General features: G+C 46.9%; 1 protein-coding gene, 1 long non-coding RNA gene and 1 other non-coding gene across 4 annotated transcripts; 1 reads left to right on the forward strand and 2 right to left on the reverse strand.

Moving 5' to 3' along the window:
* Positions 1–19,509: 19,509 nt before the first annotated feature.
* On the reverse strand, positions 19,510–93,117 carry CAB39 (calcium binding protein 39). Of its 2 annotated transcripts, none has more exons than XM_016134683.2 (9): positions 92,767–93,117; positions 63,006–63,162; positions 42,161–42,325; positions 39,912–40,030; positions 35,112–35,280; positions 29,114–29,173; positions 26,094–26,159; positions 22,668–22,811; positions 19,510–22,056 (listed from the first exon to the last, which is right to left on the reverse strand). In XM_016134683.2, the coding sequence occupies exons 2-9, from the start codon at positions 63,117–63,119 to the stop codon at positions 21,868–21,870; spliced, it is 1,026 nt and encodes a 341-aa protein (XP_015990169.1). In that variant the 5' UTR covers positions 63,120–63,162; positions 92,767–93,117; the 3' UTR covers positions 19,510–21,867. The 2 variants fall into 2 exon arrangements, with proteins under 2 accessions (XP_015990169.1, XP_036091887.1); XM_036235994.1 differs by lacking the exon at positions 92,767–93,117 and adding an exon at positions 92,021–92,566.
* LOC118614732 lies at positions 89,663–89,781 on the reverse strand. The gene has a single exon (XR_004956140.1). It is a non-coding gene; the product is annotated as a 5S ribosomal RNA (ribosomal RNA).
* An 8,031-nt stretch (positions 93,118–101,148) lies between the features above and the next one.
* Positions 101,149–107,729, forward strand: LOC107504970. Its single transcript, XR_001595580.2, has 3 exons — positions 101,149–101,941; positions 103,105–105,106; positions 106,149–107,729. It is a non-coding gene; the product is annotated as an uncharacterized LOC107504970 (long non-coding RNA).
* Positions 107,730–144,179: the final 36,450 nt, after the last annotated feature.

A 144,179-nucleotide genomic window follows, 5' to 3' on the forward strand; every position in this document is an offset into this window, starting at 1 on the left:
ACCGGAGGAAGACTTAGGTTCCCTACACCGCTCACTCACTCCATCCCTCCATCCATCCCTCCATCCATCCCTCCATCCATCCCTCCATCCATCCATCCATCCATCCACCCATCCAATCAGGCGTGGACTCAGCCCTCTTCTTCTCAGCCTTATCCCTCTCATTTTCCTCTCCAAGACCAGCATCCCCCAGAACAAAGTCTTTTAAAAACAGTGTTGGCTGGGCCAATGCAGCTTCTAGACAAGTTCCCCGTCCGCCCTAGCACAATTCACACCGTCCTCTTTGGAAACCTGGAGCCTGCACTGTACCTGCTCTTGGTTCCTCCCTCCAGTTCCCTCCCCCAACCTTTCCTGGGACTTGGGAGGAGGCTACAAGGCCAGGCACCTAACTGCCTGCATCCTGTATCCCGCATCCATCCACACTTCATTCATTCTCCATCATCCTTTTCCCTTCATTCTTTGTTCCTGCAGAACCTTCCTGAGGCCCCCTGAGGCAGCATGCTGAGGATGCGGGAGTAGCATGTGCAGGCCCCCTGCTGCCTCAGTCGCTGAGTGACAGGCCCTGTCATCCATTTCTTACTCATCCGGGAGGATTAGGGCACGTGTGGAGGGGAGATCTGCAGAGCAGCTGTCCTTAGGCCTGGTTTCCAGTTAAGACTCTGGCACTTGCAAAGCATCAGGGGTATTCGTGAAGAGCAGGGACTTTGGTGTCTCTTGGCACCAATCCCCGGGATCGAATCACCTGGTCCAGGCTAGACTGGGGACAACACCCAGCAAACCACATACAGCCTTGGGCCGAACGCCAGCTTCTGTCGTGCAAGCGGGCTGACAAGGGAAGGCAGGGGAGTCTGGGAGCTAGTTGAGGACTGTCCACTCCTCCGCTGATCTCTCCTAGCCATTGTGTCTTGGTTGACTGCCTTGAGCCCCAGGTATCCATTCCCAGATTTGAAATCTCAGCTCAGCTCTTGGATGAACCTTGCAGCTGTGAGGACGGACAGTTCAGAAGGAGGAAGGTCTAATTGATACGCAGGCCACCGGCCCGGGGACCTGTGGGGGTGGAAGAAGATGGTTTGGAGAAGGCGAAGAGGAATTTGGTTTGGATGAGAACCAGAGAGGAAGTTGCCACTGACTTTTATTAATTAACTCCAAGAACTTCTAAGTGAATCTTGGTGTTAGGAGAAGCCAAGCTCTCAGCCCTTGGTTAGATCCCCACCCGCGCTCCGCTCAGAACATGTTTTCCAAGCGCCCTCCACGCCGAGCTTGTGTTAAGTCCTGCGACAGAAAACAGAAAGGCCCGAGACCCAACACAGCAACCAAAGACCTGATCACACGTATCCTCCCGACTGCCAAATTCCTTCACGTGTGTTATCTCACTACATTTTCATGTCAGCCCCTGTGACCGACCACGGGCCTCGTCTTAGTGATTGAAACAGAGATGACTAAACCCAGGGTCACAGAACTAGTAGGGGGCAGATCCCTGGTGGGCAAGACAGGATCACCTGGCTGAAGCATCACGTCCCTGAGGTTGGGGCACATGAACCCCGCCTTCTCCAGAAGGACTTCTCTGAACTCTCTGGCCTGGGTTAAGTCACCTCACTCTGTGCACCCTCAGCGCTGTGTACACCCCTGTCGTATGTCTCTATATCTTTGACCTTGGGCCCTGCACTGGCCAAATGCCAGACCCACATCCTATCTATCAACATTAACTATATTAGAAATAAAATCCAGAAAAATTTAAAAACACAAGAATACACCTATTCCATTAGCTGTCAAAGGAACGTCACCATATGTTGTGAAGCCTGTGGAAAATTCCTCTGTACACTAATGAGAAAAAAAATTGAAAAGCAAATGACATCTTAGTATTATCGCAAAAACAGTTTCGATCTTGCAGAACTCCTGGACGGGCCTTGGGGACTCCTGGGGATTTCGGACCACACTTTCAGAACTGCTGCTCTAGTAGATGCTTAAGAATTCATATTACATGGATTCCAAGCTATGTGGTTTTTCATATCGTACTTAACATCTCTGAAATCATGAATTTTTTTTATGATTGTAATTGGCAGGGATTTTTCTTTCTTAAATCAATGGGCGGGCGGGCCTGTCTGACAATAGAGTCTCAGAGCTGCTGGAATGCAGTATAACCAGCCAAACGCCCAGGGGGCTCCCAGAGGCCCTGTAAAGTCGATCACACACTGAGTGTTGTGGGTCCAGGTAAGAAGGATAGCCGAGTGAACTTGGGCTGGGGGGAGCCGCCAAGTCTCCGTGGAAAGGTAGACAGGGTATGGATGGGTGACAGCGACATGAGAGTGGGGGAAGAGTGAGCCAGGGAGGGGAGCCCTCGCCCAGCTCTTCAGCCACTGTGAACCCTGCAATCCTCTTTGTCCTTTTGTCCTTTGATCTCACCCGAGTGACAGAGCTCCTCCTGCCCACCTCCCTGGTTCCAGGGCCTGCTCAGGTGCTACTAAGCTGTTGGGGGAGGTGGCGCCATCACGCCCTTCGGAACCACCGTGCCAGACCCTCTCCTGGGCCCTCAGTGCTAGAGCAGGCCCTCGGCTGCCCTCTGTCAGATGCCCCTTGAACCTGGGCGGCAGATGGGCGTGGCTTCACCCTCAAAGTCACTCTCAAAGCCAGGACCCAGACCAGCAGCAGCAGCAGCAGCAGCAGCAGCAGCAGCACCTGGAACTTGTTAGAAAGGCAAACAATCTCAGTGGGAAACTAGGAAACTCGGAATGGTGTGCGTGTTAACCAGCCCTCGGGGGTGCTGATGCCAGCTCGTTTGAGAATTACCACTCTGGTCTACTCCGTTCCCCGCCCACGGCCTCCTCCTGCCCTCTCTTTCTCAGCAGCCGCTCTCACCTCTTCACAGAGAAGCTGGAAGCCCTCCGGTGAGAATACCCTCAGCCAGGTCCCGTGAGAACACCCTCAGCAGGGTCGGCAGATCCACCTCCCACCACCAGCAGCTGCCCGTCTGGCCACGGTGCTCCCTCCTGGCCCTTCAGGTTGGAGGAGGCATCCGTCTGTCTTTGCTCTCCTCTCAGGCTCATCCCACCTTCTCAGAGAGGATCCACTCCTCCCCCCCCACTCCCCATCAGCTCAGATACCTTAAGGCCTCACCACCCCCCACCCCTGACCCATCACTGCCCTCTGCTCCAACCTGGATCTCCCTTCCTTCCTAATAGCTCTGAAACATGCATGTACTGACTTTGAAAGAAAACGAAACACCTGTGACCCCTTGTCCCCTCCGCTGGGTACCCTATTTCTCATTTTCTTTCTGACTCAACTGCGTTTCCTCATCCGACCCCACACTCGTCCTAGCCGGATCTGACAGGCTTCTATCCTCGCACCCCGAGCTGGGGGAAATCACAGAGCTGGTTCTCAGCCCTCGTCTTATAGGAGCTGCTTTTGGGGTGCTCGGCCACACCTTCTCCTGTGACTCCTCCCCTTTCCCATCAACCGAGTTGAGGAGCCCCAGCGGCAGTCGGCAGTCTCCTGGAATTAACCCCTGCCACAATCCATTGTAAAATAAAGCTCCAGATGTGAACTTTTACAGGTGTTTACCTCTTTCTTCAAACTGAGCAGCTGAGTGCTGTCCTTAAAAGATACCTCCTTTATTACAATGTAAAATGCCGATTATGTCACAAGTTATAATTACGCCTGGGACAGTCAGGGGAGCGGCTCGCTGGAAATGCAACGGTCTCAGACAAGGATCCAGCCACCACCCTCAGATTTCTATCGGCTCCCCAGAACTGAACTCATCTTACAACTGGAAATTTGTACCCTTCGACCAACCTCTTACTTCCTCCATGCCCCAGCCTGTGGTAACCACCGTTCTCTGGTTCTATGAGTTTGACTGTTTTAGATTGCACATGTGAATGAGATCGTGCAGGATTCGTCTTTCTCTGTCTGGCTCCTTTCTCTTCGCACGATGTCCTCAGGTTCATCCGCGTTGTCACACAGGGCAGGATTTTATTCTTTTTCAGGGCCGAATAATATCACAGTGTATATACACACACCGCATGTTTTTCATCCATTCATCCATCAATGGACACTTAGATTGTTTCCACGTCTTGGCTATTATGACGAATGCTGCAGTGAATACGGGGGTGCAGATGGTCTTTCAAGATACTGATTTTGTTTCCTTTGGACATATACACAGTAGCGGAATTGCTGGATCACATAGTAGTTCTGTTTTTAATTTGGGGGGGCGGGGAGCCTACGTACTGCTTTCCATAATGGCTGTCTGGACCTGATAAGTATATTAAAGAGATAGTCCTCCTGAAAAAGTCAGTGGAAAGAGACGAATCTCTGGAAAATATAATTAATAAGCAAGAGAGAAAATACAAATACAATGAGAGAGGAGATATAACTATAAAGTATCACATATTATAATGCATTTTACATGAAACCATATCTAATAAACATAGACATTCTGAAGTGGATTATTTTATGGAAAAGTAGAAATGGCCAAAATGGACTCAAGTAGAAGCAGGAAATCCTAATGCCCTATAATTAAGAAAACTCCTGAAGAAAGTTCTCAAGCATTTGTCTCAAAAAATGGCTTCGAGCAGCAAGACCACTTAACCAAATAATTCTTTTAAACTAAAGGAACAGCTAGTTCTATGGGTGTTTCAATTAATTTTAGGCACAGACTATATATTCCAACACACAAATATGACAAATAAAAGTGAAAAACACAATTTTAGTTACGAATAGAGATACAAAAATTCAATGGTACATTAGAACAGAGAAGTGTTATCAAGTAGAACTTCTAAGAATAAGGACACAGATTTCATGTTTGAAAATCTATTTGGGGAGAAATTGCTTTGTAAAATACTGTTTAAAAGTAATAGGCATTCAAACTCGAAAAGTATAGAAAAGCATGAAGAAAATAAAACAACTATTATGACAAAATCCACAATAATCATTGTCAAGACTTCGTTATTTTTTCTCCAATAATTTTAATCTCCCTCTATATGAGCGTGTGTGTATGTGCTGTTTTCATATGAAACTGGAACAACATTGTGTGTGTGTGTGTGTGTGTGTGTGTGCATGTGTGTGTCTGTTCTCAACTGACAAATATTTGTCACAACTTGGGGGAGGGGGTGGGTACTACTGACCTTTACAGTGTACTACTACATCCTACAGTGCATGGGACAACCCTATGACAAAGAATTACCCAGTCTAAAATGTCAAGAGAGTCAAGGTTGAGAAACCCTGATTAATGTCCTGCTTTTTCTCTCTCCGTAGGCAGGCAGAATGCCATCCCCACCCCCCACGCCTTTGTCTCTGGAACCTGTGAATTTGTTACCTTACGTGGTGAAAGGAACTTGGCAGAAGTAATTAACATTCTGAATCTTAAAATAGGAAGATTATTCTGGATTATCTGCGTGGCCCCCACTTAATCACATGAACCCTTAAGAGCAGAGACCTCTCTCTAGCTAGAGTGAGAAAGATGTTGGCAGAACGAGGACTCACAGATGTGAAGCATGAGAAAGGCTGGAAGTGGTGTTGGTTGGAAGACGGGGGAGGGGCATCGTGCGGAGGAAGGCGGGCTCTTCACAACTCTGAGAGAGGCTCCCAGCTGACTGCAAGAAAACAAGGACCTCAGCCCCGCCACCACCCAGACCAGAACCCCAGCAACGGGAAGGCGCCTGGATCACCTTCGCCTAGCCCTCAGAGCCTCCAGATGAGGAGCGGCAAGCTGGCCGGCCCCTTGCTTTTGACCTTGTGAGACCAGGAGCAGAGGAAACAGCAGAGCCCACCTGTACTGTTGACCTACAGAACTCAGGGATAAGGAATTTGTCCTGCCACTGAACTTACACTAAAATCTTACAGCAGCAAGATAAAACAAATACGTCTGGCAGAATGAAAATGTTTCTCATATTCATGAACATCTTTGCCACCTTCTTTGCTTCACACCCTGCGCCAAACCTATCACCAAGTGCCCTGGGCTCTGTCTCCAAAGTCCATCCAGACCGGACCGCTTTTCCCTACTTTGGTCCACGCCATCTTCTCACCCGGATCGTATATCTATCTCACTTGGTCTCTTACCTGCACCTTCACAGGGTCTCCGGCTTGCCCGCCAAGTCTGTTCTTCCTGAAGCCGCCAGGTGGCGCACTTAAAGACGTCAATCAGACCATGCCCTGCCTCTGTCTGAAACTCGGACTTCCCAGTTCATTAAACGTAAACCCCACAACCCGGGCTAGGGGTCTCCAGACCCTACTCCGTCAGGCCCTGACGGGGTCCTTTCCCAATTTTTCTATTCCTGTATTGATCTTCAAAAACAAAACAAAGCAAAACAAAAGGCAAACAACAACAACAACAAGCAGGAGACCCTCTGTACATTAAGAATATTAGTTCTATCCATCAGAATGTACTGGTATTTTTCCATTTTGACACGGGCATTTTAATTGCATTCATGGGCTGTTTTGATGCCTAAATCCCTCAAATTCTCTGTTATGATTCCTTCCTTGCCTGTACACTTAGACTCTTCCTCTTTAAACTTATATGTTCACCAATATTTTCTTCCTGGCATTGTTATAGACATAGAAGACAACAAAATCGTTACATTTTTCTTTACAAATTCTTGACAATCGTAATGCATTAGCTCTCAAGACAAATTTTAGAATGATTTTTTTTTTAATTTGACTGCAAAAATCTATTGTGATTTTTATTTGGATTTGCTTTCATTTGGGGGAGAGTCGATGTTTCCGACCAGGAATATGGTTTGTCCCTCCATTTACTTTAAGCTTTCTGATTTCCAGCCAAGTTTTGTGCCTTTTATCACATAGGTCATAAAGTTGATCCCTCTAAGTTCCGTATTTGTCGTCGCTGTTGTGAAGGGGGTATTTTTGAGGCTGACCTTCTTCCTGGGGACACCATCAGGGGTCTGTCCCCACTACCTGCAGTAGGGGAACTTGTAGAGAGCACGAGGCACTTTTAGGGACTGAGAACTTGGAGGCGGCGGGCCCCGGGAGGACCCCTCCTGCCTCTCAGGGACACGTGGTAGCCACACTCAGGGTCCGCCAGCCTGCTGGGGTGATTTGGTGGCGCCCTCTGCTAAATTCACTTCCGCCTTAACATCACCTCCCTCGGGTTTCCTTCCGCTAGACGTTTGAGTCACCACCTCCCGAGAAGGGAGAAAAACGACTTTAGATTCGGCAAAATGTAGTTCGGAAGATGAATATGAAAAAGTCACTCTGAAGGCACATTGACTCTTAAAAATGTAGGAGCTACGCATTCATTCATTCAGCACCTGCTGCTGGAGGGTATCTTACCCGCGGGGCTGTGGGGACTCAGAGGTGAACCGAGACAGACAGCCTCTCCTGTTTTCTTACATCTTGTATTCTAGTGAAAGGAGACAAAAACTAATCGAGTAAATAAATGTGGTCATTTCCAAGAGTGTTAAGGTCTTCAAAGAAAATGACACAGGAGCAGGGAGGCGTGGGGGCGGTCAGCACTGGCCAGAGGTCTGGGTGGGCTTCTCTGAGGAGGTGTCCTTGAAGTGGAGAGCAGAATGAGACACACCCAAGGCACGAAAGTGCTAAAGACCGTCCCTTCTTGTCAAATCCACAGTCGGCATTTTGTATAGGAGCGGAAATTCAATCGGGGACAAAGTGGAATGTGTGTCCTCTCCTGCCCATATTCTACGGTGCAGTTATGTTTCGCCCACAGGTCAAGGGGGGAGGTGTCTCTTTGTCCACATGGAGGCTCAGCAAGCAGTACTTGTTTGGGGAAGGTGGATGTCAAGGGCTTGGCCTGCGTGCGGGAGCCATGTCTCTAAGACCCCATGCTCTTTTGGGCTGTGCCAAAGGACATTTTTATTCTGCTATAAGTATTGTCAACACAGAAGAGAGAGTCTAGGAATTAATAACACGTCGCGTTATGGGCTGCGCTGTGTCCCCCTCCCAGTCGTATGTTGAGGGCCTACCCACCCCCCAGCCCCAGGACCTCAGAATGTGACTGCAGGTGGAGACAGGGTCTTTATAGAGATGATTACGTTAAAATGAGGTCATTAGGGTTGGCCCTAACCCGATGTGACGGGGGGGTTTATAAGAAGAGACGAGGGCGCAGGTGCGTAGAGAGAGAAGACCATATGAAGACACAGGGGGAAGACAGCATCTGTAAGCCAAGGAGCGAGGTCTCGGGAGACACCGAGCCTGCCGACTTGACCTTGAACCGCCGGCCCCCAGAATCATGAGAAATTAAGTTTCCATGTGAGTGGGTCTGTGATACCTGTCATGGCAGCCGAGCCAACTAACACTTAGATGACTGCTGTCTTTAGAATGAAACGTAAAAGAATCAAGGCTTCATGGCCGCAATAAATAACTTAGTGGAGGAATGATTGGTAAATATGGGTTTAGAAGGTTGAGGAGCCCTGAGCTTGTCCCACGGTGAAACCCGCAGAGGCTGGAACATAACTAGTCATGTTATGCACGGTCGAGGAAAGAATCAAAGCCAAGGATGTGTGGCGTTAGGAGCCAGCCCAGACGGCGGAGAGTGGCCATAGGATTCGGGGTGAAGCCCTCGGGTTTTCTAGAATCGCGGACGGCGTCCTTGGGTGGTCCCACCGTTACCCCTCCCCGCACCCTGTCAGATGCTTGCTCAGCAGCCTTGTGGTTTCTAATTCGGCTTTCCAAGTCCCCTGGCCTGGAAAAGAGGTGTCTCCATCCACTCCCGGGCTTTATTTATTGGGCATCTACTTTGCGTCAAGCACCGGAGACGCACGGTGAGGGTCGACAGGGTCTGGTTTCAAGGAGGCTTCATGTTCTGGAACATGGGGAGAAGTGGGTGGGCTCAAGAGCTGTTTGGCAGTAGAGTCAAAAGAACCCTGAGAAGGCTCGGAGGCGTGGGGAGCTGGGAGGGGAAGGGCGACTCCATGGTTTGGGGCCTCAGGGATAGGTGGGTGCTGGCAGAATGAGAAGGCTCCAGGGAGAAGAGTCAAGAGTTTTCTGAGGCAGATGGGCTTTGAGATGCCCTTCAGGGTCCAGGAGGCAACAAGCAGCAGTTTGATAGGCGAGTTCTGGGAGGGGGTTGGGCCGGAGATATAAATTTGGGATCCAGCAGTTTACAGGTGGGATTTAAAGTCATGGGACTGCGTGAGGTCACCTAGGACCATCCTGTGGTTGGAGAAGCCAAGGCCCAGGAAGAATTTTAATATGTTAGGTTTTCATTTTCATTTAAAAATACTTTTTATTTCCCTTGTGATTATATCTTCTTTGGCACATGGATTATTGTGAAAAATGTTCTTTAATTTCCAAGTATTTGGAGATTTGAGAGGTATCTTTATGGGATTGATTTCTAATTTGTTTCTATTGTGTTCAGAGAACATACTACATATAATTTCAATCCTACTTTTAAATTTGTTGAGACTCGCTTTATAGTTGATCTCGACAAACATTCCATGTACACCTGAAAAAATGAGTCTTTTTCAGTTTGGCGTTTAAAGTTTTATAATTATCAGTTATATCAGGTTGATTGATAACATTGTTCAAATCTCCTATATCCTCACTGACTTTTAAAAAAATTTTAGAATGGTTTTAGATTTACAGAAAAATTACAAATATAATAGAGTTTCCTGATGTCCCACACTCAATTCCTCTTATCATCAATATCTTGCATTTGTATGGTACTTTTATCATAATTAGTGAATCAATACTGATACCTTATTATGAACTAAAGTTCATACTTTATTCAGATTTCCTTACTTCGTGAGAGTTAGTTTTTACTCAATGAGCTTTTTCTGTTCCAGGATTTCACCCAGGATCCCACGTGACATTTAGTCGTCACATTTCCTTAGGTTCCGCTCGACTGTGACAGTTTCTCAAACTTCCCTTGTTTTGATAACCCGGACAGTTGTAAGATATTTTGTAAACTCTCCCTCTGAGGAGATTTGTCTGATGTTTTTGTCATGATTAGATAGGGGTTATGAGATCTGGAGAGAAAGACCAGGGAGGTAAAACCCCATTTTATGTCAGATATTACCAGCATGACTTACCCCTGCCGATGCTGACCTTGATCATCCGGCTGAAATAATACCCATCGCTTTAACTGGACATTCTGTATTTTACCTGGCAACCCTCTCTAGCGGTTCTCTTGGCCTCTGCCAAGTGTCCATTTGGAACATCAGGGATGTAAAGAGTAAATACTCTCCAAAATATTAAAATTCTTCCACAACAATTTTTGTCTGATGTGTGAATGTTCTTAAGTTATCGAGGTTTCTTTCAGCCAACGGAGCTCTCAGCCCTTGTCACAAGCTTTTTCTCTCATGGGAAATAAGCTGGCTTCCGTTACAGCCCATGATTCTTTTGGATTTTTCTGACGGCATCTTGGCTCGCGCTCTACGGGTGTCCAGCACGGCCGATCGCGCCATCTGCCTTGGCAAGAAGCTTCTTTCTCAGCGTTAAAGGGCATGTTCTCTCCGCATTGGATACGTGGTGAACATTCATTTATTTTTCTTGCTGTTTTTCAGCAAGAAAAGGAAGGACTTGAAATTTTTGCTGGTGCCATTGTCTCACACTTTTTTTTTTTTTTAAACTTTGGCGAAGATTTCTCAGCGTGAAGGCTTGAAATATGAGGGTATTGATTACTCCATCTTCTTCAGCTAATTTAGTGTACATTCGATTTCTTGTAAAGTGTTTTAAAACAACTCTTTAATTCGGTGATGTCAATCGATTTCTTTAAAAGTCCTTCTGATTCGTTCTCCAGGAATTCTTCATTTTCTGGTGCCTTCGTTACGTTCAACTCGAAGCCCCTAAGCTCCCAGGAGAACGGCCCAACAATTCCTCCTTAGCAAGTGGCCACGTAGAGGCTTGATCTGATCGAGTTTCCTAACATTTCATTTTGTTTGTTACGGTCACTCTTCCTCCCTTTTCCTTCTTTGGCTTCTCGTGAAAGCGGCTTCACACATCTCTGGAGATGATTATCGTGGTCCAAGGCATCTTTCCGTCCCATCTCAGGCTGTTCTTCTGATGTATTCGGAAGGCTGCTCCGGCTGCAGGTACTTGGCACTGGACGTGTTTCGATTCATTGTCTAAAATCCGGATATTTCTTGTAACACTAGCCACCGGCACAACTTGTTCTGAATGTTTAGATTTCTCTTCGCCGTGTCCTTTTCTAAAAGCCTCTATTTTAAGCCCATGTAAAGAGTTGGTGGTTTCCAGCTCTTTTTAATGGTCTCTAGTTTTTTATAAAAAGATTTTTTTTTTTGAGCAGTTATAGATTTACAGCAGCATTGAGGGGAAGGTACAGAGATTTCCCGTGCGTCCCGCACCCCTACACATGCGCGTGCTCCTGCACTACCAACACCCCCCACCAGGGGGCACATTTGTTGCAGTCGATGGACCTACACTGGCACATCACAATGACCCAAAGTCCATAGTTCACATTAGGGGTCACTCTGGGTGTACCTTCTGTGGGTTTGGACAAATGTTAAATGACATGTATCCGTCATTATAATATCATACAGAGTAGTTTCACTGCCCTACAAGTCCTGGCCGTTCTAATAGGTGTGTAGTGGTGTCATAGTGCTGGTTTAATTTGCATTTCTCTGGGGACATAGGTCTTGATTTCATCTTCATTTTTGGACCGTTTTGCTGGATACACAATTCTCGATGGGCGGTTTTTTTCTTGAGCCCTCCAAATGTCACTGCCTCTGGCTTCTGTCGGAGAGGTTGGCCATTAATTGCATCGTTCCCCTTACTGACGAGTTGCTTTCCTCTTGCTGCCTTCAAGATTTTCTCTTTGTGGTTTCAACACAGTCGGGGCCCTCCTGCGTGGATGTCTTTGTACGTATCTTCCTCGGTGTCTGCGGAGTTTCTTGGATGTGCGGATGAGTGTCGTACATGCAATCGCACCGACCGTTCCTCTCCTCTCTCTGGCGCCTGGTGATCCTCCTGATTCCTCCCAGAACAGGGTGCAGCTTTCGTTCGACAGTGCTCTCTGTGCTTAGCCAGACCCCTGTTCTCCCGAACCACTGCTTTTTTGGTCTTATCGTTTGAACTGGAAGCCCGTTGGCTTCAGGTTCACACACTTCCAGGGCGCCTCTGGATTCAACCCTGGCAGAGCCCTAGAAGCTAATCGAGAATGTTTGGGATCATGCAGTTTCTTTGTACTTAACCATCCTCTGCCTTACTGCTGTTTTCTTGGCCGAACTCGGAGGAGGGAATTTCTGGGCCAGTTGATCTGCTCTTGTGTTTGGAGCTCTTCCAGACTCCAGGCTATTCCAGGAAGCTCCTCTGTTTTCCAAGATCTGGCCCATTTCTTCTTTTCCTTGCAAAATCTACCTGTGGCGGGACTGCCCTCCCCCAGACCAGGTGTCATCTGCAGGTTATGAGAGCTGCCTCGCCACCGCATTCGCCTAGGAAAGCTTCAGCCCTCGCAGACATTTAGCTCCTCGAGCCTTCCTCGTGTCCATCCGCTGCACGCTCCGCGTCGCTACAAGTTGCACAGTGAAGTGGAGAGGAACACGTTGGACCTATCTGATGTCCCCACCGCTCCCTGGGACACCATGCTCAGCCAGCAGTTCGCTCTTGCAGAAGCACCTCCCATAATTCCCCGCGCTCGCCGAGAGGCCCTCGGCCGTCGGCGCCCCCTCTGGGTGCAGGAGAGAGATTACTGCCGCCGCGTCAGCCGCCGAGGCGTTCGCCAGCCAGATCCAAAGTGGCGGCTTGCGGACGTCCTCCTCGCATGACCAGCCCCTCTGAGCGGCGACAGGCCGCGTGGTCGAGGCACTGTCGGATGCTCTGCTTGCTGGGCGGGCACCCGCGCACCATGCCTGCCTGTCGCGCCATCTTCGAGGGGTTCGCAGACGGCTCCAGTGATAATCTACTTACTAGTGGCCGTTCTAGGCTCGGCTTCAAGACCCAGGGAATCTCAAGTTCCCAGAGAGGGGTGGGCGGCTGCCTCCCTCGTCAGCAAGTCTGAGCACGTGGCCCCTCCCGTGGGCGCTGACGCGACCAGGTGACTTGGGTTTTGTTCATTCATTTGATCACCCGGAGGCAGCCTTGATGGTTTTTTGTGGGCACTAAGGTCGAGGTGCCCTTTCCCCAGGACGCTTTACTGCCATGTGCTGGAAGCTGTCGAATTAAATAGGAAATGATATGACTGTGAATGATGCCGCCTAAAAGTGCCGTGTGGTCACCCCGCTGTAGCTCTCAGCGGAATAAGGGCTGAGGCCGTAAAGACGGGTGATACTGGTCCCTGATCCTGAGATGCTCATGGCCTGGTGGGGGCAGGGACAGACATGTGAACAGATAAATGTGATGCAGTGGGCGGGGGGTGAGCCACAAGCCGTGGGAGCCAGCATCATGCTCCCGCCCAGGCCAGACCCACCTCTGGGTGCTGGGTCCAGGCCCGATTCAGTCCTCTGGCCCCCTAGGCTGGGCCACACCACAGCCCAGGCGCCCGGGCCTCTCTGGCGGCATGGCCATCACAGGTGGACTCGGCGAGCTCTCTGAGACCTGGCAACCCGGCCATGGCCTGGGTCCACTGCCTGTCCTCATGCCGGAGAGGCTCACTCACCGCAAACCCGAATGCTCGCCCGGTGCTGCAACTCCCTGCTCGTTTGCACGGCCGGTCCTCAGCCCGCAGCTGGCTCCAAAGGCAGCCGCAGGAGCTGGATGACCTGCGCCTGAGTCTTAGCACCTGCGGCCGGTGTTGCCTGCTCCCTCTTGATCCTCCAACGTGGTCCTCGGGCAGCAGTACCCGGGAGCATGTTAGAAAAACAAAATCTCAGACCCCACCCCAGACCCACTGGCTCAGAATCAGGTTTTATCAAGACTTCAGGTGAGCGGTTAACTGAGAAGCGTTGCTGAGCCTCGTTGTAGGGCCCCAGGGCCCTGTGCAGGTAAAACACTCAGGTGCTAACCTGTGAAGAAGATGCCAGTCTCTCCTCCTGGTGTTTAGTGTAAACAGTCGATCAGAGCAGGTGGGATTCTGAGACCCCCTTTGCCACAGCTCACTGGGTCTTCAGTTTTGGAGGAAGGTGGGCACTTTGAAGAGACTACAGTGTTGGATCAAAAAAAAAAAAAAAAGAGGTGCTACCTGCCGTCTCCACTGCTGGCTCTGCTCCCCACTGCTGTGTGGCCTTGGCTGAGTGGCTTAACCTTTCTGTGCTTCCGTTACCTCACCTGTGAAATCAAGATAACAGAGGGCCGCTCCACCTGAGTGTCTGCGGATTAAGTGAATCAGCCCTTGTAAAGCCCTCGGTGATCACTCCGTCAGTGTTCATGAGGCTCCTTGGCAGTTACCCAAGAACCTTGAAAAAAGCGAGGCTCCTTTGACGTGGGAGCTTCAGGAAGACTTAGATGGAGGTTAGCAAACACTGACCTCCCAGTTACTGCAAAGCATGAATTTAATCAATACTTATTCCGTATTGCATCATCAGACCGAATCTCTAAGTGTTTCCTAAGAAAGAGTTTTCTTGTAATTTTAGAAGGCTTGTTGTATAATTGTTCCAAGGACATTCGACTTGCAGCCTTGAGACTGAAGAGTTTCGAGGCTAAGGAGCATGCGCTGTCAGTTGGTTGGGAGGAGGAGGTGGGAGACCAGGTGAGGAACGGAGGATGACTGTTGACAAGGCACCGGAGCCCTGAGCCTGTGGCAGGTGGCTCCACGTGAGTCCCGGTTTGGACCTGGTCCCTCCGGGGCTGCTGGCCATCCACGTGCAGCGGCCACAGGCAGTTGGAGAGTGAATCCTGGGGAGGGTGCTGGACGTGCTGCTCAGAGGACCCCTCACACCCTGAAAATCTTTCGCCTTGTGTTCAGCGCCACGTGCTGGGGGTACATCCCCCTCCCCTCCCCTCCAAATGGTTTTCGGATCACTTATTTTGTTTACACTTTTTTATTATAAAACATTTCAAGCCTACTGCAAGTTGAAAGAATAGTATAGGGGAATATGATGTAAAAAAGAAGAGACAGATTTCTTATGCAGAAAAATTCCAGATGATGCAGGTGCTCGCCTCCCAAGGCGGTGGAGCCTGACCGCCATCCTGGAGTGCGGGCTGCACAGGGCAACGCCCTCTGGAGAGGCAGGATCGAAGGATTGGCCAGGTGGCAACACTTCCTGGGCCAGGTGACTGCGGCCAGCACCCACAGGGCTGAGTCATGGTGATGGTGAGCACCCTGGATGTGATGCGATGGCGGTGGCCCTTGACCTTCCCCAAGCCCGTAGTCTGGTTCTACTCGTGAGAAAAGCAGCGGACACTTCCCAGCGGCAGGAGGCTCTGAGAAGCGCCTGACCAGTCCTCCTCCTGCTGATGTGAAAAACGAGGAACGTTTGAGAGACCGCAGCACCAGGGAGCTCAGGGGACGTGATGGCGACGTGCCAGGTGGGGGCCCGGCGCAGAAAAAGGACGTTAGGGAAGCGCTAAGGAAATCTGAATAAAGTACAGGTTTTAGTTAATAACAACAGCTCATCAGTCTGGGTCCACCGAGTGTACCAAGCTAAGATGTTAACAACAGGAAAACGCAGACATGGTTTATGGGTTTTCTCTGTGCTATCTTTATAACTTTTTCTCTGTACGCTTAAAATTTTTCTAAAAAAAATAAAGTTTCTTAAAAAACAACCACATACCACCACCTAAAAGTCTACGCAGCACGCTTTACTATCTTTATCACACGTCTTTGTCACACATCTGTCCCAAACTGTCTGTTTTTCACAACCTCTTTTGACTATCCACTTCTTTTTTTGCTCAAAACGACACTCAGGAAGCCGGGGGAGCCTGGCACTCAACACCCATGGGGACTCGGGTCCTTTCATATTTGTCACGCTAGATGTGCTCTAGGAACACCCCGTCCCCAGCCTCAGTCGCTGCTGCAGACGAAGAGCTCTACTGCCACCCAGTGGACGATTTCATTAAAGCCCTGAGTGCAGGAAAAGCTGGAGGCCTTGCAGGCTGAGCCCCTCCGGCTGAGGGTGGCTCCGAGCCCAGGCTGCACCGTACCCCGGCACCTTCTCTACGGACACCCTCACCCCAATTCCCATCTAGACCTGAATGTTTCCTAACTCCACCCCATCCCCAACTGTGCAATCATTTTGTAGGGTGGTACTACGCTTTTAAAAAAATGTATTTATTTAAATTAGTTTTAAGTATACAGTACCTTGGTTAGACATCTATACAGTTTGTGAAATGATCCCCCCAGGTGCTCCCTCCCTCCCCTGGCCCTCCTCCTGGCTGTCACATCACTGCTGACTGCATTCCCTCTGCCGGGCTCCCCGTCCCCGTGCCCAACGATCAACTACTAATTTGTAGTTCTTTAACCCTTCACCCCATTCTCCCAGCCCCCGACCCCCTCCCCTCTGTCACCAAAGTGTCCACTATATTTATCTGTTTTTGATTAGTTTTTGTTCTTTAGATTCCACATATAAGTGAAATCACATGGTATTTATCTTTCTCTGTCTGACTTATTTCACTCAGCATAATAACCTCTACGTCCATCCATGTTGTTGCAAATGGTAGGATTTCATTTTATTTTTAATGGCTGCGTAATATTCCATCGTATATATGAACTGTAACTGCTTTATCCAGTCGTCTGTTGATAGGCGTTTAGGTCGCTTTCGTATCTTGGCTATTGTAAATTGGGCCGCCATGAATATTGGGGGTGCACAGATCTTCACGAATGATTGTTTTGGTTTTACTGTACTTTTCAGAAGTCTCTTTTGGAACTGGGCGTTTTCCAGCGTTGCCAGCATTTTTGATGACCACGGTGAGCGATGCCCGAGCGGCAGTTGTGGCCTGTCCAGCTGCTTTTGAAAGATGAGAGTCCGGAGGCGTTAGCGGCCGCTGTGGTCGTGAGCAGACGTGCTGTGCCGGGCCACTCGGTTCCGGCCGTCGGGCTTTGACGCACACCTGGCATCTGGCGTCAGGTTCTGACGCACGTGCTGTGGCCACCATCTCTCTTAGACATTGAGGCGAGAGGGACGGGAGGGCGCCTCCTGAAGGGTGGCGGGGCTGCTCTGCACCCACGGCCGCGTCTTCTGAGGCGGAGGCCCCGCCGTGGCCGGCCACGGGCACGGGCTGTTCCTGCCTCTGCGTTGGGAGCGCAACGAGCTTGTCTTCATTTGGGTTCCTTCGGGCGCAGAGCCCGGGACAAGGGTGCATGTGGGAGTCACTTATTTGGGACTTGGTCCCAGGAAACCCTAGCACAGAGGGGGATATGAGCTAGAGGAGGGAAAGAATCAGGTAAAAGCTACAGCATCAATGTTAACGCGGCGGCTTTGAAGCTCGGTCCCGCTGGGGACACCGAACCCATGGGGGGCCAGGACGGTGGGGCGCGGGTTGCTCCTGGGCCATCGAACGCTGCTTCTGGGGCCCGGGGCCACAGTGCACAGCTTTCAGTGGGCAGAAGTGGGTGCCAAGGGCACAGGGTGGGCAGAAGTGGGTGCCAAGGACACGGAGTGTGCTCTGTGCCACGGGGGTCAGCACCCCACCCTCCCACCCGCCGCGTCCCCAGTGGAAGGAGGCCTCGAGCGGACTGCAGGGGGCGCTCAGGACCACTCGGGGACTCCCCCGAGCACGGGAAGCTGTTTGGATGAGGAGCGAGGCCCTGAGGCCCTGCCTCTCCGCCCCGGGAGGGAGTGTGCCGGCCAGCCCGTGGGGGACGGAGGGGGGCCAGCCGGGACGGCCCTGTCTGGAAGCTTCCCCGGGGCTGGCCTGCGGCCCCTCCATCAGCATTGTCCACCCATTTGCATCCACCCTGAATGGACCCAGCTACTGAATATGAGAGATGCTGAAATACCTGGAACTCCGAGTATTTAGATGATAAAAATTTATTATCAAGGAACAGGAGTTATGAAGAGTTAACGTCCATCTGTGGAGAATGTTGAGAAATACACATCTTTCCCCTAGACCTGTCTTCCTGAAGTACTACCTAGAAAAAAGTTATTTCACAAATGGCGGAGGATACAATGTCTTGCACAGAAACCTGGTGGGCACTGTACTTGAAGACTTAGATGCCCAGGGACGGGCACCAGGCACCGGCCCTCAGGGGCGCGTGCTCCGACTTCCAGGTCCCTCCCGGTGACCACACGGGGAGCCAAACATCAGCAAGGCCTGGGCAGGCGCTGTGATCAGACACGAAACACAGACGCCTCCCACGAGCCGTGACGTGACACGGCCTTGTGCAGCCCTCACCACCCGCTGCGGTCACGGGAACTCTGGGGGGCAGAGGTCCCTGTGAGAAGGTTCGGAGGCCTTTGTCCCTATTAACCACGTCCTGGCTTCTGAGTGCTTGGCGGGGGGGTGCGGGCTGACCGGAGGCGAAGCGTTGGCAGGCGGAAGCTGATGGTCAGTTCTTAGCTCAGGGCTGAAGTGGGATGTGTTCGGACTTCTGACGTCATGTCTCCCATGGGCTCGGTTTTGGGGAGCCGGCCTAGCCGACTCCCGGACTGTGGTGTGAGGAGTCTTATCTTGTCCTTCACGCCTTCTGGAAGCCAGACGGTCAGGGAAAGGACGTCAGGCTCCGCAAGGTGTGGTGAGGACGCCGGAATGGCTGGGGAGGCCACCCCTGACGAATGAGGAGCCGAAGCTGTCCTCTGAGGGGCATTTCTGGAGAATTCCCACTGTCTTGGAGCAGGTCGAGCCTCCAGAATGCACGAGCGAGCCCTGCGGCCTCAGCGCTCGGTCCTCGTCTCGTCAGATCCTCGTAAATAAGGGAGGCAGGGTAAGAACTCCACGTTAACATGCTCAGCTTCGGGTTTGTTTTGTTTTTGGCAGAGGGAGGGGACACCTGACTGGTGACCGGTAGGAAGCAGAACTTGTGCTGAATCGTGGACCCACACACCGTGTGGCCGCGTCTTCCTGTCCGACTCCTGTCTTCAGCCTCCGAGATAAGGCAGCCGTGAGTGCCGCCCTCAGGGGACCCCCCGCCATCTTTGGGGAGCTACAATATACAAGTAGGGTGACCCACCTAGAAGAAATGGCCACAAGATGCTGTCAGTCGGATGAAGTGTTTCTGGCACAGGCACGTCCCCGGCCACCAGCTGGGCCTGGGGACCCCGTTCTCTGAGAGGGGTTAACCTAAACGCCGAGGACAGGTCCTGTGCCACGTGCCACAAGGCAGCCTGGAGGTCACAGTCTCAGGTGCCATTTAACACCAGGCTTCCACGGTTCTTCTGCCGTGCTCATCATTTTGTTCTAGCAACTTTTAAACACTCCTGCCGAGCCCCTTCGTTTTGCCTTAAGAGTGTCGATGACCCAGGGTCACAGAACCAAAGCGCGAGGACCCTCCCCGCCCCCCAAGTGCTGTGGTTTGGAAGGGAAGCTACCAAAGGCCTGATGACAATGAAGTGTGAAAGAAGGGCCAGGGGACTGCAAGGCCTACGATGAAAATCACGTTTTTGACACCAAAACCAAAACCTTGACTAGGAAAGAAGATGTAGAGAGGGGTTTGTGTGTTGTTCCTGGTTACAGTCTGTGACAAAGGCTGTGCTGGTGTGTCCCCCTGATGGGGCTGTTCACCGGGACGCAAATGCAACTATCTGTGACACATCATAAAAACGGGCAGGACGATGCTGTTTCTCCAAAATTTTATTTTAATTTAAATTACAGGGCCAGCCAGATAGTCTGATACGAAATTTACTCTTCCTCAGGAGAAAAGAAATGTTTTCATGGCATTGTTAACAACTGTACACATCTCTACCTTTTTTTAAGGGTTAAAAATCACACTGAGTAACTGACTTTTGTAAAATTAAACCTTTATAACACAAGAAGAAACCCCTTCCAGTACGATAGTTTTGGTAATACGAATGTTAAATGATCATAACTTCAAATGCAACTTTTCAACTTTGACTGTTTTCACGTTTTTGTTTAGAAACAAACCGCCCCCCCCCCCCGCCCCCCGAAATCTTAACCACATCCAGAGCTCGACGCGACAGTGACGTGCCCGTTTTCTTTGACAGGCCGCCCTGCACCCCACTTTGGGGCTGCGACGGCCTTGCCAGAGTGGAGCTGTCTGTCGCCTCAAGATCCGAGAAGCGGCCCGGCGGGGGACCCTTCCTCCCCGCGGCGGGGCGCACGTTCTCCAGCGGAGTCCACCAGCGCTGGGCCGCGGGGACCAGCCGCTCACCGGGGCCAGGGCCGCCGCCTGAGCATCTCGGATGCTTTCGTTTCGGGGGGCTGGGGTTGCTTTCCCTACTGCCAATGGGAAAACAGGGATGGTCTTGCACACATTTTTGGCAAAGACAGCCTCTGGAAAACCAATTATAATGCAGACTGCCATTTTAATTAAATAGAATGAAATACATCTACGTTTTCTGGAGCTTCCCCTGTAACCGGTGTTCCTCAAAGGAAGGCTTACGACCTGCAGAAACGTCGCTTGGGAGTCTCGTTTTACTGGCTGATAAATAATTCAATTAGTGAGCGAGGCTAGCAAGAATAATTGCATAAATTTCTGAAGTCGGCTGCAGCCATGCTGAGCTCGAGCTGGCAGGTTCTGATTTGCAGGCTGGTAGCTGCGATCTTTGCCTTGCCAGGAGGGGCAGGCGCCCCCCCCCCCCCCCGGGATGTCAGCAGGCATGCTCCGGGGGACGCCTGCCGCGGCCACGGCGACACAGTGGTGCGCGATTGGCGGCTTTGTAAATACTGATAATTTGCAGCATTAAGGAACAGGAAATTAAAAAAAGTAAATTTCCCCATAGGACACCTAGGACTAGGAAGTCTTCCTAAGAGAAGCCAGTTTTAATTATTCAGTTTCACGACTATGGTACGGGATTACCCACTCTAAAAAGAAAAGGTGCTCTATAGTTTCCCACACACACGAAGAATCAGCGTTAATTTAGCATAATCAGTATCATTCATAGATCTGGCAAACTCATGACTCATTTTAAATGAATAAGGCCAATATTATGCAGGAAAGTTAGCTGGCTGAGTTCCAAGTCTGTACTGCAGCCTGCTGATGGCACCCCGTTAGATAACTGAATACAAAGGACTGGTTTTTTTTCTTTTAATGCTGTGATACTTAAATGTTAAATCAGCATTTTCATGTGATCTGAAGTATTTCAATTACATATGAGCATTCATTTTTTGCAAAAACTCAATATTAGATAATAGTTACATACTAATACAATAACATTCCTCTGCTGTACAAATTAAATCATTTAAAAGAAATGAGCATTCTAAGAATTATATACAAAAGAAACCTGTAAGCATTGTTGAAATGAAATGCAAGGGGTCGCTGCTAGCTCTACGGTTTTAAAAGACCTTCCAAAAGGGAAATTAACAAATACCGTTCAACATATCCAGGTTTACAAGTCTCAAGGAAATCAAATGTCGAAAAATTCTAGAAAGCCGTGAAAGCCTATATACATTTTCCTTATGACCTTACGAAGCTTCACACTCTTAAGAAGTTGCTACGTTTCAGTATCAATTTATTCACAAGTCAACTTTATCCGCCCCAAAAGCTCACATCTTGGGCACGGCTCCCCTCTGATGTCAAACACAGCTCTGCGCGACCGTCCTCCGCGAAGGCGGCCGACCGCACCAGGCACCCGCACCCGGCTCTGGGGCGAGCGCGCACCCGCGGGCCTCGCCCGCTCACGCCAGCGCCCTCCTCCCCCTCGCCACTGTCACCTCTACGTTTGCCTTCGCGAACCCAGCCATGTTCAGAACCCTACAGCAAACAGTCTCTGATTCTGAAATGACACAAAGATCAAGAAAAAGTCCACGTGTGCTCTAGTGTGCAAGAAAGCAGCAGCTACGTTCTCCAACTTGGACTAAAAAAAAAAAAAAACAAAATAAGGGAAAAGGAAAAACCGTTCACTTAACAGCAGATTAGCAGTAAAGTTCCTCCTGAATCGTGAGAGTGCCTGACGCCGACGAGCTAACAGCAGGTGCTGGGTGGGGGTTTTCTATCTGTATGTTTGTGGGGAGTTAGGCTTCTTGCTGAGCTGGTCTCTTCAAGTCCCTGATCTGTTTGACTAGATAGGTCTTCTCGTCGTTGAACTGCTCATCCTCCGTCCTGTCGTTCTGAAACTTGCTGAGGAACTCTATGAGTTTGGCCTGGTTCTTGAGGAGGATGTCCAGGATGGGCTGCGTCTTGTTGGGGTTGGCGACAAACACCTGCCCGGGGAGAAATCAGCATCAGCGACAGGGAGAGAACGGGACTCCGCGTGCGAGGGCGTGTGGGGCGTGTGCAGGACAGGACCCCGGGGCGTCCTCCCGGGCCCAGGCAGAAGGCGGTGGCGCGCTCAGGTCTGTGCTTGGAAGGCCTTATTTTACAATCGGGAAACAAACAAAAAGACTGACGCGTTTTAGCACAAAAAAGCTAAAACGTTCATTTATGCTCTTGGTCTCAGCAGTCGCTATGAAACATGGCCTCTGATTTGAGGATAAAATGGGCAGAAATAATTTCTGGGCACAGGAGGTCAGAATGGATTTTGAGAATAAAAACCTCCATGGAAAGCATGAAGAAATGGATTGCCCTTTACTTTGTGATTAATAATTTTCTATGCCGAAGATAAATGACAGCCTTCCGTAAGTAAACATTTTTGTCCCCAAATCCAAAGGGTACACCCTGTTTCTGGCTCTGTTTTTCTGTTTAAATATGAAAATTAACAAATTGAATTGTCTCACTTAGATTACGGAAATGCAGCCAATAATATTTCAGGAGTTTGTAAATGAAATGAGATGAACTTTAGAGGAAAATGTCGTTTATGGTTTTAGTACTCTACCTTAAAAACATGAAAGGCCTCAAACTGGATGTTACGGCTTTTGTCCCGTAGAAGGTTCATCATTAACTTGAGGTTCTCAGGTTTACTGATGTATTTTGTCATAATCGTGAAGTTGTGTCGGTCTAAGAGCAGTTCACCAAGAAGCTGAGAAGACATTTAAAGAATTATATTAAGATTTGAAGAAAAATCAAAGGTTAAAAAAATCCGTCATTTAATACTCATCATTACGATGAATAAAGAGCATTCGCGGGCACTCAGAAGACCGACGAACTGAAGTGTGACCTAAAACCGACTCAGGACGAAAAGCTGTTGCGTGCCCACTGCTTGCTGAGCAGCTGCCTTTCCTCTTGGGTTTAAAGCTACGGTCAGTCCGACTGCTCTCTCGAGAGGACATTCAAGGTACACCCGGCCCCCAAATCTGAGACAGAAAGAGCCTGCCTACTCTTCAAATATGAATTTGCGTTACCTTACTAAAAAGAAACTTTTTTAAATGTTCATAAGATAAATTGATAATTCATGTTAACTAACCACAAACCTTAGCTTAATTAAAAATTTTTATCTTAATTTCATAGGACAAAAGATTGTGCCCAAAGTTTTCCAAACACTTACTCCTACGCATGCTGTTCTCATTCTTCACACCTGATCCAGGCGGGTTGGTAACAATGAAAGCTTTCTGTTCCTTCTTGAGCAAGGCACCCTGGAGACACCCGTTCTGCCCCTGGTGACCCCTCTTCGCCACTAGCACCGCCCACCGAGTGAACACAAAACCCGCGCCTTTGTGCTTGCTGAGTCCTGTAGGGGGACCGCACTGCATCGGCCCGTAATTTTTAAACTGCCGTTGCTTATTCTAGACTTTTCCTGGGAACCGGCAGTCCCTTTATGCTGTCAGTGTGCCCAGTCCTCGTGGAGGTCTCGGGTGCAGGCGGCAGAGCTCGCAGAGGGGTAGGGGCTGAGCCCCGGCCCTGTGGCCAGAGGCAGAAGCAGAGCGGTGGGGGCCGGCCCTAGCCTCGGCCGGCCTGGGTTCAAATCCTGGCTGCTGACTCCTTGTGAGCTGGGTGACCGCGAGCACACTATTTAACTTCTCTGTGCCTCAGTGCCATCATGTGTACAATGGGAGTGTCTCATGAAGGTGTGGTGAGAAAAAGTGTCAACTGGGCAAAGCACATTAGTTAGACCCGAGTCTAAGGGAGACGTGGTGTGAGGCCTAAGGCAAGGAAAATGCATGAACTGGTTGCTTTTGTTAACTCCTTCCTGGTTCCTGGGTATGTTCTAGATACCTGAAGTCTCCAGATAACTGACCTCTAGATAAATAACATGTCATCTCATATTACCTCAGAAGTGACCTGATGTGCAGGAAAACAAATCTGTTCTGGTCAGAATATATAAAGAACATATAGGAAGAATTCGAAAGCTCAGAAAGGCTGGATCACATCAATCCGGATCACATAATCTATACCTTTCAGATTAAGAAGGACCCAGTATTTACTCTTATGATGACTCGAAAGTCAGTATTAAGTACGTGAAGGTTTAGAGCTTTATTGGTGTTCATTTTCTATTCCAGAAACCAATGACATACTGAAAATGACTCATTTCAGTCCAGTTATTTGGAGGAAGACGACTGGTAATTCGTTAGACTTCTTTGGACATAAAATTAGAAAAAAAAATATATATATGTATGTATGTATGTATATCTTAAATAAGTGCCAATGTGGCTGCAAATCTGAGGTATTATGAGCTAAAAGAAAGTGCAGGAGTGAAAGATTCGCTTCACGTCCATCCCAAGGTCTTACAAATGAAAGCCTCCATTTTCCTTCACATGTTGGTGATTCTGAAGTCGCGGAAAGGCTCTTCTCTTTATCTAAGCAGCCTCAGAATTTAGAAGTAGGTCCATTGATTTGCCAATAAAAAAATTCTCCCCCTGTGAAGACGTACTAGGCCTGGAAGCCACTGTCCTGGGTGATCCAGTCCGGCCTCCTCAGCCTCAGCAGACACCAGCTCCACCCAGCCGCTCCCACCTGTGTGACTATGGGGAGGGTAGGATGCACTGGCCCTTGGACACAGAGGCTCCCGGCACGGGCCACTTCTCTCTGAGGATCATGGGGGAACCTGCACTGTGTTACACCGATGTACAGGGAGGGAAAACTTTGTGCCTGCTTGCAAAAATGAAAGGGCTGTTATTATGAGCTGCGCATCCCCGGCAAGCACCTGGCCAGCACACCTGGAGACAGGTTCAGGCTCCTAACACTGGACTAAAGGGTGGCTGGGTGGCTAGGCTCCAGCAACAGCAATGAGTGGACTGTCTGACCAGTGACACATTTCCAAGCTGTGGTTATTACTGGGCCTTGAGGGGAGGGAAGGAAGTAGCTGGCCAGATGGAAAGCATTCTGGAAATTTGGAAGGCAGGGTATTCTTATGAAAGGGCACAAAGTATAAGGGATGCTCCTGATGTCCTTCAGTCAACTTCCACAGACAGTCAAGGTCTTCGGGAGTGATCCCCTCAGGGTAGGAGGGGGAGCAGGAAGGGAGCCCTGATCAGAACAGATTCAGACACCTCTGAGGAAAAGAACTCTGGGCAGAGTGGAATTTAATGTGAACCTGGCAAAAAGTATAAATGGAGTTATAATTTCCCCCCAAATCCTTTGTGATTCCATCTATTGTTCCTGTCAAGAGCATTTAGGGACAGAATGAGGGGTATGCATTTATTGACTGCAGTAAAAATTTCTTGGAGCAGGGGTCAGCAAACTTCCTGACCAGATAGTCAATATCTTAGACTTTGCAGGCTACACATTCTCTATGACAACCATTCAAATCCGCTGTTGTAGCCCAAAACAGCCACAGACAATTTGTAAATAAATGAATATTTAAGTCTGCGTTCCAGTAAAACTTTATTTACAGAAGTGGGCAGCGGGCTAGATTTGGCTCTCGGCTGTAGTTCGCCAACCCTGTCCTGGAGTTGTAATTTATTTTAAGCTCCCACGGAGCTGTCCACATCCAGTTCTGACACGAGGCAGCAAACCCGTCTTCAGTCCCCATTTCGCTGCTTGCACTGTCCCCACCCGTCACACGGCAAGTCGGGGCCACCGAGCGGCATCCCGGGGAGTCGACGTCTGCAGGGCCTCCATCTAGTTGATACGAGTCTAAGTCTTAAAAATATGCTTCAAATCTGAAATACTGCATTGCTAAGGGACAAAGTCCTCTTTCAAAATTCTGTATATTCCATTTTGGCGTCCTTAAGGAGGAGGTGGGCAGCGCCCCACGTGGACCCTATTGAACCCTACTCCTTTCCACAGAAGTCTTGACCGGGGACAAATGTGTTTTCCCCCAAAGGTCTAAGACCCACACCAGCATATCGCCCCTTCCCCAAATCCAAAAGTCGAACACAGGGCGAAGAGAAACAAGCTACGTAAAATAAATAATGTGCCGTACCTTGAGTGACTGTCGTTTTGTCACGTAATTTTCTGAATGAAGCAACTTCTCATATTCACTGAAGAACTGAGAGACAAGAAAACATACATCCGCGTTACTGTTTTCAAAGACTGGTAGATAACGTCATGAAGTCGAGTACAACTTCTAAGAGCACGAAGGCCAATGCCGCCCAGGCCCGCCTCCTCCCGTCCGCCCCGGCCAGGCCCACGCTCAGCCTGACCCCATCTTCCCCGGTCGGCCAGACTCCACGTGTGCAAACGCCACTCCCCTCCCTGCACCGTTTCTCACCGCTGAATCAGCTCTCACTTCTTGATGTCTTGATGTTTTATTAGAAAATTCAAATTCTTTCTAGACGAGAACTCAACAACCACAAAGAAAAAGTTGTCTGCTCTTTGGATGCATTAAACAAGGAGAGAGGAGACCAGGAGAGCAGAGAAACTCAGCACCGTGTTAAGTCGGTAGATGCCCCGGAGAGCACGCAGGGCTCGGGTTTGAACTTGAATAACGAAAGGGCGTTTGTTTGGAAATGGGGGGCGGGGGGGGGGGAGGCAAGATATTCTTGGGGAGCGAAGAGGGCAGGACGCAGCATGAGTGAAGACCTGGAGGATGCAAAAGGCTGTAGGCCGTTTCTTTTGAGCGACAGGCGTCTACTCCGCTTCGCAGGGGCTGTCCTCTCCTCGGCTTCGGCTACGGGAAAGCTCGGAGCCACCGTGTCCGGGACTCAGAGCGCGCGTTCCCGTGCGACGGTGCCACCTCGGGCCGGATGGAAACTACCTGCAGCTCCGCCCACCCCCCAGCTCTGGCTGCACTGCACACACCTGTCAGCTGCCTCACCTGAGTTTCTAAAATCTTACTAACCAATGTCATCCTTCAATAACGCACAGGGAAATCTTTTACTGCAAACTTAAGCTGATGCCACTGTCTGTAGGCAAGTTTCTTGGAAATTGATAAGCATGTATCTTTGGTAGGCTTTAAGTTAAGATGCTGGTATGTTAAAAAAAAATTTGTGAAACCATGTGGTGATGAAAATACAGCTGGTGTGTACTGAACACTTCCTCGCTTCAGCACTGTCGTGCACTTGACACACACATCCTTATTCAATCCTCACCACTACCCGGCAGGTAAGTACTGTGAGGAGCCGTCTGTTGAAGGCAGAGAAGGTGAAGGAAGGCAGCTGCCCAGACTCTGGGGACACACGGCAGGCCTGGGACTTGAAGCCAGACTCCAGGCAGTTTGGTGCCAAAGCCTGAGCTTCCACCCACTGTAAAAAGGCACCGATGAAATGACCATGCTGCCGTTTTACACCAGCAAACACACAGAAAGAAACACACTCACATCCAAATAAATGACCAGCAATGTTTCAGCCGTTAAGAGGGACCTACTATGTGCTGCATGCTGTGTTTGATGTTACCAAGAGTGGGAGGGAAAGATGGAGGAAAAGGAACACAGTCAGACATAGGTTTTGTTTTTATAAGATTTTTGTAAGATTTTTATAAGAATCTTATAATTAAGTTGAAAAGCAAAGAGAACAATGAAGATGAAGAACACCCAAGATTTCAAAAATTCAAACGACTAGTGAAAGAATGAAAACTTAAGGCAAATCTTGTGGGATAAACAGAAACTTTAAGTGCACTGTTATTACTGTAACTCCCCTAGAGCACCTATGAGGACTTGGACAACGTGTAAGCTATCGACTCGTGTGCGGCCTCTCGGCCAGAACCGCCATCTTCAGTAATTCACCGAAACGCCCAACCCAAAGGGAAAGAGAGGCGCCCGCTCTATGTTCTCCAGGCCTTTCAGAAAACGGAGGTTGTTCCTTTGGCCACGTACATGCAGATCTACCAGAGGGGTGACACTGAGGGCACCGAGGGCACGGGCGCTGCTCAGGAAGGACCGGCCCCCGACGTCGGCCCTGGCAGGACGGGGTGTCTGCAGCGGCCGCAGGCGCCCGGCACCGCTGTGAGCAAACGGAGGCGAGGCTCCTGCCCGGCGCATGAACGCACGCGCTGAGCGTGTTCAGTACTCTGAGAGCCCGGACGGCGTCCTGGGACACGCGCAGGGAAATGACCGGAAACAGAAGGAGGCCGCAGAGAAAGGTGCCCGGGTTCCACTGAAGTCCCCGCCTGCTCCACCCAGGAACCCACGGTGAGAACCCGCCCCCTGTGAATCACGGCACGACCAGTAAAAACACAAAAGACCTCTGGGCTGTTAAAAATACTTCTCTCGATTGAGTAGAAGTGCGGTGTCCCCTCCCCCAAAGAAAGATTCAAAGAAACTCTGTGTTCTTAAAAAACAAAACAAAATTAACTCATATGGATAAGGAAGTGCTTGTGGGGTCAGGGAGGGCAGGGCTGGCAGGAGCGGAGGAGAACACCGGACACCGTGGCCTGGAGGTCGCTGTGCCGGTCAAGGGCAGCTGGCTTCTCAGAGCGCACAGCATCCTGCACAGCATCCCGCACAGCATCCCGTTCAGCATCCCGCCCGGACCTCTGGGGGTGGGGGAGGGGAGGCTCTATTACCACGAGTCTGACAGCGACTCACGCGGAAGAGCCTCACCGCTGGGTCGGCCCAATGTCCTCATTTCACAAATAAGAGTGGACTTCTGAGTCCCCCAGGCACCGGCCTTGGTGGTGACAGGAGGCGGCAGCAGGGGCAGGCCCGGGTCCCGCCCCCTCAGCCAGACCTCCTTGGCTCATTTGCAGGCGGTACAAATGTGAGCCGCGGACAGGAAGGGAGGGTGAGGAGTCAGATAATAACGTCCCTGTCTCTCCACTGTGCGTTATCACTCAGCAGAAGTGCTCCTCTAAATACAAAGGGCAGCACATCAGTCAAAAAAGATAGGCCCGTTTCTGACCAAAAAACACTTTATACCTCATTTCAGTAGAGACATGATTACGGCATCATCTTAAAACATCACATATGCAAAATAAACATTCTGGTACAAAATCTAATTTAAACCTTTCATTTCTGGTAACAAAAGTTACAATTTGCTATTTAAAAATAGTATTTCATATACTTACTCTATCATAATGCTGTTCCAAAAATTCTGCACTGAGCAATTTATGTCTTGTAAGTAAATCCTAGAAAAAGAAAAAATATTTTTAAAAAGCTGTTCTACATTCAAGTTCTTTTAGAAAAGAGAATCCTAAGACGTTCCATGCCATTTTACCTATTAAAAACTGCTGTTAAAAATTACTGAACTTAAAAACATTTGAGCATAAATTGTATTGAAAATGTTGATTTTAAACTGGATTGAAAACATTGATTTTATACGAGAGTAAATAAAATCAATAATTTGAAATTATGATTTTAATGATTATGATTGGTCACATGTCTGTAGGAAAAATTTTAAATCAAACATATAAAACAATGGAAACATACACTCAAAGAAAGGGAACAAAGAACTGAAGTGAAATAAAAGTAAACAGTTTTGATAAAATGTCAACTAGAATACTGCTCCTGCTGGAGATGGAGGAAATTTCTTTAATTAGAAAAAGTATTGGAGGTGCCATTTTCCTTCTAAATTCAATTACATTCAGTGTCATATCTAATGCAATCTTTGGCAGAAGTAAATGTTATTTAAAAGCCCTGTTGTGTATAAATATTAGCTACTAAGTAAGCAGAATAATGCTGCAGAAATGCAGAATTAAAAATTAGTGTGACCTCGGGTCTAATTCTGCACTACTATGAAACAGCTTATGCCTCATTCCATGGATTTCCCTGGAAACAACTCAAGGCTCATTCATTCAGAAAATATCTACTACATGCCAGGTAAAGTTCTCAGTGCTGGGGCTACCAAAAATGAATGAATGAATGAGTGAATAAAGGAAAGGAAAAAAAGGATGCGGTCCCTGCCTTCGAGAACCTGGGGCTCACAGGGAGGAGCCTGGGCCCCGGCAGCTTCGGGAAAGAGTGGTAACACGTGAGGGCAGGCACGGCCAGTGTTTGGTAAACCAAGGAACACAATTCCTTCAGAGCGCTGATGGGAGCGGTTAGCGCCAGTGACCCCCCTTCTCTGCCCAACTCCCACGTCTGTCCGAGTTCCCTAGGTGAACCGCAAGCCGGTGTCTCCTGCAGTGTGTCCCAGTGCCATGCTGGTGTGCGAGGAGACGCTCTGAGGAACGTCCACAGCCAGATGAATGTGGAAGTCCTGCGGCTCTGGTCCCTCGTGGGGGCCCATCGGGTCGCGGGAGCTTCCGCGGGGAGCTCTCTGGCGCCTACTCTGCCACCACCCTTCCCTGAAAGGCCTCATCACACAGGCTTCGCCCTCTCTAGGAACCTACTGCCTTGGACCTTGGCTTGAGCATCGCTTCCTGACTGGTCACCAGCATGGGCACAGCCTGTGACTTTACACCTGTGGAACTATGTGACTAGTGTGTCTCTTGTGGACGGCCATAAAGTCTATCAATACAAGGGTCATGTCCACTTTTACTAATCTTTGAATCCCCAGCACCTACACAGTGCCCAGCACATAGTAAGAGCTTAATATTTAATAGATAAATGAATGAACCAAAGAAATGAGAGAATATGTTTGGGAAAACGTCACAGTAAGCAGTGTTCAAAGTATGCTTTCCAGAAGGCTTCTAATCCCACCCCAAAGATTTACAGGTGCTTAATCTGCTGGATTTGGAATGTTTTGTATGCCAAGCAAAGACCGCCCCAACCTTTTCTAAATCCCCCTTGGGGTTGAAACAGGCAAAATGAGAAACCCTGGGGTTTATTTTGAATACCTAGAGTCTGGTAAGAAATGCTCGGAGGCGTCTGTCCCCACATGGGGAGGAGGAGGGGTGGGTGTAGGAGAACTGATGCCATCTCAGTGTATCCCGGGGTATGGCGTGAGGCAGAGGGACACATTTCACTGCCCCCTCACACGCGCCCGTCTGAGCCAGGAGAGAGGATGCTGGGCCGGGGCTTCCCTCGCCAGAACCTTGGCAAGTCACTGGCCCATTTCCTACTTCGTGCTTGAACACGTCCAAGGACAAGAACCTCGATTCTGCGTGCTTCACCTTTGGAGCTCTTAAGAGTTAAGTTTTTCCTGTGCTCGGGGCACAAGCCCACGCCCAGGTTACTCCCAGAGACTGTCACAGGAGCAGGTTAACCCGCTCTGCAGAGGACCACACTTCGGATACAAGTGCTCCACGGCAGGTCCCCACCGCGTCTGCTCTCCCCCCCGGCTAAAAACGTCCAGTTTCTTGAACCACTCCTTGAAGGAAGGTTCTGAGTTCCCCTTACCATCTACTGTCTTCTCAAAGTCATCTATTTGCCTATGTGCCGCTCAGGTGTAGCGTCTGGAACGGAACACATTTACGTGCTGGTACCTGGCAAGCTTAGAGTGGGGCGAGACCATCGACAGCTCCTTGGGTCACAGACTGTGCGGTCACACGTAGCTTTGGGGCAGCACCACCGGGCTGTTTAATGTGACTGCACGTATGCAGAATTTGGTTTACTCAGAGTGGGCTCTGTGGTCAGACTGCCTGGGTTCAAATTCTGGCTTCCCCAGTTAGTGTCTGACTTCACTCAACATTCCTAGGCTTCCGGGTCCTTGTCTGCAAAGGAGATAACAACGATACCGCCTTCGTAGGGTTGTTAGTATGATAAGGAGTTACCTACATTTCAGAAATTACAAGCCGTAATTATTACATTTGTACTAACTATTATTATCGTGTCTTATTCCCCCACCCTATGTTTATACGGTTAGGCTGGGTCCCCAAGTGGAAGACCTCCGTCACCTGAATTTAATTTCGTGTTACATTTTGGCCTTGCTCATCTTTACGAAACCGTATTTTAGGGTCGCTGCTATTTGCTCTGTCCCCTTCACGGCCATCACCTGTGCATTTGATAAGTCAGCCCTGTCACCCATCATCTACGTCACTGACAGCGTCCGATGTGGCTGAGTGGAGATAAAGGCCAGTGAAGACCTGCGGGGAGTTCCTCTCCAGGGTGAAGGCGACCTGTTTTTCAGCACCTTATAGACACGATATCCGATCAGCTGCAGATCGCTACACTGAAGCTCCATCCAGCTCTCATCTTTTTACTGTGTCCAAGAAAAGAGGTCTGTACAATCATTGGACATCTAGACGTCCTCACTGTCGTAAAGGAATCCCAAGAGTTGTTTACAGCACACGCTGTGTGGGGCACAATAACCTGACACGCCAGCATTATTAACTATGTTTTGGCGGATGGCGAGACTGAGGTTAAGTCAACGGCAAAGCTGGACACTGAACCCGGGCAGCCAGGCCCCCGAGCCCCTGATCTACGCATCTAAGAGACGAGTTCGACCGAACTTACTCTTAATGAATCCATGCTGGCTGTGGGTACACAGTTTCCTTTCCAAAATGCTCAGAAATCATCTCTTTAGAAATACTTTCTAGAACCTTACACAGGTATAGCATCAAGCTTCGAGCTCCACCCGTCTCTCTAGGGAATCTAACTTTTTTTACTCTGGAAAAATTGGAAATATATCTGTTGGCCTTCTGATATGCCTCCCAACCTAATTCCTTAAAATAAAATCACTAACAAATATCTGGCTCCTGATTTAACTACTTCAGTACTCGTGCATCCAAACTACGGATCTTGGACACATTTAGAGTAGCCAGTTTTAACTCCTTTTAAGACTCAGGCCCTGTCTCAGGGGCTCCAAATCCAGGTTTGTGGATGAGCCGCACCTGCTTCCAGGTTTCTGTGTGCTGAGCACATTTCCTGGGGAAGCCACTCTGGTCACACCCTCGAGGGACAGCTCGGACCTCAGATCTGTTCTCCTTTTCCATCACAAACATTCTCTGCGAAGGACAGGCCAAGCAGGGGAGGGCCCGTCTCCCTCCGCTCGGTGTCAGCACCTCTGGTGGGAGGTGGAGACCACCCCCTGGTCTCCCTGGCTGCCTCCCTTGGAGTTTCTTTCAGGGAGGGTGGGGAGCAGTTCGGCCTGCCCGATGGGCCCGCGCCACGCTCACTGTGCTGCCTTGGTTTGGGGCTCCGCTAGCTTGTTTCGCGGAGAGCCAGGTCCCCTCCAGGCAGCTCTCCCCTTTCTAGGTAAGGGCGGCGGCTGATGTGGAATCCACGCCAGCCTCTCGCTGCTCTCTCTTCTAGCTCACCCCTCGAATCCTACGTTGTGTTTTGTTTCCCTTCTTCAGGTAAAGCAGACCACCTGGCTCTGCCCCATCCTTCCATCTGTGGCTGCCATGACAGGGTCGCTTCACCTACAGTGAGCCCACCTTTGTGAGCATGTAATTCACAGCGACTCGAACTGAGAGGGAATTATCAGCGAGGCCAATCGCGACTCTGTCAGACCCTGCGAGTCCCACCTCCGGCCTGTTTCAGCACCTCTCTCTCTCAGCCGGCTCCGCCACCTGCACCGGACCGCGCCGCGTGCGTCCCCCCCCCCCGGGGCCGCGTCGCGTGTGCGTCCCCCCCCCCCCCGGGGCCGCGTCGCGTGCGTCCCCCCCCCCCCGGGGCCGCGTCGCGTGTGCGTCCCCCCCCCCCGGGGCCGCGTCGCGTGCGTCCTCCCCCGGGACCGCGTCGCGTGTGTGTCCCCCCCCCCCCCCGCCCCGGGGACCGCGTCCCGCGTGTCCTCCTCCTCTCCCCTCACCCGCCTGCCCCCAGGGCTGCCACTCTCGGGCTCATGGCTTTCTCCTCACACGGACTAGCCCCACACGGCGCTAGGGCACCCCGTAATGGGTCTGCCGCTTTTGACCGGGGCGTCATCATACACCCCAATCACAGCCCCTCCACCAAGTGCGGGGATGCCTAGGGTATCACATTTACCGCTATGTTAGCTCGAATTCATCCCGTTCTGCTTTGGACATTGACATATAGACATCTGATGTCTTATCGAGGGCTTCTGACATCCTCGTCAGTGCTTTCAGAAAAACAAATCCCAGGCACTTCTCACACTATTATTTTATTCTGTCAATGTGAAGCCATAATGGCCAGGTCGCCAGGCTTTCATCCTAATTTAAGGGTGTCCATTTGCTCTGTGCTCATCTCAGGGGCTTTTTATCATCATAAAATTAAACCCTTATAAGAAGAGTGGCCACTTCCCACTGTAAACCACTGTTCGTGGTTTCTGAGTACAGTAGTTGGCAGGTTAGTATACTGAATTGATTATACTAAAACGGCAGCTTTAAATATTCACTTACAAGGTCAGATGTTTTATATAAAGGAATGTAACACAGAAAGGCTTGCTCTCCTTGTGAGAACCACTAATAAAGACTACCACTGTACTGACATACTTCAAACAGCACGGAAGCTTACACTTCAAAACAGGAACGGGCATGTACAGTGGTATCTTATCGTGTGTGTATTTAATTTATACAAATGTACCACAGGGCGATGAGGAAGACGAGGAGGGAGGCTCCAGGACAATCTGAAGAGTGCAGGTGATTCTGCCCACCCCCACCCCCACCCCCACCCCCGCATTTAACAAACAGGCTCTGGGACGTGCATGAGATGGGAGTGGTCAGGTCCACTGTTCCCTCAGGTCTGCCCGCTACGTGGAAATCTCTGTGCTGAATGTGGTTCTAGTATTTAAAGGCATATACTTTCTAAATTCACATGGCCCTGAACAGAAGTGAACTATTCCACTTGGTGCTTAACCAAAGAAAGTGCTGTAGTATGTCCAGCACAGGAGAAAAACCTGGCTGTTAGATGTACTGTATGTCTATATACTGTACTTGATGGGTAATTTAACAGAAAAGTATACTTTTATCTTCCAGACAGACTCTAGAATCTACTTTTTCCATCCTTTTAAGATGTGACTCCACTGTGGTTTCCTAAGTGTCTCTCTCTCTCTCTCTCTCTCTCTCTCTCTCACACACACACACACACACACTCACCCTCTCTCTCTCTCTCTCTCACATACACACACACACTCTCTCTCTCTCTCTCTCTCTCTGCATCTTCTCTCTTCCCACTAGAGGGCGGCCCTGCGCACACTAGGAAGGTGGGGTGGTTAGGAAAAACCGTGCGCCTGTCCATCTGACTCGCAAGCACGCTTACAACTCTATAGTTTCTGTATGTTACCTTGAATGTGGCAAATGCGTCTGAAGCTATGTCAAATGTTGACATTTCGACATATCTGAAGAAATCATAAAACTGTTCTGACCACAAAATGATTTTTGCAAGTGGTTCATGTCTGATGCATTCTCTTAACATTATTCCACAATTTAGAGCTATTTCTGGAGATTCATACCTGCAAGAAGAAAAAACATACATGATTGCTTTTTTAAGACTCCAAGGCTGAACAGTTCAGATTCTTAGAACAGGAAGTTTCAGACATAGCCTGATGAGCAGGTCTCAGAGCAGAACACATGCCCAGGTGAATGTCCTCCATGGCACACACACACACTAGTTGGTGATGACTGCTTTAACTCAAAGGAAAGTAACAGCCCCGAGAGTGGACGTGTGAAAACAAAGTTCATTACTTAACGAAAAAATCAGAAGAGAAGTATTTCAGGGCATAGCTCCAAACAGGGGTTAGTTTTACATGTGGGGTGCTCTCGATGTTTCAGAAAATTTACCAAAAGCTGAATCGAAACACAATAAGAAACAAAACAGTTTCCTAAATTCATTTCTGAATCCATATTCTGAATCACTCTACCAAATACAAGCTTTTGGACTTCTTTCGATTCAATACTCAAAGTAGTACTTTCAAGACTCCTGGCCACATGAACACCTTAGAGCTGAAAACCTGGCCCTGCGTGTATCACAGTCATGGAGCGAGAGCCCTAAGAACTCCTGCAGTGGGCGCAGGGGGCCGACTGCACGGCGGCCCTCCTCCACACTCATCCTGGCATCTCCTGCTTCTCCCTCCCCTGCGATCGGAAAGGAAATCCCTTTTTCCTCCAGGCACAGCGGCCTTTCCTCCGACACGCACCAAGCCTCAGGCTGGCTTGGCCCTTCTGCTCGAGCTGTCTCCCCGTCCACTGCCTTTCGGGCTGCAAGTCCTGTGTCAACATCTGCTCCAGTCTCCTGCAAGCAAATTCCCTCCTCCAACGTCCTCCTGGCGAAGACCTCTCTTGGCCAAATCGATCTTCTCTCCTAGTACAGATTCCACTGCTTGGTGCCCTGGCACTGCTGATCTCTGCAGCTCTCAAATGAAAAAGCTCTCCCAGGTCTCCTTTCTCCCCTTGACTGTTCCTATTTTTTGCCTGGCTGAGGTCTTTCCTCAGTTGCTTCTGGCCTGCCGGCGAAGGCCCACACTCCTACCATGGCTCCACCCAGTTCAGGTCTACACCCGAACTACAGGTAGGCACTTTCTGTTGTCTCGGAACAGTTTCAGTTAAAGGTCTACCAAAAACTCCACATGTCTAAAATCAAATCTCATCTCCCTTCAGAAACTGGCCCCTGCCCTGCGTCCTCATTTCTATAAGGTGACACCACTGTTTTGTTTCAGACACCTAGGTCTGAAACAGATTGGAGGGAGCTTTCTGTGATGATAGTTATGTCCTGTATCTGTGCTGTCCATAATGGTACATACCAACCACGAGGCTGCTGAGCGTGTGAATCTGGCTAATGTGACTAAGGGACTGAATTTTAAATGTTTAATTTAAATGAATTTAAGTAATTATATGCGGGTAGGTAGGTACTCTATTGGACAACACAGTTCTGAATCTTATCCTCTTTATCTGCTCCCAACCAATCCTTTTAAAATGCATCTTTGGAATATCTTGGTTTCACGGCTTTTTATCCGTTCCCACTGCTGCGTCAGCTGACGGCCGGGGAGACGAAGCACTCCTAGCCAGCATCCTCAAGCTCTGTCTTCCCAAATTTACCCAGCACACGAGTGTATTAAGGGCATTTCCCCGTCAGGAGTTTAAAATGATTTCGTCTTGCTAATCAGAGACAAACTCCTGGGCTTGGCGTCTAGGCTCCCCCTCGTCTGACCTATGCCTCTGCTACGACGTCCTCTCCCACTGCGATCATCTCCCCCATTCCGATCATCTCGCCATCGCCAGGCGCGACAGTCGTCCCTGCCCTGTGCTCTGTCTGCCCTGTGCAGAGCCCACACCACCTGCAACGTCGACCCTGAGTCTCCTCTCCACCAGCGACCGCTCACTGACCAAGCGGTGTCGTAGCTCCTGAAACCTGCAGTCCCGGCTGTCGTCTAGCAGCAGGATCCTCCTGCCGCACACGGGCCCATCACGAATCCTCACGGAGACCAAAACGGCACCGCTCTGCCTCACTACGGCACGGCAGCCAGCCTGCTGACTGGCTCTCAGGTGGTTAAAATGTCTGCTCACAAACGCTGATCATACCGTCCATTTCGCTAATGTTTAATAAGCAGGGGACTAGAGAGACAAGGGCAAGATAGTTTGGGACGACAAGACGGGCAAGTTTTGATGGCAGTTTGTCATGCTTATCTCACACGATGGAGCCATAAGCCAACGAGTACGAGGCAACAGCTATGCCGTAGGACCTGTCGGCACTAGAGCAGAGAGCACATTAACATTTGAATTGCCAGAGAGAAAATTATTGCCTCCAGATGCACTAGTCTGACACTATCAGCAAGATTATTTTCAAATGTGAACTAACAGTGACAGCCTACCTCCCCCAAACGTCTAACCTCGAAGCATTCCCGGCCGGGGCAGATGAGCACGTCGTACGAGAGCAGTCTAAACCAACTGCTCAGCCCGCAAAGCACAAACACCTTGAAAGGAGGTTCACAGGGCTCCTTGAAGAAATGGCTGTTTCCAGATCTGAGGCAGGAACCTGCACGGGACGAGCGCCGGACACCGTGTGCCTGAAGAGCACGGGCGCCATCAAAGGCTACGGGGCTCTGCCTGAGAGGACCGGGGAGGAACTCCCACTGGCCCGAGATGGCGCGGTCGGGACAGTACAACATGGACGTGATGACTGCAATGGATGGCAACGCATTACACGTGTTTTTTAAAAAGCCAAAAACTCGAGTTCATGATGGCCCGATCACCAATTTAAAGACTCGGAGGATGATAGAGATACATGTTGAACAAAACCAATGGGATGCAAATCCAAAATGTGATTTTTCTGCAAAATAAATGACTCGGTTGCTTCAACAGATAAATGATATATATCTGGGAGGAACTATTACAGATTAAAAGAAAGTTAAGAATTATAGCAACCAAATTCCGTTTGTGGGCTTTTCTTAGAACCTGATTTAAATTAACTGAATGATAACCTTTTCTTTCTTTCTTTTCTTTTTTTTTTTTTTTTTGGTGAAAATCAAGGAAATCTGAGCCTTGAGCATTAGCTAATGTTAGGTTTGTAAATGATATTGTGGCTGTTTTTTTAAAAAAGTCCTTAGACGTACGATCTGCTTACGAGGGATGCACGCGACTAAAGTCACGTGCAAGGAAGGACACGGGACGCGGGAAGCGAGGCCGTGAGGACGGCCCGAGGCTGAGCCTGCGGGGCTGCCCGGAGGCCAGCCGGGCGTGTGGGGATTGCCCCCGGTTTCAGGTGTACTTTCCACACTGAGGCCGAAAAGGGTAGGGGAGTCGGGTTCTGTTGGATCCCAGCGCCAGCTCGTTCTTCATGCTTCTCTCCTTTCTGGCTGAAGCTTCTGCTCTGGCCAGCTCAGACAGAGCCTTAAACTTTTCCTTCAAGTGTATCTTAACATTCTTATCTTGCATTATGTTTAATAATGTGCCTATCATACCTGGCTACTCTAAAGTGCAAATGTAGGCAGAGATAACGTTTGGATTTTAATAATGACTGCTTTTTCTATGGAAAAGGAAATACTGGTTTTAAAAATACACAAAGGCATCTGGAAGCTGATCTCAGAACGCCAAAATTTCAGACTGCTCACTACATGTTTATATACAAAACACTGGATTGATACAACAAAAAAATTAGATGCCAAAAGTTCTATATGGCAACATCTGAAGAAGCAGCATAGTTAGAAATAGAAAAAAGGAAACAGAATGCTGGCATCCAACACACGCACTGACTCATGCCTCGTCTAAGCAAGTTAGAACTTGGGAGAAGTATTAAACCACAGAGAGATGAATCACAGTGAGGCAAGCTGTAGAGCTAGGGGAGGAGAGCGAGCTGACTCACGCCAACTGTCATGCCAATAAAGCGCCTGCCCACCAATTCGATAACCGCCAATGCTGGGACAAACAGATGCCCACCATACCCAGAGCCGGCAAACAACTCTGGTGTGCACCAGCGGGAGGTGGCCTTGTATCAGGGAGGCTCAGTGATGAAGGAGAAGAGGATACGTTTTGTTTTGAAGTTAAAATTTTTAGGCTTTTTTTAAAAAACCGACAAACTACCCAAGCATAAATGCCTCCTTAGTCCAGCAGTAATTCTAGGAGGACGCACTGTGAATTATCACACTAAGCGGGTTAGTGAGGGGACACACACAGGGAAAAAGCAATGGGTAACACTCCATAAACGCGTTCTTTGTTGACTGACCAAAGCTAAGCCACACGGCATCCAAGCTCTATTCACTAGGCAGCTTTTGCTGCCTAACTGTGTGCATGTCTATCCAAAGATGTCTTTTAATATGAGACTTAACTGATAGTTCACACGATTAAACTTTTTAAATCTTAGAATAGAAATAAGACCACAGAGGACTTTTTCCCCCTCTAGTTATGTATAATCTGAGAATTTAAAGGCTCATGATATACCTACCTTTAAACTTCCACAGGCATTTTCAAATTCAATTTAGCTCAAAGGCTGAATTTTAAGGACAGAAACGTGTTCAAGATTTACTAAAAAATGAGCTGATTGAACCATACAGAAAACGTTTTCCCACATTCAACATCGTGTTTTGGCCCAAGACCATTTCTCCTTTTCATTTTTCAACTGAGAATATAAACGTTAGTACATTGTACATACCCTTTCAATAACATGAACAAAATATTCTGTTGGGTGCAGATGTATTCAACAGTAGGAGTTCTTGTACCAATTTGTCTTCTGAGAATATTGTTGAAAATTTGAGCCACATCTTTTTTGCCCTATTAGGAATAAAATCATTAAAATATTTACCTGACTACACATTAAAATGCCCATCCACCCTCCCAAATAAACTTTAATCAAGGCATTGCATATTTATAATTACGACTGAATATCTCACTGTAAAACGTTTACAGACACTAAATTTTCTTATTTTGTTTCTTTATAATTTTAAATTCTAAGTTTTAACAGTATACTATTTTTAACCTGAGCAATGTGTTGACAAAGTGAAATCTTACCACATATAATTTCAACCATTTCTATCAGAATCATGTTGATTCAGGTATGGGAAAAAGAAAATACCCAGGTACATGCTTACAATGTTCAGGGATCTGCTTCCCACCCAGATGGAACAAGGCAGCCTTAAATAGGATGCTCACGCTATAAACACTACGCTTTCCTTTTACGGTGATGGAAGCACCCCCCCCCCCCCCCCCGCAATTAAACTAGGTCCACTTAGGAAAGACTATAGAGAGAGCAATAATGAAGGTGCTGGTATCACGTGATGCAGTAGTTCAGAGGTCAGAATCACACCACTGAAGCGGAACGTGACAAAAAACAGGTGGACATTACCACTACACAGGGAACCTTATCATCGGAAGCTGCATAAGAAATTAATGAAGGCAGAACTGGACCCCAAGAGATGCTTCAGAAGAGCCCCCTGCCGGAGGCTGAGGAGCCTGCAGGGGACTGGGAGGACAGCTCTCCGGCCAGCGCGAGGCCAGCTGCGGTCCAAGTCCTCTCCCAGAACCAGTCTCGGGGCACAGGCGACTTTTAAGTTTGTGTCTCTAAAGTCCCTAATGAAAGTTAAATTCAGCGTCCAGGTTGGGGAACGGGGTGGACAGACGGAGGAGGAACTGAGCGTTCCAGTGCATTCCCAAATTTGCAGAGAAAATGAAAACTGTTGTTGTTGAAATTTGAGACACTATTAAAAATACATGAAATCAGCTGGATAAATGAAAATATTGCAGTTCAACTAGTTCTACAGGATAGAAATAAATTTCTACTCTCTTTTATTACCAATATTATATTTGAGTAACCTATGAACCATACTCTCCTGTTTCTCTCCAAAACTGAATCTGGCTATATGTCTGCCAATTTCCCCATTTTTTTCAAAAAGCATCTGCATAGACATCCGATCAGTGAGGATGACAAACACTGGGGCTTAAAACAAAGCACACCCACGATAAAGAATCAAGGACCATGGCCAGGCCACAGACCTTCATTACTATATATACACATACATATATATATATATGTATGTGTGTATATATATATATATATATGCTTGTCAGGCAAGTTTATTCAAACTGGCATCAAGGGCCATTATTTTCACTGTTAAATTCACTAAGTATCTAACATGGCATGATCTGGCTACATAAGCTTGGGCAACAATCTCAAAGGCCTACCGGAGCCAGGCTGAGATGTAAACGGGCAAAGCCGGCCTGAGACAGGCATGCAAGCCGCGCCGTCTGCAGCGTACCCAGTGGGTCTCCTGCGTCACGAGGAGCCGGCACTCTGCTCCAGCTGAGGGGCCCTGTAGGACTATGGGACTACTACTGCCAGCCTCAGGTTTTCGAGAGAAGCCAGAAATTCAAAATGGTGTATAAAATCTCCTGCTATTTAAACGTTATCCCAATTTAAACATTTAGAAGCTGTGCCAAGCAAAACACGCATGATCTCTGATGCAATGAATTCTTAGCAGGTAAAAAAAAAAAAACAACCCAAAAACGTAACTGGATATTCTCTAAGATCTCATCTACCTCTAACATTCTAACACTCTATGGTCTTCTTTAGACTATTTGTGCCTTAAGAGCCAAGGAGTGAATTATGTAAAACAGTAACTATTAAATACAACCTAAATGAAAGGGCATAAGGAATTCCTAAGAAAATTCACAGGAGACATGGTGAGAACAGGGGAGAAAACCTGGCTTGAGCCTGAGACACCCTTGGGCTCTTGCCCGGGCTCTAAGTAGGCAGGTGGCCTGGGCGTGCCTCTAAGTCACTAACCCTGGGCCGAGAGCATGGGAGAGGACTTGGGAGAGGACTCGAGATGTTTCAAAGGAGAGAACACAGGGAAGAGGACTGTGACTAGGGTACCATTTGTGGAGAAGGAGGACTTGATTTCTTACCTCAAAGTCGATGAGCTGCAAGTCGGCCACCAGGGTGCCCAGGAGCCCACTGTTGTACAGCTCCTGGGCCAGCTGGGCCACCGCTTCAGTCTGCGGCTCCTTTTCGTTCGTGCCGTACAGGATTTCTTTCATGGCAACCAGATTTTTGGAAACCTCTTCTGTAGCCTGATTCGGGGAGGGAGGAGAAAAACGACTCACTTTAACAGGCATATATAACGCAGCTGCACTTGTTAAACACCTGCTCTGTGCATCATGTCCCCACAGAGCCTTGTACAATACACAGGTGGCAAGGCTGTCCCCAACGCCAGGCGTGTGTGAACGCACATGTGCACACACACACGTGCCCAACAGGGAAGTCCAGCAGACGCACGACATGCACACTTGGGTACTGAAAACGGTGTTTCGGAAGAAGCAGTGGGGAGAAAAGGTTCAATTCCGTGTCCAACGGGAGGGAGATAACATGGAGAGGGGCCTGCGCTGACCCGAGGACGGGGACACCGACGAGCAAGGTCCGGGGAAAAGGAGCTTGCGGGGGAGGAAACGGCACGCGCCAGGGACGGGGAGAGAAGCGTAGGGTCTGTCTGAGGAGAGGCAGGAATGAGAGGGACAGAGCAGTAAACGACACTGAAAAGGCTGTGAATGCAAAGGTAAAATGTTAGCAACAAACGGAACGTCACTAATGAGCGTCCACTTATGGCCAAGATGGAGGAACAGGCCATAAAAAAGACTAAAATATAGGTGAAAACATATGCAACGATGACTTTTAAACACTGAACCTTGGGCAGTACAGGACAGCGGCCTGAGAGGATGGGAACGGATCCGGACGGCGAACCTCCCAGCTGCCCCAGCTCACTGCCTGCAGAGAATTTCCAGGCCACGGCACAGGTTGGGGAAGCCAGGCAGAGCAGGTGTCCCCATGAGTTCGAGGTGAGTTGAGCAGACAGGGCTACGCTGAGGACAGCATGAGAGACCTGCGAAGACCCGCTGGCTTCTTCGGCTGCGTCCTGACGGGCACGTGCATGGGAGGAGAGCGCCCGAGGCCTGGGGGCTCACACAGGCTGGGAGCAGTTCCGAGGAGGACCTCGTACTCACAGGGCGCGAGGCGGAGCACGCGAGGGGTGTCGTCTCAGTTACCCGAAACCAGCCCTAGACCAAACTCGGCTCTGGCGCCACCCAACAGAGCCCAAGGGCCTGAAAGGGATCAAAACTAGAAAACACACCAATAACGAGGAAAAAACCCAATCAACGGAAACATCCCTGCAAGGGACACGGATGGCAGAATTAATAAACAAGGACATTAAAAGTTACCACAGTCGTACGTTCAGGAAAAAGTGAACATGTTAAGATATGGAAGACGTTAAAATAAAGACCCAAATCAAAAACAGAAATAAAACTACGATGTCTCAAATAAAAATCACACTGGATGGAATTAACAGCAGATTAGATACTGCAGAAGAAGTGTCGGTAAAAACAGGAGCATGTCAGTGAGTTACCGGAGGACAGTAAGCGGTCTAGGACCCGTGTAACTGCGGTCCCCAAGGAGGGAGAAGGCTAGACAAAGTATATGAAGATGTAATGACTGAAAAATTACCAAATTTGATGAAAACTATAATCCCATGGAGCCAAGAAGCTAAAAATAATCCTAAGCACAAGAAAACAGGAAGAAAAGTACACCAAGACAGGGAATAATCAAATTGCTTTTATTCAGTAAAGAAAAGATTTTAAAAGCAACCAGAAGGAAAAAACATTATAGACAAAAAAGAAAAATCAAAGAACGACGACAGACTTCTTGACAGAAATGAAGCAAGTCAAATGATAGTGGAGAAACAGCGTTAAAGTTCTGGAAAAAAAATAAAACTGTCCTCTTAGAATTCTGTATCTAGGGAAAATATCATTCAGAAACGAAGCTGACTGAAGAGCTGCTGAGACGAAAAAGCTGCAAGACTTCGCCGCCAGCGGACCTGCGCCCAGAAATGTTTAAGGAAGGAAAATGATCCAAGGTGAAAAGCTGCACATCCACAGAGAAATGAAGAGCCCTGGACACAGTGATATAGGTAACTACGAAATGTTTCCCCATTATTTAAAAGATAATTGGCTGTTGAGAGCATAAATAACTATGTATTCTGGGGTCACACCGCATGTAGAACAGAAGTAGGCAACAAGAGCCCAATGGTGGGTAACTGAGTGTAGCGCTGTAAGGTTCTCACACGTGAAGCAGAATAATATTTCTTGAAGACAGACTGCAAAAAGTTGAAGTTATATATACTGTAAGTCCTAAAGGAACCACTAAAAAAGCAAAGTAGTTAAAGCTTGTAAACCAATGAAAGAGCCTCAAGTGGAGCGAGAATTTAAAATATGTGAAAAACATAAAGGCTATAAAAAGCTACTATGCTGAAATACTTATGAACAGAAACATGCTTCGGGGAGATTACTTAGCAGGCTCGCTGGACATAAGCGTTCACTAGCACCTAAAGAAGGGTTCAGTCACATGGTACTCCCTTCTAAAACCTTCTGCCCTCCTTACCAAATGATCACATTGCTTCACCTTAAATATTTCCAGTGTCCAATAACGCAGGTTGCAGTTTCAGAGTCAGGTGGCTGTTAGAACATTCGCAACAAGGCCAACGTCGTGTCTCCACAGCGCCTGCTGGTCCTGGGGCTGCACTGCGGAGCAGGCGGCACCCCGATTCCACCTCCTCGGGAGGCTCCTCTCTGAAGGCAGCACGTCTGTCTTCCCGAAACGGCCTCCAGAAAACCTCTCGGCTTCCTTAACTATGATAGGGCTCAAGTTCCAACCCCATCCAAAATGGAATGATGCAGAAGCCCCGAGACTGGCACTTCCCTACAAACGTCGCTAGTGCCAATGTCGTCCAAGGCGACCTTCAAGAAATTTTGCAATTATACCCTGTCGCTCATTCACAGCCAGAACTTTGAATGACACGGCAGTGCAAGCTTGAACTCTTCTCACCACTTAACTTCGTCTCGTTAGCAGCCCATCGTTCGACAGTGCGGAGGTATTTCTGAATTGCCAGCTATCACTCTCCTGTCCGTATCATCTAAACATCTGACAGGTATGTTTCCCGTGACCTCGCTCATCAGCCAAAACGTTGAAAAGGAAGTAACCAGGAATGAAGCGCTATCGTTCTGCCTTTGAATCATGACGCCCTGTTCAGTAATGATCTACTTACTAATACTCCTTGGGCATGGCTGCTCAACTGCTTACAGATGCACCTACACCCAAATCGTGTACACATGGCTTTTTGTTAAACACTTTGATAAAACAAGTATTTCTTGCGCATTTTGTGAATATAAGAAAATGAAGTAAAGTTAAGTTAATGACCTCTTTACTAAGCCTATGCCGATTTCTACTACCACTTTCTTTTCTAAGCGCTTATACATCATCCTTCTAATAATCCCATCACGAAATCTTACTCTGTGCCAATGTGAAACGGAACTTTGCCTCGTCGGTCTGCGTTGTTACCACCCCATTCTGCCAACGCCTCAGCTGTCTGACGCAGTCTGTCATCCTGGATTCAAATTTTAAGTACCCAGGATTATACTTTTTCTGGGCCAGGAGATAAAATCACGTATCAACAGTAAATGTTCTCTTAAAATCTAGTTACATGTGTTGCTTTTTAAATTTTATTAATCTTCATTCTTAAGCTGATTCTCTTTGCGAGGGAAGAATCTGACATTCAGTAGGGTTAGGTGTATTACCTATCTGTTGATCTTTATACCGGTGACCCTGTGGTAGCAGGGCCTCGGCCCCCTTCGCCTCTCTGGCTGAAGTTGGAGGCTCTTAGCGATCCTTCATGTGCCTCAGTTGATAGTCTTGACATCACAATATGATTTTAATCTGAAATCAGGCCATACTCTATGCTCATTTCTGATACGAATGGTGACCAAGAAGGGGTGGTGATGGATGGTGACAGCTAAAGGGTTTGGGGTTTCGTTTTGAGGTTCTGAAATGTCCTAAAATTGACTATGGTTAAGACTGTACATTATCTGTGAATAAACTAAAAATTACTGAAGTACGCACTTTACATGGGTGGACTATGTATCTGAGTTACATCTCAATAATGCTGTTTTTAAAACAGGGAGGAGAGAAGCAAGGAAATAGAAAGCTACTTGTGGCGCTCAGGAGACGCGAAGCGGCCTGGAGTCACAAGTAGAGCCCTTCCTTCCTTTCCAGGAGACGACGGTGCCATCCACATTACGGGTGGGGCCGAGGAGGATCCGCCGGCGGACTCCCGGCCTGTCCCGGTTATGCTCGCCTACCCACGCCGACCCGCCCTGCTTCGGGGTTCCACTCCTCTCCTGCCTTCTCGGGGACTCGCCCTGTCCGTCATCTCATCTCCTCCCAACATCGCCCCTCTCACTTGACTTCCCCCCACATCAGTTTTAAACATGGTCAAGGCTCCATTAACAAAATTAAGTAAACTCTCCCTGGACTCCATGCCCCTCCTAGCACTGCCCACGATAGTTAACCTCTCAGGACATCCACCTGGGCCTGCTGCAGCCCACATCTCTCTCCTGGTCACTCTTCGGCTCAGCCCGTGTGGCTTCTCCACCTCGTGCTGCACGGCCGGCAGCCAGTCCTCACAGCCTTCTCCTAAAACTGCTCCTCCCTTGTCCTCTGTGACTCACCGCCACCCTAATTCTTTCCCGTCTCCCTGGTCACTCGTCCTGTATCCTTTCTGGCTCATCTTCCTTGATGAGGCCATTTAAATATTGGGAATTCCTCAAGGCAGGGTACAAGGCCCTCTTCTCCTTCTAGTCTCTCTCCCCAAGTGACCTCGCCCAGGCCCACAGCTTTAACTAACACCTGAACACAGATGCCGCAGAGATTCCTGTCTCTGACCCACCTCTCTCACTAATTCACTCACAGTCGACTGAAATGCCTCCACTCGGATGTCTCGAGGCACCTCAAACCTAACATCTACAACAGAACTCGGGACCGTGTTCCGATGCCTGGTATTCTTCGCCTGCTGCCTCGTTCCGGGAGCCACACCGGGGACTGACGCTCGCGTACATGTCAGACAGTGAGCAGGCGTCGACTCCTCCTCGTCCTCGCCCTGCCCTGCCACCTCGTGCATCCCCAAGTCTCCCCCCCCCCCCACTCGCCCTCAGCCCCCCCCCACCACCCAAGTCGGAGTCCCCATAACTCCTACTGCTCTACTAAGTGGCCTGCTGACTGTTTCCTTGAATCCCCTACCACCCATTCCCCGAATCACAACTAGAATGACCTTTTCGTAACCCAAATACAGAGGTCACTCCCTCTGCTTTAAATGCTTCAATTACCAACTGCTCTTAGGATGGAGAAAGCTTCTCAGCGTGGCCCACAAAAGCGCACATGGTCTGAGGCTGCCCCTCTGACCTTACCCTGCACTATGACCTCCCTGCCTCTCCCCCCCACACACAGAGGCTCTGGTCACACCGGTCTCCTCTGGGAGCCTTGCGCGTGTGCTTCCCTACGCCTGGAATGCTTTGTGCCCACACCCTGCCCCGCCTCCTGCCCATCTCCTACTCTTCCTTCGCTGCTCAGCTAGCTCAATGCCCCCCAAAGGGAAATCCCATCACAGGATCTCCTACCGCCAGGTACTGCTGCAGAGAAGCCACACTACGTCGCCTTGTGATTTCTAAGTAACGCCTGTGCCCTTCCGCATTCTACGGGAGCCCAGCGCGAGCACGTGCTCCACACATGCTGGGTGCACGGCTGCGCATCGGCGTGCTCGACCACTGGGATATACAGTCCGGATGAAAACTGGATGCAGAGAAACGTGCCACACCACAGTCAAGGAATTCGGCAAGCACATGTCAGACAGTGGTGCTGACACAGGGACCTGCAGGAAGGACGTGCCGCAACTCTCCGTCAAGGAAGTCATTCAGCTCGACTGACGGTTACAGTGTGAGCAAGGAGCCTGCCTCCCTGTGTCCTCACGGAGAAAAAACCAGGCCGGGAGTCCAGACTGCCAGACTGGGGAGCACCGTCTGCCTATGCAGAGGGGTAAAAAGAATACTTTCTTTTTTCGCTTGCTCTATTTCTGATGTTTGAATGTTTTACAACTCACATTTTACTTTAAGAGCAAAATAATAAAGGAAATGAGACAAACAGATCAAAGTTTTCACCATGTTATACTAACCTCATTCCTGCTTCTGTTTCATGCCCACAAACTATCCTCCCTAAATATTTAAGATTTATTTCTAACAAATAACTACGCACATGCCTACACATATAAGTAGGTTACCAATCACTGCTTGACAAACAGCGCCACAAACAATGCTAAGTAAAAAGCTAAAGGCTGGAATGGGTCTTAACAATTAAAAGCCTGACTCAAACGATTCAGAAATAGATAATATCAATGGGGACAAGACATTTCCAAACCCAGGCAGCTCCGTGGTTAGTTACCGTCTATGCAGGAGAATCAGCAGCATGATATAAAAGAAAAACTAAAACCCATCAACTTCATTATTAGCAGTCCTGATGAGGGAAATTAAGCTCATATTTCAATTTATGACCTGTAAGTTTATGCATATTTCAACAATTTCTGTGATTTTTGCTCTCCATTACATGAATTACAAGCTGATTAAAAAAAAAAAGTTTTTTTTTTTTTTTAAGAGAGACTTGTCCAAATATTACTAAAAGATGATCCGAAAAGCTTAAGAAGTCAAGTATTTCACCAGAAAAGGCAATGCAGTGAGTATTTACGGAATGAAGATGCCACACACACAACAGATAGACCTGACCACTCTCGTTTCGATTTGACTCGACCCCCTTCCGCAGCTCTCACACCGGGGCCCCCGCCGGACCCCGTCTCTGGCCAGCCTGCAGCACGTCCTCTGCCTCCGACCACATCCTCCTTGTCCGTCACCTCCGTGTCTGTCCCTCACAGCTACTGAGTCAGCCGTTCGCACAGCTCCTCCCAACGGCGCGCCCCTTCCAAGCTGCTGAGCCCCTCCTGTCGCCTAATCCACCCGGCTCCTCAGACCGCGTTCCCGTCCTGCCCACACGTGCACGTTTCGGGGCTGCACCCGCTCCCGGCTCCGGCCTCTTGCTCCCCTAAGCAGCGTGATGTCCTTTGCTAAAAACCTTCTCTGCTTCAGCCCCCAGGGTTCTGAGCACTGCAGAAGTCTGGGCGCAGTTAGAAATGTTCCTTCAAACCGGGCTGATTTCCAGCCGGAAACTCCTAGCAGCAAACGCGTCAAAACTGCTCCGCTTCCCCCGGGGACGTTAGTGTCGCTCTCTCTGCTCCATCTGTGAACATCTGCATGCACTCCTTCCGCGCTGCGATGAGACTCTAACACCACATCCTTGGCCTCCTCCATCCACCGTGATACATTTCTGTCATCCTCTGTCTCGATTCTGGAGACACGTCAGAATCACTGGGAGACTTTTAAGAAACATGCCCACTACTCTAAGAGATTTATTGGTGACAAAAGGAAAAAGCGCTTTCACGTGAGATGCCACCTCGACCGCATGATCAAGCGGACAGTAAGACGTCTGACCTCGCGGAGGTGCTGCACAGGGCGTGGCGTCGCTTCCATGGCTTTCTTGCCAAAAAGGCATCGCCCGCATCGAATCACGAAGAAACGTCAGCCAAGCCCAAATGCGGGGACACTCAACAAAACGACTGGCCGGTACTTTTCAGAAGTGTCGAGGGGAGGAAAGGCGAAGACTGAGAAATCGTTCCAGATTCAAGGAGGCTAAGGAGCTGCTACAAATACATGCAACGTGAGGGTCTAAACTGGATCCTGGTCTGGATCAAGTGACGGAATTCTTTTCTGATGAAATCTGAAAAAAGTCTGTGGATTAGTTAATATTATATCAGTGTTAGTTTCATGATTTTGATCATTTTAATGCTGTTATGGAAAAAACATCTTAACATTTGGGGAAGCTGGGTGAAGAGTACTCCTTTTGCAACCATTTTATGTCTAAAAAATAAAAAAGTTCATCAATCTTCTTATTTTGCTTTTTTCTTTGCAAAGAAACAGGCATCCCTCCTTCATGCCAAGGCTGCCGACTCCAGGCGTGTGGCCGCTACACGGGGAGGCTGGCCTGGCCTCGAGTGCAAGCTTGCCAGCTGGGCGGAGGACGGCCGGGATCCATTTCATTTCTTCGAATCTCGAATTCCGCGTAAAGGTTCTCCCAGTTGTCTTTTGCCGGTCACCTACTCATACTCTCACCCTGGCCATCTCTGTCTCTTCTCAAGTGACCCCGAAAGTCTGTCAGTTCACACTCCTCCTTCCCTCCTCTCAGAGCTCAAGGCCACGAACCCCCCTCCCCTCACCCCTCCACTGTCCTGCTCCGGTGCCACAGCGGTTGTTACCTGGGGTCAGGCCCTGCCTTGCAGTTAGTGTCACAACTTCTCACATGTACCTCTCACCTCCCTGCAACGTACTCGAGGGCTTTGCGAAGGGCTTGCTTACACTCCTTTGTCCCCCCTCCACCCACCAGTGTCTAAGACGGTGATTTACACGTGGTCTGACTTCATGGTTTTGTTCACTGACTGAATTGTCTGGGACATTTTGTCAGCTGAACATGGTGTTCCAAGACACAGATGCTACACCTGTGTGGTCAGTGAGCCTCATATTTTGTTTCACTGGGCACAGACTCCTAACAGTAGCCAACTGTTTTATAAATACTTGGTCATGAAGAGAAACGTTTGAGAGAACAGTCCCCTCATGACAAGCCCACTTCTTGACAGGAAAATGATACGGATCATGCCTCACCAACTCGCTCACTGCTGACCTGCCTGGTGACAGGCACAGGATTTTGAGCTTATGTTGTTCCCCTGAGGCTTTGCCGAAGTGGTTTACCCTGTGTGATTCTCTTAAGAAGCCACACATATTGCGAGTTTGGGACACCCCGCAGAACAGTCACAGAGAAAAGAGTCTGGGGCTTGGCAGAGCTCCTGCGTCAAGGCTCCACGCTGAGAAGCCTTGTCTCCAACTGCCGGGGGCCAGGAGTAGTAACTCCACACCATGAGGCTTGCTGACTTCCACATACAATCAATTGGTGACAACTTTATTTTTAAGTAGTATCTTTTAAAACTCTAAATTAAAATTAAACTATTTAACTTACAGGATTCAACCTGCGCAGTAATCAGTGTTCCAAAGTTCACGCCCGACTCACTAGCAACAGCATCAGAACTGCGCTTCTTTCCCTCCCAGGCTGAGGAGACAAGTCACCGCTTCACGTGTTTAAGGGCAACGTCCATAATAATCCCCAACTAGAAACAAGGCTGTGAGATTTTCCACGGCCTGCCTTCCCATTAAAAAATACCAGGTGGAAAAATCAGCAATTAGCAAGGCAAACTGCTGGTACAAATGGCCTATTTCGAGACTTTCAAAAACTCAGGTTTCATATTAAATCTCTTGCCTTGCACCCAATGTTCCCCCAGTGCCCATCACTGTACTGTTTCACCACCATCGGCGGCAACTACTCAGATGCAACGTGGTGTTGCAAAAACGCCACTTGAGAAGGCGAGAGGAGATGCTCGCTTGCTCCTGAGTGCTTCCGGGCCGCGTCCCCGAGGCCCTCGCAACCCTTCTCACCCACTCTTCCTCTGGACCCAGGAAGGCCCAGCTTACCGGGGAGATCCCTAGGTGGCCTTGTGGTAGCAGGTGAAAGATGACAAGGTGGCTACTCACAGACGGAAGCACAGGGTTGTAGCTGGTGGGGTATAAGACTGGGTCTGCTCTCCCCCTCATCCCAATTTTTAATAAAGTTACGAGTTACGTTTGACCTTAATATATAAAGCACACTTAGATAAACAGTAAAATGGTTAAAGTGTAGATATGGCTAATTCGGAAGTTAAAAGGCAAATAACCTTAAAACAGATATTCTACTTCATAATAATAATTAACTTAAAATGATAACAAATTTTTCCCTATCAGAGGCAAAGACTTCTAGAAGATATGTTGTTGGTGGAAAAGTAAATTGGTACAATTTTACTGTAGGGCAATTGGCAAAGTGTAAATATAACTTTAAAAGGTGAGATCCCTCTGAACCACCCATTATACTTCTAGGAATTTACTCTAGGGAAATAGAAAACTACACAAAGATGTAAGTACAAGCAGTGTCATTTACGATAGCAAGGAATGTCATTTCAACAGCAAGGACTTAGAAATAAAAGTCATCCCATGGATCTGGCTAAATCATACTGTACCCATACAATAGAAGACCATGCCAAGATTCATAAATAATTAAGTAGATCTACACTGACACGCAAAGCTGTTAACATTAAAATTAAAAAATAAAGCAAGTTACAGAATAGCATGATCCCAAGTTCATTAACTTACCTGCCCCCGCAAGAAAGGGAGCGAGCTAGAGCATGAACGAGAATCCGGAAGGGTGTCCCACCCACCACGCCATTACACGGGGTCGTGGAATTAAGATGAGCTATATATTTTCTTTACATTCAGTTGTATTTTCCAAATTTTTAAGATAAATATAAAAATCAATTAAAACTGTCAGGCTTCATGAAGGAAGTACACATCCCGTGTGCGCTCACAAGCATGCACGCTCACACACACGATCCCGCATCACCTAGAGTGCTTATGACAAGAGGGGGAGAAACTGCAAATATCAGCCTCCTCTCCCATTGCCAAATGATTTCAAATAACCAGGACTTTGGCAAACAGATGCTGAAGGGAGAAAGAATGTGACGACAGAGAGGCAGCAGTTCTTAAACCAGTCTAGTCACGAAGAGAAAGACGGATACTCTGGGGCAGCGAAAATGAATTCTGAGTTGAAATGCTAAGTTTGAAGCGATGCCGCAGTAGGGAATCACGGCATCTCAGTGCTGGAAAAGATGTCGGAAGTCGTCTAAGCCAGTAGTTTTTAAGTGCTTTGGGGGCCGCTGCTATCCTACTCTCTACTGCCACCATTTCTCGAAATAAAAATCTTCCGTAGAAACTCAATACACAAATTTGAATAAAGTAAAACTAAAAAAGTGAATGAAAAGAGAAAGAGCGCTAGAAACCACAGCTTACCCGCTGCTCTAGGGCACCCTCTGCTCGCATGTGGAACGCTTATAAGTTTGAATGGGCATGACTGTGTTCCAATACAACTTTATTTACCAAAATCAGGTAATGGGACAACCTGGGCCACAGTTTATTGATTCGTGCTCTGAAAAATACATGGTGGGGAAAAGATAGGTCAAAGCGTAAGTGAACCTGCAGGTAATTGTAGACAACCATCCAATCCTCTCGATTCTCCCTCAGAAAATCTGGTCTCATATCCTGCTGCTTCTCCTTACCCCTAAGCAAGAGTTCCTTGTCACCGGAGTTCTCTCACTAAGTTCATCTTCTGCCATTACATCACTCATCTTCCCAAACACACTTCCAAGCGCATGCCGTCTCTGACTCTGAAGCATGGCTAATGGAAATGCAACACGGCCCAGCAGCTCCGGAAGACTTGGGCGGTTTCTCATGCAGCTAAACACGTCCACCACATAACCTGAGAACCGCAGTCCCGGGCATTCACCCCAGAGGAAGGACCCATAAGTTCACACAAAACCTGTATAAAAATGGTCAGGGCAGCTTTATTTGTGATAACCACAAACCGGAAATAGTCAAGATGTCCTTCACCAGGTGGATGGTTAAACACACTGTGGTACATCCACGGAATGAAAGCTACTCGGCAATCAAAAGGATCCGATATGGTTACTTGCACAGATCTCCTGGGAATTAGGTTGCGTGAAAAAATGCCAGTCTCAAAAGGTTACCCACTCTGTGATTCTGTTTATAAAACATTCTCAAAATAACAGAATTACAGATTTGGAGATCGGATTAGGGACGGAGGAAAGGGAACAGGCATGGCTATAAAGGCTATCGTGGGGAGGGAACAGTTCTGAATCTTGATTGTGGTGGCGGTTACAAAGAAACCACATAGCTACACATGTGATAAAAGTGCACAGAGCTACACACACACACGTGCAAGTTACAAAAGTGGTGCAATGAAATAGGTTTGATGTGAATAAGGCCTGTGGACTGTACCAATGCCAATTTCCCGGTCTTGATCTTGTATACAGTCACGTGAGACGTTACCATGGAGGAAAACTGCGTAAAAGATACACGATCTCCCTGTGTCGATCTCCCTGTGTGCTCTTTATGTAACTTCCTGTGAATTAACAATTATTTAAAAATAAAGATTTTAAACAAAACGACAGAAGATTTCTTCAGCTCTCAGTATATCTTTAGGTTGTATTTAAGGCCATTTTCAATCTACCACAACCTACAACTCAAGCCTCACTTCCCAGCATTCATCTCCGTGTAGTCAACCCTATAAAGTCACCCTGAATTTGTCACTGTTTTCTGAACATGCCAGAATTTAGGCTATTTCACATTCTGTTCCTTTTCACTCTTTGCCTTCCAAACATCTTAAAAACCAATTCAAATATCACTTTAAACCTAATGCTATCTCTGAAGAGGTACTAACTGTTTTATACTTTTGGTTCCCACAGAATTTCATTGATACCTCTAAGTATCTCTATACTGTATTATATTATTTACATACCTATTTACTCTCCTAGATTATAAACTCCTTAAGAACAAGGAAAAAATTGGATCCATGTGCCCATCTATCTGCCCAAATGTATGAGGGCACTAAAATGTCTAAGGAGTCAATGGAGTTCGGAATCTTGCAAATGATAACAATGAAATTACTTTCATTGTCATCTTTTGCAAAACAGAGTCCAGCCATATACTATACACATGAAACTAGGCACAGGAAACATATTTGAGATGGAAATCACTGTTTATAAAGTCGTCCTTTTTAGAAACAATTTTGAAATATCTATTAAGAATTTTTCATGTTTCATGTTTCATGCTTCTGTTCACCATAACTGAGTTTATTATAATTTACATATAAGTCATTACTATTATTGAAAAATGCCTCAAAAAAACAAGACATTTTGGGGGGAGGGGAGGCTTACATCATTTATTTTGTCTTACATTTTACTTTTTTGAGTTTCTTTATACCTACTCTTTAGCAAAAGAATCACTTTAAATAATAGTCCTCTAATATATACCAATCTATATTTACTGCCTTAAATACAAATTCATTCTCAAAAAGAGATCTATTATACACCTCTGAAAAAAGGAAGTTCTTAAATCAAAGCAAATTAAGATAAAGAATGTAAGAGTAACCTGAGAAATGTTGTTGGTGCCAAGTATTTGATGAGAGTAATTCTATGATCACGTTGATTCCTGTATTAATTTTTTTAAAATCCTACACACATACACGCCTCTCTACTGAAGAAAATGTCTCAGTATTCTAAGCTAAAAGATCATGGACTAAGAAAATCTATTAATAACCTTCTGGTGTCAGAGATTACTCTAAACAAGTTTAGTAACCATGAGTCACTGTTAAATGGCTATGCTATGCGAGGTTACTCCCCTCCCCCCCCTTGAGGATGCCAGCAAACTTACTCTTATGAGATGAGTGAATATAGCTATTCAAAGTGTGAACACACGCATTCACAAGGATGGAGGGAACCAAATATATGTTGAGCGAGGCGGCCATACCTTTTTCATACAGCACGTAGTGGGGCAAAGAGTGTATGAACAGTCATTCTGTACCAGGCCTGGGTGGCTGTCAGCAATGAAAGAGCAAATTCTACCCCATTCCACTCCACCCCCATGCCCCAGTTACCTAAAAATAAGGATGGTAAAATAAGTTATTTTTCCCTAAAGGTATTAAGGACAGTAATTTTCAAATTCTTTTAAAAAGGTGTGGCATAATTCCTAAGGGACTAATTGATTTGTATTACACACAATTCTTAATATGGCAACTGTGTACCATACAAACAAGTAAAAATATGGACACATTACAAGGAATAAACACTCAAATGTTGTATGTATCATTTTGCCTGTAAGAGCACAAGAAATGAACGAGAAAATGCTCTCGGATATAATGAACAGAGCAGAAACGGGCATGATGTTACTGCGGCCCGGCAGAGTTAGGGGTGCCACCTCTGACTGTAATACAATGGGTTACCTAGGAGACAACAGCCTTCTCCATGTGGATGAGAATAACAGGAAACTATTCTACCTCAAAATATGATGGGGGCCTATTCTCCGCAAAGGCACCTTGTAAAATATGGTGTTATATCAATGTAAGGATGCATCAAGCATGCAAGTTTAAACTCCTCCTCAAGACCTACCTGGTGACCCAGCCCACAGCAATACGTGTCCAGAGACAGCAAACTTGCTATCCCCCAAGGAAGCTAACTTCCACCTATTATTTTTTCTTATATTAAGATGAAATTAAACTACCTGCCTTACTTCCACTCAGGTCCTGATTCTATCTCCTGCTACTGTCTGAGACCTTTCCTTTCCTCCTATAAGATAATCCCTTAAAAACATTTTACCAACAGCTCTACGGCTCGTATTTTATTCTTTCTCTACTTCACATCTCCAGTTCATTCAGCCATTCCTCATGGCAGACTTAAATTTCTATACTGGCTCGGTCATGCCCCTTTCAACACACTCCAATTTCTCTGCATCCTCAAGTACGAACTTGTCTACAGACAGCAGAAGATGATCGCTTTGAATCTAAGCAGAGTATTTCTACTTTATCAGCCTAGGCTCTCGGCAGTCTTTCTGGGCGCTTCATCAGAGGATCTAGTCTCAGGGCAAACACCTGTGGCTTCTGAGCCACCTCTATTTCATTTGGAACGTGGACAGTCTTTCCTTACTTTGCTCTCTTTATTGAGTTATAATTGGCATATGACAAACCACACACATTTAAAGAGTACAAGTTTGGACTTATTTACACACCCGTGAAACCGTCAAGACAACGAACATATCCATCGCCACCGCGACTCCTCTGTAGTCCCCTGACTCCGCCCGGCCCCCTCTAACCCCCGCGTGCCTGCCAATCCCACAGCGGCCACTGATGTGCTTTCTGTCATTACGTTTCTCTAGTTTTTTTTGTATAAATAGAATCATACATTCTGTAATTTTTATCCTGTGGTCTCTTTCACTCAAAATTTAATTATTCTGCGATCTGTTCATGTCGCTGTGTACAGCCACAGTTCATTCTTTGTCACTGCTAAGCAGCATTTCACACAATCTGTGTGCCACAGCTGGCTTCCTCTGGATGGAAACCGCTATCCGATAAATGCTTTATGAAGATTTTCTCTTGGTGTGTATGGACTACCTTTTCACTCTTTTAACAGTAATAAATTAATTAATTTATTTTAATTAGCTTCAAGTATACAGTACATTGGTTAGACATTTACGTAGTTTATAAAACGATCTCCCTGACTGCTCCTTCTCCCCTCTGGTTTCCCACCGAGCCAGTACATCAATGCTGACTGCATTCCCTCTGCTGTGCTCCCCCCCATCCCCTACCACTCTGTCCTTCTTTGATCCTTTACCGCTTTCTCCCAGCCTCCCGACCCCTCCCCTCTGGCCGTCACCAGACAGTCCTCTGCGTTTACAAGTCTGCTTTCTATTTGTTCTTTTTTGTTTCTTAGATTCCACATAGAAGTAAAATCACATGGTATTTATCTTTCTCTGTCTTGTTTCACTTAGCATAATAACCTCTAGGTCCATCCATGTTGTTGCAAATGGTAGGATTTTATTTTAATAGCTGAGTAATATTTTATTGTATATATGAACCATAACTTCTTTATCCAGTCATCTGCTGATGGTAACAGTGTCTTTTGAAGAGCAGAAGAGTTTTAGTTTTGATGAATTCCACTTCGTTAATCTTTTCTTTTACAGAGTATGCTTTCAGTGTCATGTCTAAAAATCCTTTGCCTAGCCCAAGATCACAAAGATTTTTCTCCATTTTCTTTCAGAAGCTTTATACTTTTTTTATTTAGTTGTGTGATCAATTTTGAGTTAATTCTGGCGTATGGCAAAGGTATAGGGCCCATTTTTTTTTTTTTTTTTGCATATGTAGCTATCAAGTTGTTTCGGCACCACTGCTGAAACAACTATCCTTTCTCCGCTGAATTGCATTTGCATCTCTGTCAAAAATTTCCCATACATATGTAGGTGTATTTCCGGATTCTCTATTCTGTCACACTGATCTATATGTCTTCTTTTATGTTGATATGACACCATTTTGATTACCATAGCTCTATAATCCTTGAAATCAGATGATGTGAGCCCTATAACTATTATTGTTCCAAGCTGGTTTGATTATTCTAGGCCTTCCTTTGCATTTCCCTATAAATTTTTGAACCAGCCTGTCAATTTCTATAAAAAAGCCTGCTGGGATTACAATATATCTATAAACCAATTCAGAAAGAATTGACCTTTTAACAACATTGAGTCTTCAAACCAATAAGCAAGGTGTATCTCTCACTTATTTAGGTCTTTCATCCCTTAGCAATACTTTATGGTTTTCAGTGTAAAGTATTCAGTGCCTTTCACTTCTTTTGTCACATTATCACTGTTTCTTTCTTTTTCTTTTTGCTATCCCAAATGGATTTTAAATTTCAATTTTGGGTTTTTCACTACTATTATACAGAAATATAATTGCTCTTTGCATATTGATGTTTGTAACCTGTGACCTTGCTAAAGTCACATATTGGTTCTATGAACTTTTTTATAGATTTAGTTTTTGAATGTAGATGACTACGTCATCTACAAATACCGCTTTACTTCTTCCCTTCCGTGTCTTTAATCTATTTATTTTTGCTTGTCTGACTGCACAGGCTCCAACCTCCAAGTATAAAGTTGAATAGAAGAGGTGAAAGAAGACATCCTATTACATTCCTGATCTGAGAGAGAAATGGTCCTGCCTTTCACCATATGCTTGATGCCAGCTGGAGGATTTCTGCAGGTGTCCTTTACTAGGGAGAGGAAGTTCTCTTCAATTCCTAGTTTGATGAGTTTTTAATAAAAAAATGTAGGCTGTGTTTTTTCCTGTTTATTGATAGGTAATTTTGTCAATACTATAAATTACACTGATTAATTTTTGCATATTGAACCAGCCCTGCATTCTGGGAGTGAAGTCCACTTAGTTGTGATGTATAATTCTACTGTTAGATTCAATTTACTGTTAGATGCATCTATGATCACGAGATACTAGTCTATAAGTTTTCTTGTAATTTCTTTGGTTTTGGTAATAGGATAACCTTGGCCTCATATAATGAGTTAAGAACAATTTCTTCCTCTATATTTTATGGAGCAGTGTGTGTAGAAATTGTTTTTTCTTTCTTATATGTTTGGTAGAAGTCTCTAGTAAAGCCACCTGTACCTAGATTTTTCAGGACAGTGCCCTACAGCAGACCACTGGAAGCTCAGGGTGTTCCACTAATCAGATCCACTGGGTATAAGTATTCATGCAATCATTAAAAATGTCCTCTGAACACCCTGAACTATAAGAGAAGATAATTAATGGACATAAAACTATGGAAGATACTGAGGCCAACAAGATAGACCTGTTGAGAAGGGTCACTTATCTTACTACTTCTGTGGGTGGTAGTGCTGAAAGAGAATGTGATACTTGGCTACCACCAAAAAATTCAGAGGCTACCTCTATATGATACCCTCTTATTAGCCACAAACTCAATATACAAATTGTTACAATACTCTCGGTAATACCTGTTTTATCCTATTTCATCGAAAATCAAGCGAGAGTTCCACAAAGTGACAATGTTTCATGTTAACTGTTTTGCATTCCATTTTCAACAAATACAAATGGTTACTGAGCTCTGTCTTTGGAAGATTTATATTCTCCCGGGGGAAGAAATAGTAAACAGCTTATCGTCGAGTGTATTAAAATGTTAAGTGCTGTACAGAAAAATGGAGCAAGATCAGGGAGAAGAGGAATTCCAGAGGGCAGGGCTGCATTTGAAAAAGGGGGTTGGGTGAGGAATGACACCGAGCAAACACTTTAAAGTAGAGACCTTGGGGGGGGGGGCGTAGTGGGGAACACTCTAGGCAAAGGGAACTGGCCAATGCAAATATAAAAATCCAAAGGCAAGAGTGTGAATGGAGTGTGTAATAAAAAGAAGCCAATACTGAGGGAATGGTAAGAGAAGGGACCATTGAGGCCACGGGCAAGGGTGAGCATTTACTTTTCTTTAAAAGAGCAGACAGTAAATAATTTAAGCTTTGCAGTTGACATAAGATCTCTATTACATATTCTTTGCTTTTTAAACCAATCCTTTAAAAATGTAAAAACCATTCTTAGCTCAGGAGCCCTTACAAAAACAGGCCTAGGCAGGACTGGCCTGTAGAAGTTAGTTCAGGCCCTTGGAAGGTCTTTGACTTTTACACTATGGAAAATACTATTTGACGCAAGCTTTGAAAGAATCACTGAGGGTGTAGAGAGGCAAAGAAGACCAGTTAGAAGTTCACTGCAGGAATGCAGAGCAGAGATGATGGTGGCTCAGACCAGGGTGATACGTAGGAAAATGAGAAGTGGTTAGATTCTGGCTCTTTAATTTTTTCCTCTAGAAAAGGGGGATGAATTTGCTCATAATTGGATTTGGGATGTGTGAAAGGAATCATGGATAACTCAAGACTTTTGGCCTGAACGACTAGAAGGATGGAGTTTTATTAACCATGATTAGAATCACAAGTGGATGTACAGAGTATGTGTTCTGCTTCAAAACGAAGTAGACTTCGGATTCCTTACATCTCACCACGACTTCGAGATATTTACTTTTTTTCTACCAGATACTTACTTTATTCTACCAGAACTTCAGAATCAGTTTTTGTCAAGTTATAAAAAGATCTTGCTGTGATCTGAATGGAATTGCTTTCCATTGCTTGCTTAATTTTAAGCTTTGAGCTTAAAAATTAATTTGAGAAGAAATGGCATCTTAGCTATATTCCATTTAATAACATGGACCAAGTATTCTTCCGTATCTCTGAATAGGATTTAATATTTTTTTCATATAGGTTTTTGCACGCTTCTTGATGAAAGTATTCTGAGGCATCTTATACTTTTTCTGTTGCTATTATTGTAAATAAAATACTTAAAAACAATAATTTCTAGATAGTTTTGATTGGTATTTGGGGAAGTTATGAATGTTCTATTTATTTAGCTACCCTAGTGAGCTATTTTGCATTGATTCTCCTGCGTTTTGTAAGGATATATGAATATGTCAACAGTGTTATCCTCCCCCGCCCCTTTTTTTTTTTTTTGCAATTGCTGTACTTTTCATTTCCGAACCATTTCTTTATGCATTGGCTAGAATTTCCAGAGCACTGCCAAACGAGTCGTAGCAATTGCTCTGGTTTATTGAGACTACCTTCAGCTTTTCATTCAGTCTTTAGTATGAAGTCGAAGTGGTTTTTCACGGTTTTTAATTTGGTGGTTAGATTTCCATCGTCCCACCGTTCCCAGGTCTCAGTGCCCTCTCTTCACCGTTTGAATTAGCTGCTTCCTTTTCAATCTTGGTAAGAAAATGAATCAGACATTTCAGCGTTTTCCACCCTATTCTTAATCTATTTCAGAATAAGGAGTTTGTAGAGACTGCTCTTCAGAGTTGTCTTCTTCCTTTGAAACAAAATTTTCCCTAAATTCCACTATTTTTCTTTGCTTTGTTTATCCTGATAGCAGGAGGCCTACTCTTGCTTAAGTTTAGAGAAAGAGTTCCTGATATTGTGTGTGGGGGGTGGGGGTAGTTCCGGGGGGGGGATGGGGCTGTCCCATTTCGGCACCGTCTCTGGCCTGTACGCACGAGATGCCAGTAGCAGCCCTTCGCCCTGCGTTACAACCACCTATGTCTCCAACCATTGTCACATGTCCTTGGAGGGCAAAAGTGCCCCTGGTTGGAACCACTGATTAAGTCAGGTAGATGATATGAATCCATCAGAAACAAACTTGCTTTTTATCCTTATAGGACTCATCTCCAATAACCCATCTAAATTAGGACACTCTCTTTACCTGACGCCACCCACACACACACACGTAACCTTTCATTAAATATCACAGTCAATTTCAGAGCACAGGTGCCTTGGCTCCCTGAAGACTCTTTCAAGGAGCCTGTGGGGTTAAAACCGTTTTCGTATCAATATTAACACATCGTTTGCCTTTTTCTACCACAGTGCCATTTGCACTGATGGTGCTGACCCCTTAGCCTGAGTCAGGGCGGTGGCACCAAAGGGCATTAGCTGTCGCGGTGGTCTTCATTACCACGCACTTGGTTAAAAAGCAAAAGAAGAAAGAAAGACGTGTACAGGGTGGTTCTGAAAGATGACTGGGGCTGAGGCGGACATGGAGAGGGGGAGACAAGACACAGGCATTAAAGACAGTTGCCTGATTATCTGCTTCAGTTGCTTTCCATGGACGGGAGGTGAGTCAAGACGCTACGTCTATGGAGTAAGGAAGGGGGCTGGAGTTCACCTAGAGAGCAGAGGTCAGGTCACGCAGGGTCTTGTGTGCCACCCGAGGAGTCTGCACTGAAGGTTTCAAGCAAGGGAGTTATTTTAGAAATAAGAAAGGTTATGAGGTCCATGAGAAAGGTCATGAGGCGCCTTGTCAAGTAGGAATGGGAATCCGAGTCGACTCAGAAGCCCCTGAGGAAGCAGGGTGCAGGTATTTAGGGAAAGACGACTGGTTCAGAGGAGACGGGGGAGAGAAGCCTGGGATCAAAGCCACGTTTTGGGCGGTGGTGACCGGGCAGAGGAAGATACTCATCATGGACACGGGGCACAGAGAAAGACAACGAGGAGAGGTGTTTCCCCAGGGAGACTACTGGCGGGAACACCGATTTCAGCAATCGGATAAACCAATTTAAACGACGACGAAAACAACATTTAAATAAACTTGAAAACCGCAAATGGAAAACTGAGAAAAAAGAAATGTTTGTCTGACAGTTACTCCTCATCAAAAGACTAAAAATAGAAAATACTGCCAAATACATACCTTTTCTGCCTTTTTGTCAGAAATGTCCTGCTTTTCCAGAACGGCCATGCTCTCCTTCAGGTTTTTCACAATGTCTGCTGGAGATTTGTGAGACTTCCCAAACGGGAACGGCATGGCGGCAGCGACAGACGCCTTCGCTGCGCTCTGCCTGCTTCACCTGGGGACAAGGCACAAGGTATGAGTGAGAAGAAGCAGGGTCAGGAGGAGACGCACTTTCCAAATCCTAATCAGGGAAGAAAACCAGTGACTTTCAAAACCAGTGGAAACTGGAAAACCCACCAGTACATGTGAGAAATGATGATACTGGGAGATCTTAGAGCTGTACAACATTTTGTATTTTAAAAAAATCTTTTGGATCACTGGCTCTTCTGACACCCCATGTGAGGAGGAACATGCCGGTGCTGACGATGCAGGCGGCGGCAGCCGTCACTCGCAGGGCCACTCGTTCGGCCAGGCCGACGCTGAGCGCTGCGTGGTAAAGGCGGCTCAAGTCTGTCTTGATCCAAAGTGTCCTTAATCAATACGCTAATCCTCCAACTAACAGATATCTCTATTTTATAACTGAGGAAACTGAGGCAAAAAGTTAGGTAAGGAACTTAGCAAAACAGCACTAGCAATAGGCCCACATGTCCGGGTCTCTCCAGATGCTTCTCTCCCAGTGTTCCTGCAGTTCCCCGAAGCACCACCGGGGGCGCACGCCCCCAGGCACAGCACAGCCTCCTCCGTCGGCCACGGGGTCTCAGGGCTGGAGACTCCAGAACCTCGGACAGGGCCTCAACACATCTCCCACCAGACCCTCAAATCCTGAAAGTGCCTGTTTCATGATGGACTCCTTCTACCTTGGCTACGATGATCTCCTACGAAGGAACTCGCTGGATGAAACCCTGCGGATATCGAACTCCCGGAAGTTCTTAATTTTTTTGTGGGTAGCAGAAAGCATTTCCACCACATAAACCATAATATTACATCATGCAAAAGGAGACATCAACTATTCTAATATATCACCATGAAAAAACGTTAGCAAGACAACACAAGTAACTTGGGGAACATGTCATAAGTTACAATTTCTTTCACTAAATAAACGAAGTTATACTCATAGGCATTAAATCTCATATAAGATATCAAAAGATAACACTTTTGGGAAGAACCTTACAGATCACTTAGGTCAGTAGTTTTCAGACTGTGAGTTCCAAACGTCTACGTTTCACTGCCCCTGGCAGGCACCCCACCTCCAGCACGGTAGAGAGAGGTGGATCTCAGATACCTCGACCCCACTTGTTTCCCCCATGTCGACCGCAGAACATCCCTACTGCATTATAATCCTTCCCCTGAACTTCACCTAAGACTTCACCTGAAGAAAGTATTTGAATGTTTTCTCTAAAGTTTGAGATACAGTGACCTACATATCTGCTTACAAATAAACATTCAGGGGGAAAAACATGCAAATAAATGCTAATGGTGAGCCCACAATTAAATCATGAACAGGCGTGCCATTCTGTGACGGGTTTGGTGAGATCTGCTCTGAGCACTCTCTACCCGAACGTCACCTATCTAGCTCACTGCTGTCGATCCTTGACTTGTAAATCCTTTACTGACCGAATTGAAACCGCATCTTCATCAGCCAAAGGGAAATGTCCTCAAACATAGGTTCTCAAAATTCAAAGATGCATACACTTACTTCTGAATATCTTTCCTATGACAAGAAGTTTGGGTCATTTTAGGTGAGTTACTCCCATATGGCTGTTGTATTCTCTCTGATTACCTGGCTACATGGAACACAAATCCTGGATCATTCTTTTCTATTACTTTTTCCTTTTAAATTTTTTTTTTTTGAGGATGAAGGTCAACGCAGGTTGCTTCTCTATAAACAGTGGATTCACACAAGAAACTTATCTTTCCTATTTGTACTCTGCAAACAGCAGTGATGCCACAAGCCGATGCTGGGTAGAGGGCGGGAATGTTTAACAGTATTTGGCAGGAAGTGTGACGGTGCTATGCAACAGAGATATTTTCAGCTCGGGCTCAATGGTGGAAGAAGTGACTTAACAGGACAAAGGGAGTTTTAAAAAGTCCCACCACACACCAAATACTGGTCATAGCAGGAAGAATACAGCTGCTAAAGAGGATAGATAAAATGCCTCTGTGAGGGACAGGGATGGCATGACACAACCATTCCTCGCCATCAGTGAACCGGGCAGCCAAGATTTGGCAAAAAATATCAACTAGTTAGACTGTACTTTGAAGAAATACAGTAAGTACCAAATGCCAAAAACAAGAAGTGGACAGTCCTCAGCAGGGTCCAGTCACAGCGGCGAAGCTATTCATACATGCTCGCATTTTCTCTCTCCCCTCCCCGAACCCCTTCCTTCCTTCCTCCCTCTCACACACCTACACACCTTATACATTCTTCTGATTTGTTGTTTTTTAAATAGTTAATGTATAATTAAGTGAAAGAATAAATAAGAACTATATAACTATCATAAAACTTGTAAAGAATTATTTAGTTCTTAAAACATGAGTGTAATAATTATAATCATTTTACTTCTTTCACTTACATCCTCAAATTCACCAATTCTTACAACACAACTATCCAAGATTTCGGGGGTGGGGTGGGGTGGGGTGATGCAAAGACAAGGAAATAATGTTTCTTAAAACTTCTGCCTTAAAACTTGTTTCTTACATCTAAGATTGCTATGTATTATATCTTATACTCATGTTGTATGCCAGTCTGTGATCCAACTTCTTAAATAGTTAATGAAAACATAGAAAAGTTTAAAATTAATCAATGGCTCCTAAGTGATACCCAAGTAGGTAGACGATACACGTGCCCAGAACATAGCTGAAAGGGTAAGAGTAATGCTTTAAGAGATAAAGTTCTTAATAAACATGCCACATTAATATGCATAGAGCTACTGAGTACTCATTGTTATGAATTTACGAGCGTAACAAAGAAAACATAAGCAGCTATTGAGGCGAATGTTATGAGTAATATGGTGAAATCATGGATGTGCCATACAAGAATGCTCATTAAAGATGTGGAGAAAGATACCTAAACGATCAATCGAAAGAGCTGAAAGGTGGTACCTCTGGGAAGCAGGAAAAGTGTAGGGGCTACCATCTCTTCTTTCCCGCCCCTTTTATCTCCCATTATTATGTACATGTGTAATTTGACAAATGCAAAAATTAAGTTTAAAGAAATCAATGAATATAAAACAATCTACCCTTAATACATAAAAAGACACTATCCATAAGACATTTGAATGGAGGGCTGAAGGACAGAGAAAAGGAAGGCTGTCCATTAACTAATCTTACTAATTCTGAAAGCTAGATAGAGCCCATAGAACCAGCAGTTTGTCAAATTTTGATCATGACCTACAAGTAAGAAACGTATTTATTTAACTATCAATAAGACAAAAGAGGCAACCATCCGAATGAAAGAAGATATTTGCAAACAACACCTCCAATAAGGGCCGAATATCCAAAATATAGGAAGAACTCATACAGCTCAACAGTAAAAAACAATCTAGTTAAAAAATGGGTGGAACACCTGAACAGACACTTCCCCCAGGGAGACATCCGAATGGCCAATAAACATATGAAAAGATGCTCAACTTCACTAGCTATGAGGGAAATGCACATCGAAAACATCTCACACCTGTTAGAATGGCTGTCATCAACAGGACGAGTAACGACAAGTGTTGGAAAGAATGTGGGGGAGGGGGAATCCTCATCCGACACCGCTGGTGGAACTTTACGCTGGTACAGCCGCTACAGAAAACAGTATGGGGGTTCCTCAAAAAATGAAGAACAGAGTTACTGCATGATCCAGCAATCCCTCTTCTGGGTATCTACCCCCCAAATCTGAAAATATTTATCTGCAAAAATATATGCACCCTGATGTTCACAGCAGCATTACTCAGGGTGGCCAAGACATGGAAACAACTGAAGTGTCCTTTGACAGATGACTGGCTGAAGAAGCTGTGGTACATACATACAACGGAATATTACTCAGCCACAAGAAAAGATGAAATGCCGCCATTTGCGACAGCATGGATGGATCTTGAGATTATCAAGCTAAATGAAATAAGTTAGACAAAGAAAGTTGAGAACCATATAATTTCACTTATATGCGGGGTATAAAACTGAAAGCGACAAACACGACAAACAGAGACTCATGGACACAGACAAGTTTAGTGGTTACCAGAGGGAAAGGGGGTAAGGGGGAGACAGGTAAGAGCAAAGGGGGTCAAATATATGGTAACAAAGGTAAATTCAACTTTAGGGAGTGAACACAACGCAATATACATGTGACAAATCACTGAACTGTGCACTTGAAACCTGTATTTTATTAACCAGTGTCACTCACGATAAATTTTTAACATGTATTTAATTACACAGATGCACATGCACGCACACATGAAGCTAAATCTAATACTTCCTATTTCATTCCATTTTATTTTTTTAAATATGAATGACTGAACAGATTCATGGGTCACATTGATTTTAGTGATTATGAAGAGGAACAAAAAGAACTGGAATGAAACACAAACTTAGTTTTAAAAAGAGCTGAGCTTCATGATTCAACTATTGTTTGGTCTCCTTCCTTCAACCCTTATTCATAAGAAACAAGTTAATCCTTTCGCGGAGCACCAAACCACCTTGCGACAATGCTCAAAGGACAGCGAAGGCACCACGAAGAGTGGACTCTTCAGCCCACACTGATTTTTCCTCAGAGTGGAGAAGTGCCTTCAAAAGGGCCCGGCCCACTGTCAAACAGTACCATGCAAAGTGCTCGGGGACCGTGAAGGCTGTGAAACACAGGCACATGTCTAAGTTTTCGAACGGACAATCCCAAGCGTATGGAGATGCCGAGGCTGGAGGTAGCAACGGTTAAACGAAGATTAAGATGGTTAAAAGACACCTTTACCACAGCACTGCCCGCCTTTCTCATTTACCCCTTCCTCCTTTATCATCAGCACTATTTCAGTAGAAGTATTTGGTGGAATTTTAGGGAATAATAATAAGAACTCACTGATTAAGGCCCTTTGATAATTTTTCACTGCTCTTGTAATAAAATTCTAATTCCTTCTCATAGCCCTCCAGGCTTTAACTATTTCTAAGTCCAAGCACCACATTTGCAAATATGGTAAAAACCTTAATTTTTAAATGTAGAAAATGGGTATATGGGCTTTCATTTTTACTCAACTTTTCTGTATGTTCAAATATTTTCCTTCATAGTTTTAAAACTGCCTAAACTATGTTTTGGACCTGAGTTCTTGAAGAAAATGGACAAAAATATACTATAATTGAAAAAAATTCATTTAGCTTTCAAATCCAACTAATCTGCCGCCCGCCCCCTTAAAAATAAAAAAGGGTTCATAATAAAGCTCAGCAGGGCTCCTTGCTGGGAGCCAACACGGTACTGCAACTGCAGAAAGCCGGTCCCTGTCGGCGCTCATGCCAAAGAGGGCTCAGCAGCCCTCACCCACGTTTCTCAAGCTGGAGGTTAAGTTTGCTCCAGAGGGTAATCAGCCCTGTACGTTTGCATCCCGAAGATAAAGAAGTCCTGGAGGGGAAATTTAACTTGAAAATTTGGGAGGGAGGTGGGGCGGGCAGGAGTAGGAAATGATTTATCGTACTGCTTTGATAATAGAATCGACATTATGGAACTGAACACGAGGTCCGCATGCAAGGAATGCGCGTGAACATTTGGCGCAGCACGCCCTGTCTTAGTTTTCATGCGTCGCTCTCCTCTGACTGTGTTCCTGTCTCTCCAGATGTCCTCTCTCTCTGCATTTAATTCAATGACTCATCTTCACTCCGATGCTGACGTCCTCCAAGGTTCCACCTTTGGCTGTCTTTTTACACTATATTCTCTGAGTGATCTCATCTACCCACGGTTTCAACAACCTGAAATCTACCCCCACCCCAACCAATCGGCCTACATTTCCAACTGCTACTCCCCAGCGATGTCCTCCAGGCATAGAGATGTCCTCCAGGCACCTCATACCTCATCCTCGAGCCTTGCTTCTTTTTCTAAATTCCCCTTCCCAGTGAATAGATCCATTGTTCACCCAATCACAAAATTTGGTCATTATACTAGAATCTTTCCACCTGTTAAGTCTTCCATATATATAATCAGTTCACAATTTTAGTCAATTCTATTTTCTAAATCTCTCTATTCCTACAGATACCAACTGCAGACCTTCGCTATTCCTCCACATAGAGCAGTGGTTGTCAGTGGGGCCAATATCGTCCTAGGGGGTGTTTTGGAAAATCTGGTTGTCAATGATTGGGACATTTACTGACCAACGAAATCGTCAAAAAAAAAAAAGGAGAAAAAAGAAAGAGAAAGAAAAGAGAAAAAGGCAGCATTGCTTTTCATGCTGTTGTTCACACAAACATAGCCTTCTGCTAGCTTCTACATCCTTGGGAGGAGAGGGGTTGGGCTGGGGGTCAGAATAATCAGTCTTTCTACTCCTGCATCTATGTCCATAACAGAGTTAAACTTTTAACTTCAAAAAAATGGTCATGTTTTTTGTGCAAAATTCAAACACTAAAGGACTACACAAGACAGAAAGTGAAGATCTCCTGCAGAGCCTGCAGGGGCAGCTGGCAGCACCAGTTAGATATATATTCCCCTTTTCATTCATTACTTATGCTCTATGTCTGTGGTCTTTTGCGCTGGGAGTCTACTTCTTTCTCCACAACAGATGAAAACCAGATGATACCAAAAATGGTCACTTCCATCTTAGAGAGCACAAAATTTCAAATCACTGCTCTTACGTTAATACTCCTGAGTACGAAGCTCCACCCCAAGCCAAGTACTGGGCAACATCCAAAACACCCACTGGGAAAATACAAGTCTAACATCATTAGAGCTCGGACTGTTAGACATTGCCCTTTTCAGGCAATAGGACTGCTTTTGGCTTGTGCAACACACTAACTCTAACTCTATTCATCTGTGCACTGACAAATACTAAAAAATGGTCCCGGGTCACTCATTAGGACATTCATTCAGATACCAACTGTGCACTCACTTATGCCACAAATCTAAGGCATCAAGGGAACCTGCTCCAAACAGCATTCTGGAGGATGTGGATGTGGGTGTATGTGTTTAGAGACAACAATGAAAAGCTGCTGAGTGACAACACATTCCTAGACAGCTGAGTTCACGAGACTCTACATCACATGTGTTAGACCTGACTCATAACCTTGGTGGTCAAAAGCAAACACTGCAAACACCCCCCCCCCACACACACACACAATAGTAAGACTGTTACATACAAGGACTACTAAGGTACTTAATTAAGCAATCATGAAAAGTGTGAAATGTAGTACACGCCTGAACCCATTTTAGATAGCTGACTCTGAGACCTAACCCCCTGCTTCTAGGGTTAATGTTACTTAATTCAAATAAACCCTGAATTCCTGCACCATGCCAGATATGGAGTTAGATGCATTAGACTATCCCATACAGCAGTGTGGGGCAATGAAATAAAGCACAGTAGTTAATTGCATGGGCTTTAAAGGTCACCTACGTTCAAATCCTGACTTCAGCCATGCCTAAGCTGACTTACACTTTTCTAAGCCCCCTTTCTTCACTTCTATCATGGAAAAACAATAGTTACCACACAACTCAGTATAAGAAATTATATGGGTTTAAAGTACATATGGTAAAATCTGAATAAATAGTAGTAAAGGATAGTTAGGTGAAGTTTTTTCCTTCTAAAATCTGATTTGTGACTACTATTTCCAGAACCAAAATGGGTTTTAAAAAGTGGAGGGGAAGCATATACATGGACTGAATAGCAATAAAAAATGAGTGATCTTATCCTTTCTTAAAAATCTGCATCTAAAAGTTTTGATTCAGCTTTTGGATGCACAGAATACATGCTCGTCTTAGCTGCAAATAAGATGTAATGACTTAGCTCCATTAAAATAAACCATGAGTAGCTTTAAGAAGCAGTTGAATCTTTGGTTCATTACCAAACTTATGGAAATACAGAGTGCATCAATTATGTTAAAACCAAAATTAAGTGTTCGAGAGCATACAAGACTTTGGAGTATGTTTTGCAATTAATATGTTCACCAGAATTTCAGGGGCCAGTGATGTTCAACCGGAATACTACGCAGGAATCACACTGACATTCCTTTACAGCCAAGATGGCAGCAGTGTTTAAAATGATGAAGGATCTCTCATGTGGTACTTTACAAAGCTCCTTCACGTCTCTGCTCAACCCCACCCCTGAAGGCTTTCCGTTTCACTCCCATATTGAGTGTGTGTCAGGATTCCAGGCAGTATCTGGACTCCAAATTCTACTCTTTGTATTTATTTGTCCAAGTACTACACACGTTTACAAAATAAAAGGATGGCTTAAGTATCAAACACAGTGACCACAAATAAATGTTCATTGAATGATTTAAAAAAAAAAAAACCCCACCCTGATTTAAAAATTCTGATCAACTAGGCAAAGACAATTTCTAAGATTATCATGAGTTACATAAATATGAAAAAGGGATACTCTTCCCATGAACCCTGCCAACTACAAACACAGCAAAAAAAAACTGGCCGGCACCTCTGCTTCACATGCTTTTGAGAATATTTTATTGCTCGTCGGCAATCCGAGTTCCTTTTCCATCATGTCTCAGAAACGCATGGTGCAGAGAGCCGGGCTACGGTACCGCGACCACTGTCCGTCCGGTCCCGACCAGCTCTCCCACGCACATGCACGGGTCCGAGTGACCTTGAAGTTCCCCCTCCACTCACCCTTGGGAAAATGCTGCCTGAACCAAAATAAAGTTCTTTTAGGCATAGGCTTACATTAAAAAAATTGAAAAAAAAAAAAAAAAAGATTTTCAGAGACCTCAAATCTTTTTAACCATTTGCAGAATTTAGGGGGTGTGGGTGAGAGTAGACTATTGTTAGTGGAACGTTTTCCATGATCTGGAGCTAAATGTACCTAAATATACGTCATGTGGACTGGTAATTACATTTTCATAATGTGAAGTATTAAATAATTCTTATGCAAACCTATCTTTAATAATATTTATACAAGTATGAATTTTTATAAAAATATCCTATTTTAAATGAATAGCTTTTGTTCTGAATGAAGAAAGAGTACTTAATGAAATGGACTTAGTAAACACAATGTTTAAAAATAATTTCACTTTGGGTTTTTCTAAAACAGGCTTTCTGTTTATCCTTGAAAACTTCCTTTACTTACACTAAACATGAGAATGTCAAAATGTGAATGTTTAGGAAATATGTTCTAATGGTAAAATTCATTCTTTATTTGAGCAACAGAGACACCTGCTTATAGGAAAGGGTTTTTGCTTTAGTAGCTGGTTTTTAGATAAGACATTTTACATGATTTTTAAAAGGCATCGGCTCTTACAAAAAAACCTGTTAATTGTACAAACAGCAACCTCATGTTAAACCTCAAACACTTATTGAAAAAAATCATAGTACAAGCGTCAAGTTATACTGTGGTAATTTCAGCCTAGCATGCAGTCATTATGAATTTTGAAGACGAAAGCTATGCTAATTAAGTACAGTTGAATATCTCAAGCTGTGTTAAAATTCTTTCTGCAACAAGGCAGGGCAAGTATAAACGTCCACTTAAATAGTTCTAGAATTCACTTATTTTAACCAAACTGAACAGAGCTAAGTAACTCTTAGGAGTTAAGAACGTTACGTATCAAAGCTCTCTGACCTCATTCTTTATAAGTTTAAATAACCTTTAAAAATACACACATACCCATACATGTATTAACCTGATTTCTGACTTCTGGAGAAAAGTTTGCTCTTTATACATTCGATTTCCCCCCCAGTTCAGTATTAGCCCCAGGAGCTGTCAAATGACTTTTGTCGTTTAAAAGAAAGTTTGTTCAGCACCGAAATAAGTTGCATGAACAGAAATACGTTTCTAATGGTTTTTTTCTAGTTGTGACTAAATGAATATCAAGTTCTGAATCAGCTTAATATATTATAAATAAAGTTAAGTTTAACAAATTAAGGTCTTTGTTCTTATGTTCCAATTTTCTATAGGACTGTAGCTTGGAAAAACTTTTAATATTTTATAACAATAATCCCAGAGAAAATATACCTTTAACAGGTCTTGGCTTCATTATAAAAGTAAACACATACTTTCTTCATAGCTGAAATTATGGGATCAATATAACTCTTGAGTCAGCAGGGGGACATTGTAGCATATCTGTCTCCAAAGGAAAGACTTCTCTAATATTGCAACAAAAATACTCAGGTCATAGGCTTTGGGTCTTATTCTTAGCATGTTACTCTATATCCCTTCCCTCCTTTATTTTTTTTTCCCCCGATTAAGTCAACTTTTAATTAGGCATCAACATCATAAGACATTCCCTTCCTACTATGTGAGAACACCAACACTGAGAGAACAGAGCGCTGGACAGAGAAACAACTCTTTTAGTCATCACCGAGCACTTGAAAACTTCAAAAAACAGGCAGAGAGAGAGAGAAGGCTTGGCAGGCTGTCCCTGGACAACGTATGAAATCAGTGGGGGTAAAGAAACTCCGTATCTTTCTCTCTGCTATGTGACTCAGGACAGTCACCCAATGTGTGTAAGTTCTTCATCTTTATAAAAACAGAAGAAATGATTTCTGACCCGCTGACCTTAGAAAGCAATGTTTCATAATGAATGACTAAACAAAGGGCTGCTCTGGCCACAGAATGACCATACGATGTTTGATGCAGTTCTGTATACCAGATACAGAGTAAGAGAAGCCAAGGAGATTCTGAGGGGCTCGGGCAAGATATCAGTGTGGGAAGCAAAACACCGAGATTCCTAACCGGCACCGCCTCGCGCCGCCACGCACAGCGCAGAGGGGCAGCCATCTCCTCCTCCTCATCAGGAGCCAGCACCAGGCCCTACTCATCCTTTCTGCTGATTTTTGCCCATCTGCTGGATTAACAATGCTACTTTCTTCACCCCCAGGCTCTTCCCGCCCCTCCATTCTATTCTTTTGATTTGAACTGCTGATAACTGCTGACAACATATTTTCACATCTATTATGCACTTGTATTTCCTTAGTAAAATTATCTGTACCTCTCTCCTGCTCATCAGCCTACTAAGTCCAGAATCTTTTTCTTACTGATTTGTATGTAGGATATTATATAATTATGAATATCATCCCTTTGGCTGTTTCTTTTTTTTTCAAATATGTTCTAGTTTGCCATTTGCATTTCGACTATGTTTCTTAATGTATAACATTTTCATTTTCTTATAGATTTAACTATAATTTTTTTCTTCACAAATTCCCGATTTCCTATCAGGCTTATAGCTGCATGTTGAATATGAATGCAAGGTTTCATATTTATTGATATCAGACATTATTTACAATTAAATAATGGTATCCTTTTCTGAAATAAGTTCTAATAGAATCTAACTTTTAAAACCTCACTATATTATCCAGTTGACAAAGTGTGGCAACTCTCACACTAGCACTGCTTTGTTATGGGACAGTTAATCAAGAAATCCACTATAACATGAATCCATGAGCTTTCTCCAGTTAATCACCAAATAATTAAGTTATTGGGGGGGCAGATGGAGTCATCATATGTGGTAACTATACTTAAATACATGTTAAATAAGTACAATGTTAAATAAATGTATTTAAATGTGATATCTTTTAAAATTTATAGGTCAATGATTTGAGAATGTTTTTTAAACTGAATCTATACATATGTCTTTTAGACATGGATTCCAACTGGTGATGTGACAGAGTCCCATTGTTAAGCCAGCAGTAAATACTAGGACTAGAAGTTGCCAGAATATACCATCAGTCCTGGGCAGCGATCTCCATGGGCATCGGGTAGGAATGTCAGGCAGCAGACCTGTGTCCTCATGTCCTAAGCCCGAGGCATCCAGGACTGGAGCAAATGGAAAGTGACAGCTAAGATGTAGAAAAAACTCAAAGCATTTAGAACAGTCTAACCAGACATGTTAATACATAAATTGCCATCGCCACACTAGCCCATGAGCTCTCACGGCGAGAGCCACACCGTCACATCCAATCTGTACTACATGTAGCACAGCTGGCAACCAAATTCCTATAAAATGTATCCAGTTGTGGTCTTGGTACAGTTAAAAAAGATGAACCTTTGGGGAGCCGACTCAGTCAGAGGACCCTATCAGTTACTCTCCAGGCACCCCAGCTTGTCGCATCCCTCTTTAAGAGTGTGGTGTTTTGAACTGGACTTTACACTCCATATGTCATCTGGCCAGCCAAGACCACCCATCTGTATTTCATAAACGTAGGCTTAAACTCCATTAATAGTTTAGACAGTCACGTTACATGGCCACTTTCTATTGAGCAATTTACTTGATCTAAGTCTACTCCACATATCTTGCAGTGAGCCACACCTTTACCCACTATTTACTATTGCATTTTGAGACATACCTGTGGGACTGAACAATTATTTCTATTACATTGCTTCTGGTTTAGATTCAGTATACAGTATGACCTTTAAATTTTTTTCTTAGATCTTGATTCTGTTATCCAGTGTTTTATTTGCTTTCCCTACCACAGAGTTCCCCAATCCCAGGCTGTGGACTGGTACTGGTCCACAGCCTGTTAGGAACCGGGCCGCAGAGCAGGCGAGTAACGGGTGAGCAAGCGAAGCTCCATCTGTGTTTGCAGCTGCTCCCCAGCGCCAGCATCACCGCCTCAGCTCCACCTCAGATCATCAGGCATTAAGATTCTCATAGGAGCGCCGGTCCCCGGTACCAAAAAGTCTGGGGACTGCTGCTCTCCCAGATTCCTGTCAACTCCAATCTGATCAACAAGTCATACAGGTCTCCCTTACTCCTTGCTAAAAGCACAAATACTAAGCTTTCCAGTTAAAGCCTGCCATCCATCTGCATTGTGTGTGCAGTCATTTAAACAACGACAAAGCCACCTAGCCACCTAGCTGCACTGCCACCAGCAGTGATGACTCACTGGTTTCTGACCTCAGGACACATATATTCATACATAAAAAATAAGTATGTCTCTCTCACACACATACAGTATCACCGAACAGCACGTATCCTTACTAGGTAAAACTACACCGACACTCTCTATTTTGTCATTCTATCCTGGTCCCCTGCTCCCTTCCCCTGCTTTCAAAATGCTATTCATAGCCCGCTAAATCGATTTTACTACGAATTGACAGGATGGAACCTGTAGTTTGTGAAACAGGTTTTAAAAAATCAATTTGAGTAGCTCTTTTATTAATAAAGGCTATCTTAATTGCAATGCTGGACTTCTCAAATTATCAGAAAGTGAAAAGATTTCGCTGGGTTTAAGACTTGAAATTACAGTTACATATTACAAAGCATTAGTTAGAAACATCCGTAAAACATGACTAATTGTTTCCATGAGTATTTCAAAGGTCTTTTATCAGTACGGATGTGCCATCTTTAGTTTTATCTACACTGGTTCATTCACAGATATTCTAAGGAAGTAAGAGTTACATTATCAGTTTCAGAAAATGTGAACTTCAGTTATTTCTTTACAAATTAGCACTGTATTTTAACAAAATAAAAAGTTAATCAATTCCACATTTTAAAATGTGAAACAATCTTCAAGGATGAAATCATAAATCCAGTTTTCTTCTGGTTATATTTACTCCTCACTTGGCCACAAGGTTGTGTAAACAACAGAGTCCATATGATCATGGGTAAACATCATGGCCTCACCCACATTTTGGTAAATAAGAAAAGCAAACAGCCAATCTTGGTCTTAAAAAAATAAAATAACTCCTTAAAAGAATTCATAGTTCATATGTGATGTGTAAACAAATGAAAAATTTGAAACAAAGTTTAAATATGAACAAGAGCCTTCTGGAAAATTCTTTTGTGTGTCAAATAAGATAGATTGAAAAAGAAAAGTTACACCTGAGAGAAGTGAAATGATTTTTATCTTTTCCTTTTAGTCACTGCGATGAAGAACTATATAGTATTCTGAAAAACGATTTTCTTTCTTAAATTTACAACCTTAAAACTTATTTCTAGAGGACCAGATGTAAACCTGGACAATCCCTCTCCTTCAAGGTCCAAGCACTGCTATTTCTGTTCTGGCCAAATGCCCATAAAAGCACCAACATGCCACAGGACCAGCCTGAGCGAAAGCACCATAGTTGGAGATCTGAAGGCTTGTTTTCTTTCAAAGCTGCTCAAAGGCCACCTTGTGGTGCTGTTTAGTGTAAATAGACTTTTTCCAGCTGAAGTATTTAAGAGCCGCAGAATACACAATGACATGGCCCTTTAGAGGGTCACGTGGAACGTTTCACCCACGGATGATTTCTCCTGGCCGGTTCTTTTCCACCCCTCCATGGAACACACTCACTGGCACATGGAGGCTTGACCATGGGTTAAGAGAAAAATTCCAGCTGAAATAATGAGGCTGAAAAACATTTCATTTCAGAGGAAGAAATTCAAGTTCATTTGTCAATTGACTGGCATGATCAAAATACAAAAGTTCTTGACTGCGCTTTGGGGTGGGGGGGGGTGGGGAATTCCTAATCCTGCAGCCAAAACTTACGTGTGTGTGAATCATACACATAAACTTACGTGTGTCATCTTGTGATACCCATTCACTAGGAGTTGTTCCAGGACTCAGAACACAGCTGGGAGATGAGGCGCACACACGGCAAGACTGATATCTATAGAAGACTAACACATGCCACCAGGCCCTTATCACAAAGCCCACTAAGAGACCTGGGTAGCGAATCCCGAGGGAAGACAGGGCAGTGAGCGCTGAAGGTCTCAGGCTTCAGTGGAGGAGACGCTTCTTGAACTGCATGTTGTAAACAGGATAAATTTGGATAAGAGTCAGAAAATGCATTACAATTGGCCACAGATTTTTATGCAACAATCTGAACCATCATTAGGAAACAAAAATTATTTTGTAACTTCCCCAAACTCTGGTGGATGATAAAATATTGGGCTGGAAAGGAAGGCAGGTGAAAAACTCACTATAAACCCAAGTGCTGTTTACAGAATAACCACATGCCTTCCTTTACTGCGGAGAGAACATTCCACACTTTATGGAGTGGAGCTCTCCAGGTGAGTGTTGACATCACAATACAGTCACACGGGAAAACTTGCTTTTTAATCTGAAAGCTTTATCTAAAATGCACAACGAACACATCTTACATCCAAGGGAGTATAAAAAGAGGCCCCAAAACATTCAGAAGAGCTGCAATGGATGCATTTACTTACAGTAAAAACGTATTTCCTTCTATAAAAGTTTTAAATATTGGATTTGATTTTTCCTTTACCATGTCAGAAGATTGCTTGCTACTAACTCAAGTGAATGTGATGGCTAAACAAAATATTTGTGAAAGTGTTCTGTAATCTGCAAAAAAAGCATACAAAGAGAGATTACCATTTATGTGCCGGCCTCAAAAATCTACCTTCTGGGTCTTTAATTTGATCTCTCAAATATTGCTGACCATATTTCCAACTTGTCAAAAACTTCAGTAGTTCGAAGGTTTATTTCAAAAAGGAAGTTAATGTTAATTAAAATTATGTCTTCTATAGATGTTCTGGGGGATAGTGGGGTGCACAGGTTGCGTTTGTTCCTTAAAAGTAGGAGATTGGAGATCTGGGCTTTGACATTTTTCCAGACTAGCAGGACATTAGCCATGAACTGAACAGTGGCTTTCAAACCCTGCTCTAAGGTTTATAGCAGGTGAAGGTCCATCACCTCTCCATCTTAAACGCCTTGCTCCAATTGTTTTTTGTATTTGGACTTCTGTGTCAGAAATTTAACAATTTTTTAAAAACTACTACTTTACGGCATAACATTGTCCATTAATATGTCTGCACATGGGACACAAAATGATTTTCTGAGGAAAACACTAGGTTGGCCTCCAAGTCAACTCATACAAGTGGATTTAAAATCAAGTCCTGGTTAAGCTCTTCAGTTGTCAAAGGCAGATATCAGTGCTTCCCATCGGCTCAGCTAACTGATTAAACCACTTCCAGAGTTCAGAGCATCCGAAAGTAAGACTTTAAATTGCACTTCGGCCTGGTCCTATTCCTTATGTCTTGTAATAAGAGACCTTAAACTTGAGCTGTTCACTTTTTACGGACCCTGTAGAGAACCGAGACAAGTGCACTAAGGACGCAGAGGCTGCATTACAAAGCATCCACGGGTTCTTAATTCCTGGAAAAATTATGCTTCTCCTGAATGGCTGGTTTGTGTTTTATCTCATGAACACAGTCTTGGAATTGACCTTGTTTTTCTTCTTTGTTCTGGCTACTCAAACTTAAAGCGAAATGTGTGGTCCCCACCTAGCCAGCTGACATGCAATTATCTGTACACTAATCCTGCTCCAGGAATCATTTTATTCGTCTTTGCCTATTTTTCCTTTGCTCCTTATCTAATTCTTTGGGGTAAGGGGGAGGATGGGACAGAAGGGAAAGAAAAGAGAAGGAAACATACCCCTAATTTTTTCAGTTCCTTAAAAGGAAAGGAACATGCTAATTTTAGCATGGGAGTATGGCTTTTAACTTTATTGCCATGATAAATTTGTTAAATACTGCAAGATACAGTCTCAGTTTTCTTGCTCAGGTGGAAATTGGCAACACGTGTACGAGACATCCTGTCTGGAGAACAGAACTACTAAATTACGTCAAACGGGGAAAACAGATCAGGGCAATCGACATGTATGGTGTACAACGAAATAAGGCACTTCCGTCATCTTTCTTCAGAGCTGGATAATTTCTATCCGTGGATAACAATGGCCCGGCCTCTTCTGTAATGAGATGGCATCTAATAACAACCATTTAAAAATTAGAACTTCCTAATTTCTCTTTAATAGCTCCCGAGACGCTATACATGAGTGAAGAGTGAATACAGGTGAAAAGAGGTGTTTGATTACATTTGGAATCTCTCCTTGTCTAACTTGAGACAAAGCAGAACTTTCTAGAGTTAGATCACAGTTCTCTTTCAGAGAAAAGTCAAGGCATTGAAAACCATTCTGGTTCCAAGGACGACCAGCTGGCTGCTATGGCTCCAGAATTAGTGCCTCAAAATCAAGCCATTTAGTGGAAGACACCAAGGATCCCACAGACAGCCTTGCATTCTTAAGCATCAAAAAAATGAGAAGGGATCAAAGTTAGCTAGATTCACAATTGGTAAATGTCAGATGACATAATTTACCATCCAAAGCTGTGCAATTTGGGGAACGAAGGAGGGCACAATGAATAGTTACGTGGGGACAACAGGCATAGACCTGACCTTTCCCCGAAAGACCGGGACATCTGGACACCCCTACTAAACCGTGGTTTTCTTGCCTCTCCCGTGACCGGCCAGCTGTTCTGTGCAGGTAAATGATTTCATTTCCCTGATGGAGCAAGGGCAACACACCCTCCACTTAGAGCAGGGCCCAGAGCACAGTCACCTACATGTAAATATTAGTGACAATGAAATAGGTCTTCCTGACAACATCTGGTATTTCAATCAGTAAATGTCTACAATTCACAAGGTGTATGGAGGAATATGTCCACGTCAGGGAAAAAATGTACCTCTTCAACCTCCCACCAACTCTTCTTGCTAAAGGCCAGTGGGCCACTGAGTTGCCAGTTCCCCTACAGACACGTGCTTATATATCATCATGATTCACTCACCCCGCCCTCACTGAACTAAGTTCCCAGCAGCCCAGTATCTCGACGTGAGCTCCCCAGCCCCGATGCTGAACCCTGTCTTGTGCACCCCTGTATTTGAAAATTATAAAAAATGCATTTCATGGATGCCCCTGCAGAGCAAGGGCAATCTTCATATACTCTTCACAAGGTGGGATACTAAAGGAAAACCAACGGTGAGAGAGTGAGTTTGTGTGTACACATCATTGCGAATGAAGGCGAGGCTTCGGTGGCTGATAGCCCAGCATATGATCTTAAGACTGACTCGGAGAAACCTGAAACTATAAAACTCTGAGCTCCCAGCAATGAGATGACTTCGCTGGGCGGCCAGCTCTCTCTCCTTCCACCACTAGGACTTTCTCGGCACTAACTCTGCCTCTCTTAGGTTTACGGTGTTGCTTCAGGTAGGGCGATGGGCATCAATGCAGTGCAGCACCAACTGAAGAACCTAACTTGCTCAAACGCCTTTCAACAATTCAGTGACTCAAGAAGCAGACTATTTTCTTCTTCCGCCCGATAGCTAATACAGTAGATGTTTTAAAATAACAGCTTTATTGACATAAAATTCACATGCCATACAACTTATCAATTTAAAGCATATGATTCAATAGTTTTTAGTATATTGAGTTGTGGAGCCATTACCATTATCAATAAAACAGAGTTTTTTTTTTAAAAAGACGAGATCACTCACAGGAAGGACAAAAATAAAGGTTATTTTATTTTTCCCTGACTTACATGAAATGAACATCTTAAGACTCTGAATACAGATTGGACCAAACAATTTCCCAGAAAGACCCAATGGGCAGTATACGAAATTGCCTTATCTCGCGTCTCAATGCATCCCTACCAGCATATGCATTGGCACTTTTTAATTAATTAATTTTTTAGGGGAGGCAACCCTTGGTTGACCTCACAGATTGCAAGGACCTTGTCAGCTTACAATCCCTTTATTTTTTATTTTTTTATTTTTTACGCCTACAGCACCTGGTCTTCCTAGGTGGTCTCCCATCCAAGTACTAACCAGGCCTGACCCTGCTTAGCTTCCTGATCAGACCGCGCTCAGGGTGGCATGGCCATTGACTTATTAGCACTTTTTTAAAATCTATTTAACAGGCTCCCCCCATTGTTTATTTGCATTTCTTTTACTCAGCCACTATCTGACTTTGCTTACCCATGGTTTCGCCTTCAATTTGTTTGAGAAACAGCATGTTTTACAGGTCAAGGGCGTCATCTCTCATCAGACCAAGTCTGAGCCCCAGTTTGGCCCTTTTCTAGAGGTGCGCACCGGACTCGTGGGCAAAAGCTTTACCTTCTGAGTCTCAATTCTTTATAAAATGATAGGAATATTATTAAAATTTTAACATGAGCAAAGTGCCCAGGGTGTCATTTAACATATAAGAGCTTACTAATAAAAGGCAGTTATCAGTTTGTGTGAGCTGTTATTACTCTGAGGTAAATATTAACCCTTTGCCTATCAAGTAAAATTTTTTCATACATTTATCTCAGTTTTTTTTTCTTTCGATCACCTAACAGCATTGGAAATAAACTTGCTTCTTCGTTCAAAGGTCTGATAAACAGTCACATAAATGTTCTTTCTAATTTATGTTTTCAAACTCATTCTTGCACCAGATTTATTTTCATAAAGGGTAGCTAGCTGTTTATAGAAATTGATTTTCCCAATGAATAAACAACTGTTTAAACATCTTTGGCTAAATAATCCTTAATCCTTTCTTCTTCCAAAAAGACACACGAATAGCCATTAAGCACATGACAAGATGTCCAACGTATTAGGGAAATGCGAATCAAAACTACAATGAGATAGATATTGGTATTTTCCACCCTTTTTTTTCCTAAGTTATATCTTTTATTTCATGTATTCGTGTACTGGCCAGGATAATATCAAACATCGGAAGTGTTATGGGGCATGCCTGTTTCATTTTCTGATTTCAAGGGAATCCACCAGTTTTCTTGCTGTTGGTGAAGGAGGCTATTCCCGATCAGGAAGAACTGCTGAATGAACAGTTGTCTTGGCGCACAGGGAGACGACACAGCATGAAGATTCAACGTGCGCTGACGCCACACCGTAAGGACCCGGACCCAGGCTCCGTAATTCACCGCTATTTAACCTTGGGCCTTTTACTTAACTTCTTGGCCTAAACTTCTTCATCCATTAATAAAATGAGAGCAAGAAGAACCGCCTCTTTCTTAGGACTACTGTGAGGACCGACTGAGATACCGAATTAGAACAATGCCTGGCACTCAGCAACTACTAGGTGTTGCCTGTTGTTTGTCCTCTTTAATTGAGAAAACTTCCTCTTTGATTAAACTTGCTGGTATTTTACTTAGGATTTTCATGGTTATTTCCATAAGTGAAACTGGAACATAGTTTTCTTTCTTTGTAATGTCTTACCAGATTGCCTTTCTTATATTTTATTAGATTTCTATAAGTTTATGGTAGTTTTAAAACATGAATTGAGAGTCTTTTGGTATTTTTCTAGGATCTAGAATAAATGAGATAGTTCACTGATAACATTTTTTTCAAAATTTTAAGAACTAATTTCTTTATAATCTAGGTCTGGAGCGCCCCTCCCTCTTTTATAAAAGCCGTGGCCTTTAATATATATTTAATATATTCCATGACAACCTAGTCAAGTGCTCTACTTAAGATAATTTTAAAAAGGGCTTTCGTCATTAGATTTTTCAAAGCTGCCCATGACATACAAATTTACACCCAGTGTCTCCTCTGGTCACTTCCTTCCGGATGTCCTCTGATGTCCTGGGTCTCCCCCCTACTTCTTATTCCTTCCTCCTCTCAACAACAAAAACCTCTGTAAAAGATGGTTTTGCCATTTCCTAACAGCTATGGGGCGTTTCCATATAATAGCTGTGCTAAGCACATTCATTCCTGTCTCCCTTTCACTACATTTCATTTTAAAAGGGGAGCACTTTCGTAAGATAAATAAGCTAACATTCTCCGCCCTCACCCGTCCGGTAAGGTTGTGGCTTCCGTGAGGAAGGACTGCCTGCACTCGCCTATTGTCTAGCCCTCTTGCCATCAACTCGGCTTCCCATCACTCACCACGTGGCCTTCCGGAACTGGAGCCAGCCTAGCTCTGGAGTCAACGAATGAGTTACAACCAATCTTAAAGAACAGGGATGATTGATTTTTAACAACAAAGAACTAGGAAGTATTTACTATGCCGTGTGCACATCCAGGATGACGTTACCCATTCTCATTTCCTCTGTCCTCCTTAAGCGGGCGAGGCATAGGGATGTGGGCCACTGTGCCAGAGACTAATCTGCCATATTCACCCTAGGAAAAGCCTATTATAGCTATATTCTAATACAATGAACGTAAGTAAAATTATCTTGTAAAAACATCAAAATGATGTTTAGGTCCTAGAAAATATTCCAACTTAAATTATACAATTTAGCGTATTTCAGATAACCTCAAATATGAATGAAACTACGAATCCTTCCAGATGTCCATACCCTACTTACATCCTTATCCAAGACACCTCACAGAATCCTACTAGGAAAAGAAACGGTTAATAAATGCATCCATCCAGCTTCCAGAAGTCAACACTTCACTAAGGACTCCTAACTTCTGGAATCTGTCCAGTAATCAATACCAACTTGTCTCTGACTTGTGGATCCCAGCGTTTCCTTTTTTTTGGAAAAGAGTACTTCAGCTTCTCTAATCTTCCTGTGGTCCCCCCCTCTCTTTACAGCTCCTCAAAGACAGTAACTCCGTGATGTGAAAATTCTGTGTTCTAGGATATCACACATCCTGGCCAGAAGACTTGACCTCCTCTGCTTCCGTAACAGAAACTTCCTATGATCCAGAAAGATTCTATATATTCTAGTATCTAGTGGTGGAAGCAACAGAGAGTGGTGAGTTATAAGTGTATACTCTGGGACCAGGGTTTCCAATCTCTGGCTCTTTTCTAGTTTTATGACTTTGGATCAACTTTCGGTGGGTATTTTCAAATCTACTATTCCATAGGGTTGATATAACAAATGATACACCCAGCTACAGATCAGAGTTCCAGTTCACTTGAAGGCTGCTTCAATCTTTCAAAGTTTTCAAATATTTTGAAAGTGTGTGTATACTGTAGCAGAATGAGTTTTAAAACTCCAGTTATCATAGAAGCTAAAATGTATTTGGCACTTAATAGTATATCAGACATATTGTACAGAGCATTTCTTACTGAATGCTCACAACTGCTTTGTGTGGGTTCTACTCCTGCTAGATTACAGTTGAGAAAGCTGAGGCAAAATGAGTGTTTATAACACCCACTCAAGAAAACACCATCAAAAACTAAATCCAGGGATTCTAAGGTCAGAGGCCCTGCTCTTATCTCCATGCTGGGCTTCAGTTTTCCCTCTCACTATAGCAGGGCCTAAGTATTGTTTCATGAAATTTCTTTTTCGGCTTCGACAGTATGTTAATGTATATACTAAGTCACTGACCAAAAACGTGATTTCTCACTGTGGGTAGAAGTTAAAAAAAAAAAATTGAAAAGCCACTCATCTAAAGTGTTCATTCTTTTGCTTAACAAAACTGAAAATAATTATTCCAACTTTAGCTGGATTCCAAACCTCAATCAAAAAGTAAATGTTTTGAATTCTATACTAATAAGTATGTAAATAAGGGGGTTTCCCAATTATGTTCCAATAGAACAGGTCTTGTGACCAAATAAATTTGGCAAATTGAGAAATAGTACACATTATGTTTCCTTCCTGGACGGTCAGAATGCGCATGATTAAAAACTCTGATGAGCTCTGCAGAAAAACAGTAACACAACCACCATCGACAATTCAAATCTGAATATTTTTAATCCAGTGTTTTCCAAACACAAATTTCCTTCTGGAACCTCTCTCTACCAACAACAACTAATCTCTCATAGACCAGTGTTCTGCACACACAAATTTGGGGGACACTGCTCTATGCAAACTTAACCAGAATAAGGTTCTAATAAGCTTCAGCTATTGTAGTATGTGAGCTTCATTCAAGTGCAGACGTAGCAGCAATAAATTAAAATTCACAGAAAATTGTAATTTGGTTAAGTATTTCATCTCTGCTGAGCAGTTTTATCAGAATATTATATAGCTGCATCATCAGTTAAAAAATATGGACAGAAATAATGTATTATACTCTGAAAACACAAGGTGGGGAAAGCAAAGAGAGAAAAGACATTTAAAAAGGTAAAAAGATATCTGCAATTCAAATAAATTACAATCTGTTGTACGAAACTTATATACATAGGAAATCTATTGAGATAACACTTAGATACAGAGGAAGAACTTATAACTCACACATGAACAAGGAGTGAACAGAGAATAAAACCATATGGTAAGGAGAGAGCCAAAGATCTTCAACGATCACGTTAGTGAACAGAGTTTCTGTCTCCCCACGGAGAATCCAGAAGTAAATGGACTGGCTGATAATGTGGCATCCAAGAGGGGAACAGTTGTTTACCTAAACTAGGAACCCTCTGAGACTGGCATTCAGAACAGGTCCCAGCATAATGGGCAATAAAAACTGCTTGTGGAACAAATTAATTCATAATAGATGTTTGAGGAGTTATGAATGCTCAGGGGTGGTGAATATTACCATCATCTATTAGCCGTCACAGAACCTTGAGCTGGAAGCAATTCTGATCAAGGGCAGCTTGCGACCTTTATGTTGGTAGAGGCTTAGTACCAATTACAGCTAAAGAATACTATCTCACGCATGCTCTTCGCATGCTCTTCACATCCGCAAATTTGATTCTACATTTCTGGTCCTTTCTTTTTCACTCCTATTGCCTTTGGTTAATGTTTTTTTTCTCCTCCAAAACAAAAAACTTCACTGCATAGAGCGCTTAAAAGTTGACAATAAAGCTTGATGTGGGGCTCCAGGGTTTTGTTAACCATTAACTTGACTTACTAAGCTTGTACTTTACAGCCACATAACATTTAGCTGTTAATCATTTATTTCTAAGTACAAAAGTAAAAAAATTGAAGCTACACGTTTTGATGTTCTATCATGTGAAGCACAAAACTACCCTACTATGATAACCAACACCAGGCACCTGACAAACTAGGAGAAAAAAATGTTAAAAGAATGGTTACATGCCATAAAGGTTTCATAAAAGAAACTGATTTGAAGACCACAGGCAAAAAAAAAAAAAAAAAAAAAAAGGAGCAGTACCTAGTATAGGAAAAAAAGGCAAGTCAGAAAGCCTACACACGAGATCACTGAAAATAAGAGCCAAAGAGTTAACAGGTTTCAGGCTGGACCCCTTAGTGTAATAGTGGGATGACAGATGCCTAGAGAGGTGCAGTGACTTCCCCAGAGCAACATGATTCGTCATGGAGTCAGGACCCAGGCCAGATCTTCCAGTTCCCAGGCTTCTTTCTGCATCTCTCTCTGTCACACCAGTCCTCCCATCTTCTCTGCAAGACTAACATGGAAAACAAAGACTACCTACCGGCCTAAATGGAACTATAAACCACCAACGAAATACGACTACACAGCTAGAGCATTTAGAATAAATCATCTTATTTTGTATTATGACACGTAGTTACTGTCTGGAAGTCTACTGTAATTCTCATTAGGCTATATTTACAAACCTTCATTCTAAAGGACTAAATCAAAAAGGATCGTCAAGAAACCGACACCACGTGGAGGAAAAAAACTCCTATTCCAGGGAACACACGTTTTGAAGTGAGGCAGATCTGAGTTCAAGCCCTAGCTCAACGGCAATGCCTGTGCCACCCTGTAATGATGCTGGGGGCAATACCACCTACCTCAGAGGTTTGCCCAACATTTCATGGTACTTAAATGGTAACTTTCTCCCCCAACCTATTTTTATCCATCTCCCTTGATTCTTTGTCTATTTCAACTTTTAACTTCATACAACCACCCCCAAAACACTTGCCAGCTACATCACAATGACAGACGTTAGTGTTCAATACCATAAAAAAAAAAGGTTATGTGCCAAAGAGTATTTAACGTGTGAATACAATCTTTGTAAATATAAGTGAAAAGGTTCTAAGAAGACATTGATGCATCAAGTATAAAACAATTTCTTTCAGCAAACTGCATAAAGAAGGAAGAGAACCAGGCTCTAGGTCAGTCCTGTAGCTAATCAGCTGCAAACCATCAGCAAGTGACTCCACTTTGCAGCAAGCTCCACCACTCATAGCTCAAAGCCACACACTGCTCTAGTTATGGGAGGCCTCAGGGCTCCTATCTGCAGAAAGAACCATTCTGACTGGAGAGTTTCGAAAGTTCTCACGTTTCTCGCACCTGAAATAGTCCAGCATCAGCATCATTACAGAAATAGTCCAGCATCAGTCCAGCACTTGCTGTACGCCACGCCTGTTCTAAGCACTTCAGGCTTAGTAACTCACTTAAATCCCCTACAATCTTTGCAGATATGGTCTATATCACTCCTCCTACCCAAGGAACCTAAGCTAGAGAGAAGCAGAAGAACTTGCCTGAAGTTATAGAGCCCACAGGGAGGGTGAGGGTTGTTCAACAATCCAGGGGATCTGGCCACACCTGTTCTTTTAACCACTGACTCTCAGAATTCTATTAACCCCAGAGACATGTAAACAGAAGCTAGTTCATGCTATGCCTTCCTTGTGCCTAAATCAGTGGATAAATAATCTCAGAAAGAACAGTGACTAACATGTTAACAGCAGCCTATAAAAGAGCAACTACAGTTCATCGGTTACAAAATGGCAACTTAATTAAGATCGAGCTACAAAATGTATACTTTGTTTCTCTGACAAATATTTTATCAAACTAATTAAAGTGTTGTGTGTGATGTTTTAACTGTTATACTACCTTTGTCATTGACAATTCATCTGCTGGATAATGCTTCCCAGGAATAATTATCATACTAAACCAGACGGCAACTAAACATTGGTTAACAAGATTTTCTTGTCTAACTATGCATATGAAAATGTGTTATGTACATATTAAAAAAGCGAATAAACCAACAAATTAAACACTGTATTCTGAGTATAAAGACCTCAAGTTAGACACAATATATTAAGAATTATGCAAATAGGTATGTGCTGGACTCTGTGAACATAAACGGGCAGGGTAGGCTCTGCCCTCCTTCCCCTAGGGCCACTTTACACCTGACTGACCTCTCGCAATTCTTTGCATGCCATTCTTCCTTCCTCTGCCAGCTCAACATCACAGCTGCTAATAAACCACGATCCTGCCTGCACTGCACCCCTTCTATCTCAAGCAAAAGTACAGTGGGGCCAGGAAGCTCAGTGAGGTAAAAACGGGATATCAGGGGATCACATATGTGCATACACGCGCGCACGCACACACACAACCCCGAAATAAAATGTGGATGGCAACGAGCTGATAACAGTAATTTCATCACTGTCAGTCTATCCCCTGCTACCAAGTCCTTCAATAACTCTTCTCACAATCCTTGGAAGGCCCGAGACACAGAAGCAGAACCAACACTTTAGCGCTTACTCCCAGACTGGTCTATTCTACAAATGCTGGTGGTAGAAATCGTTGCCTCTCTTTGCTCTGTGCCCATACTCCCACTGGCGAAGGCAATGATTAGGGTCCAGCTGGATGGTTATTAAAGTAGCGAGACGCACAGGGAAAAACTCTCACATAGCTCAATTCCTTCTTTAATTAAAGAGGGCTCCGATGCATTCTCTCCAATGAAAACCAAAATATAGACTGATAACTAAATAGTTATGCAATTTTTAGGCTATTTGTCTTGATATGCATTCATAAGCACAAGATCTTTATGCTTCAACGATTAAACAACAAAACAAGTCACAAGCAAACTAAGCCAGAAGTTCAGAGACTTGATAAGTCTTTCCCACAATTTCACCAGTTTTATTTATTTATTATTTTATTATTTTTTTTAAAGGCAAGGCAACCCTTGGTTGACCCCACAGATTGCAAGGACCTTCTCAGCTTACAATCCCTTATTTTTTTTTATTTTTTACACCTACAGCACCTGGTCTTCCTAGGTGGTCTCTCATCCAAGTACTAACCAGGCCCAACCCTGCTTAGCTTCTGAGATCAGATGGGATCAGGCTTGTTCAGGGTAGCATGGCCGTAGACTTACCACACAAAGTTTTACCAACATTTTGCCATTATTCATACTAATTCACCTATGATATTCCTATTTCCGTAACACGAGACAACATTCATAAAATCAAATACCTAACATAAAGGAAACACAGAAAAAAAGAAAATAAATTTTTAAAATTGAACCACCACCAGAAAGATAAGCAGAAGACACTATCTGAAATGAAATGCTTCCATATATTGGATTTTATTTTTGCATGCTGTAGGGGTCAGGTGGGGGATAATCTGGATTTGTGTCTGTATTTTTATGCAAGATGGTGAAAATATGAATGATCAGTGATTGACCTCTCCTGGAAAAAAAGGCTCTTGGGGGAGTAGGACAGTAATTACAGAAATCTATAACCTACAAAAGTTGACCAAAAGAAAAAACTTTAGTAAATATTCGAAAGTAATAAAGGATGCCTTGTGGTAAACACATCTGCAATATACAAATTAAGATTCAAATGAAACCAAATTATAAAACCAAACCCCATATTTAAACTGGACCTTCTTAGCTATTCTTTCACACTGACTTTATGAAAATTTATACAGTCTAGCTCAGCATCTCAATTTACATGCCATTAGAAGCAGAAACAGAGACCTCATTAATACATTTCAGAATGTAAAACTCAAAGAGAAAAACTGGTTTAAACAAGAACCTGCAGTCTGAAATGCTAATGAATTAAAGTGCTTTAAGATTAAAAAAAAAAGCCCAAGAAGTCTCTTTTGTTATAGCAGCATATTACTTCATGACAAATTCTATATTTACTAAAGAAATGGCAATAGAAAACTAAATGCATCTAGCCTAAATCTTTGTAATGTCATGATCAAAAGTAGCCTATGTGGATGGCCCTAGTATAAAGAATATTTGGGTGGATGGGTAGTAAGTAGCAATGGGAGGTGTATTACAGTGTATGGGAGATACATCAGCTATGAAGGTAATCATTTTAGAATGCCTTTTTAAAAAGTACATCCACCCATACTGCAGAGGTGTGATTTCTTCAATACCTAATGACAAGATGCATCCCAAGTAATAAAACCTTTCTTTATTCAACAAGCAATAGGATCTAGATTGTACATGGAAGTTAATATAATTCAAACAAGAAGACTTTAGAAAAATTCCGTCCACAGTAGCAGTTATTAGGCATGACTACTGCGTTTTATCTGACATAAATAATGCAACCTTATCAGAAAAAAAATACTGCATTTAATAAGACTTCCCTTACTTGGGTAAAAATATTTTTACATAAAGATATTTAATGACAAAAAAACTTAAAAGTTATGTATATGCAGTTTATTTCATTAATGCAAAGAAAAAATAAACATAAGGACTGAAAAGGAAAAATGCAGAAATGGTAACAGTAACTAAATTTAAGTCGTAAGATTACAGAAGATAATTTTTAAAAATTTCCAGTACTACTTGCATTTTACAACTTTTTTTTAAACTAAAAAAGTTAACATTCACTTTTCATATAAGCAAACAAATGGTTCTAAGCTGCTTCCACACAGCATATATTCTAGACTTCAAATACAGCTGCTAATTATTCCTAGTAATATTTTTTAAATGTACAAAATGAAGCTAAAGACTTTTACTTCTATAAAGATTTTCACAACTAAAATTAAAGAAAAATTTACCATTATAAAAAAAATTCTATGTCCCGCTTTCTAGCCCAGAATATTAGTAACAATTTGATTTTAATATCATCAATATAGATTGTTTTTCTCAAAGAAGTTAAGTCCAGCTCAGTAATCCCAAAGTGTAGACACCTAACACACAATGCAAGAAGTTTTGATGCATTTTAGTGAACTGCACCAACAAAACGCCTTATATGCAGATGAGCTTATTTTAAACACATCTTTCCATTACCTCTTAAGAGCCTGACATCTAACGAAGCTTTCTGGAAAAGTACTTTGCTTATCCTAGACGTGGATTTATGTGACTATCCCAGAAGCTGTCAAAATTGATCTTAAACTGCCTTACATTCAAGGCATAGAATGTCGACTCTTCACTGGGCCTCCTCTCTTTCACAAGAGAGCCTTTACATCCTTTAGCTTACATTTCCGGGCTCATGAGTCTCTGAGAAATGAGCTCTAAGTTTCCCTCAAACAGCTCCTTTCCAGCATTCAAGGATCTGGCCCCCAAATACCTCTCTTTCAGCCTACCCCCAACTTCCCACCATGGTCCTAGGCAACAAACTGAATTAGACACTATTTCCAGCCTATACCTTTTTACCTTTGTGCGCTAGCTGTGCTGCCCTTCCACATAACCGTCTCTTCTGCAACACTCCTCTCCCAAATCCCAATCGGCCTTCAAGTCCGCCCTAGGCACCGCCTCGCCCAGGAAGCCTTCCAGATTTTTGCTAAACGGAAGTGATCGATCGGTCCTGTCTTCCCTGGGTTCCTTGCTAGCACCTTGTAGTTCTTTCACAGGACTTATCGTCTCCTTCCTGGTATCGTGTGATCTGCGTCCTGGTCTCATCTCCCACACCGGGGCGGAGGCTCCCCGGGGGAGGGGACCGCGGGCCCGGGGTTTCCTTTGAATCCCTCTGTGCACGCAGGCAGCGCCCAGGCTGGTGCAACCGAACCTGGGGACGCTCCCGCCGCACAATTCCTCACCCGGCATCAGTTGGGCATGTTCCCCGAGGGAGCATCACAGTGATGCTGCCAGCCTCCCGATAACAAAGTTTCCCAGGGGCCAGGAGCGCGGAGGCCGGGGCCCGAGCGCGCCGGGAGTGACAGTTGGCCGGGCCCGCACGTCCCTGCGCCCCGGACAAGGGCCGGAGACGCCCCCACGCCGCCGGCCCTGCGGCAGAACGGCGGGCGGACGGCGGCCGAGCCCGGGGCTCCCGGACCGTGGCCGCCGCGAGGGGCCCCCCGGGAAAATGGAGGCAGCCCCGGAGCCGGGCCGGGCCGGGCCGGGCAGGCGGAAGCCGGACCGGCGTCCGCGCCGCGAGCGGGGCAGGGCCGGGGGTCACTCACGGGGCTGGGCCGGGCCGGGCGGCACCCTCTCCGCCTCCGCGTCGTCGCCGTCCCCGTCCTCGGCCGCCGCCGCCTCGGGCTGCTCGCTCGGTCCCCGCGGCGCGGCTCCGGCGCTCGGCCCCTCCGTTGTCTTCCGCCCGCTTCTGCTCCCGGCGACGGGCGCCCGCGGCGGCGGCGGCGGCGGCGGCTGCGCGGGCAGACGTCGGCCCCGGGGCTCCCGCGGCGGCCGCCGCGCTGCTGCACTCGATCGCTCGGGCTGCGGCCGCGGCTGCTGCTGCGGGGCCCAGCGCCACCTTCGCCTTCGCCCTCGCCCGGCTCCCCGAGGCTCGCTCTCCCCCAGGCCGCGCCGCTCCCCGCTCCCGGCCCGAGCCCGGCTTTGACGTGCGCACTGCGCAGCCGCCGAGGGCGCGACGTCGGGCGGCGCCGCAACGCCCCCTGCGGCCGCGGGCGCCCCCGGGCGGCGGGGCGGACTCAGGGCGCCGGAGTGCGCGCCGGGCGCGCGAAGGGAGGGGTCGCGGCGAAAAGCAGAAGCACCGCCGCTCCCGAGTTCCTCTTCTTTCCTCTGCCCCTGAAATGCCGGTGCTCGGCCGCTTCTCGTCTGCCTGAGCACGCTGCCTGCGGGGATCTCACGCCCACTTTCTGCGACCGCTTCCTCAACTCAACAAAGCTTTATTTTTGTCCAAGACCAAGAGCCAACCTCGCATGGACGGAATCTGTCACACTTGCGAAGGAAGGATAACTCTCATTTTAGTATCCTCTGAGAGAAGGCGTGCAAAGTAATGGAATGATCCAGATTGATGGGATTCAACGGCAGCTGTAAACCCCTGTTCCACCATTTAGTCTCCTCGGGCTATTTCAGGTCCCTGTGCCTGGGCTCCTTCCCACGCACAGCACACACAGAAGTATAATACAGGACCGTGGGCTTAGGAGGGTGAACGAGAAAATACATTGCAAAGCTCTGACGGCAGACTCTGGTACACGAAAAATGCCGTACATAGATATTTGTGTTTCTTTTGCTTTGGTTGTTTTTAATTTGTAACGGAACAGGTATTTCTGAACAACTACTGTGCGCTATTGCAGGTGGCGGGGTAGTGAACAAAACAGTCCCTGCTCCTGAGACAAACAATAAACAAATAAACCAGTACATATGTGACATTGGATGGTTTTCTGTGCTATGGAGGAAGACAACACAGGCCACGGAAAGGAGAGAGCGGCGGACATTACGGTTTATAGCTGTCCGGCAGGGAGCTGGGACAGGAGGAGTATGCAGGGCGCTAAGGGCAAGGGATGGCAGAGCGACAGGAGGGCCCAAGGCCTCGAGGTGGGAGTCCTGGAGCCCAGCAGGGCGAAATCCCTGAAGGAGGGGAGAGGGCGGAAACCAGCAGAGAGCGGGACCGTGTAGACTAAAATGAGGACTTTGGTTTTTACTCTGAATGAGATGAGAAACTATTTGGACGGTTTTGATCAGAGAAGAGGATGTGGGCTGACATTTCAAAAGGATGGTTCTGGTTGTGGTGCAAAGATCAGTCTGAAGGGACTAAGGGTTTTAGCCATCAGACCTGGTAGAAAGTTTTTTGAAATCATCCAGTCAGCTGAAGACAGGCTGGGTCTAGGGTGTTAGCAGCAGGGGAGAAATGAAGGAGTTGAGTTCTAGACACTTTTCAAAGGTAGAACTGACAGGATATTGCTGATTTCTAAGGTTTTTTTTCTGTTTTGTTTTGTTTTTTTTTTCCTCAAGCAACTGGAAAATACAATTTTGCAAAATGGGGAAGACTTAAACAGAAGCAGATGTGAAGGGAGGAACTCAGAAATATATTTAGGGGACATAATAACTTTGAAATGCCTGTTAGACACCCGAGCAGGAAGCTGGATGTAGAAGTCTGGGGTTTGGAGGAGAGGTCCCAGCTGGAGATAAAATTTTGGTAGTCTTCAGAATAAGTAAAATCTCAAGACTCAATGAGGTCATTTAGGGAGCGAGTGTTAATAAAGGGTAAAGCCAAGGGTGAGCCCAAGGCCCCCAACACTGGGAAGTCAGGGAGATGACAAGGGACCAGCAAAGAATCCCAAGGTGCGGTGGGGGTAGGGGGGAGCCAGCTGGCAGGAGACCCAGGAGAGCTTCATGTGCTGTAAGACTAAGGGATGGAGGGTGGATTGATGCCACTAATATTGGCTAATAGTTCAAACAAGGCTGTTTTTGTGACTGGTTATTGATGTCAGCACCACAGAGATAACTAGTGGCCTTGCTAAGAGCTGTTTCAGCAGAGGTGGGTGGGAAAGACTGATTAGAGCATGGTCTCTAGAAAGAATAAGACCTAGAAAGCTCTCTGGAAAGAATGGGGCTCTGGAAAGAAAGACCGTGAATATGGACAACTTTTTAATGCAATTTTATTCTAAAGGGGGAAAGAGATGGGATGGTAGCTAGAAGATATTGTGGAGTCAAATGGATTTTTTTGGTTTCATTTCTTTTGTTTTTGTTCTTAGGACAGAAGCAATTACAGCTGACAATAGGATTCGGTAATGAGGAAAAATTTGATGGGGGGTGGGGCATTTTCTGGTGAGTTGTACTGGAATGAGCAAGAAGAGGAAGTTGAGTTGGAGGGTCTGGCCTTCGTACCAGCAAGGTGGCCTTCATTCACGGGGACAGGGGGCCGGCAGAGTATGGGCACAGAGGCAGGGAGCTGGGTAGACGGTGCTGGAACGTGTGTCTGTACCCTTCGAAGGGCTTCTGTTTTCTCAGGGGAGCAGGGAGCAAGGTCATCGGCTCAGTGCGGAGGGGGAGGAGCTTCTGGAAGTCTGAGGGAAGACGAGAAGGTGTAAAGAAGGACCGAGTCAGCAGGGTTATTCTGCATTTTCCACCAGTGACATTTTGCCGGGAAAGTGCAGGCACAGGAAGGTGGTGAGTCGGCTTCAACCAGGGCTATTTTTGTTAGGTAACTCCATGGAGAGAGAAAGGGCAGAGGAAGGAGAGGCTGCCTACGAGGAAGTAATAATATTAATGACCAACCGTTGGATCCAAGCCAGACTGGAGGCAGTGAGGAAATGGGGGCGAAGGTAGGGGCGGTAGGAGGAGAGAGACCCTGTAAAAGTGACAGGGCCCCATGGGATAATGAGAGTAAGGAAGGGGGTGAGCTGGAATGAAGGAGGCTCTGGTGGCAGAGCCAGGTGGCTTACACTTAGATAGGGAAGGAGCAGTTTTCAGTAAATGACAAGGCCTAGGGCTGCTTCTCAAACTGTAATGTCCATGTGCATTATCAGGGGTGGGAGGGGACCTTGGTGAAATGCAGATAGTGAGTCCATCAGTCTGGGGGGCGGGGCATGATTCTGCATTTCTAACACGATGGAGATGGGCGGGATTATTTTTATTCTCGTTATAGTCTTCACACCAAAACCTCAATAAATGCAATCTGCAAAAACAGAATAAAACTAGACAAACTTTGCCAGTGAATATATAGGAAAACAAAAAAAACAAAACAAAACAAAACAAAAAAGTTGGAATGTAAGTAAATAGCAGCATTTTAAAGGTAAAGTTTATTCCAGCCGTAGACAGTTTACCTCGAGCATGTTAGAAGCTGCTGGAAGAGCCGTTGCTGTCCAGAGCTGTCTAAGCCCAGAGAGAAATCAGCTGACGAGAAATCCTGAGCATCAGGCTGGCTCCCAGAGAAATGAAAACTCTAGTATCGGTGGAAGGTGGGTGCCGGGCCCTCTCGAGTGAGCAGACTGCAAGTTTTATCTAGTTTTAAAACTTTGTTCAATAAGGACTTTACCTCCACAGCTTTTTATTATTACTATTGTTTTTAAAGTGAGAGAGGTCCCCCCCTCCATCGTAGTCCCAATGTGAGGCCTTTATTGTGCCGACATCCCACATAAACAAGTCAAGACCCAATTTCCCACAGAGTAAAAGAATGCGTGGGGGTGGATAATCCCACAGGCGAGGTTTTGATTCCTTTGCTGTAAGGGTCAGAAGGGGATCCCAGATTAATCTCTTAACTGGGATAAGCCCACTGCAACTGAGGATTATAGCAGCGAGACGGCAGAAATTTCTGGAGCAGGAAAAAATTCTAAAACCAAAGAGGAAGGAGCCCTGTCGTTTGACCCCTTGAATTTACACTGGGGAGACAGATACCTTCTCCAACTTTCCACTGAGCTCTCTGGAAAACTCATCCTATTACTATATTTCTTTACGGGCACAACCCCTTTCTGGGACATTCCTCCACTTCTGCATCTTGAAACCCCCTCCACAGAGGCACCTCGCTCTCCCGTGCTGAGCCCATAGGTCTCGGGTCATAGAGCCAGAGGCGGCTCTGTGGAGCCCTTCCTCTCTCCACTGAAGCTGGGTCATGGGATGAAGGCACCTCCCTGCCTTAATCACACCACCTGTGAGAGCACTTGGGCGCCTGACTCACAGTTTCCCTCCCCACCCACCCGGTGCCTGACGTCTCCTGGGCAACGTAAGTGCCACTCATCCATTATGTTGGGTCACAGTCCCCTGATATTCGCTGCCCTAGTGACCTTCACTTCCACTCTACTTCAACAACCACTTGGTCAGCCCCACCCCGGTCTCCGTCGTCACCACCTCTCTACCTTTGAAGTTTGAACTCTGTAACTTTCTTGTTTAACTGCCTCTCCCGCCCACCCACCTTTCCCACAGCCTTATACCCACCAAACCTGCTCGGAAGCTCATTGAAACTTTGTTTATTCAACAAATACTTGCTGAGAGCACATAATTACTGCCACGAGCAGTGGGAATGAGACCTTGAACAATATCTGGCCCCTGCTCTCAAAGGACTTGGAGTCCAGGAGAGAGACACCAGTCAACAGGCAAGTACAGAAGAGTGAGACGTGAAACACGAATAAGATTTAGCCGGTTGAAGACGGAAGTAAATGTTCAAGGGAAATTATGCAAATAACACCGAAAGCTGGGAAGCATGGCGAATTTGGGAACGGGCATGAGTAGTTAGTTCAGTCTATAGAGCTTAGAGCTTATAGCTTGAGCTTGAGGAGGGAATGTTTTTTAATTGCTATTTCCTCTTTTCCCCTAGCTTCATTGAGATATTATTGACATATAACATATATAAATTTAAGGTGTACAGTGTGATGACCAGATGCATATTTATACTGATCACAGTGAGGTTAGTTAACACTTTTATCTTCTCACGTAATTACGATTTTCTCTATGTGTGTGTGTGGTGATAACGTTTAAGATCTATTCTCTCAATAACTTTTAAGTATATAATGTAGTATTGTTAATTATAGTCGCCATGCTGTACATGAGATCTCTAGACTTACGTATCTTATAGCTGGGAGTTTGTACCTTTTGACTAGACATTTCCCCCACTTGTAGCCCCTGGCAAACACCAATCTAGTCTCTATTTCTATAAGTTCAGCTCTTAGATTCTGCATATAAGTGATAACGTACAATATTTGTCTTCTTCTACCCAACTTAGCAGAATGCCTTTGAAGTCCATCCATGTTGTCACAAATGACAGGATTGAGGAAGAGAGCTGGCGCCAGCCACAGTTGGAGAGTTAGACAAAGGTCCAACAGCGAAAAGCCCTGTCATCCACGTTAAGGAGACTGGGTTTTAACATGAAGTAGAGTAGGTTGGAGTGGGTTGGGTGAAGTGGGCATTGAAACATTAAGCCACGGAGTGACAAGCTCAAATGCATACCTTAGGTTTAGAACCATTCTGATTCTGTGTACATCGTGGATGAGAAAAAGGCCAGATCAGACCAGTAGGAGGCTGTGTTCCTTCTGGCAAGAGATAATGGAGCCTGAACTAAGATCGTAGCAAAGGGTGTGAAGAAAAGGGAATCAGTTAGGGAAAAAAATATTTAGAAGGTAGTACTTGGCAATTTGATGGTAGGAGAGAACGAGGAATACCCGACGAATACCAGGCTTTCGACACGGGCACGTGGTTGGGTAGGAGGGCTAGTTAGATGAACAGATACCATCTGTGAGTAATCAGAAGACAGGAGGACAGCAGGAGCGGGTCATGTCCCATAGGCACGTTTGAAGAGAAAGCATAGTCCACGATTTAGTGTCACAATAGGATCAAGTAATCCCAGGTGGGAACTCATTGGTTAGCCGTGGCAACAGGAGGGTTTTAGTGACCTTGCCGAGAGCTGCGCCAGTGGAGTGATGGGCGAAGAGGCTCTGGGACGGCAGTGAGCAGGAGATATGGAAATGGACATCAGCAGCATATGTCACATTTTCAAAATGCGGAAAGTGGGAAGGAAGCCCCAGTCAAAAAAGGATCTAGAAGGCAGCGGGAACTCGAGTGTGTTTAAATGCTGATGGGGAGGGACCATGAAAAATTCGAAGAGAAGAGAAGGGAGTCCTCTAAGGAGGGGGACTCTTCATGCGAGCACAGAGGAGGAAGAGGGTCCCCTCTTTGTAATAGCAAAGAAAGAAGAGGATAAAGGTCCAGGGCTGAGTGAAATAGGGAAGAAGTTCTGGGCGTCGAATTATGCAGGATGTCTTTTTTTTTTTTTTTTCCCTTTGAGAAAAGAGAAAGTTGTTTTGCCCTAAAGTAAAATGGCTGGTTGTTGCAGAATGAGAAAGAGAAAAGTGTGGAACGTGACCTGAATGGATATAGAAAGTCATAGAAGGCTCTAGAAAAAGGGGATTTTATTTATCATGGTCAAAACTGGTTAAGGTTTGATGGATCTGCTTACACGATTTTCAAAAAGAGCTTTAGAATCAAATATACTGATGTGAAACTAGAATTTGTTTTTTGTTCCATTAAAATGAGAACATTTTCTGCCCATCATAGGAGCTTTGTGGTAGATAATCCCCCTAAAGGTGGCCACAGCTCTATCCTGGGAACCTGTAAATATGTTACTTTACATGATAAAAGGAACTTTGCAGGTGCGATTAAGTGAAGAACTCTGAGGTGGGGGAGATTTTCCTGGACCACCTGGTGGGCTTGAAGTAATCAACAAGGGTCCTTTTAAGAGGGAGGCTGGGAGTCAGAATGAGACAAGGGCGATGTGACAAGGGAAAGAGAGATTTCAAAGACAGTTTGCTGCTGGCTTTGAAGGTGGAGGAAGGGGCCGTGGCCAGGAAACAGCCTCTAGACGTTGGAAAAAGCTTCCAGAAGGAGTCAGCTTTGCTGACACCTTAACTTTATTTTAACTTAGTGAGACTGATGTTGGAGATTATAATGTTGTTCAAAGCCTTAAATTTATGGTAATTTGCTAGAGCAGCAATAGGAAGTGAATACAAGGTTGTAAAAGGTTATTCTTTACCTTCCGTGTAGTTTACCCAGATAACAAAGATTCTTCTATGATTTATGCCTACACTATGTCCTCGGTTATTTAAAAGAACAAAGTTTCCTCACTTAGGAGAGCGCTAAAGTTCTCTACAACCACATTACAGCCGATGTTTATTTTTAAAACTCTTTATTATTCTCTTGAAGTAAGTAGCCAGGTATTGTGGCTCATTCCCTCCTACCCTATTCAAGATGTTCAAATCTGACAGCTTCTGATATTGTGCCTTCCCCCAAATTGATCCTAAATGATAACCCTTCCCAGCTAAAACTGTCTTTGAGATTTTCCCGAAGGAAGACCCACGAAGGGTTTATCCTTTCATCTTGCGAAAAGAGAAATGCTAGGACCCAATGAGGTTTATTTGATGATTACCGTTGACGAGTTTCACGGGAAGAGCTGTTAAATCAGAAGAGACGCTGCTTGGCTTTCCCCGGGGATCGAATCGGTATGAGAAAGCGTCATTCAATTTAGATTTGTAGGAACTGTGTGCTGGGAGGAAACTCCCGGAGCTTCGTCGGTTTCCTCGAGGGCCATGATGATGCTTGGTGCTGCCGTGCCCCTGAGCAGACAACCACAACAGGCATTATCAGTCATCATTTCAGCTGTTTCTGAGGATGGTAACTTGGTCACAAAGTTTTAAATTTGACACTGGCATCAACCAGGGTGGCAGTTTTCAGCTGGAGACTCACATCACCTAACTATGGAGTTCTATTTGTATGCAATTTTTAGGACCTGTTTCAACTCTTCTGTGCAGTCTCTTTACGGTCTTTATATATTCTTAGTGTATTCTAACTACGTATTCAGTAAATTTATGGACTAGTGCGTCAGGATTGTTATATGTTACATCTGAAGTTTTTTCTCAGTGAAGGTGATGTTCCACCATTATTATATATAAGATTTAATGTCCACTCTTCTTTGAAAATAGTTACTCATTATGTTAAAAGATATTTTGCCTAAAATATTTTCTGAATTGGCTTTATTTTGGTTTGCGTGCTATATAAATAACCAAATTGCCTTGTCAGGTGTGCTATTCTTGTTATGTGTTCTCAGCAGATCTTTCGTTTTTAAAAATTGTCAGTGAGAAGTTCGCCACAGCCTTTGTATGTTGTCATCTACAGATAGTGTGTGTTTGTTTGTTCGTTTTAATTTTGATGATTCTCTGAAAGCATTTGCAATCAGCTACGGATGTGAATGCTTATCTTGGACAAAGAAGGGCTGTCTCAGCGTCCTGGGGAAAAGGGTCATGTTAAGTACTTTGGGGTGCAAGCTTCTGATGGTCTCACTTAAACAACTTTGAGACCATCCCGATAGACCACGTCGGGATTTCTGGAATCATAGTCAAGACGCAGATGCACTCATGAGACCAACAATGCTAAATCCAGCAGAATGAGAATTAATTACCTATGGCTGAATGAACAAATGAGGGATGGTGGTGGGTTTCGTTTAGGATATTGATGTTGTTTTAAATCTCTGTTTTCTAAATGTACGAGAAACCACATTCTCTTTTCTCTTAAGTTACCTATAACTCATAAGAGTTTGATAAGACTATATGCTTTGCTAGCCAGAAACAAACCACCCTAAATATCTTCTTCTTCCTCCTTGATTCTTCCAAAGTTCAGAAACTTTTGTGTGTTTTCTTAATTTCATGGCATAGGTTCAATAAAAATCTGTCTTCCTTATTAACAGGATATAATCGAAAACATTGGTTTTGAACCCAAGGCTCACTCTGGCTGGGACATCATATTTGAAAATGATGCTCATTTAATCAGAAATGACCTGAAAAAAAAAAATTAGAAACGACCTGACATATTTAAGGAACTAAGGTTGACTTTATGGAGCTGATGTTTGCCAAGTCTTGTTGGGAATACTGGCCTGGTACCTGGCTTACAAAGTCCCCGGCCTTACAGGTGAGTATAAGGTCATTTCCCGGCAGGTCCATTAACCTTGGGATGTTTGGGGGATCTTGAGAAGAGAGGAATTTGCTTGACTCTATAATTACTGCAGGTAAATTTGATGGCTTGGCTTCCTAACCTCAAGGCGTTTTTAAAAGTCTAAGTTGATCCCTTATTAAAGCTTCCAGCAAAAAACAAAAACAAAAAAATCTTAAGAAGGCCCATGTGGTAAATCGCCATTTTTGCTGCATCTATGTAAATGGGCCAAATCTAATGAGATCAGCCTTATCTTGTGATCAAGAAAAAATCTTTCCTTGAGATTATCTTTGTGAAAAGAAGGGTGACTAAAAAGAGACATTTTGTATTTCAAAATAAACCACACCCAGGTTATCAGACTCTTGAGCTTTCTTGCACCTCTTTGTAAATTGCAGATAGCTAGCTGATGACTGTGCAAACTGTCCTGTCTGATGAGATTTCGGTGACTTCCTTCCCCCACCCCCGGTGGAAGAACCAGTTTTGATACCTACCTTCAATTTGAATTGGATCTGTTGCCTTGTCCAGTTGTCGATCCTTAGCAAATTTTCAATTCTTCTAATTTTCTTTAATATATGACTACAATCCTCCAATCTAACTTTTCAAATTTTTCTTCCTCCCACCTTTATTTTGAGTGGGACAGGAAAGGAATCAGTCTGAGATGCTTCTGAGCTAAAGAAACCAGGGGTAAACACAGCCAGTTATGTCTTTAAATAAGTAAAGAAAGAATATAAAGGCAGCCTGGACAGGTGTTGAACAAACAGAACGTAGGCCAAGCCAGGGCTGGAGCAGAGCAGATGCCGCTCAGTTCTGGGGAGCTGGCAGAGTGATCAGTATGAGGTCCGAGGGTGACCCTGAAAGTCATAAATGCCAAGAGGTAACCCTAAAAATTAGGGGGTGGTGAGGCCCCAAAGACAAAAAGTCCAGGGGATAAGACTGGCCAAAAATGAAAGATGAGCAAGCTTTTAACCAATGCTGACTCGTCTCATGCTTCCCCTTGGTGGTAGGGGGGCGGGGTGGGGGTGGCGGGGGTGGGGGCAGGAGACAGGGGCAGAGGCCACAAGGAAGGCTCCACAGTGTAGAATGGGCAATCAGGGTGTTTGGAGAAACATGTGACAGAATTCACCACCCGCGTAACTTTACAGGGACCAGAAAGTGGCCTTTCCTGTTACCCAGAAGGTAAGGAGTCCAGGTGATATCTCCATCATAGAATCTCTCTTTTATAGCCCGAGGGCTCTAGACATCATGGTAGGCTTTTCTCTGATGTGTCAGATGGCTGATGCCCCTTGCTGAAGCCAGCACGTCTGCGGTCAGGTCCCACGGGCTAATAATAACCCCGAGAATTCTCAGAGCCCTCCGATAGTCTCTATGGTGTCCCTAGGCCTACCTCATTACCTGGGACCAAGGAGACATATCATGGTGCCGGAGAATCTGTATTACTGTGCAAAGTGAATTTTGGGTCATAGAAAGATTGACAAAGCCAGAAAACCGGTCAGAGGCAAGGTAAGGGAATGGGTCACGCTGCTAAATGACATGAAGCCAGGGGCGATATTACAGTTATTTAATAACTAGAACTACACAGGCACATACTAAACAGAATGGATTTTGGCTAAAAATCAGCCCTGTATATAGCAATGGTAAGACCTCTTTGGGGTCTGGCTCACTTATTTATTTATTTACTTTTTAACAAAAATAGGAAATAGAGAGATGGATTGGCACCAATTAGGCTTTGAACTATGCCTCCAGAGTTGGGGTGCAAACTGAAGCTACTAGGTAGTCAGTGGATTAGAACCTAATCTTATAAGTAATGGCTGGAAATGGGGCTCTGGTCCGGGAGATCATGGGCATTGTCCTGATGATGTCATTTATAACGCCAGCATTTAAGGGGCCAAGACCAGTGTCCAATTTTTCAGGGTCCCCAGCATCAGAGGTGGACTAAGGAGCCTTCAGAGTCTTCCCAGGTGTCACCTTGACCTGAGAATGTCCTGCTGGAAGTCCTGACATCTGGGTCTTTCTGGGTCGACATCCTGGTGGCAGTACATACCTTTGTCCTGGCTTCTCCCCGCAGAACATGCTGGAGGGTCATGATGGCAGAACAAGCCTCCCTTGTCCTCTGCATTCTAGAAGTCCCCATGGAATGGTGCAGGACCTTGTGTAGGGGCTGCTGAATGCAGCCACTGGGCAATTTCTGGTGTCCGAATGTGCCCGTGGTTCTAAGAGTGCTTAGCCACAATTTTTCAGAGCGGAAGTTATTCCTCAAGTTAGGATGACCTCATCTGGCTCCTGTTATCTGGGGTCATATGACAAGATTTTACCTGAGTAGTTGTCTAGACTACTTGTTCAAAAACTTCCATCACTCAAAGTCAAGGGCCTGCTCTAAGTGGCCAGGGCTAAGTTTTCCTATCTCTTAGAGTTGTTTCAAGCTGCAGTGGTCACCCTTCAAGGCCCACTGAGACCAGTTTCCACTGAGTTCATATCTCCAAGCCTTTGAGCCTCTTTTAATGTCATTTGTGTCCTTGGGAGTTGGCTTTGAACAGAACAAGATTCTTCGAAATATGGACACCAGAGCAAAAGTCCCCTAGCAACATGCTGGCCGGTGTCCATGGTCGAAGGCTCCAAGCTAGGCAGACTCTGGTGGGCTGAGTTAGGATAAGTTGGAAGAGGGCAGTAGAGAACAGGTCCATGGTTTCCTGGAGAAATTTTGCTCACTTTGGGGTCCAGTATATATTCCTTTTATCTTGAGGAAGTCCATCGACAGGGTAGTGATGGGATAGTGAGTTTCTGAATACCCATGGTAACCACATTGTTCCTTGTCTTATACAGATGTGTCACTTGACTGCACAAACCTGGTCAAGTCAACTTCAAGTATTTCACATATATATTCGAGAGGAGGTGTTGGGCCACACACGTCATAAAGACAGGGTCCAGAAAATAAGAGTTGGCCAGGATGCGAATAGTCCTCAGAATGCACATGGGTGGCTGAGGACTCAAGAGTATCACCAAATACTCTTGGACTCTTCTGAGCAGGGCCAAAAACCTTCTCTTCAGGCCCACCGGCCTTACCTGAACTGTTTGTCTTTGCAAGGTCCAGCTCTAGGAATGGCCTGGCTCCTCTGAGTCGGATTCATGAGTTGAAAATGATCAGAAGTAAGTAGTGGGCTCTTATTGTGATGGCCCTGATTATAGCCTCCAAGACATAATCTGGGCCCCAGCTTGACACCTGAAAGTAGTCACATGGGATTTGTGTGAATGTGTGGCCGTAATTACATCCTACTTTTCTTCCAAACTGGCTTCTCCTGTCTTGGTGGCCCAGCCTTGATTCCGGGCAGTCTTGTTTTAGCTGGAGCTCCCAGTTTTCCTTCATTACAAACGCAGCAACCCCTGGTGGGTGGGGCCAGAGATTTGCTAACTCCTTGTAGTAAGTTTCTTCTAGGTTGTCCCAGATGAAGGACCTGAGCTTCAAAAGATGAATGTACCCATTCGGCCACACTCTGGGTATGATCCGAGTGGAGGATGCTTACCTAGGAGAGTACTGGTTGTGGGAACTAGATAAGGCTCCATGCCCAAGTATCCAAGTGAGCCTGAGACTAAGAGTTTCCAGTTGGGTGAGACCAGGAACTGTGAGGCTTTGGGCAAGGGTTACATTAGCAGATGAGAAACTTGTGGATATGTTCTTGGCAGCAATGGGACTCCTCGATAGCAGGGACTCCTCTCTGCTGTCTTTCTGTCCATATTGGTATGGACCAGAGTTCAAAGGGCTCTTTGACACTGTAATCTGCGTGACAAAGGTCATAGTTACCTGCAATTCCACAGGTAGCCAGCCCTTTCTGCCCTTAGGGCAGAAGGCTGGGTCTTGGTTCCTGATGAATGATGTCATTCTTGGAAGCTGGGAGGGGATAACTAGAAAAAGCATCTACTAAGCTGAAGAATGTGCCATGGTTCCCTTGGGTGGTTAGCCCATTTGGCTGATGAGAGAGAGAGAGACAGAAACAGAGACAGACAGAGAGAGAATGTGTGTGTGTGTGTGTGTGTGTGTGTGTGTGTGTGTGTGTTGCATACAGGTGAATGAGTGTGTGGGGGAGTGAGCGTGAATGTGTATAAGGTGAGGGAGGTACAGCAAGATAAAGCCTATCACACTTATTTAGGAAGCTTACTGACCCACTCCACCCAGTTCATTTCCTACCCGCAGAACTGGGTTGAGGCCATGTGAGCGAAGCCCTAATGCAAGCATCCCTGACTTCCCACTTAAGGGTAGCCAGTGACCTCTGCCAGCATGAGCACCACCTTACCTTCCAGAAGAAGAAAAAAAGATTCAGGGGTCAGAGCCATCCTGGGAATGGGATAAAACACCAGGACCACACTCGAGCGATGGCCTTGGCTGAAATCAGCCTTCTGAAGATTCTGCTACGGTGGAAGAGAGCCCCGGGAAGCTGGCAGCCTCTGTGGTTCGGTCCCACTGCTCCAGAAAGGATTCAGACCCAGAATGCTGCAGAAGACGGGCTCTCTCCAGGCCAGGCGTGGTCCAGGTGACAGCATGCCATGGCACATGTCCGGACTGGCACAGCTTGGATGTCGTAGATGGACTTGGCACCCGGCCTCCGCTTGCCAGGAGGGCCCCCAAAAGGAGCTGCAATATCTCTGGCTATCTTAGGATCGATGCGGAGATATTATTTGCATTGTCATGGTGTCTGAGGAATAGTACACGAGGTACCCAAAGTGTGCTGGAGTTGGCCCAGTTCAGATCCATCAAGCTGAAACTCGACTTCTTCCAGGCCGAGGATCCGTGTGCATCATCACGATCTCAGTGCAGCTTCTGCGAACCCCAGTGCATCCAGCCATGCCTATTCCTCACTCACGGCACGTTCTCCTAGCTACCTCCTGGACCATTCAGATAAATTTCCGGCTACTTCCAGAACCAGCTGAGAGATAGGGATTGACTATGCTGTAAACAAACTTTCAAATTAAAAAGATAAAAATTACTTTCAAAATGTGTAAAGTACAAACAATGGAACACCCTTATTGAAAGTGTGTGTAGTCAGTCTGTAGATCTGAATGGTTCGCAGTTGATCAGTGGCCCACGCTTAATTTATGGTGCTTAAACCACAGATGACCCCAGAGCACAGGCCAGGCTAGAGGTAGATCAGATGCCTCCAAAAACATAAACTCCCATTTTATTCACCAATAAATCATTGCATGCCCCTCTGATTAAATTACCAATCAAACGAACCCTAACACTATGGCATGTTTTTAATTAAAATTACATTAAAATCAGCCCAATTTCTACCTCAGCATTTCAAATGTAAGTTTCCTTAGGGACTGACTGCTTTAACAAAAATTATCTCTAAAGAAGCCATCTTGGTTAAAAGACAAATTACATCATGGAAAAATTTATAAGCATGTTGCTATTTGCCAAACTATCTTATAATCAAAAACTCCGTTCTGCATTTTTGTGTGATTGGTATTTTCTGAATATAAATCTGCTATACAGCTTTCTACTTTTACTTAGTAGAATTGACCACACTTGTACAAAGTGTCCAAATTATATACAAAACTGAGCATTTTCACACGTATTTTCTTCTGCCATAAAGGTAACATAACGACTGGCGACTCTTCCACACTAATTCATTAATAATTCCCTTCCCCGAAAATAATGCATGTCCGGGGTCACCAGCTTCCCTACATTTCTTCGCAAGCTTATTTTTATTGTCCTTCCCTGATTCTTACCCTCGCGACCTGCAAAACCATAAACATTTGACATCGTTGCAGAACTTCTCCGGATCAATACAGATCGAACTCTGATTTTACTTTGAATATAACCCCAATCTATTAAGTAATGAAATCCTTTTATAATAAGCATTTCAGAAACCAAACTCAACTTTCAAATGTTAACCTGGAGGACAAATACCCGGATAAGCCACACACTAACAGAATTTTCACCGAATTGATACAATTCGAGTTGAACGTATCGCTGGCGGTGGTGCTGGTGGCGGCGGTGGTTGGGGGAAGCTGGATTCGAAGCAGAGGTGAATTTCGACACCCTTTCCAGATCTACGCCCATGCGCTTCGCCGTGTTCCTTCATTTCTTTAAAAATCAGTAAGGAGTTTTGTACCACACAATGGTCTCTACCTTTCCAATTAAAAAGAAGAAGAAGAGGAGGAGGAAGAGGAGGAGGAGGAGGAGGAGGAGGAGGAGGAGGAGGAGGAGGAGGAGGAGGAGGAGGAGGAGGAGGAGAGTTTTATCTTTTCAACTTCCAACTTTACAATAATCGAAGTTCATGGCTCCTTAGCTCTTTCAGGTCGCTGGTTCTCTGAGGCTAAGGATTATTTTGTTCTCCTGGATGTTCTTCGCTCCTTGCTGAGTCATTCATGAGGCTTGATCTCTTCATTCGGGCTCTCTGCCTCTCCCAGGCTGGGAGCCAGCCTCTTCTACATTGCAATTGCCATTGTGCAGTTCCAATGAGGTCATCGATTAATACCGCACCTTTAATTTTTCCTCCTGCTGATCTCCCTGCGTTCTCTCTTCTCCCCTCGCACCACCACCGCCCCCATCTGCTAGTTCCACCTGCAAAATCATGACACTTCACCCGTCACGTCTTGCAAGGGCACTTCACTTCCTAAAGCCTGTAATGACGGTCGTACTGAGCCTGAGGGTAGAAACCAAATAACTCGCAAAGATTTTGAAGAATTTTTTAGATCATGAATAAGGGTAAAATAGCAACTCCTTTGACTCTACTAGGAGCAGGTCCTGCACCAGAGGCATTACCTACATAAATCCTAAAACAAAAGGAAGTACTATATTTCATCGGCTATAAGACACCTTGGTTGTAAGGCTCATTGTTTCATTTCGAAACATTAAGAAAAACAACCCTATTAGATTGTAAGCTGTCGTGGATTGCAAATTGGGTTCTTATTTCAGAGATGTTAAAACGTGGAGGGTGGGGGTGGGGAAAGTGCATCTTAGAATTGATGGCGAGGAACCAGTTTTACAGATGGGGAAGCTCAAGTTCAGAGACGCTGGGGGCCGGGGCCAGAACCACAGAGCTAATATGAGGCAGAGCTGGGTTTTAGAGATCCTTCCAGAGTCCACTGTCTCTCCAGAGGTTTGAAGCTTTATTTTTTCCCTCTGAAGTAGTCTCTTTTTTCCTGCCCGCCTATTCTCAGGAACCAGTTTCTAAGCCCTCTGTCCTGGAAAACAGGTCCTTCCCTTTAAGTTACGGGACTGTCAACAGAACTAAACAACTGCTTCCCCTCTTCATGGTGCCTAATTATAGAGACTGACCATTCTGCTGTTGCTACAGTATTTTCGGTGGCACTAGAGTCGGAGGGGAAGGCGTGGGTGTCGGTGATGATGACCGTGCAGCCTTTCCTGGCTCCCCCACAGCTCCTCATCCTCTACCGCTCACCCCCAGGCAGCCGAGGGAGGGCCACGGGGCTTGCAAGTGGATTAATAAAAGCTGATTTAGGGAGGTAGAAGCCGCTTCTGGGAAAATCTCCCTACACTCCCCTATCACATTTTCTTGCTCTTTTCTGTCTAATGAGCTGCCCTCCCCACTCCCCTCCACCGCCTTAGACTTCGGAGTTTTGTTCTGCGTCTCCGGTGGGGAACTCCCAGGTGCTGAGCCCACTGCCCGCTTACTTGGTTCATTCATTTGGTGATTCCGTCGTTATTTTAGGGAACGCCCACTGCACACAGGCATTCTGAAGATGACCAATGGACCAACACACACACGATTCCTGCCCTCGCTGGTTCGCAGCCTAGCGAGAGAGACAAGATGTCATCAGAGGAGTTTGTAAATAAATGCAAAATGACAGCTGTGACAGAAGATTCTAGGGAAGAGCTGTGGCAGAGATGGGCAGTGCTGCTCCCAAATTCTGTGTGCTCCCCTACACTTTCCAACACCCCACCCCCCCACCCCCGCTGACTGTTTGAATTGGAACCAAATTAATGTGATTAATTCTGCCCAAGGACCTCAAGTAGACGTGATGTGGGTCGCCTCCGGAGAAAGGCAATGACGTTATGAGCTGGTGCGTCTCTTTCAACCCTCTTTGCTCGGCTTCGATGACCTGGGGGGCCACGGAGAATGTGCGGCTATGAGGTGAAGGCGAGCTGCCCACCCCACGTTGCACTCCACAGCTAGAGGAAATAAACCTCTGCTGCACTTGCTCGCCGAGACTCAGGTTTGACTTGGTAGCTGGCAGGGATGACCTTAACTAATACGGAATTACATGTTCCCGTGAGGAAGAACGGGGAAGGAACTGACCGGCCAAAGGCCAGGAAAGGCGTCCTTAGGCAAGCAATGTTCAGGCCAGAGTCTAAAGGAAGAGTGGAGTTAAGCTGGAGAACAGCGTGGGGAGGAGCATGCGGACTGACCGGCAGCTCACACAAAGGCCCTGTGGTGGGAGGGTATGTCCGATGGCATGGACAAAGAGCAGAGGGGCAGGAGGAGCTCCGTAGGAGGTGCTCATCCACCTGCTACCTGGCCGATCGGAAACAGAGCCCGACACCCAAGCTGCACGTGGGGACGCCACTGCTGCCCGGGTCCTCTGGGTGGGCCGCCCGGCCCTCGAGGGGGGGTCGGCTTTGCTCTCCCAGCCCTTGGCCTCTCACAGGGCACCTGGGTGGCATCTCGCCCGTGGTCTACCTCTCTGCGTTGCTCTGTCTATTCTGCTCACAGGACCAGAGGGCCCTGGGGAGGGTGTGGGGGCAGGGGTCTCGGGAAGCTGTTACCCGGCATCGCTGGGGGCGGGGGGAGTGGGGCGGACCCTGAATGCTGCGAGAGGAGCCTGCGGGTAGCTGGGCAGGAGGATGGGCATTAAACAAGAGGACCGTGGTGAGGACCACAGGTGTGGGGGTGGAGGCCAATCAGATCTCATGGGGTGCCACAGGCCACGCCTTCCTCTTGTGAACAGGGCAGTGTCATGCAGCAGACTGGGATGCCCAGGTCACTCTTCTGGGGTGCCCAGGGGCCTAAAGGCGGTGTAAGAGGCTGGACACCTCTTGCTCCCACCCAGACTGGGGCCGTGGACCCTCCCCTGAACCTTCATCTGACCAGGTTGTGCCGTCCACCTTCCATGCGCAGCCCTGCCTGTCACATGCCTGCCCCAAACCTTGCTAAGAGCTCTCCTCTGAGCACGAAGGAAGGTCAGGCACAGAGTCCAAGGAGCCCCCAGCTCTGCTCTCTGAGTACCTTCCCGTTGTTCCCCTTCTCAAGCCTGTCCTCAGCTGGACCTCGCAACTGTCCCGTCCCTCACTGGCCTGGGTCTCAACCCTTTGAGCCAGGACAAGATTGCTTTCGCTGTGCACAGAGGACCCATTGCAGCAGACTCATCCCTGCCTAATCAATATCCAGTTCCAGGCAGGAGTGAGCCCAGGTTCGGGGTTAGACTCTATCCTGGCATCCTCGTTCTCGGTTCTCTTGCAGTCAGGAAAGGCCACATGTCTTGGTGGGAATCTGCTGGGGGTCCAGGAGTGTTTTCTGGAAAAGCTTTTGCTCTCTGATAACAAGGGACATGCGTGACTGGTACCGCTTGTCTCCTTTCTTCCTTCCTTGACTGTGGATGTGACGGCTGGAGCAGAGGCAGCTATATTGGGACCATGAGGAAATGGACAACAGTGACCACCCTATCATCAGAAGGCTACTGAACTATTACCAACACCCGTCCACTTCTGGACTTCCTACCCTGTATACCCCTTACTCATGTAAGCCACTGTGGTCATTTCTTGTCCTTGTAGCCGAATGTCACTCTGACCTGATATACCTGTCTGGGAGCCCAGCCTCACATTTCTTGGCCGTCCTCAATCCGGCCACTCTTACCTCTGCTGCATTTCAGCGCCGTGCTACATCCAACCCTATAGGGGCCCTAATGTCACCTTAAACCATTTCATGCCTGAAATACTTGATTCAAACTGTTAATTTTCAGACCTGGACTCCAATCGTCCCCTGTCCTGGGGCGGCGGTAAAAGAGTGCTATTCATTGAGAATTGAGGAGTTATTCTGGACTCTCTTTGGCAAGGGCCAGGATCTGCATGTAAACTCCCGCTAATACTTCTTTCCACCGTGACAGCGCCCAGTATCCTGCTGGCGCTTGCGCTTCGCACAGACCTGCCCACCTTCCGGCGTCTCCAGAAGGAGGCGTCCCTCCCCAGGGTACTGTGCGCCCCTCCCCGCGCCCGCAGGGATGGTCCCTCCGGGGTCTCCAGGACTTGTTCCAGCTTCTCCGATGTCCCTCTGATGTCTTCAACCTCTCCGCCCTCGCCCTGCACCCAGAAACGTGCTCAGGCTCCCCCGCCCCTGAAGCACCCTCCTTCGACCCTGTGCTCCTCCCTCCCGCTCTCTCTTCCCTGAGCTCAGCCAAAGAGCCGGTCATCACCGGGTAATGCCGCTGAATCGCTCCCCGCCCCCTGTCACTCTTGTTTTGTTCTCGCCAATCACCGTGACCGTTTGCAGAAGTCTCCAGCGACTCCCAAATTATCCAGCAAACCGAATACATGTCCGTCCTTATCTTTCTGTGCTGCTTTATCGATTTGACACAGTAAGCCCCCCCCCCCCCTCGCGTTCCTTCTGCTCATCAACCGATCCTGAGACTCTTGGGTGGAAGGAGGCTCTGGGCCTTGAGATCTGGCCTTGTTCCCTGGGGCTCTGTGCTCAGTGCTCCTCTCGCTCACGCGCTGCCTCATTGCTCGTTTGTGTTAGAATTTCTATCTCCTCGTTGCTGCCAAGACTCTATCGATATATATCTTCAGCCCTGGTGCTGCATCTAAGGCTTGCAATTTCTTTCTTTACCTGCGTGTTTCATCTCACGCTGCTCCACGAACATCGCCAGATGGCTGACCACCAAGTCCAAGTTCCTCAAGCTGACGTATGTGCCCTCAGGTCTCGGTTCCTGCTCTTCCTTCAGTCTTACTTCCTGTCTAGTCATCCCAGACTCACAGGGCTTCCCAGGGCATATGCCATGTGCCTCATACCTCTGCGTGGTGGCACACGCAGCCTGGACTCCCTTCCGCTCCTTTCTTCTTTACCTCATTCTTACTCAGCCTCGGTGCTCGCCTTAGGCATCACCTTTTTCTGCCAGGAAGCTTTACCTGTCTGGTGTCGTTGGGCAGAACAACACAGGCAGAGCCCTCTTCCCGGAATGCCTCTAGTACCACGTGTGCCTCAGCCCATTGTGGTGAACGGCCAGATCTATTCATTCTCTCTCTCTCTCTCTCTCCTCCTCCTCCTCCTCCTCCTCCTCCTCCTCTTTTTCTCTGTCTCTCTCCACCTCCCCATCTCTCTGTCTCTCACAGCCTCTACCCATCTGCCCTCTGCACACTTGCCCTACTCTCCTCTGGACAGCTAGGGGACTTCTCACTCCAGCTCTATGTCATCTCCTAGCCACGGTGCCCATGAACCAGTTTCCACACAGCAACGGCGGCACCGGTGGGACTCCGGAACTCACTTCCACATCCCCAGGACAAAGTGATTGGCCTACCTGGATCAGGAATGACCTGTGGGCAAATTGGGGTTGGGGTAGGAGAGGGATCTCCTGGAACACAGCCTGCCTGTCTGAGCTGTGGTCCAGAAGGAAATGAGACTCATCTCTCTCGTATAACTGATTAGGAAAAACAAAACAAAAACAAAAATAAAAACAAAACAGAACGAAAAACCATAAAGAGAAACTTCTAGGAAACAGCAGTAAATCTGGCCCCTCTTCCATGCCTAGAGCCAGCCTCTTTGAGTGGATTATCGTTCTTATGAAGCTGTCTGGGTAGGGCCGTCTTCTAATGCATCTGGCTGTTAATGCTGCACTGAAATTTACACATTTGTCAAAAATTGGAATTTTATGTTCATTGATTCTTTGCCTTGAAGTCCCCTTCTTTAAGGGCTCATAAAAATCGTATCGACTCAATCCCAGGGTTGGTTTCAAGAAGTCCTGAGCTGGCAGAGGTTGCATGGGTGGTCCTGGAATCTTCTGGAAGCCTTACCTTGACTTCCTCGGGCTCTCGCTCCTTGGAGATTGGTTGGGTGATCTGGGGAGGGGGAGGCATGGTTTCAGACAAGCAAGGGATCTCCGGGCTTTCAAGGGGCAAGTGGCTGAGCTTGTGGCCATGCTGGTAGAGCGGACCACACATTATGGGGCCCAGCGAGGCCTGGGGCCCAGAGAGAAACACCTCCAAATGCCGGTTCCCGGAGCATGCATCGAGAGCGGCACACATGAACGAGCCCCCCCCAGGCCTCGTGGCCTTTGCTGCTTTATGTTCATAGAACTTCGAATCCGACATGCCATGCGGTTTTTAAAATTCACTTTCTGTCTCCCTTCCACACACTCTAGAATGTAGATCCCACAGGGCAGGGACGTTTTTGTTTCTTTTGTTCACTACTGCATCCCTAAGACCTAGGACAGGTGCGTAGCAGGTACTTAAATATTTGCTGAAGGAACGGATAAAATACTAGGGGCCAGGTCTGCGCAGGGTGCTGGAGAAGTTTGGTCTGTACCAGGAATTCGGAGATGGCTTTCTGCAGCCAGGTGCCTAAGCTGCATCCCTAAGCATCGGCCAGATGAACCCCGGTAGGAGGAGGAGAAAAGGCGCCACCAGCGAAGACTTCAGCAGCTTGGCATGTGCTCGGACTGGCTGCCCTCTCTGCAGAAAGGTCCTGGACGTGGACGCAGCTGCGTGGCGGTGGGCGGGGGCGGAACCGAAGCTACAGGTGTCTCTTTTGGGGTGGGCAAAGGCCCTCACCCCTGTGTGGGGACTCGGCGTAGGACCGGGAGAGGGGCCGTGTTGCATGGTGGCCTCTCCCGGGAACTGGACAACCAAGCTCCACTGCAGTTAATCACATTGGACCACAGAGCCAGGGACTCTTTGGGACTCAGTCTGTAAACAGGAGAGAGGCTTAAGATCTTGGTCAGTAGACGGACAGAAGGAGCCAAGACCTGGCAATCAACACCAGGGGTGGCACAGGATTCCCAAACGTCAGGGGGACAGTGAGAGGGTGGTGCTTGGGGCCGACTCCTCGTCCGGCGGCCTCCACCGCGGGGAGGGCGGGGCCTGCACAGAAGGCTTCCTTGTTCTGCTTGGGAGGGTGCCACTGCTTTGCCTCCAGCCCAGACAGCAGAGGGCCACACCCTCAGCCTCCCGGCCTCCCTCCGAGGGAGGCGTGAATGCTCCATTTACAGCCTCTTACTCAGCTGTGGGCTCTGAAGGCCCCTGGAGGTGCGGGTGGGGAGCTGGGTCAGGGCCCCTGGAGGTGCGGGTGGGGAGCTGGGTCAGTCCCCAGGCTGAGCCCTGCCTTTTAAGCCTTCCTGTTGAGCCTGGGCCCGGAGTCCTGTCACTACTATCCTCATGGCGCGTTCCCTCTGAGGCCCTCCTGCCACAGGTCTTCATTTGGGACCCTCTCAGTTCATCAGAGATGCTGAAGGCCAGGGGCTGGGTTGCTTTTGTTCTGTTGGGCTCCTCGGCCCCAATGCAAATGCTCCCACCTGTCCCCAGGCCATCTCAGCAGAGCAAGGGGACAGGGCGGTGATGCTGAACACTGCGGCTACTGCATCCTCAGAGACCATCCTGTGGCCCCGAAATACTCCCAGCAGCGTCACCTCACTCGTCACCCCGCCCAGCACCCACCGGGGCAGAAGCCCCCTCTGAGGTCAGCCTGGAGCTTGCACTGGGTTCTGCCCTTAGCGGTTCGCTCAAGCCCCGACTCCTCTCCTGTGTCCAAGGGCCCCTCTGGGAGGCTCCTCATCCAGACTAGCAGCTCCTTCAAGGTCCATCCCAAGCCCCTGGGGTGCAAGGGTGTCTCTGGCAGAGTTCCAATATCCGAACTGAGCTACTCCCTCATGTTGCTGCAAGTGCGGTCCAGACGGCCTCGCCCCAGAAGCCTGAGTGGGGAGAAGGGGTGGGTAGCTGGGGAGAGGAGGAGGAGTCCCTCTGCCCTCCACCTGCTCTTGTTGGTGTCCCAGCCACCGCCCACCGATGGCGATGACAGGGGACCGCTTTGCGCTCCCCTGCGTCCTCTGCCTCGCTGCTCACTTCCCAGCTCTTCCCCTGCTTCTGCAAAGGATGGTGGGAGCACATTTTGTTCAACGCTACCTTGGAAGGGGGCAGGGAGCAATTTAGAGCATCCTTTTCAAGGCAATAGTCTGACTCGCAGGACAATTTTTTTTCTTTCTAGAAGTTGAATAGCCCCTAGTTCCCATCCCCTACCCCCCTTAATTTAACTTCTGTAAGAAGTTCTAAAATTTCCCCATGCAGATAGATCTATGGAGCACGGACTAAAGTGGAAACTCAAGGTCTCGTCATATTTTTCAAATCCTTTGCACACATTCTACTCATCCATCCCTCACGGGCAAAGACAAAGTTCTTGCTCTTCATAGAAAAAGTTTTGTTTGGCTGTTTGAGGAAAGAACTGAGCTCTCCCCTCTGTTTCCTTCTGCATATTTCTGGATAGTGAATGAGTTCCACGATGAAGGGATCTGCCAGAGGCAGCCCTTTGTTCTCTCCTCTCAAGTTCTGCCATCCCCGATCCGTTTCTGGCCTCCCTTGTAACCCACGCAGCTGTCCTACATGTTACGGAAGAAGGTGGGGTATCTGCCTCTGGTCATGTGCTGTGGAAAAACCGTTCTCTGGGGAGGCGATGCCAGGACCTCGGGCGCGACCTGAGCAGAGGCGAGCACGCTCCCTCCCTGCAGTTGTCGAGCGGACACACATGGGTTTGTCCCAAGAGTGCCCTGCGCGCTTCCATCCGGACATTTGCTTGAGGGATGATAGAGAAGAAACGAGCCACATTTCTTCATACCTGCTGTATTCGCCAAGTGTTTATGGAGCACCTGTTGTGTGATGCCCAAGGAGAAGGCCAAAGGATGACTGAATCCCTTGCTCCGGGCGGTGCCCTCTGTAGGATGCAGAGCTCTCACTCAGGATAGACCGTAGCGAGGCCTACACAGGGATGCCATCCGCCGTCCACCCCAATCTGCACGGGAAACCGTGAGGCCCCCCTCTGCCTGACATCCTGTCATTGGCATCCTGTGGTGAAGAATCTGAGACTTGGCTCCTGAGTGAGTTCAGATCCTGCCTCTGCTACTGACTAGTCGTGTGACTTTGTTAACCTCTCTCTGAGCCTCAGTTTCCTCATCTATGAATTGGGGATCATACTGGTCCTCACGTCATAGGGTTTGGGGAATGTCTGATGAGATCATGTTTGGAAGGGCTTGGCACAATCCCTGGCGTGCGTCAGGGCCGCTGTGGGGATTCCGATCTTTACCTCCCCGGAGTCTGTAACAGACTCTAGCTAGGAGCTCTGAGTCTCCGGGTAAAGAGCGGAGAGCCTTACACTCTGGTTGGGGAATAAGACTAACTCACGAGGAGAAAACAGGGGACACATTGAGATCCAGATTGGGATACCGGCCACAAATACATGGAGGATTTAAATAGAGAGTAATGCGGGGAGGGCTTGGGTGACTAAGGAGGTCCGGGCTCAGAGCAGCTAGGACTGGTGGCTGAGGGGACCAGAGGGACCATCTTGGGTTAAGCGAAGGCCGTTCTTTCTCGGGAAGCGAAGTTATGGCCAGTTCAGGCTGTGCCCCGTGCAGGCCCAGACCAGACGGCGGGCCCTGAAGACTTTCTTCTGCCTCAAGGCAGTTTACTGTGGATTTATTAAGTACCTACTATGTGATGCGCATACATTCATCGAACAGCTCCAGCTTCACAAAACATCATTTTGAGAAATATAAATATATGACTTAGAGACTTGCTGTTAAATTTATACCCAGAAGCTTTCTGGGTAGGTGTTTGGCAGAGCTGAAAAGCTCACTTGTTCTTCTGTGATGAGAACCCAATTTAGAAGTTTTTCAGAACAAATCAAGGCTTGGCTGGGTATGGTTGTACTCTGTAATCCCCGACCCTCCCTTATTTTTCTAGTCTTGCAAAACTTCTTTATTTAGAAAAAAATATTAGGTACAACTTGGTTTTTTTTAAAAAAAAAATTCAAATACCCACTAAACTTGGTTTTGTGGTTATGTAGGAAAATAGATAATTCTTAGGAGATGCAGCTGGAGCCTGCAGGGCTGGCACAACCTGACGTCCAGACTCATTCTCAAATGTCTGAAATCCAGGGAGATAGATGGAGAACGAGGCGAAATGTGTGGGGTTCGTGATCGATTGCGGTCCTGTCTTTTCCATTAGTTGCTGTAGGGAAATCGTCAGATGAAGAGGTGAGGGAGGCCCACTGGACTGCAGGAGAATGGACGAGGCGGGAGGAACGGCCCTCCCTCCTGGCCGGTAGGTCCAGGCTCTAGCCCAGGACACGTGCCTCTCTGCGCCCGGAGCTCGAGAGCGTTCCTTGCCGTGCTTTGGAGTTCTTGAGAACTGGGCATTCTGCTGGTCTCTGAGTTGGGGCGGTCTCTCGGCCTCTGTTTGGCTTTGTCCTCAGCTAACTGAACTTTTCGAGGACCCCCAGGGGAGGCCGAGAGGGGATGGAGAGCCTCTTACCTGTAAGGTTTCTATCTGTGGGTTCTTTTAGGGACATGTCACAAATCCCTTGAGAATTCCTGAGCCACCACCACCACCTATCAGCCCCAAGTCTAGGACGTGAGAGAGCTGGGGAGCTGGGGAGCCGGGGCACCCCTTAGGCTGGGGTGAGGGTGGGGGATTGAGGAGGCGGGTCTTGCAGAGAAAACATGTTTGCACTGAACCTATTGAGAGGTGTGTGCCTGTGGGTGGAGTGTCAAGGGTGACTTAAACACCGCTCTTTTGACCTCATATGCTAACTGTAGACCTCGCCGCCACATAGCATGTGATGGCACTTTGCAATAAAGTGCTCATTCATTTATTCGCTCATTCCACCCTCACTGACTGAGTGCTTGCTTTGGGCCCAGGCCGGGGACACAGGGCTCCACTGTGCCTTCCGCCTCCGGTCGCCCGAGGCGCCGGGGCAGGACAGCTCTCTTTTGGGAGCTAGAGGTCAGGGGCAGGTTTCCTCTGAGGGGCCAGACGGGGGCAGGTGGAGCGGGGTTGCAGTCAGACGGAGGGAGGTGCTTTCTTGGGGGGCGGATGTGCGGGCCACCGTGAGTGAAGGCACCATCTGATCAGCGTGCCTTCTCTGGGCGGGTGGAGATTAGCGGCCCTCGGTCAGGCTGGGAAAAACCTAAAATTAGCCCGGCCAGCTGGGCCTGGGCTGCGCGGGGCTCCTCACACCCGGGGCCGCCTCGGGTTTCAGAAGGCGTGCGCGTGTGCAGGAGCAGCGTGCCGTCCCCAGGTCACCGCGGGCAGAGCAGGGCACCCGGGGCCAGGCCGCGCAGGGGCGCAGCTCCCGGCTGCAGCCTAGTGTCCCGTGGGGGGGGGGGGCCCTCCAGTCCTGCAGGGCCTGGCAAGAGGAAGGGGGAATCCCGGCCCTTCCCCTCCGCATCTTCGCCCCACTTCCTCTTTCGCTCCCCCCTTTCCTTGTCCAGATCTGCAGGCTCTGGCTGTGTGGCAGGGGCAGCTCGGAGTGCCCGGGCCAGCAAAGCGGAGAGGGCTCGGGGCAAGTCCAACCAGGGGGCCGAGGCCTGGACGGGCAACTTTCTGGGGCCCTGGGGGAGGAGCCAGACACCTTGCCCTCACCCGGGACACCCTGTGCCAACCTCCTTTCCGCCCTTGACTGAAATTCCCTCCCTTAGTCACCACCAGCAAAAGGTGGGTGCTGTTGTCAAGCCTCAGAAATCGTTTGAGAGGCTGGTCTTGCCTTAAAAGGTGTTGGAGCCGATCTGAGCCTGTAAGGAGCTGTGCGTGTGGCGTGGTGCGTGTGTAGGTGTGTGTGGTGTGGTAAGTTGACAGTTCAAAGTGGGGGCGGGGGAGCTGGGCACACTGTCCCCACCCCTGTCCCATGCAGGGCCCCTCCCCACATCAGACATCCAGGATGTAATTCCTGTAACGGGGCTGAATCATGTACGTCAAATTCGTTTGTTGAAGTCCTATCCCCTAGTACGTCCGAATGTGACTGTGTTTGGAGACAGGGTCTTTAAAAAGGTAATTACGTTAAAAACGAGGGTGGGTGCTAATCCAGCCTTCGATGGGCTTGCCTGGCCCCGGACGCCCTTAAGTTCTCACCCGCAGACCTCCCTGGAGTTGGAATGTTGATGAGATCATCCTAGGTGTCCTGGGAGCGCAGGAGGAAGGTTGGCTTGGAGGGCAGCACAGACTTCAGCCCTCAGGGGAGATGTTATCAGGGGTCCCCAAGCAGCAAGGACCCCAGTTCCCCTCTGCAGCCAGAGGAAGTGGCCAGACCTTGGCGGGCCTGGGCTGGTACCAGGTGCCCAGGCTTGCCAAAGATCCCCCAGCCCACAGAGGCACTGGGCGTTGGGGGCCACGCCCAGTGATCTTGGACAGCAAAGAAGTCAGGGGTGACCTTGATGGGCAAAAGACACAGGCGTCACAAAGCCTTCTGGGTTTTAGAGGGAGGAAAAGGAAATCGGGCCAGCTCTTCAAAACAGGGTCAGCCTCGGAATTCAGTCGACTTAAGGGCGATAGAGACTGCCATTTATCCCCATTATACGAATAAGGAAACCGAGGCTGGGAGCCGCTCCGTCTCTGAAGCTCACGCCCCTAGGAAGTAGCAGAGCCAAACCCCCCAGAGCCTCGGCCACCGGCCACCACCGGCCACCACCGGCCACCGGCGGCTGTTTCTTTTCGACGAGGTTGCCCAACGCCGGGACCCCTGCCGGGCTTCCGTCAATGCTGCCCGTCCCTGGTCCCTGTCTCCACCCTCCTCATTCTCAGCCTACGCTTCAGGTCCGAACTTTCTCTCTGATCCCCTCCATGTTTCCCAGGGTGATTTTCAGCAAGAAAGTCTGAGAGACGTGCCAGGTCATCGAGTGCAGGGTTGAGTGAGACCCTGAGCCCAATGCCCTTTCCCGAGGTCTCATTTCCCCTCCCCGCTCCCCCTCTTTCTTACTCCTTTCGTTCGGCGCACACTGGCTGAGTACCCGAGGCATGGTTCTGGGTTCTGGGGACCCGGTTCTGGATACTGGGGGCACAGCAACAAACACACTAGATCTAGTCCCTCCCTCAGGGGCTTGTAACTGTGCCTGGCGGCTACCTGGGCTGTGGAGAAGAGAATGCAGGCCGGGGAGCAGTGTCTATGACACAGGAGATCACAGAGAGCCTCTCGGGTAGGTGACACCAAGGCCCGAAGGGCTGGGGCAGCCCTCCAGGACTCCGGGGAAGCTTTCATAGGCAGCAGGTGGGGACAGGGCCAAGGCCCCAAGGCAGGAGCCCAGCCCCGGGTGGCTGGCTGGCGAGGTCCTGAGGTTCATAGGAGCCATGTGGCAGTCGTGCAGGTGGGAGGAGGCTTCAGCCTCTGTAAGTAAAGAGGGAGGCCTAAGGAAGGTGATGGAGTGGATGCGAGCGGGAAGCAGGAGAAGAAGAGGAGGCCTCCTCCTCCCCCTGGTCACGGCTGAGCTGCTCGCAGGATGTCGGTGCGGCCGGCTGGGAGGTCTCCCTGCCTTGGAATCAAGAATCTGCTTGGGGATGTGCTAAGTTCAAGAGGCCTATCAGGCGTGCAGGTAGAAGCTTCGAGGAGTGGAGAGGAGGCCGCCCCCACCTCCCGGCCCTGCTTCTGTGCCGGGGCTCAGCCCCTAGGTTGCTGTGATACGGAGGGCAGGTGTTTCGTCTTGTTCTGCTTTTTGCTTTAATGCTCACATTTACTCACTTTAGCCCACAGGCTGTGGGTCTGGGGGCCCTCAGGGTGCTCCATAGCGCTAACCTTGTCAATCCCTAAGTGGGGGAGGGGGGCTTGCGGAAGAGGGCAGTAGGGCCTGGAAGGATCGTCCTTAGCACACGACCCCACTGCCCCAGCTTCACACGCCTTCTTTGGCTGAGCGTGCGTGTGTTTCTGTGGGGAGAACCACTGAGATGCAGTGATGAGGGCCAGAGAGCCTGGAGGGCAAGCGTGCCATCACGCCCTCCAGACCTGCAGCCCAGGCTCGGCGCCTCTCGGCTGTGGGCTCTCCTGCCAGGCCTGGGCCCTTGCCGCTGGTGGGGGCGGCCCCAGGCCCGGCTCTGGCCCCAGCACTGGCCTCACCAAGGGTCTGATGCGTTACCCACACTCACTGTCCTGAGCTCTGCTGAGCGCAGTGTGCTAGGCACCTGCCCAGTGTCTAGTTTCTCCTTCTTCCTATTAGCAGGGCCCCAGTTTGGGTCGGGTAGCAATGCGCTCAGCTAGAATAAATGCTTCTTAGGATCTTTGTAGCTAGAGGTGGCCATGTTGATCCGATTCTGCCCAATGAAATAAGACGGGAAGTCAGTGGGCAGAATTGAAAAAGGAACTGACTCAACTGGCATGTTCACGAGCCCATCAGCTCTGATTGCTGCTCTCACTCTTCCCGGCTTTCTACCACCCTGGAAGGCGGTTTGGATGCCTGGAGGTGTGGCAGCCTTTCTTCCACTGTGAGGATAAAAGCCAGATGCTAAGTGTTCCGGAGGAGAAAGATGGGAGTCTGGATCCTGGCTGACGCCCTTCACCAGAGGCACCGGCCCTGAACCGCCTCCTCTGAACCCGTTTTTCTGCATGATAATTAAAAAAAAAAAAAAAATCCCTTCTTTTTCTCAGCCTGCATTACTCTGGTTTTCAGTTACTTACAGCTGAACGTGGTCCTGACTGATGCGCAGCCCATCCTCCCCAAACTCTGGTAGCTCCTTCTGAAACCTCAGCGCCTACCCCAGCCAGCACGAGAGCTGCCCTGCCTGTGGAGGCCGTGCCTCTGCCCAGACCCCACACACAGAGGTGACAGCCCGGACATATGCAAGGTGTGAGTGTACAGGCCCAGAGAGGGTAAGTGACTTGCCCCACATCACACAGCCACTAAAGAGCAGAGCAAAGTATCGAATTCAGATCTTCTGTCGCAGGGGCACCGTTTCTCCTGAAACTAGAGTAGATGGGGGTTGGCAGAGGTGTTGGGGTTCGCAGCCCCAAAATCCAGTGCGATTCCCTGGGAATAATAATCATAGTTATTTTCACCGATCACCTTGTCAAATGTTGCCTCAACGAGTCTTACCCTGACTTCTCCCTCTATCCCCAAATTCCCCTTACCTTCTTCTAGTTTTTTTTTTCTCCCATAGAACTGATCACCGGCTAGCACACTACGTGATTCACTTTTATTATGTTGCTGTGTGATGCTCGTCACCCCTGCTTGAGGAGTAGGCCCCACGCGAACGGACGAGGGTCTTGGTCAGCCTTGTTCGTTAATGAGCCGAGAATAATGCCGGCACCAAGAAGGTGTTTGTTGAATTGACTTAAGGAGGGAGGGATGTTTCCTGAGCACCAGCTGTGATGGGCTGAACTGTGTCCTCCCCAAATTCCTGTGTCGAAGTCCCAAGTCCCCGTACCTCACTACTGTCCTTGGAGATATAGGGTCATTAAAGAGCTAATTACATTCAAACCCAGTCACTGGGGCGCCCAACGATGGGTATCTTCATAAGAAGAGGTTAGAACACAGACACACACAGAGGAAATGCCACGTGAAGGCCACGTAAAGGCGGGTGGCCCACTGCAAGCCAAGGAGAGTGGCCTCGGAAGAAATCTCGCCTGCCGACACCTCGATCCCAGGCTTCTGGCCGCAGAGTTACGAGAAAATGAGTTTCTGCAGTTAAGCAAAGCAGTCTGTGGTTCTTTGTTATGGCAGCGCCAGCAAACAAACAGTCGGTGACTGCGTCCAGAGCAGTGTGGAGGGTTTCCTGTGGGTCGGCTCATTTGATCTTAACCACAGCCCTAGGAGATAAGTATTCAAGTCTCGGATGTGGAAACTGAGGCCCAGGAAGTGATGATGAGGGGGCTGGGGTGCTGGGCCTCCTGCGGCTGGTCGTGGGGGGTGGGAGGGGGAGGAGCTTCAGCTGCTGACCCTCCCGGGTCTGCTCCTTCTCTGGAGTTCCGTGAACAATCAGGCCTGTCCCCCACCCGCCCCTCTCCCATCCCACCCCTAAGTGGTCTCACATGGGGCTCCTCGCTTCCCAGCCTGCCGTACCAGCAGCTCTGTGCAGGGCCCAGTGATGTGGGGTGCCGCCTGGCACTAGCAAAGGAACACGTCTCTGTGGTGCAAGTTCAGACACCAAGAGCCGCGGAGGGAGGAGAAGTCAAGACAGCCGTGGGCGGGAAACAAGTCTTCAGGGTTCCCCAAGCAGTTCGTCCCCACGCACGGACCCAGGCGCCTGCCCGGAGGGGCAGATTCTCCAAGACGAGGTGTGAGGGGCCCCACTGGCTCTTCGGCTACCACTCCTAGTGGGACAGCAGTGGTGGCTAATCTACCGACGTCCTAGCGGGTACCAACCCGTGTCCTAAGTGTGTTATGGAGAATATTTCCTCCGAGCATCCCTGTAAGATGGCCGCTGATATTATTACCAATTTATAGATGCGCGAGCTGAGGCTTAGAGAACTCAAGTGATTTGACGACTCAGCTAGTAAGTGGCAGGTCTGACCGCACCATTGATAGACACCAGTTGTAAGCTGGCCTCGCGCTGCCTTGGTCTGTAGCTGTTGGGCTTGTTCCCCACATTGCGATGTTTGCGATGGGCAGAGAACTAGGAAGGAAGCTCACGGGGCAGAGGACAGAAACTGCCAGCCAGGGTGGCAAAGATCTGAACTCCTGAACACGCAGTCAGTAACCCGCCCCGCCCATGCTCCCTCCCCCACTGACCCCCTCTCCCCCGGGAGCTGAGATTGTCCCCTCTGAGACTTCTCCCTTCAAGGCCACCCGGTGGCATCTCGGCCAGGCTCATGGGGGAAGCGAAGGTTCCCCTTGCCCCCAGCTCTCCTGTCGCCGGTAGCTGGTTATGAAACACCCTGCTCAGGCCACAGGACAGGAGCGGGAGTTCCCCCAGGCTGGAATCATCTGGGCCCTTCCGGGAGGACCAAGGCAACTGGAACCAGTCCAAAGCCGGGCGGGCGGGCCCCGGGCGGGGAGCTGCCTGAGCCTGCCCTCAGGACCATGGTCCTCTGGGCGGCTTCCCTCCTCATCGGCACTGTTTCTCTTTTGTGCTGAAAAAGCCCCGAGGGACCTTCTGACTATCACCTTGACTTTGGGATGTTTTGGGAGGTTCTTCCTTACTGGTTTCACAGCCCCAAGACACTCTGCAGGCCAGAATCTGGGCGAAGGCCAGCTGGCCCTTGCCCACTCCCTCCCCAGGGCCAGAGGCCAGCTGCGTGTGGACCCGCCAGTTCTCCGCGGCGGGAGCGTGGCCACTCCAGGTGCACGGGGGGAGGGCGCACGTGCCCAGGAGCACGGCCCGTGTCTGTCGGTGAGCCCGCCCCTGGCTTAGTCCCCAGGTGGCCGAAAGGAAAGTGGCCGGCATAGGAAGAGGGCAGTGATGTCAACAGACTGGAACACAGAGGCAGGTGGGCTACGTGGCCTTGGCAGGAAACCAGAGGGCACGGTAAGGCTGCCCAAGGCCACCCCCCTCACCGGAGTCCTAGGAAGTGGCCGAGCCCCGCTCCAAACGCTTGCCAGCCATGACCAGGCAAAGGCCTCTGGCTGCACGTCTGGGGCCTCTGGAGCTGTGGCCAGGGGGCCAGGGCTGGGCGCCGCAGACGAGGAGAGCCACAGTGGAGGGGGTATTCCTACGTGTCCTGGTGGAGCGCTCACCTCCGGCCACACTTATCCTGCTTTACGGGGTGGTTTCCGGGCTCTTCTGAAGAAAAGTTAGTGCCCGTCTTCCCTTCTGACCCCCTCTCCCCTCCTCCCACCCCACCCCCACCCTGCAACCCACGACTCCTCGAAACCCCGATCTTCGCTTCTCTGACACCCAACACTCTTGTTTCTCATTTTCTGGATGACTCTGCAGGTCTAGAAATTAGCACCTGCTGTGTCCCGAGAAGGTGCTTTCTGTGATCCCTGGGAAGTGGGCGACAGGCCTGGTGACTCCGCGGGGCACCTTGGGCTACTCGTAGCTGAAAGGGGTAGAAAGAGAGGTGCCCAGGGCCTGAACTAGACTTGCTAGGCAGGCTGGGGTTACTGAGACAACTGTGGGTGCTCGAGAAAGCTGGGAACCCCGGGGGAAGTGGGAGGGGTCTGGAGAGCGGAGCTCCCGTGCATCCTGACAGGGGTGGGGGGAGTAGGAGCAGAGGATGGGGAACCAGGAGCAGGTGGGTGCGGGCCGTCCAGGGACGGCAGGAGAGGCCTGGCTGAGGATTCTGGGGACACGGCAGGCTGGCCAGGGCCGATCCCGGTGGGAGGTGAAGAGCGGGCAGGTTTCCGGGGTTGGACTGTGGGCACCAAGGCCATGCTCCCGGGGGCTTGCCTGTGGCCTACGAGAGGCCTGCTCAGCACAGGCGCTGTTCGCCCCACGTCGAGACTACTGAGGGATCCCTGGAGGCCTGGGAGGAAGCAGGTGTCCTGAGCCTCCACCTGCCCAGCGGGTGCGCAGGTCAGCGCGGGGTCGGACTGGAGACAAAGCACTTTCGTTTGGGAGAGCGTGAAGAGGGCATTGCCGCTGCAGGTCCCCGAGGCTGTGAGTGGGCGGTGGCCCTGGAGGGGGGACCAGCATGTCCGTGACCAGGAAAGGTGGGGCATCTGGTACGTAGTCACCACAGGGCCAGAGACCTGTGGTTTACACACAATGGCCAGCCACGGCACGGCTGCCCCAGTTTGGGGAGCAGAGGCTATCACGCCCCCACTGCTCTTTGGGGGACCCCTGCCCAGCGGGAAGGCTGGTTTGTTCTCTTTGTAATGTGATTCCTTCCAGAGGCCCACAGAGAGCCGGACACGTGCAGGAGAGAAAAATGAACCGGAAAACAGCTGTTTTCGCCCCCCACGAGAAGCAGAAAGGCCCTTCCCCTGGAAGAAGCAAAGACCGAGGGTGGGCTCCGGAGTCACGGAGCAGGTGGCCCGAACTAGGCCTTGAGGGCTGTATGGGCCACTGGCAGGGGGACCAGGGGCCAAGGACCATGGCGGGGGGAGTGGGGGACAGGAACGGCCCGAGGAGACGAAATGAAAATGGCAACGGCTAACAGCAGGTGGAGATTAGTAACAGCACTGCCAGTCGCTGTGGCGCGAGGCGGGGTGCGGGTGGCGTTGGCCCCGGCCTGGCCTCCTCACTGCGGAGGCGGCATTGTCACGGTGGAGGTGGCCTCCCGCACACGGCCAAAGGCGTCTGAGTTTTGAGTGTCGGCCTAATTTGGAGCTCAACTAGATGGCTTGCTGCACGCTTTCTGCCCTTCGACCCCTTCCCCGTCCCCACAGGCAGGGCCAGAGCCGGGTGGAGCCAGCGCTCGGTCGCCCTGTCACTCAGGGCCGGGGCCCTGTGCGGTGGATGGCCAGGCAGCAGCGTGGCCCCCCCCCCCCCCCCCCGCAGTGGACTTACGCTGGATGTTTCCACCAGGGAGAAACCAGGGGACTCTGGTCAGGGACCACAAGTTCCCTCGAAACTTGGGGGCTGACGAGGCCCTGGGTGGCATCCGGGGTGAGGTCCCTATGGCTGAGAAACTTCATAAGAAGAGTAAATATTTTATTCCAAATCCCTTAGCGAACAGGCCTTCGGTCCTGAGCGTGGCCTGGTCACCCTTACTGCCACTCGTCCACCTCTAGGACCTTCGAAGGAGGCCCTGGGCCTTGCTTTCCCGGATCCCCCGCACCTTCGTACCTGCTCCCTCTGCCCGGAACACCTTCCCACTGCAAACTGTCCCCCCACCCGCCCCCCAACCCCCGCCTCCCGATCGGCCTGCATTTTTTCAATGTTTATGTCGCTCTCTTACTCCTGGTGTCTTTCCCTTTCTTTGTAAGTGGAAATGCCCGCCGTTTCCTGTTCGGGACCACTGCTGGGGATGTCTTCTGTGACTCCCCGTCCGGCAGCCCCTCACGTGGGCACCTCGGAGGATCACACAGACCGAGCACGGAATCGTCTGTTCCCCTCTGTCGGCTTCGTGGTGTTCCATTCCCGGTATCCAGCAGTTCCTGAATCATATTACGTGCTTAACGAAGATTAGTTAAAAATATCTTTCGTTCGTAGAGCGGCAAATTCTATTTCAGAGCTATAGAGCCAAGTGTGCAAAGCAAAAAAGAGTTTAATAATTCTATAACTTGGTCTCTATTTCCGGCCCCTTTTCTGCCTCATGGCAGGTACATTAGCCAACTTCAAGGCATCCGCCACTTCTGTGACCTCCCTCCCCACAGTCCAATTTATGCTCCATTCATTCCACTGTCCTCCTCTTCACTTCCGTAGAAGGACCCAAGTTGGGGGTCCCTCTCCACAGGGTCCGGACCCCCGGGGAAGTGGCGGGTCCTTGGGCGGGGGCATTCTTTAGCCTCTCTGGCATCCACTCAGCTTTCTGTCATGCAGCCAGCACCTGCCCCCAGCCTTTGCTGAGGGGCATTCTGGGGACCACCACTGAGCACGGGGGGCTGGTAGCTTTATTCATATCAAAAGCCGCTTCTTCCTTGCAGATGGCAAACCTCAAGTTCCTACCTAGAGAAACAGGGCCTCGGGGGAGAAGGGGTGGATATGCGGTAATGGTCTACCCTTCTCCCTTCTCCTTCCTCAAAAGTGGGGAGGGACCGGAAGGGGAAGGCCCTTGATTGGGAAGGGCACAGAAATGAGTTTTCGGATATGCAAAAAGCCCCCTGGGGCCCAGGTTGGTGGTAGCTAGAAACAGGGACGGAGCGGCTCTGAATAGTAAAGTGGGGGAAATATTTTTGGAGTTGGGGGCAGATCGGGGCATCAGCCAAAGGGGTGAGGAGGTTGTGGCCAAGAAACTGTGACAGTAGGGACGCCTACTTTGTCACAGGGGTGGGGTGGGCCCTATCTGTCTTCCCAAACTTCCAATAAGGTAGACTGAACCCAGATTGGGCTGTTCACCCCGGAAATGGAAGGGAGGCGTTTTCCTTCCCAAGTTCAAACTCTCGCCGCCCTGTCCTTGGGGAGAGCCCAGAGGAGGCAGCCACACTCACTACTCTGAGTCGGCCATGCTGGTGCCACCAGCAGCAAAGTGATCGGTGGTCCTGTGGAGTAGAAAGTTCCGGAAGAAGGTGTGACAGTGCAATGCTGCGTCTGTCTCTGACTCCACCTTGTTCAAGCCCAGCCGGTTCCCACGGCCTTCGGGCCAACAGCTCCTGCTCCGTCTTCCACGCAGGCACGATCATCATTACCGGGATTCAGCACGTGGCTGGAGTTGGCAGAAAACGGCCCCTTCCATTTGCCCGTCCCTGGACATAAAAAGGAGCCTGAATTCTGTGCTTTCTAAAGATGGATTCGAGGAACTCCGAGGGCTCCCATCTTCTCGGTCAGCTCCTTCTCCACCAATACACCTTTCCGTACTCCGAACTCTGCCTGACGTTTTGTGTTTCGGTTTATCAGGGCCTCAGGTGATTTTTACGTGTGCGGATGACACAGGGCAGGGCAAATTCCCCCGAGGGGTGGGGAGACCAAGCGCCGCGCCCGGAGAAGAAGAGGGGTCTTTGGCGGGGAGTGTGGAAAGAATGCAACGCACAAGCCCAGGTCAGCGTCAAGGGAAAGCTTATCGGAGAAGGGGCGACGCTCGCAGACGGAGCGTGGTCTCTTCTCAGAGCCAGAGGGTGGGAGAGCTCGCCAGAGACTCAGAGGCACAGAGATGACAGAGAGAGGACAGTGAGAGAGACAGAGTTAAGGCCCGGAGAGGGGCCCGAGGATTGGGGGAATTCAGTTTATGTATCATTTTTTAGTTCCTGCGACGTTTAAAGACTTTGTTTACCCATTTCCTTTGAGATGGACAAACAGTGGGGAAGAGTATGTAGCGTGAAAAGGTAAGAACAGGCAGAGCGAAAGGCCTGCGGGCAGCTCCCAGCCTTTAACCCACAGGTTCCCCGTGGTTTTAGCCGTAGAAAACGAACAATTTTATTTTGTGTAGGGCGCCGCTTCAAGACTCTGTTTTCCCTGTTTCCCCTTCATGGGGCGGGGGAAATGGGTTGTTTGCAATCCCAGCAGAAACCTTCCTCATTTCTGACGGCGTCCTCTTGGCTGGGCCACAGGGATGAAAAGAATATCGCAGCCTCCGAATGTAGCTTGATCTAACATTTTAGTTCTCGTGTCTCCGCCCCACGTGACCAACGATCTGTAAAAGAAAAATGGTCCCCAGACTGTTCCGGGACAGACGTGTGTGTGTGTGTGTGTGTGTGTGTGTGTGTGTGTGTGTGTGTGAGATGCAATCAACAGTTTCCTCCTGGCAAGAAATCAGCATTCTTAATGAAATGCATACGCACATTTCTGATGAGCTTTAATGCAATTAAGAGGGGGTGGGGGCAGTGCCTGGCTTGCCCAGCTGCCTTGTGAAAGGGAGGAGCCCGGGAATGCCTAGGCGCGTGGAAGGAGCCGGGGAACTAGCTCTTTCCCGGTTTCTTCCTCGAAGAGAGGCTATAACACAGAAGAACGCTCGCAAATAGCAATGCAACACGTGATGGAGGGTCCGCTTGAGTCTAAACTGGGACTCAGAAAAAACAAGCTCGCGGGGTGACCAGGATGGTCGGATGGGGCTCGGGAGGGAGCCGGACGCCGGGCACATGGCCCTTGGTTTCCTTCTTCTTCCAGATGGTAGCCTCCCCGCTTCTCTCGAAGACCGCGTTGATCAAATGAGATCTGGAAAAGTAGGAGACAGCTTGCGAGTCAGGCTTTGGTAGTGTCATTGTTAATGTTGGGAGGAGGCACGAGAGGTAGATGCTAAATCACGCTGCATTCAGAGACCGCAGTGTGCCGATCGGATCTGCAGCCTGGCCAGTGGGACACCTGCGGAACCAAGGAAGGTTTGTGCCGGGATGGCGAACAGCCCCTCTCCCCACTCGGTGACGGGGAAGCGGGAAAAACAGAGTCTTCAAGTGGCCGCCCCACACCAACAAAATCACTCATTCCTTATGGCTAACAGCATGGGGGAAGGCTGGGAAGGGCCAGCAGGCCTGTCACGCTGCATACTCTTCCTCTGTCCTCACTGTATGTCCATCTCAAAGGACATGGGTAAATGAAGTCGTTAAATCATAACTCACAGGAACTAACGGACGGTGTATAAACTGGATCCCTCATGCCAGGGACTTTTCCCCTCCTTGTCTTTGCTTTTTGTCTTTGCTATTTCCCTTCTTTAACCAATTTTCTTTTTCGCCCTAACTTTGTGGTGCGTGTGTTGAATTCTTTCTACCCTCTCTGCCAAAGAACCCTCTTCTCTCAGTGTGGGCCTTGGTCTCCCCCCGCCTGGGGGAATTTGCCCCGTCCTGCACCCTCAGTATTGTTACTGACTTGGGACGATGATCTGCCCCACACCAGAGAAGCTAAGGATGCAGGTTCTCTGCTGATCTCCCTAAAATGGGCCTTCTTTCAGAAGGCGTTCAACTCTTCAATCGCCCACCTCTAAACTTATCTCACCCGCTGCCTTTTCTCTAACCGATGACAACCGATGACAACTGCTTTGAAGTCCTGTGAAATGCATGGCTTCCTTCCTCCCTGCAACAGACGGCCTCCTCGCCCTCCCCGGGGCCTCCCGCCCAGGCTCTCCGGCATTCAGACCAGCACAGGTCTGAATGCCGGCCGCCACTGCTTTGTTCTCCGCAGAGCCAAGGCCACCAGAGCTGGCCTTCGGAGAAAAGAGTCAGTCACCTTCCCAGCCCATGGCTGTTCCTCCTCAGCCTCTCCCGCCGTCTCCCCTCGCCCAGCACGGGCACGGGGACGTCTGTCTCTCTGCTGATTATGAGATAGCTCATGGCTGTTAGGTCTGCTTGAATAAGCTCTTTTGTCCCAGAGAATTTTCCCATGTCAAACGTTTAGACTGCTGTGTGATGGGTCAGTGAGCAAGAAGATGTCTGAATTCTTAAACAACCTTGCGAACGCGAGACATCTGTCTGCAAGGCAATCAGACGACATCTGTTACACCGTCCCCGACTTTCGAGACCCTTTCTCAAAAAAACCCAGATCATTATTTTATTATGTCTTAGCTCCTAAAGAAGTACATATTATTATTATTTTTTTTAAAGTCAAATATTACGGAAATCCATACTTTGGAAGATGAAATTTCCTCTAAGAGCCACACCACATTCTCCCTTCTCCCAATGCCGGAAAATTATTGTTAATACAGTACTTTGGTGTATAATATCCAATTTTTTTCTCTGCACCTACTAACATAGATAGCATTATGATTATCATCATCGCCCTCATCATTGTTAGCATAAATTTTGTTTTGCCACTTGTTTTTCGACTTAACATATCTTGATCTTTCAGTATTAGGATCTCATTTTTTAAACAGTTGTACAGTGCTCATGGTGTCTATGAATAATTATGTAGTGAGTTTCCTGTCGGTAGATACTTGGAATTCAATCTCTTCCGGCATCGTGTTTCCTTTATGTAAACAGTACTGCAATGGAATCCTTAGACATGTTTCTGTATATTTGGGAGTGTTTCTATGACTATAGGATATATTTCTAGAAGCAGAAATGCTAGGTCAGATGTACAAATGCTTCAAACTTAGTAGGCATTGCCACATTGATTAGGCAAGCACTGTTACTGTTCAGTTTGTGGATTTCTTAAAGGTAGAAAACGTCACTGGTCACAAGAAGTGGCTGTTCATCTTGGGTACACCCCACCAAGGGAGCGTTTCCCAAGGTGCCTGCAGACCGAATTGTCTGTGCATGTGAGGAAATTTAAATGAAAAATTCAAATGATTTAGAATAGCCAAGGCAATTCTGAATAAGAGCAAAGTTGGAGGACTTACGCCACCTAATTTCGAGATTTACTATAAAGCTGTAGTAATTAAGACGGTCTGGTGTTGGAGCAAGAATAGACAAATAGACTGATGGAACAGGAAAAAGTCAGGAAACTGTCTTCACATATACAGTACTTGGATTTATGGCGCAAGCTCCATGGCAGGTCCGTAAGGGATGAATGTTTTTTTCAGTAAATGATGTGGGTCGATTGAACATTCATGTGGAAAGATTAATCTTGACTTCTACTTCACACAATTGTACTTCATACAATAGACAGTAATTAATTTGAGATGAGCACGTTAAAAAAAGCGTAATGGAATAGCTTGATTCTAGTGGTAGTCGTATGAACTGTATGAATTGTTAAAAGTCTTTGTGACAATCCATCATCCAGCTCTATATTTATGTTTTATGCTCCCTTAATCTATGAATTATACTTCACCATATAAATTGTTTAAAAAGCAAAACAAAAAGTATCGGAATTATACACGAAAATGAATTTTACTGTATGCAGATTACACTTTATAAGGAAATACAAAGATAAAGTAAGCGAGACTCTTGGGTGCTTGGGAGGTCAGGCACCAACCCCAAGTCTATAAACTGTGTGCATCATGTAGCCTTTGCCCCCATGTACGATTCATCCCATCCTGAGGGCATCATGGGAGGAAGTGGAAAGTCGAGTAAGCAGGAAGAAGTCAGAGTAGATGTGTGATTAGCATCTGACTATCTAGATTCAGTTTCAGGATGTGATGAGCCTGCAGAAGAGAATGGAAAGCACCACGGCCTCTGGTTCCCCAGGTTTCAGACAGGAAACTTCTTTTGAGTAAAACCAGAACACCAGCGTGATTCATGTATTGAATGGACAGGCAGCAAGAAACCATTTTTCCTCCGATAGCCAAAGCCAACATGCTCTTCCAAATCAGCCTCTCTTTCCCTGGTGTCTTGGTGTGGTCTCCCCAGAAACACCTCGTGAGACATGAATTTTGAGTGCAAGGAGTTTATATGGCAGCAAGCCCAGGACCCATGGATAGAGGGACAGAGGAAGTAAGATAGGAAGGGGAATGAACCCATGAAAAGTGAGTTTTCAGGTATCACAGAGCTACCCACCCCCTAACCCCCCCCCCCCCCGGGGACCAGGAAGCTGTGGTACTTAACCCACAACCTCCTGTCCCTGGTTCGCGGAGGGCTGCTTCCTCATCTTCGAGCTCTGCAGCACTTCCGGCTTGCCTGGCTCGAGAGTTGGGCATCCACCGTGACCAGATAAGATCCCTTAGCCAGAGTCACAGGTATCCATAAAACGGCCTCCCTCACAGCGCCGATGCCGAGGGACAGGGGTGCGCGATGGCGTCCTCTAAAATGGTTAGAATCTGGGGAGTGCTCAGAGGTTTCCAGGTCTTTTCCTTGTCATAGAAAAGACTCCTTTTGACAATTAACGAAGTCTCATCCATTCTAACATTTGATATTTTATTGTACGTAAATCTTCTCCCCTAGTTCAGCCAGGGTCTGCCGTATACTGGGGACCAGCAGGAAAACGGTCTGATTGCTTTTCTCTTGGACTTGGTCTTTTTCCTCCTTTATACCTGCTCTCTTTGGTCTCTGCAGGGCTGGCGTGGGCAGGAACGGAGCGGTGACAGGCAGGAAAGGCTTAGCCTGACTGATTCCGTTGTAATTCGGCCCTTGTGTTCTCTGCGTGGGGCAGAGGCCCAGATGCTGGATTATTTTCTCCGGGCACGTCTTTCGAGGGCGTCCTCAGGGATTCCACCACTGCTGGGTATCTTGCACCTACACGCTTGAAGTGGGCAGTGACTCCTCCTGCTGGCCGGCTGACTCCCGGCTCAAGGCTCCTCTCCTCTGCTTTCTGATTCATTCCCCTGTTCTCCTCTGGGGTTCTCTTAGGCAGTCTCCCTCAGGAAGACCTGGCTCGGCTCCCGTCAGCAAGGCCGCCTCTGACCTATGGGAGATGCACATCCATCCTTGTCCCATAAGGCTTTCAACGTGCAGTCCATTCCCTCTATAGCTGTGTCTCTTCCTACAGTTTTCAGCTTTCTACAAGTCACAAGGGTGAGTTCCGGCCACAGACTGCAGCCTTTAGACTATGCAAGTGTGGTTCCAGCCTCGTGTCCTTCATGTCTAGTCTCCAGAGGTTCTCGTAAAGCCCCTCGAAGTGACTTGAGGTGTACATGCTGCCTTGTGATGCCAGCTTGTCAGCCAGGAAGCTTTGGAGTGCAAACTCCACGTCCCGCTGATTTAAACTCTATAAAGTCTCTAACTGGAGATTGGTGTGGTTCAGGGCAGACTGATCTAGCGAGTGGTTTAACAATATCTTCAAAGACCCAGGGTCTTTGAGTTTCTCCGCTTTGCTGCTTGCTCATCCTGTTGGCTGCATCTGAAGACGGCGGTTGCCAAATACAACTCAGGCTCTATGTCTTCTGGTTCCCATCTGGCAGTTGACATCCTTCCTCAGAGATTCCTCTGTTCCACCACGCTAAGTGAGAGTCCTGCGACTCACCCTGATTGGCTCGGTTTAAGATATATGTCCATCCCTGAACCAATGACTTATGGGCGAGAGGATGGAAGATGCTGATTGGCTACACCAGTCAGGGTGCAACCTGGTGTTGGAGGCAGGTCACTTCCTCAGTAGTATATGCTTAGTGTGCTGAAGTGGTAGATACACAAATGAAAGTTTGGCTATTGTTAGAAAGATGGAAACGAATGCTGAGAAAGCAACTGTATTATTTTTCTAGGGCTGCTATAACCAATTACCCAAAACCGGATGGCTTAAAACAACAGAAGTTTATTGTCTCACAGTTTTGAAAACTAGAAGTTCAAAATCGAGATGCCCGCAGGGCCATGCTCCCTCTGATAGCTCTAGAGAATCCTTCCTTGCTTCTTTCAGCTTCCGACGTTTGCTGCCAGCCTTGGAATGCCTTCCTTCGTCCACGCACCACTGTAGTCACATGGCCATCTTCTCCCTGCGAGTCTTCACATTTTTTCCTCTCTGTGTATATCTATGTTTATGGGACATTCTCTTCTCTTACAAAGACAGCAGTCATATTGGATTAAGTGCTCACCCTACTAGAATATGGCCTCATTTTAATTAATCCACAATGACCCTTTTTCCAAGTAAAGTCATATTCTGAGATACTGAGGATTAGGACTTCAACATATTTTTGGGGGACACCGTTCAACCTGTAACAATAAGCATCTACTTAAAACTATTCTGAGTTTATTTTTTGCACAAAATTGTCTAACTTGATCATATAACTTCTTTATCACACTTGGATCCAAAATTAAATTTATCTATTTCTTATGAACAGTTTCACTTAAAAAGAAAGAGAAATATTGACTTCTGAGGTTCTCGAAAGTATATGTTCTATACACTGAAGATAAGTTCCGAAGAGTACTATCAAAAATAATTTTATCTTGGTAGCATCATTAAAATATAGATGACACCTCCCAAGGATAGTGTTGTGGGCACTCACTCATTGGGATGAACATCTCCTGGTGAGTTTGGGGAACAGTCAGTCACTCTCGTGATACCCCTCTCGTCTCAGATACTTCTCAACAGATCTACCTCTCAATGGTTATTCTGTATGCCTTGTATATACCCCACTCTTTCTCTTTCACATTCCATCTGTCCATCTGTCTATCAGTCTACCCATCTAGCTATTATTGATCTATTATCTACCAATCATTGATATTTCTGTCTATACATATTTCACTTTTTAATTACATAAATAAACCGTGTTAACTGTACATCACTGGGTCAGAGTGAGGGGTGTGATTTTGCTTGCCAGGAGATATTTGGCAATGTCTGGAGAGATTTTGGTGGTCACAGCTGGGGAATACTGTTGGCATCTAGTGGATAGGTGCAGCTAGATATCCTACAAGATATAGGACGCCCCTACAATAAAGAATTATCTGGCCCCAAATGTCGACAGTGCTAAGGTTGATGCTGCTGTAGACCAATAGAAAAATTCAAAGCAGCAAATGGAAAAATAGTTACTGCTAGAGATTTCCTCAATTAACATTTTGGCAAAATTCTTCCAGATAGTTATTTTATGCACAAAAATGTGTTTGGAAATAATTACAGATGGATAAAGAAAGAAATATGATTATCATATGCATGCTGTTTTGTAACTTGACTTTCTTCACTTAGTAATAGTGTTCCATGTAACTAATTTTATATCCATTACATCGTTTTTCTCATTAAAAAAAGAGCTTTTTAAAAACAAAAGTATTACATTCATGTGGTTAAAAAGAAGAATGTCAAAAGTGTGTAAAAAATGATTCTCTTTCACAGTGGTTATATATATTTTAGTATGTGTGAATTCTCAAAAAATCACAAGTCGAATTATGAAATAACACTGTTGTGTACTTTGCTTTCATTACTTAATAATAAATCTTAGGACAATTTCCATATTAACACATATAGACCCACCCCATTCCTATAGTGGTGCATAACATTACCTATTACCTTATAAATGGAGAGTTGGCTCTTTCCACTTGTTTGCTGTCGCAATCAGTAGTGCACGGACATTTCTACACCACTTCTCAGTAGACTCCCAGAAGCATACCCCAAGGAATTGAACTTGGTGAATCAGAGGATGTGTACTCAGATTTTTGGTAGCTGTTGCAAAATTACTCTCCAAAGAGTTTGTCTCATTTACATCTCCCACTGTTTCTCTTCCTATAGCCTCATCAATAAAATATTGAAATTTTGCAAATCTGATTTAATAAACATGATATCTAGTTGTCTCCATTTGTGTTTCTTTAACTGTTAAAGTTGTGCATTTTTAATAATTAATGGCCGTCCCTCCTTCCCCATCAAATGTTCATCTTCTTTATTATTTTTCTATTGGATTATCTTTTGTTTTCGACTATTATGACTTCATTGGATTTAAGAAAAGTAGCCATAGATCTGTGAATACTTTTCCTGATTTGTCCTTTTCTTGCAGAAATTAAAATTTTTCTTTAGACAATTTTTTTGCATATGGTATCTGGGTATGTCATGCTATGAAGACCTCCTTTATCGCAAGAATATAACTAATTTCACCCATGTCTTCTTCTTTTATGGTTCAATTTTTACGTTACATTAAAAAGATCTTAAATTTATTTTAAGGATAAGGACAAAAGGTAGCCAGCTACCTGAAACTATTTGTAGGGTCATCAGTCTTCTTGCTAATCTGAAATGCGTCCTTACCATTTTCTCATATTCGGGGGCCATATCTGGACTTTCTTGGATCAGTGTATTTCCGCTGATGCCAAACTTGATTTAGCTACTGATGCTTTATGACGTGCTTTTAGATACAATAAGTCAAATTCCCCATTACTCTTCTTTAAAAAATCTTCTAAGTATTTTATATGTTTATTTTAAAATAACAGTTACATAATGACTCAAATATATAAAAATGTATAAAGAAAAACATAACGAATACAGTGTTTAGCATTCCACAATTTTTTAAAATACTTTTAACCTTTCTATATGTCTCCCTATAATCACATGCAATATTGTTATTCAGGTGTAAATATATATATTTATATATTTTAGGAAACATGCACATTCTTAACAAACCAACCATTCAACTACCCACCCCAGGTGTAATGGATAATTTTATGTTTCAATTTGGCCAGGCCATGGTGACCAGATATTCGGTCATATTCATTTGGATGTTTCCGCGAGGGTGTCTTTAAAGGAGTGTACTCTGAGTGAAGCAGACTGTCCTCTGTAATGTGAATGGGCCCCATCTAATCAATTGAAGTACTGACTAGCACGAAAGATGACCTCCTCCAGGCAAGAATTTCTGCTAGCAGATAGCCCTTGACCTTGAACTACAACATTGGCTCTTTCCTGGGCCTCCAGCCTGCCGGAACCATTCTTTCTGCATTTTGGATTTGCACGCCTCCCTAACTGCACGAGGAATTCCTTAAAATGAATCTCTCTCTCTCTCTCAGGGTGACCAATAGATTGTGTGTGTGTGTGTGTGTGTGTGTGTGTGTGTGTGTGTGTGTTACACCCATTCTATTGGTTCTCTGGAGAACCCTTGACTAATACATCAGGCATCCAGCCTTGGCAGCGCAAAGAATTAGTGAAAAGTTTCAATTATATTCCCCCAGATAGCATATTCTGAGGAAGGGCTTCCTCTTCACCAAGAGGAAAGGGAGAAGAGAAGATTACCTTGGCCAAACCTCCGAGAATAACTGAGGTGGGAGAGGATTTTCCTGTTGACTTGAAACAGCGCTTTGCTGCGGGTCTACACAATCCACTGTTGGCAAAGACAGGCCTCTCTCGAAGGAACATTATTGCAGAGGTGAGGTTCCTGTCACACTTTCAACGACGCTTTTCACCCTCACAAGTATCTCCTTTTCATAGCTGTCTAATGAGAAAGACCGCGTCGCTTTATTGCTGCTGTGACAAATCACCACGCATTTAGCAGCCGAAAGCAAAACTCGTTTGTTCTCTCACAGCTCTGTTGGTCAGAAGTTCCAGGTGGGCCTGATTGGCATCTCTGCTTCGGGTCTCACAAGACCGAAGGCTGAAGCAGTGCCGGCCAGCTGCGTTCTTACTGGCAGACTCTGGGGAGAAATCTGCTTCCAAGCTCATTCAGGTTATGGGCAGAATACAGTTCCTTGTGGTTGCAGGACTGAGATCCCTGTGTCCTCTGTGGTTGACTGGGGGTGTTTTCAGCTTCTGGAAGCTGCCTGCATCCCCTTGACTTGTGGCCTCTTCCTCCACCTTCTGAGCCAACAGCGGTATGTTGAGTCTCATGCTCTGAAGTCACCTTCCTCTTTCAAGGAAGGGCTCATGTGATTACACCATGTCCACCTGGGTAATCTAGGACAACCCTGAAGGAGCCATCGTCTTTTCCCTGTGTCGTGATTCTCCCTGATCATGCTAACATTGTGGGCCAGACTAGCAAAACGCACAAGGTGCTTAATGCATTTGGCATAAAGAGTTTAGATCTGGCATTCTTTCTTTCTTTCTTTTTTTTGATGGGATACTTTTTTTTCCCCTTCTCACAATGTAGAGATGGAGTCATGTTTTAGAAGGCTCGCTGCTGTGTAAGCCAGCGAGGGCATGGGTCGAAGTCTCTAGATGGTGGACGACTGCAGAGGAGAGCGGTGACAACTGGGGGAGCCTTGAACATAAGGGGGATGCCGAAGAGACAAGGGCAGTGGGAAATGAGCACAGATGGGGTTACAGGGCATGCAGCAGAGGAAAAGTTCGATGGGAGCAAGAGAGAGAGAGGCTAAGAGGAGCCGGGACCGAGTGCACGACCTCGGGAAAGGAGAGGCAGTGCTGAGAGAGCACAAAGAAAAACGATCGGATCCGGCCTCGGTCTCTCCAGACTGGCCTATGCCTCCTCGGCCTGAGTGTCTTCCGGTACCGTGGGGGCTGGCAGGGCTGCGAGCAGGAGGACTTGGAAATTGTGAGCAGTTACTGCCCCCAGGGACAACCTGAGCAGTGGGAGATGGCAGTGGGCACATGGCATTGCGCCTCCCCCAGCGATGGGCCGTTTCTGAAGCACCGTGCAGCTTCTCAGAGAATTCCCAGCAGGATGGAACCCCCGAGCTCCCCTCCCTCAGGAACAGGCCGTTTGCTGGCATTTCCCGCGCTGGCCCACCTTCTCCTTCACATGGGCATCCGGGTCCACCTCTCAAAAAAAGGCGCTGCCCTCAAGTCCTTGCTCCTGTTCTGTGTAAGGGATGAAAAACCTGACCTCTACCCATCTTAGGGCTTCAGCTGGGGCTCTTTAACAAAAGATTAACAAGACAAGAACAGTCTATTAACTCGTGCAGTGCACTTCCTGTGGGAGAAACCTCAGCCAAAACGAACTCAAGCAGGCAGCTTAGGACTCTGGTTTATCGGCATCTTTAACTGAAGCACACAATTCTGCAGAAGAGGGACAGGACAGAGGAAAGCAGTCTTCAGCTGCCCAGAGCGGCTTACCACGGGAAGGTAAATAAAGGGGAGGCAACCGATGGAGTAAGGTGTGTTCGCGGATTTCTCTGGTGCAGACAAGAGTCTGGGCTGATAAGTTTTGTCTCCAGTTCAGGGAGAATTTATATCTGCCTTTAGGCAGAAAAGCGGAAGGTAGACAGACTTTTTCCTGTGTTTGTCACTTCTTAACTGCCTTCGGCTCAACATTATTTTTATGTCAAAGAGGTGTAGGGGTTCAGAATGAGTCATCCAAGATGTGCCTCTGTGGTATGTGGATAATTTTGAGTTAAAGGCAACTGAGACCCTGCGGGCTCAAGACACCCCCCTCCCCCTTCCTCTGTTAACTGCATAGAAGAATTTAAATTAGGGGCCTTGCCCATAATAACAGTTATTACCAGAAATAACTTTTTATGATCTATCTACAGGGCAGGGCAAACTACTAACTACTCTTATCGTCCCGCAATGCCCTTCCTCCCCTCTGAAGTCCCATGTCACCTGACCTCATCCTTAGCTCTATGGTGTTTTATGGAAAGTCACCTCACAGGGTGATCTGATCGTGAATTCCTACCTGGGCAGGTCATGGTGAGCAGTCACACTCCAGGCATGTCACTTTGTTCGTAAAAGGTTTATCTTGGACTACAGCAAGCCCCGTCCATTGTTTCTGTGCACTTAGGTTCACACTCCTTTGGAATAATCATCACCACCCTCAGGAGAGCACGTGATCGCGTTAACTTTCCAGCAACCCAGGCCCCGCCTCGCTTTCTCACACCTCCAGGTAATCTCCCTTACATTTCCCTTCTTAATTTCAGACGCAGAGGAGAAACTGCGAACTGCTACTCTTGGAAGCATTTATCTCAGTCTGTTGAGATTCTTGCTTCCAGGTGTGCCCTCTTTTTGGTTCAAATAAATTTTACAAACATTCTCTACAGATTTGAACGTTCTCATATCGACGGGCCCTCTCATGTAGGTGGGGTTCCCAGGCACGCGTAATTAAATTTGATCATTTCCTCTTGTTAATTTGTCTCACGTGGGTTTGATTATTAGACTAGCTGAAAGAACGTTGGAGGGTAGAGAAAAGGTTCTTCCTCCCTCCCAGGTGCAAGCAGGATGTCCCACCCCGAAGCTGCTGCAGCAGAAACGTCCCAAAAGCTCTGGCACGAGCTGGCAAAGTCAAGAGTTCTTACCCAGGTCAGACTCCTGTATCGCCACCTCAGAGTGTGGTGGAAGTAGAATGGTGAGAGCCCCCCCTTTCCCCCCTACATTTAGATTATGTGAATGAAAAAGAGGTTCTGCAATAAAGCTGACAAGCCAGTGACGGAAAGTAAGTCACTTCACAGGGAGATCTGATCCTAAATTCCTAACTAGCAGGTCACAGTGAGCAGTCACACCCTGGGTGTATAATCTTAGTAAAATGTTTATCTTTGCCTTAAGGAAGCCCTGTCCAGCGTTCCTGTGCATTTACGTTAACACCCTTTGAAAGGCCAGAGTAATCGTATTTTTGAAACTGACAGAGACCAATTAAATATGTTTTCTATTCATTCTGTCTAATTTTATAGCTGGTCTTTACTTGTGCATGCAGAAGATTAATTTAGTGTCAAAGGATCCTCCCCTTGGCCACCTTAGCATTAACGGGATGCTGGCTGTCGTGGGGCTTGGAGGTGGCAGAGGTGTTATTTCTTCCCTCACTGTAGAGTCTGAACAAATTTCTGGGGAAAACCAGGCTTTATGTGCGTGGCTCTGGACGAGCCCAGAGCGGAGAGCATCCTTACAGGGCCACTTCACGCTCTAGAGGAAGTTTTCCTCAGGCAACCCTGCAAGGATTCTTAGTCACCTAAGAATACCCGAGCAAGGGCCAGCGAGAGCTTACCAGATGCCCCCGGAACTGTGACACTCCAGGGCATGGACCCTCTCTTCTGGGTGAACCCATTCCGGGGCGCGCTGCCCGTCACACTCTCCCCAGGGCTCCTGCTGGCCTCTCCGGATCCCTTGCGTCACCGCACTGGACGCCTCACGGAGCCCATCCCCACCACTCTGGATTCGAGATCTGCAACAACGATCGTTGCCCCTTTGGCTCTTTGGGTTGGAGAAGGAAGTGGCCTTTCTCTTTCGGAGCTAAAGAGAGTTGTAACCCTCATTTAACCAGCAAAGATTTTGTTCAGACTCTCAGAAGCAACCCACTCAAAAAGAATTAAAAGCAGCCACCCAATTTTCTTCTCCTTCCCTTGGCTTATCTCCACTCTTACCCCTCTCGAGGATTTTCTAAGAACAGTTCAAAAGACAAGACCTGCTACTTAAAGCAGGGAGGGCCAGGATTCCGAGAGAAAACTCACCGAGGTTCACCCAATGCAAAGCGGGGAGCTGGCGATTCCAGGCCCACGGTGGTCCTGGGTGGGCTTCTTCAGTATTCTGCTGACTACACCCAGTAAATGTGGATGTGAGAAACGTCTAAGGCTGTAGGAATTTTTATAAGATTTTATTTAAGTCCAGCCGATGACATTGCCAGGAAGGGCGATCTAAAATGCCACAGAAAACAACAGCTTCGCAGTTTCTTTTACGCTATTGGAATTCGGGAGGGAATGTGTAAGGAAGATTAAATAAAGGTGGGAGAAATCAGGGCGGGGAGTGGATTACAGAATAGTTAACAAGACTCTGTGCTCTTGATGGCGATTAGGCTTCAGGGATCTGTCAAAGAGGATTACTCTGGCATCTCAAAGATGTGTTAACCTAGACGCCCAGAAACAATGGACAGGGCTGGCTTAAGGTGAAGATAAACCTATTACTAAAGAAATTTTATGCCTGGAGTGTGACACGGCCCACCATGACCTGCCCAGCTAGGAATTCATGATCAGATAGATCATCCTGCGAGGTGGCTTTCCATTACTTGTCGGTTTTATTACAGAATCCTTTTTTTGGGGGTCTGCAATTAGCAGGAGAAAATATTTGTGAAACTCGTTGTTTTTTTTTTTGGGCTCAGTGACTTGGTTATTTGGAATGCATAGTCACTGGTTTTTTTTTAATTTTGTTTTTCTGTCTCGGTCTGGTATCTCTTCTTTTGTCTTGTTTAATGTCCCGAGAGCTCGGCCTTTCTGACCAGCCATGTCAACTCTCAGGGGAGTTTGTCATAAGGGAGCCCAGCCCAAAAAGGGCTTTTGTTGTATCAACCTTCGTGGAGGACTGGAGCTATGCTGTTCTGTCCTTGCTTGCTACCTGTGCAGTAAAGATCTCTGCTTTTTCTATTTTCTTGCTTCCCTGGTTAAATCATAAAAGGCTTCTTGGTTTGTGGATGCTGCTATCAGTGGACAGACAATGGATTCTTTTAATGGGAAAAACTTTTAAATTGGAAAAGTTTTAGCGAGCTCTCATGAGAAATAGCTGTTCATTAGTACCTACAGTAAGACCAGATTTAGAAAGTGAACACAGAGAAGTATAATGACTGACCTTATGAACAAAAATCAATTTGGGAAGCTTCATTGATTTTTCTGTCCCAGCTTCCCCTCATAGGTCTTATAGAAGCTAATAAACACATTAGGTTAATCAACAAAAGAATGAGAGAGGTGAAAAATCTTTAGACGGTTATTTAAAAAAATAGGATAAATAAAAGACATCGATGGGGTTAAAACGAAGTTTTTA

The sequence above is a fragment of the Rousettus aegyptiacus genome, unplaced genomic scaffold (assembly GCF_014176215.1).
Source record: "Rousettus aegyptiacus isolate mRouAeg1 unplaced genomic scaffold, mRouAeg1.p scaffold_m13_p_2, whole genome shotgun sequence".
Lineage (NCBI taxonomy): Eukaryota > Metazoa > Chordata > Mammalia > Chiroptera > Pteropodidae > Rousettus > Rousettus aegyptiacus.

Coding starts and splice junctions, on each gene's coding strand:
- CAB39 (XM_016134683.2), bottom strand. CDS start 63,119: ATGCCGTTCCCGTTTGGGAAGTCTCACAAATCTCCAGCAGACATTGTG. Junction 29,174..35,111: donor ACGCATTTGCCACATTCAAG/GTAACATACAGA, acceptor TTCTTTTTCTAG/GATTTACTTACAAGACATAA. Junction 26,160..29,113: donor TGGAACAGCATTATGATAGA/GTAAGTATATGA, acceptor CTTGTCTCTCAG/TTCTTCAGTGAATATGAGAA.